The sequence below is a fragment of the Phocoena phocoena genome, chromosome 9 (genome assembly GCF_963924675.1).
Source record: "Phocoena phocoena chromosome 9, mPhoPho1.1, whole genome shotgun sequence".
NCBI classification, from domain to species: Eukaryota; Metazoa; Chordata; class Mammalia; order Artiodactyla; family Phocoenidae; genus Phocoena; species Phocoena phocoena.
Genome location: NC_089227.1, coordinates 93518917 through 93645162, shown reverse-complemented (window position 1 = coordinate 93645162; position 126246 = coordinate 93518917). Strand labels below are relative to the sequence as shown.

Sequence of the window (126246 nt, the reverse complement as noted above, 5' to 3'; positions counted from 1 at the left end):
GCGGGCTGAGCTCTGGAAACGTGGGGCTGGACTGTTGAGAAAGTCTGTCTGGTCCTTGTCGCTTGACATATCAAGAATAAGACAGCTGTCCATCCAGTGTGGCGTTGGATGTCCACCTGCCTGAAGCAGAAGCTAGACCAGGTGGCCTTTCAAGGTTACTTTAATCAGCTCTGGGAGTCTAGTCTTGGGATCGAATCCCTTTTCCTGTTTATTAGAGTAAATCTGTGTTTTCTCTGTTCACATAGGTAAGAGACTTCAAAGAGGGACAAAGGATATTTCTGTCACCAAGTGTGAGCTTCTCTAAGGACAGATGACAGGGAGAGGTTGCTTCTCAGTCACCTGAGAGCTAAAATTGTAGAATGAAGCCTTGAAGCCTTCCTCTGAGTAAGTTAATGGTGGCCACTCCACGCAATAGTCCTTTTTCTCTGAATCCCCTCCTCTCGGGGACGGGCTGGCAGATTCCTTCGGGCCGATGTTAACAAGGGAACCCTGAGAGTGAGCTCCTCTGCTTTGCTGCGGAGTGTTCTGACCTGGGACAGCTCCTGTCGGCCCTGCCTGTTCTCTTTGGCTGGGGCGTTCGGTGGATGCCAGCTTAGGTGAGACAGCCACAGTCTGTTAGCCAGAGAAGCTAGCTCCTGGAGTAGCGTTTAGGTCTTTGGGGTCTGTTTAGGATTTTGACTTGGGATCCTGGGTTGTTGATGACAAATAACTTCTTGCCCTTCACCATTCCTGCCTGGCTCTGTTATTGGAATAGCCATCCGTATATCCATGTCTGGGACCAAGTTCCAGCCAGGCAAATGTACACAGCAGAGAGAAATAACTTCCAAATAGATGGGTCACATGTCTTATCTCAAGACTAGCTTTATAGGGCTTATTGCTTTATTTAAAAACATTTTCACTGTAGCCCCTTGACATGGAATTGAAGACTAAAGAAATTCGCATGTGGAAATGCACAGACGTTGATTAATCAAGGTAGCATCTTTTATGTGAGTATATAAATCAGTTTGGGCATTGAATTGTAAACTGTACATTTTTCTCCCCTGTGGGTTTAGCCTTCATTTCAGTAATACATATGTTTACAAAAGAAAAAAAGAATCTGTGTTTAGAAGCTGAAGCTTCACTGCCTTTTTCCTGGAAGAGTGACTGTCCCCTCTCGCCCCTGGAGAAGAAGTGGCCTTTCTAACTTGGGTCAAGTTACGGTTACTTTTATATACTCTTAGTGGTATCCGAAGGCTCAGGGCTTTCTATGTTGGGGGTGGGTGGTCAGAAGTAGGGGCGGGCGTAAAAGGGAAGGTCGGATTCTCGTGGAGGACACAGGCAGACCCTCTTTCTGTGCAGCTGGGGAATTTGTCGGGAGAATATTTAAGCACTTCTGCTCCAGAGGCCTGCTGCGTGTGAACGCTTTTGTTTTTGTGCTATTGTAACTCCAAGCTCAGACGTGCTGATGTAAAGGTAGTAGGATGAAGATGAGATTCCTGTATTTCCCTTTGAATGGTGGGCCCAGGCTTCTGTGCTCCTTTTAGCTCCCTGCCGTCCTAGGCAGCTGTCCATCTGACATCTCTGTGTGTCCCGCCGATGCTCACGCAGAGGTCTGGGCTGGGGGTGGCCCTGGGAGGGGTGCACCCATGAGGCAGTGCCACTCTGAGGTCATACGCACCCTGGGCTCGGCCGGCCTTGAAGAGGAAACCCAAGAATTGGTTCTTCCCTGCATTGCCAGCTTCCTGCGTGTGGGGGGGGGGGGGGGGCGGCGGGAGTCTAGTGCCGTGCCCTCTGCTGGGCCGGCCGGCGCGCCGTTGCCCTCTGGTTACCCTCGTCACTGCCTGTCGCCCCCCAAGAATGCAGATGTGGAGCCTCTTGCTCCCGAGGTCAGAGGTCACCGTTTGAAGGCTCTCTCAGGTGGGCAGCACCCACAGCGTCACTTGCTGCCAGGTCCCTGAAAGGGGAGTTCGTAGGTGAGGTACCAGGCAAGGCTCCCTGCACAGGGACGGTAGAAGCTAGAAGCCACACAGACCTGCTTCTGTGTCACTGTGGAAATATTTTCTGAGAAACCCCCTGCTTTTGTTTGGAAGCTTTGGGGAATGTCCCTTTCCCTGTCCCCAGAAGGGATAGGACTTACTGCTGCTACTGTGGCCTTCTGGAGCAGGTCGGAGCCTCGGGTCCACTGATGGTGGCCTCCTGTCCCTCTAGACCCTTGGACCACCTCCCTCCCTCCCCACGGCCCACTGTGCCAGCTGGTGCGGTCCTGCTGGGGGACTTTAAGCCTGATCTAACACCAAGCTGCGAGCCACGTCCTAACTTAGAAATACTGCTGACCTGAGACACGGGGGCTGCCAGGTCACCCCTGAGTCAAGTTAGAAGAAACTCTCGGTGGCGAGAATCCTTGTGGGACCTAGAACCCAAGCTTGGGGTTTGTTGATGTCTGTAAGGTACGACAGAGTTCTGGTGAAGTGGACTTTTCACTTATGCAGGCTGGGCAGATGGTACCATTCAGCCTTTGGGACAATGTCCAGTTGTCCTCTGGATTAGGACTCTTGAGGAGTCAGAAATGGTAGGACTTAACTTTCACCAGACCAAAAAGTATGGGCCAAATAATAGTTTAGAATTAGCTTTGGCTTTTGCTAGGCAGGAAGCACTCCTTAGGCCTGGTGTCGATCCCTTCTAGTGTAAGTGCCTGTACAGCCCTCGGTGAGTTAGGATTGCCGTGGATCAGCAAGCATCTGTCCCCCGGAGCCATCCTTCATCCTGGCATCATGTCTTCCATTTGGCTGAAGAAGGGACGCTAGATTCATTGATAGAGCGATAGAAATAATTTAGCATAGGAATTTGCATTTATAACTTACCTTGTTTTGTCCCACGTGAAAATCAAGATGGGAAGTTTAACTATAGCACAGGTTGCAGACAATTCTCAGCACCACGTGTGAAGATTCATTTATCAGTGTAACCACCTATATTTTAGCTAGAAGATAAAGATAAGTGAAATCATAGCTGAGTCACTGTTTTTCATTCTGGTGGTTACGAGGATGAACTTGCTATTTGTCTTGATACACTGAAAGCCCTTCAAACGCAAGACAAAGGTGAGATTATTCACCTTTAAACCGAGGCCTTTGGGGAACCTTTTGTAAAGGGCAGTGAAGAGTTAACCTTTTAACGGCAGTACGGCAACCCTCCAGGAAGAGGCGGGGACCTCAGGGACTGTTTTGTTTTGTTTTGTTTTAAATGAAACTTTAGAGCCCAGGGAATGAGCTGAGGTGCTTCCTCCACTCCCAGGACGGATCATACTTGCAGAGGTAGAGGAGGGGGAGGGTGCTGCTGAATAAGACAGTGAACTTGCTTTGGCGTGATGACAGTTCTCAAACAGGCAAGGTTAGTATGGGGACTGGCGTGTCTCACACGGGCTTTCATCTCCCCGTTAGGTTCCTGGCTGGTGGGCTCAGACTCTGCGAAAGGGCCAGTCCTCGGGTCTTTTCCCTGCATTCCTGCTGTACTTAGTGCCCTGCAGTGAGGATCCTGCAGACCTGGGGCTCACTCCAGCAGGGCAGTCCGTCCCCTCTCATTTCAGGAAAGCCCTTTTGTGATTCAGGTAGGAGAAGAGGAGTTCAGGGCTCCTTTTACTCCCAAGTCATGGATTTTTAATATTCCATTTGTATTACCAGTATACCTCTGTTCCCCGGAGCTACTGGGGTGGAGTGCTGTGGAAAAAGGCTAACTGTGAATTTAGTTCATGTTTTTCTTATAAGAAATGGAAGTTTATTTTTATATCGATATTACTATGTGATGAATTGAGTATGCAGATGTTGGAAGGAAATTTCAAAACTATAATCCTAGAAGAAACGGGCAGTATTGCAATTTGGAAGCAGCTGAGACCCCATAAGCGTTTTGTTAGTTAAATGTTTGGGTGAGTGAATAAGGGCTGTCCTGTGAAATCTCACGCACAGCCTCTTGAGGAGATAAAGTTGACAGTCCGATGGAGGGTGACACACGTTCACCAACCTTAAGTAAGATTCTCGTATGAAAGGGGGTGAATGTGAGCCTGCTGACCTCTAGGCCTCTTAGCTGGAGGCAGATGAGAGGCAGGGGTAGTTTTATAACTGGCACTTTGACTCATTTGTGGAGCTGGAACACAGGGGCCATTTGGTGAAACTGCACATTTAGAAAGGAAGCAAGAATTTTCCAGAGCTAGATAGAGAAATGATGACGGAGAAGTAAAGCCCTGCTTTCATCTCTTTAGCATTTATTCTAGAAGCTCAGCGTAGTGGGCTTTTAGAGGTAATAGGCTCTAAATTCAGAAAATTTATTTAACTACCATGGAAGGATAGGTGTGAATTACCTCTGTTTGCTGTGGAATGCCTCTTTAGACTAATGTACATCTACTTTGCTTTCTAAGGACAGCTGGGGGATGCAGGGGTGGGGTGTAGGGTATTATGAACTAGCTGGAGATGACCCACAAAATGAAAAATCCACACACGGGTCACCGAGTTCACTGGTTGTTAACATATACCATTGACATTGGAGTGAAAACTCCTTCCTTTGGCCAAATCAAGCAAAGATAGAAGTCTCAAAACATTTTGAAGGCAGCATCAGGAAATGATTTTCGGTCTAGCCCTCCACGACCAGTGAGGAAAGCTGTAGATTCTGTGCTTTTGAACAGACTGGGTAGGAGACTTTAGGGGTACAGAGTAGAGGAAAAACAAAACTAACCTCCTTTGTTTATCCCAAGTTTGTTGGCTAAATTTTTTTATAGGTCTCAGAGAGAAACCTTTTTTGAAAAAGAAATAGTTGTAAGCCTTGGGAAAAGTTCTGTTTTTGCCAAGTTAGGATCAGCATAGTCTCCCTGTCGCCTTAAATGTCAAACCCCTACTTTGATTAATACCCCAGTGTACGAGTTACAGCAATAAGAGAAATGGAATCTGTTTTTGTTTCAAGTGTTTACCTCATAGTATGAAATTAGTAAGACAGTTCATAGATCTCACCCTGAATATTACTGCATCTGGGTGTGTTGTTCTCTCTCTTCAATGGTGATCATTTTAAAGGCCTAAAGGAAGCTGGGGTTCATCCCGAAGAGTAAATGTTTCTTGAATTGATTTTGTTCTGTGGTACAGATAACATCTGTGTATATCATATGTGTATATATCTGAACCAAGTTGTATGCAGAGAGGCTGATATAACTATATTTACAGAAGACAGTTTTTACAATTAAAATTCACATTTTAACATGAACATGTGTGCTGCAGTCCTTCACTTGGTCCAAGAAATGCGGCTTGTGGTAGGAAGCAGCAACAGCCCAGGGCACGAGCAGAATCCATGGCACTCAGCACTGACCTCGCTTACGGTGATGATGGAAGAAACCAGAGCTGGTGCCTGTCCTCCTTGAGGCCACGGTCTGGATACACGTTCTCCAGGTAATGGAAACTGAAGTTGGAAATAACCGTCCCCATTCCATCAGAAAAGCCAGGACTGTGCACCCTCCATCATATCAGACAACTTCTGGAGAAGGACCCCACGGAGACCAAAGCTTTTTTGTTTCACATCTTCCTCCTACTTAAGTTTACTTTAAAACAAACATTATATACTGACACACAAACACACATTTTATTTTTAACCTTCTGGGGCGTGAGTTATTTTAAGGCAGTAGAGACTCAATTCCTAACATTGTTAGCTCTGTGTTCCAAGCCAGGTTCCTACCTTCCAAGTGACATGACCACGTAGTACCTATTTCCTAGGGTTGTGAGAACACAGCTCATCAGTCGCACGTGTAAAGCACTGGCACATGGTAATTACAACCATGCACACACATTGGCCATGGGGGTAAGCAAAAGTCTTTATACTGAACTACATTTAATATAAAATATCTGCTCTGTTTTTAATAGAAATACTCTTGGTTTTTGAGTGAAATTAGTCTGACAAAAGGTTTGTACTAAACAAGAAGGGGGGACTCGGCTTCTCCTCGGACCCCTCAGCATTCCAGGTCTAGCTGACGAGGGTCTCTCATAGCTGCTGAAACATCCTTTACGTGGCCCTTATATGGAAGGACAACAGAGAGAAGGCAATAGATGATAAGGCAACCATGTTCTCAGAAAATAGTCTGAATCAAGAAAACAAAGTTTGAACTAGGACATATTTACATTTAAAAATGAATAAAAACTCATCTGAATTAAATATCCTTCCCCAATCATATGTTCCATTATTTCTATGGAAAAATTAGAATCACTAAAACACATACATGCTGGTAGCCAAGATCCTGTGCTGGTCCGTTGCGCTCTCTTATAGAACCAATATATGCCAGACTCTCTCGGCTCATGTAGACCGTATTTTCTTACACCACAGCACTCCCTCTCCCCTCCATGGGCAGTATGGAGTGGCTGCTCCTTAGACTGCATGTTTGGACCTGCCTGCTTTTTGTTTTTTTGCAAAAGCACAGCTTTTAACACCACTCTGAAGAACACAGAGGTAAACAGGTAAGCATTATTCTATGGGCTTTTCAGTCATGGTCTTTTCATAGCTGCTTTATAATCCTTTAAGCATTGGTCTTCACTCTCCAAGGGGTTCGTGGGTGCCGGCACTGTCCTAAAACTGATCTACCCGAGGGCGAGCCAGCCAGTTCTCCTTTCCCTCTTCCCCCTTGTGCAATTTTCCTTCCTCTTTACAAAAAGAAAACCTTACGTCTCATCTAGCTTACTGTGGTGCACTGCCCTCTGGAATATAAAAACCTCAGGGGCGCCAAGGTGATTATCATGCCTAGCTACCGAATCCTTAGCAAGGTAGGTAAGTTTCTAGTTCTCTGTCTTCAACAAACTAAAGGGGGATCTAATCAAGCTGTTGGTAGGTCACTGTGATTTTCGATATGCGGCTCAAGAGAACTGCATGACGTTGTGATAACAGAATTTTTTCTATCCCATCTGCTTACTTATGTATTTACATCTATAAGGTTAAGCCTTGTTTCACCTTAGCTGTAAATAACATGTGCTTTTGGGAGGAGACAGAATGGTGGAATAGAATGACGTGAGCTCACCTCGTCTTACGGAAACAGAATCACGACTAACTGCTGAACAACCGTCAACCAAAAAAAAAAACGCTGGAACCTACCAGAAAAGATACCCTATATCCAAAGACAAAGAAGCAGCCACAATGAGATTGTAGGAGGGGTGCAATCGTGATAAAATCAAACCCTGTACGTGCCAGGTGGGCAACCCACAAACTGGAAGATAATTATACCACAGAAGTTCTCCCACAGGAGTGAAAGTTCTGAGCCCCATGTCAGGCTCCCCAGCCTGGGGGTCTGGCAACAGGAGGAGGAGCGCCCAGAGAAGCTGGCTTTGGAGGCCAGCGAGGTTTGATTGCAGGAATTCCACAGGACTGGAGCAAACAGAAACTCCACTCTTGGAAGGGTGCACACAGGGTCTCGTGTGCACCACAATCCAGGGAAAAAGCAGAGACCTCGTAACTTACCTGCTAGTATTGGAGGGTCTCCTGCAGAGGCGGGAGGCGGCTGTGGCTCACTGTGGGGACAGGGACACTGGCGGCAGTAGTTCTGGAGAGTGTTCATTGGCATGAGCCCTTTTGGAGGCCACCATTTTCTCACCAAGACCTCGCCCCACCCAACAGCCAGTGCTAGGATGCCTCAGGCCAAACAACCAACAGGGTGGGAACGCAGCCCCACCCATCAACAGGTAGGTTACTTAAAGTCCTGCTGAGAACACAGCTGCCCGATAAACACAACCCCTGACACGGCCTTGCCCACCAGAGGGACAAGACCCAGGTCCACCCACGAGTGGGCAGGCACCAGCCCCCTCCCACCAGGAAGCCTGCACAAGCCTCTTAGACAGCCTCGGCCACCAGGGGGCAGACCACACAAGCAAGAAGAACTACAACTCTGCAGCCTGCAGAATGGAAACCGCAGTCACAAAGGCAAAATGAGATGGCAGAGAAGTATGTCCCAGATGAAGGAACAAGATAAAACCCCAGAAAAAAAACTGATAGGCAATCCACCTGAAGAATTCAGAGTAATGATAGTAAAGATGACCCAAGATCTCAAGAAAAGAATGGAGGCACAGATCAAGAAGGTACAAGAAATGTTTAACAAAGAGCTAAAAGATTAAAAGAACAAACAGAGATGAACAATACAATAACCGAAATGAAAAATACACTAGAAGGAATCAATAGCAGAATAAATGAGGCAGAAGAACGGATAAGTGACCTGGAAGACAGAATGGTGGAAATCACTGCCATGGAACAAAACAAAGAGAATAGAATGAAGAGAAAAGAATGAAAAGAAATGAGGAAAATCCAGGAGACCTCTAGGACAACATTACACACACCAACATTTGCATTATCAGGATCCCAGAAGGAGCAGAGAGAGAGAACCTGAGAAAATATTTGAAGAGAGAATAGCTGAAAACTTCCCTAGTATGGGAAAGGAAACAGTCATCCAAGTCCAGGAAGCACAGAGTCCCAGGCAGGATAAACCCAAGGAGGAATATGCTGACACACATAGCAATCAAATTGGCAAAAATTGAAGACAAAGAAAAAGTATTATTAAAAGCAACAAGGGAAAAGCAACATATAATGTACAAGGGAGTCCCCGTAAGGTTATCAGCTGGTTTTTCAGCAGAAACTCTGTAGGCCAGAAGGGAGTGGCACGATATATTTAAAGTGATGAAAGGGAAGAACCTACAACCAAGATTACTCTACCCCACAAGGCTCTCATTCAGATTTGATGGAGAAATCAAAAGCCTTACAGACGAGCAAAAGCTAAGAGAATTCAGCACCACCAAACCAGCTTTGCAACAAATGCTAAAGGAACTCCTCTAGGCAGAAAAGGCAAGGCCAAAACTAGAAACAAGACAATTATGAATGGAAAAGCTCACCAGTAAAGGCAAACATACAGAAAAGGGAGGAAATCATCTGCACACAAATATATCAAAACCAGCAACTCTAAGAAGACAGCACAAATGCAGGATATTGGAAATGCATTTGAAATTAAAAGACCAGCAACTTATAGCAGTCAGATATATAAACAAGATTGTTTTATCAAAACCTCATGGTAACGGCAAACCAAAAATCTACAATAGATACACACACAGAAAGGAAAAAGGAATCCAAACAACACTAAAAGTCATGAAATCACAAGAGAAGAGAACAAAAGAGGAAGGAAAGACATAAACAAAATGAAAAGACAACCCACAGAATGGGAGAAAATCTCTGCAAACGATGTGACTGATAAGGGATTAATCTCCCAACAGCTCATGAGACTCAATATCAAAAAAAAACAACCCAATCCAAAAATGGGCAGAAGACCTAAATAGACATTTCTCCAAAGAAGACATACAGACACATGAAAGGATGCTCAACATCACTAATCATTAGAGGAATGCAAATCAAAACTACAATGAGGTATCACCTCACACCAGTCAGAACGGCCAACATCAAAAAGTCTACAAACAATAAATGCTGGAGAGGGTGTGGAGAAAAGGGTGCCCTCTTGCACTGTTGGTGGGAATGTAAATTGGTACAGCCACTGTGGAGAACAGCATGGAGGTTCCTTAAGAAACTAAAAATAGAGCTACCACATGAGCCAGCAATCCCACTCCTGGGCATATATCTGGAGAAAAACATGGTTTGAAAGGATACACGCGCCCCAGTATTCACTGCAGTGCTGTTTACAATAGCCAAGACACGGAAGCAACCTAAATGTCCATCGACAGAGGAGTGGATAAAGAAGATGTGGTACATATGTACAATGGAATGAATGAAATAATGCCACTTGCAGAAACATGGGTGGACCTGGAGATTATCATACTGATATAAGTCAGAGAAAGACATATCACGATAGCGCTTATATGCAGAATCTAAAAAAAAAAATGATACAAATGAACTTATTTACAAAACAGAGACAGACTTAGAGAAGGAACTTATAGTTACTAGGGGGGGAAGACTGGGAGTTTGGGATTGACATGTACACACTGCTATATTTAAAATAGATAACCAACAAGGACCTGCTTGTATAGCACAGGGAGCTCTGCTCAGTACTCTGTAATAAACTAATGGGAAAAGAATCTGAAAAAGAATAGATACATGTATACGTATAACTGAATCACTTTGCTGTACACCTGAAACTAACCTCCAATACAAAAATTTTTTAAAAACTTGAATAAACAACACAGAAAAACTGCTTTTTGATAAATGAACTCTAGGATAAAGAGCATTCTAATAAAATGTTGATTTTTTAATTATCAAAAATTTATAATATTCATCAATTGTATTTCAATAATTTATAACATTTATTCTGTACTGAGTTAACACTTGAAGAACTAAAAAAAAGTTACTTTCACTTACATTTTTTGGTGGCAAGAAGATAGGTCCAATGGAAAGAAAATTTCAAGCATAAAAACATTACATTATGATAGCATTTGCTGAAAGTGGTTTGGAGATAACCATACAAGGATAATCGACATTTTCAATGACAAAAAACTTATTTTTGTAAATGGAGGATGACCGTTAAATTGTTATGTATTTCAATTACACTGAATATGTTGAAGACAGTGATGTAACAGTTTTATTTTAAAATATCAACATTTACATGACACCAGAAAGTACATACTTTGGCAACTAACTTCCATGAAAAATTTTAGCTGTCAACTTAAAACTGAGGGGATACGTGATTTTTCAAAATACTTTTAGGAAGTACCTAAGCAGAGTAGTGTGTGGACCGCTGCTTTACAAGACTGTGTCCTGTTCAGTTTGGGGGACACCTCTTGTAGTAGAACCACCTGGGGAAGGTGGACACCTTTTTAAAAATGCAGATTCCTGGGCTCCAGCCCCAGACTGAGTTACTAGATTTGGGTTGGGCCCCAAGTGAGTCAGTTTTCAACATGCACCCCAGGTGGTTCTCATGCAAACCAACATTTAAGAAGCATGACTTCGGGGGGAAAAAACGTATTTTACAGTATCTCAGCCATGGCTGAAGAGGGAAACACCTCAGGTATGTTTTTGATTAAGGAGAGAACTGAAAAACGCTAAGAATTGGAGCTCGCAAAGTAGCAGCACCCATGGAGGAGCCTGGGGAACGGGACGAGGCCGCAGAGGGCAGGCGCTTCCCCAGATTTCCCAGGGCGGCCACAGAGCCCACCAGGAGAGGACGAGCCACTCAGCCCAGGACCCTGCTTCCCACCGGGGAGCGAACAAGCTCTAGCCCTTCTCCATCCATTGAGGGTGGGGATTTCCTGGAACTAGCCTGAGGAAAAGCAGTATGTAGAAGGGACGGGCTGTCACAGCAGAGTCAAAGCATGCACTGCTGGGAAGCTGGCTGCAAAGCTGGGAAGCACTAGAGAGGAGGGTGGAGGGTACTTGCCACGAACAGGCCCTTGGGATCCTCTGACAGCGCTGCAGGGACGGGGAGGCCTTGGTTCCCTTTTGGTCCCAGGGTAGCCTAGAGTGCAGTCTCGGGCGCCCGCTTGCAGCCCACTCACTGGGCCGTGCTTTGCAGCAGCTGCTCCCTCTTCCGAGGGTCACAGAAGAACTGTAGTTTCCTGGGGAGCAGTTTCACCTGCACGGGCATCGCCTCGTATTCCTCGCTGTCGATGCTGAAGGAGCCCCCTGTTCCCTGTGAAGAAGAGAATATTCACAGCAGCTCACGCCCACGCTGGCTGGAATTCGTCATCACTAGAGCACCGGAGCAGGTTGCTAGGGAAAAGGTCCTCCTCTCTGAGGCTCTGGTCTAATGTTCTTTGAAAAGAGTATTTCGGTGCCTGTGTCAGACACGGGGCTGGTTCTGGAAATAGCCCTATTCTACCACCATGAAAAAGGTTCAGTGGCCTCTGTCTCCTCCCAGAGTATTCTGGGATTTGTAAAACAAGGTTATCATTTTCAAATGCTTACTGTAAGACAGGGTCCTGTCACGTCTTTAAGGAAGTCATAGGACATACGTGTATGTCCTCAGCCCTAATCTTTCTCAAATGAAAAGCGAGAAACAGCCAATCTCTGAGGAAAGCCATTGCAGCCACTTGATGACTCTCATGGTTCTTTAGGACTCGCTTAGCTTTATACCTCAGGTATAGCAACATTAATATTACAGACTCTATAAAACCCTTCTGTAACTCATGCATTTAATTCAACATTTGCTGTGTTGAAACTATGGTGCCAGCCACTGTGGGGACACCTGCCTTTTTGAACACCTTAGTTTAATAGCCACAAGTCTTCAGAAGCCGCCTGTAGTAAGTTTTTTTCCACTTACAGGTTATTCTACTAAGCTTGGCATTTCCCAGTACAGAAAAATTTACTGCCATCCTGAAAACTGCTTCCAGATCCTTTTTTAAAAATGTGAAGCTAGGACTTCCGTGGTGGCACAGTGGTTAAGAATCTGCCTGCCAATGCAGGGGACGGGTTCAAGCCCTGGTCTGGGAAGATCCCACATGCCGCGGAGCAACTAAGACCGTGTGCCACAGCTACTGAGCCTGCGCTCTAGAACCCACGAGCCACAACTACTGAGCCCACGTGCCACAACTACTGAAGCCCCTGCGCCTAGAGCCCATGCTCCACAACAAGAGAAGCCCGTGCACCACAACAAAGAGTAGCCCCCGCTCACAGCAACTAGAGAAAGCCCGCGCGCAGCAACGAAGACCCAATGCAGCCAAAAATAAATAAAAAAAAAAAAGTGAAGCCATAATCCACTATTAACATTTGCTAACTGGAGAACTTTGTGGGTATAGTAGCTATCTGCATAATTTACATTCAGAAAAATGAAAGCTCGGGAGACCTAAGGATCACTGTACAGAACCTTGGCTTGACAACACCGGAAGTCTTCAGGAGTCAACTCTAAACCCGTGACTCAGAAGGGGCTTCCGTCATCTTTTCAGGTCTCCCTTAATGTAGCCCAGAGCCTGGCACAGTGCTCAGCACGTATAAGGTACCTAAAAAAGGGTCTGTTTATAGGAAGGAGGGGGAAGAAAACAGGAAGGAAGACAGACCGGGAAAGAACCACAAGCTCTGGGACAGCTCACCCCCGCTCACCTCAGGAAGAAGCAAAGTGCAGCGGCTGGCCTGAAGACACTCGGTGCCGTCAGCACGCACCTTGGGGTCTCTCACCTTTTTACTTCTGTTGGTACAGGAAAAAGCAAGCTTGGAAACCAGTGCTGGCAGCTGCATTCAACTGCAAGAACATAGCAGGTTCTGCCTGTCTTCTGATGATACGAAATAGATGGACTCATAATCTCTTGAACCACGGGGTTCTGTGAATAATTTTTCCCCCAGCGATTCTTGCTGAGTGTTGAGATACGTTCTAGTTTGAGCAGGTTTATTTACTGCAGAGAACTGTGCTTGAAGTTAAGACTGATTTTTCTCTGAATTGTTTTTTATTTTTAAATAGTTCCATGTATACCTAATTCCTGGGCTATTTAAAAAACTCAAATTTAAAAATTGGAATGAAATGAAATTCTTTAGAAAAAAGTACTAAACTTTTGATATTTGGTACTTCTTGTGAGTCTATTACTTAAAGGAGAAAATTTTTTATTCTAATGTAAACTGGTTATTTATATGAACAACCAGACTGAGTAGTTCTTGAATGAGTCTCCATATTGATATAAACAGTCTACTTAGCATAGCGCATCTTTACTTTGACTACGTGGCTTTAGAGTAGAATTATCAGCCTGTCCACACGCGCACGCACACGCACACACACACACACACTCCTCCTTGTGTATATACCGCCAGTTAGGGTCAGTGGAAAAGGGGTAAAAGCTAATCTCAGTCCATTCTTTATCATTAATTAACAAGAGTAATTCTTTCATCTATGAAACTTCATCCATTTTCTAAAGCAGCTTTACAATGTTCTTATCAGATACCCAGAGGAAACGGACATTACTTGATTTCACTTCCTGTAGAGACCAAAAGGAAACCATGTTATTTCTGCTGAAGATGACGACAGCAACAACGCAGAACATAATGACTTCGTCTAATTTAAGCAGTATCACCGGTTTTTCTTCCTATTTTTGGATGTCAGTATTATGAAGGAGATTCAAATATAGCTGGTCCCACTGGCCAGACTTTCAATTAAGACACTGTGTGGCTTGTGGACCCTTCCTAGGAGAAGAAAGACTTTTCCCTTCTTCCTTATACTACAGTTAAGTAAATCAAAGGCTGCAGAAGCAGCTCTTCAGCAACTGAAGAATTGGTACCAAAGGCAAGAATAACACACACTGATGAAAGACATTGTACTGCCGGTGCTGGTGCAGAGAATGAAGTAGCCATGGAGACGCGGCTGCTGCAGCAGAAATGTCTAATCCTTAGATGGGCACCAGAGGGAGCTCTGAGACAGAGCTCATAAAAAGCTGAGACGATTCCCAGTTGGCATGGTAACACACAGCCTCCTCAGATGCTTTGAAGGCTGGCAGAGGGTTGAGAGCATCCTTAACCAATAAAATTCTGGCAGAGGTAGGACTTAATAAATCAGACAGGACCTGGAAGGGTATTTTGTAGTGGAAAAGGGAAAAAAGCCTGGAAAATGTCCAAGGTACTCAACACCTTTCCATCAATGCCCTGGGAAGAGGGCAAGGTGGGCTGACATGAATGGTAATGGATGCTGTGAAGTGCTTCACACTGAAAAAGAGTTTTCCCACACAGTCCCTTGTATGAGACTCAAAAACAATCCTGATAGAGGTGATTATACCACACCATTCTATACACAGGGAAAAGGATTCAGAGAAGGTAAAGGATTTGTCCAAGTCATAAGGCCAGTGAGTGGCAAAATCAAGATTTGTACCCAGTGGTTCTGACCCTGAAGCTAAAATTCTGGGCATGATACCACACTACACTGAATCCTGTCATTTCAGTCGAAAGACAAAGACGGCTCCCATACTCTGATCTTCCCGAAATGAATGGGGGAGGCCAAAGTAGGAGAGGTACACTACACATGCCAACTCAAATGAAGAAAGGATGCTATGGTTCCCAAGCCAGGCAAGTCCTCGGTTGGATCTCTGTCTTGGAGTGCATGGGCACTCAGACTGGTAAAGTCTGAGAACACAAAGTACTTAAAGCCTCACAGCCTACGGACCCCAGTCCACTTACCCTATAGTTATGAAGTCTCCTTTGCTGACCGTGTTGGGCTCCATGCAGATGTTCATAAAGTCTTCTTTGCTCTAAAAAGGTTAGGAAAACGAGAATTAATGCTCTGAAGTTTGGCTTATGCAGCCTGGTGCCCTCCTTTAGCCTTAGAGGGTCGCGGTTGGAGCTGTGTATTAGAGGGGACTTTACTTTCAATGACTTTATCCTGAATATATCCTCAGTCCTTTTTACATTAAGACCTTTATTGAAGTGGTATTTACATACCATAAAATTCATCTCTATTGTTTGCTTGTTTTTTTACTACATACATAAGCTAGGTAAACACTCAGGCTTGGAGGGTTGTCAAGTTCTGCCACTCACTAATAATCGTAGCTGTTGTAGTCTCTAGGATCCCCTCCCTGGCAGGCCAAGCTTTCAGCCCCTCTCTCCCAGCAAGTCTCCACCCTCACTGTACGTCATCACCATGCCACACTGGCTGGATCAGCTTCTGGATGTGGAGAGCCCCCAAGTATCTGTGTTTTTTTTTAAATGCTCTACATGCAAACTTGGTATGTGACCAGAGGTGAAGAGCAGCAATCCTTTTATGCCATGGCAATGTTTTTAAAACTCTACATTCCCAACCACAGAATGTTCTGGAAGAATTGAGCTACTAGGAAGTGGCTATAAAAACAGGCTTGGTTCCTGTGCCACTCCCCACAATTTACCACCAGTTGGTGGCTAGCAGTACAAACCTGGCCCTCTGTAAATCCCAACGCTTCTGTGTCTGCTTCAAATAGAGGTTTGTTTATTTTTGGACAGCTTCAAAATCTGTAGCCCCAGGATCACCCCCAGGCCTCTGAGAGCTGACAGCCTGTGCCTAAGATTAAAGGGCACTATCAAAGCACAACCTTACATCTCAACTAGGAATTACAAAACATAGAGGGATAACTCTGCTCCAGGGTCACCTTTTGCTAAATGACTTATTGTCACCTGTGTACCATGAACTCTTCTAAGTGCTAGGGTTGTGTCAATGAATGAAAAAAACAATTTCTGCCTACAAAGAACTTACATTCTACCAGAGAGTGGAAGGGATAAACAAAACACAACCATAATAAAATAATAAACTTCATGTATATTAGAAGTATGTTAGAGTATAACTGTATAAAAATAGTAAATTGTGGACTGTGTATGTATATTAGCATAAACGGCAAATTATAGAGTATATTAGAAGTATTACAGTATATTATAAAAATGAGACAAAAGGTGGTATTGGTGGCACTTTCAGTATATGTGCTACCGAAGCAAGCACGATTGGTGGCGTTTTTAAAGAGGGGTCCAGGTAGGCCTCACTGACAAGGTAACCTCTAAGCAGACACCTGAAGGAGGTGAGGGCATTGTGGAAATCCAGGGCAAACTCTAGCAAACGTCACCTGGAGGGCCTGTTAAAACACAGGTCAGAGCTTATGGTTCAGTAGATCTAGAGTGAGCCCCAAGAATCTTCATTTCTAACAAGGTCCCAAGCGACGCTACTGCTGCTGACCCAAGGCCCACACTTTGAGAACCACCGGTCTAGGGAAGCGCAGGCCCCACAAAGGGCACTGCCAGGGCAGGGGCCTTAGGTGGGAGCAGGCCTGACGTGGGAAAGAACAGCGAGGAGGCCAGTATGGCTGGAGCAGAGTGAGAAAAGGGGATGAGAGGAGATGGAATCAGAGGGTTCAGGCACTGCAGCAGTAGGGCCTTGTGCACCCCCGCGAGGAAGTTGGCCGTTAGGCTGAGTGAAGTGCGGAGCCACTGGAAGGTTCTAAACAGAGAAATATGATTTGGCTTTTTTAAAATTAGGGTCTCTCTGGCTACTGTGTTTAAAGGAGAAGAAAAGGGGAAAGGGCGGGGAGACCCCTTAGGAACATATTGTAATAATCGGGCTGAAAGACGATGGTGCCTTGGATCAGCTGGCAGCGGACACTGTGAGACGCGCTGGCAATACTTAGAAGGTGAAGCCGCCAGGACGTCCTCTGAGATTTGATGCCACGAGAAAGAGGAGCCAGATGTTTGGCCTGAACAATGAGAAGGGTGGAATTACAATCGGCTGCGCTGCAGGAAGACGCAGGAGAAGGCAGGTTCGGGGGTGGAAGGGAAGACCGGTAGCTCAGTTTTGGACATGCCAAGACTGAAATGTATCTAGACATGGAAGGGGATAAGTAGATACACACGCGAGTCAAGGATTTGACTTTTGTTAAGAGTGCAAGTGCGAAAATCAATGTGTTAGGCTACAATGACAGGTTCAGCGAGAAAAAGCCTTATCTCAGTAGTGGCTGGAAAGGTACTTGATAAAATTAAAGATCCACTCATGATAAAAACTCTGAGCAAACTAGGATAGGAGTGGAAGGGGACTTCCTTAATCTGATAAAGGGTATCTACCAAAAACCCCATCAGACTCAAGAATGAAGCAGTGAAGCCTTTCTCTCTCAATCAGGAATGAGACAGGGACGCCTGCCATCACTGCTTGTGTTCAACACTGTACTGAGGCCCTAGCCTATGCGATAAGACAAAAGATAAGAAGAAGGTTAAGTGTTTGAAAGGGAAAAATCATATCAACTGCACTATTGGTAGTTGATACGACTGAATCTATAGAAAACCTAAAGGAATCCATAAACTTAACATAATAATTGTTAGGTTGCTGATGCACGTCAATATAAAAAATCATTACATGTCCATCAATCAGTTAAAAAATAACAATTTAAGAGATACTGTTTACAACAGTATCAAAAATTAAGATAACTAGGAATCTACCCAGCAAGACAAAATCTTATAGAGAAAACTATAAAACTTCATTGAAAGACAGTAAAAACCTAAATAAATGAAGATACGCCATATGCATACGATAGAAGAGTCAATATTGTAGAAATGTCATTTCTCCGCAAATTGATCTACAGGTTCAATGTAATGCTGAGCAATGTTACAACAGATTTTTATGTGGAACTTAATAGACATTCTAAAGGATTTATAGAAGTCGGAGAGCCAAGAACAGCCAAGAGACTCTTTAAGAAGAAAAACATAGAAGGACTTACTATAAAACTATAATGATTAAGAGAAACACAGTATTAGTACAAATATAGAAAAATAGAGCAAAAGAATAGACTAGAAACATCTCCATGTATACAGATACTTGACGAATGACAGAGGTTTACTGCAGATCAGTGGGGTGGGGGGGAAGGACATTTCAATAAATGGTGCTTGGACAACTGGCTTTCTATATAGAAAGAATATAAAACTGGAGCCTTACCTCCATCATTCACAAAACTCAATTATAGGTGGGAGTACCTCTTTTTTAAGTAAATATGAAATCATTTGCTGCAAACCACGTCAACCTGGTTTTTCATTTAACAAGATACAATGAACATCTTCCCATGTCAATAGAGAACATTTTAAATACATGTACCAAAATGTATTTCTCATCAGTGGCCTGATTAGTTTGTTTCACATATTTTGCTATTATAAATACAGTGAACATAGCTCTACAAGAGATCCTAATTTTCAAGCATTCTACACCCCTCAGGCCTCTTTCAGACTCTGAATGGACTTTTTTTTAATGATAAATGAACATTTTGAGCTATTACACGGCAGCCTCACTGTCTTTGAATATTTTATTGCATTTGCTTTTATTTTTACAAAGAGGATAGAAAAACAAATGTGCTGCTGCTGCTGGTGATAAGCGGCACAGGATCATATATTTTTATAATTGTCACAAAGATAAAAAGCTCTCGGCACTCTGAATGAGGCTAATCTCGAGCCACAATCACATACATACTCACTGAACTCAATCCATTCATTGGTATTCAGTCATCAGCGCGAAGAACAAGGTTAAAGAACATGAACAAAACACTGGAAGTACATATCATCAGAGACTGAGTATAAAGGAAATGTATAATTAGAAATCTTATCTTTCTTTTTAAGATTCCTCTTTTTAACAGAGTATTTTTTTTAACCTTAATACATTCACTTTCACCAACATTTTCAGACTGTCTACATTATGTATCATCTGGTTATTTCTGAAGGATAAATTTCTAGAAATATGCTTAATAGGGCCAAGGGTATGCTTACATTTCAGTTGCTTCATATATACTGCCAAAATGCCTTGGAGAAAAAGTGTTCCGATTTCTCTTTCCCTCAGGAAGACCTGACAGCCCGTTTCCCTGTCCACACCAACAGTGAACACTAGCAGGCTTTTTAATCTATGGCAATTCAATATTTAATACTTTAATTTGTATTTCTTTGATACTGAGCACTTTTTCTGTTTCTTTACCTATGAAATTCAGAGAGAAGTTATATCTGCCTGATAGAGAAGCTACGAGGATGACATGCGCTGACACCATGTAAAATCCTTAGGTCAGTGCTTATCATGTAGTAAATAGAAGCGACTTTTTTCATGTTTATTTATTTCCTTTGTGAATTTCTAATTATGCCGCCTGCCTGTTGTTTATATTAGTCCTTTGCCCACTTCTTATTGATTATCCTAACAGTTAAGTATAAAGGAAAGCTATTAACTCCTGGTATATCACATCCTCATATTTTTCCCAATTTGTCATTAAAACAAATTTTTTTAAAGGTTGATAAATTTTAAAGGAAATCTAAAAATGAGTGTCATTAAAATTTTTGTTTATAGTTTCTTTTTTATTAGAAGTAAATGCATCAATATGATTTTTGGTTAGATGCCAGTCTTGGAAAGGCCTTGTCCTCCCAAGTTTATATTGATAATCACTTAAGATTTCACTCTAGTGTTTTTTGTTTTGTTTTTTAATGAGGTACGCGGGCCTCTCACTGTTGTGGCCTCTCCCGTTGCGGAGCACAGGCTCCAGACGCACAGGCTCAGTGGCCATGGCTCACGGCGCTCCGCGGCATGTGGGATCTTCCCGGACAGGGGCACGAACCTGTGTCCCCTGCATCGGCAGGCGGGCTCTCAACCACTGCGCCACCAGGGAAGCCCTCTAGTGTTTTTAATAGTTTTATTTTCTTACATTTAACCTTTTAATCCAACCAGAATCAATTCAGAAGGTGAAAAGAGCTATGTGATCCAAATGTTATACAATGGACATGCATTACCTTTATAATTAAAAAGCAATCCAATACTCTGAATATTAATATTGGAATCAAACTTCTCACTACACTTGTCCCCCTCATTCATCTTACTACATTCATATGTTCAACTCCATGTGCCAGTTTTCAGACTGACCAGGTTAGTTGTGAACATACTACTTTGATTCACATAAAAGCTGAACATAATATTAGTCCATGGTTAAGGATAGCTTTCCTACTGGCATTCTCATTAACATAAACTACTAAAGTTTTCTCTAGACCAGGGGTCAGTAAACCCTTACTGTGAATGGCCAGACAGTAAATGTTTTAAGCTTTGGGGCCGTTCAGTCTCTGTCACAACAACTCAGCTCTGCCACTGCCCCATAAGAGTGGTCACAGACAACATGGACATGGATGAATATGGCTGTGTTCCAATAAAACTTTACTTGTGGATGTTGAAACTTGAATTTCGTATACTTTTACCTATCACAAAATATAATCCTTCTTTTGACCTTTCTAACCATTTAAAAACGTAAAATCAATTCTCAGCTTGCAGTCTATAGTAAAACAGGTGGCAGACCAGTTTGCTAACCTCTGCTTTATTTCAAAAAATTTTTAGCACATTATCTGTATCAGTACTCTCCAGGAGAGCTTTTTGCACTATGGAAATGTTTTCTATTTGCGCCTTTCAATATGGCAGCTACTAGCCACGTATGGCTATTGAGCGCTCGTCATGTGGCACAAGTAATGAGTTTTAAATTTTATTTGTATTAATTTAAATTTAAGCAGCTACCTGTGACTAGTGGCTACCATACTGGTCAGCGCATGTCAACAGATTGGACTCAATATGTAAAACAGAGATGTTTGTGTGTATACATATATACATCTATATGAATGTAGATGTATATATGGTTTTCTCTCCTAGAGGCCTAAATCTACATATTTAATATAGTCACAAAAATAATGGATATTTACTCAAGTAAAAGTTCCACAAATTTTTATTCCTGTGACGAATGGGATTAGGCTAACTCCATCTCTAAAGGCCTTTTGCCCTCAGTTCTCTCAGGCAGAAGGCTTGGCGACAGATACTCGATCAGAGCCCCTTAAGCTTTTAGGCACTTCACTCGCTGTTTCTTCTCATTGCTTATTCCTCAAAGGCACCCCACATCCTCCTGTCCTGATCCTTCCCTCTCTATCCCCACAGGGTAAAAATAAAAACACCAAGTTAGTGGAAGAGCATGTAGCCTTTGTCACTTTTTCCCAAATGCTTTTCTACTTTAAAAAAAAAAAAAAAAAAAAAGGCACACTTACTGCCAGGTCAAGCTGACTGTTCCGGGTCGAGATGGACAGTTCAAGGGTGGACAGCTGCACTTCTTTCCAGACCTCTGGGCTCACCTCTTGGGGGGCTGTGTGAAGGTATTCGATACAGGTCAGTGTCTCCCATGAACATCTCAGCACCACCACCACGGCCAGCTACCAGTGGCTCAGATGGCCTCCCGAGCCCATCTGCTGACCGCCTCCCCCCCCACCCTGCTTAGTTTTCTTTATTTCATACTTTTGATACACAGGTTAAAGGGCCAGGCTCAAAATGGAATCTCTATGCCTGAGACATCCCTATAAAAGTAACATAAAGGTTGGTGACAGAAAGAGGGAGTCACTGGGAGTCACAGCTGACACAGGCTGTTCCCATTCATGGGACACTGCTGCTGCCGTTTGGGGCCTGCACTGTGCACACAGAGGGCTGAGTTCAGCGATGCTGGAAAGGCTTCCCCTGCTCTAGGAGAGTCAAACACTGAGGTGGGGTCTGCTTCAGGCAGGCCTGAGCTGACCAGCGCTTTCCAATCGTCAGTCCCCATGCTGCTCACCGTCCTGCGGCTGTACCCAGTAGGATGCGAGCCTTCGTAATATTCTCCTGTACAAAGAGGGCCGTGGAGGGGTCTCTTCTGCTCCACTGGGAGGTCGCTCTGCAGGTCCCGTGTATGAGAGAGAGGCTTGATGAGTCTGAGGCCACTCCTTTCAACGTAAAGAGACAAAAACCTTTATCGCGCAACACGATTCCAAACTCTTGGGGTTTCTCTCTACAAAGGATAGTATCCCACCCATATCCGCTTGGAAGCTAACCAGTAATCTCTCGTGGGATGGAATTATCTCTAATTTGGAGTGTGGAATCCTCAAGCTTTCTTTTCCTATTGAAGGCCTATAGGAATGCAGTGACTGCGGCCTCCACTGCTCTCCTAACACAGAGCAGAGAGGAGATCAAAGTGGACCAGTAACTAACCACTGCTTACGCTTGTCCAAGAAAACCTCAGTATGAACAAGCACAGAGTCATCCGATACTTTGCCTTAGAGAGGGTGACACAAACATGAAATCCAGTTGTATCACATACCTTCTTCGCTTCTGTCATCATATTCCACTCAGAGACCAGACTGGTTCAGTCCAGCCTCGAAATCCAGCCCAAGGCCTCTCATTCCTGCTTCAAAGGCCATCACTCTCAACTCTAGATTTGTCTTCTTCCTGGCACCGAGTCCAGTGCCATCCTGGGTCCCATCAGTGTCCCCAGGGATGATGAAAACAACACCCTAGCCTCTCAGCCCTTGACGTCACCTCTAACCCACCACAGCCACCGATTTCCATGGCCACGTCCCGGTCCTTAGCGGTACCTGGAGCCACTCCATCTTAGAAATCTAAAGCCCTGATATCCTACCATCTAATCACTTCCCATATTCTTTTGTGCCCAGTGGCTCTTAGGGTGAACTGCTCCCTTGTTCTCCAGTTTCCATGGGGTGAATTACAAAAGAGTAACAGTTCCAACTCCTCTCACTCCACCTCTTACTCCTTCCCAAGTCCAGAAAGACCCAACCCCTTCTCTTCTCACTCTGGAAGCGGCCGTCCTGCGGACTCAGGCATCCACTGCTTCCTCACGCAGTGAGCTTACTTAGCAGTCTCTGCCCCGAAGGAGATGTTTTAAGTGGATAAATTTAATCTGGAGTGTTAGGAAATCAGATTGTGACCGCATATCCAAGCTGTGTCCTTCACTCCTGCTGACATTTATAAAGCTGGCATGTTGATTTCCATACGCTTTGTTCCTGCATTTGGTTGGTCAGAGGAGGAAGAGAGGGGTGTGATTTGGGGGCCCGTGGAGACCCTAACCACACCAAGCTCTCAGTCGCACTGAGAATCCCAGCCCCTGACCATGCCATTTGTCCTCAGGCCAACCAGATGAACAGTGGGTTACTTTACAGCACTCTCTTTTCCCACTGCTTTTGGCCCCCGTGTCTTCTTTCTTCCATAATGTTTGCCCTGAAAAGCCCCTATTCTTAATCAATCTGTCACTAGGTGTCTGTACTTCTACATCGTGGCTCAATATTACTAGAAGGGGAAATAAAACACTCCTGCTGAGTACTGACACAGGGAAAACAATCACCCAAACGAGCATATCCATGTCAACAAATTCTTGGTCTAAGGTTGTCCATGCCACTTGATAAGCCTTCTAAACCTATTTTCATCTTGCTTCAAAACTCCCCGTACTACCATCACCATCACCACCATCACAACCACCATCATCACCACCACCATCACCACCACCACCACCATCATCACCATCACTACCACCACCTCACTTTCAAAAGATCACTTGCTTCCTGCACTTCAGTGAGAATATCGAGACATCAGTGAGAACCGCCTTACCTCTTTATAAATATGTTTTCATCTGTACCTCTTCTTTATTTCTCTCCTGTCTCAAGGAAAAAGGCATCCCTCCCCCATCCAAGGCTAGTCCAGGACTCTGGATCCCACTCCCTTCCATGTGCTCATGGAACTAGCTGAGTCAGTCATGCTTTTTGTGTCCTTTCTCTCTTCTCCTCCCATTCTTTTTCACTTCTGCTTCAGGAAATAAAGACACAGATATCTCTCCAATTTAAAAAAACAGAACACTCCAGTGGCCCCATATTTCTCACTAGCTTTTGTCTTTTTATGTCCTTCTTTTCAGAGTCGAGATCCTTGAGGGAGTGGCTCTACTGCCTCTACTTTTTGCTCCCATTTACCCCTGAACTTTCTTCAGTGCGGCTTCAGCTCTTCCACCCACAGGCTACCGAACCTTCAGAGGGCACTCACTTTCCTGCCTCTATTTAGACTCTGCCGTTGCTTCTTAAAATCTCACTCTATTCTTGAAATTCTCTCTTCCATCGGCTTCTATGTCGGTACTTCCTCCTGGAGTCTCTCTTGGCGGTTCCCAGGCACCGTCTCTGCCTCTTTAAATGAAGGCTATTCCTGGCCATCTATTCTCGACAGTAACTTTATCAAATCCATAGCTCAATGCCACTCATACACTTATGACATTTACATCTATTTCTTTAGCGCAGATCTCTCTGAATTCCAGACGGAAGTCACGACTGTATCACCACCTGTCTGCACCACCAGTATGTTAAACTCAGTATGTGCCAAACTGAAAATTTCATCTTTCTTCACAAACTTCATTTTACTCTAATATTATCGGCATTAAGGGAAAACTCTAGTTACCAAACTCCAGTCCCTCAAACCAGAAATCTGGGAATACTACACGCTCCTTCCAACTTTTGAGGGCTGTACCTCTTTAATCCATCCTGTGGTCAATATTCACTGTTACCACCTTATCACCTCTCAACTGGATTATGTTAAAAATCTTCTACCTGATGCCTTTGACTTTAACTACCCATGTCCAATCTCCTGTCCACACTGTTGCCAAACAATTTTTCTAGAGGGAAAATCTGCTCTTGCCACTCCCCTGCTTAAGACTCAATAACCCTCTAGTGGGCTTCCCTGGTGGCGCAGGGGTTGAGAGTCCGCCTGCCGATTCAAGGGACACGGGTTCGTGCCCCGATCCGAGAAGATCCCACATGCCGCGGAACGGCTGGGCGCGCGAGCCGTGGCCGCTGGGCCTGCGCGTCCGGAGCCTGTGCTCTGCAACGGGAGAGGCCACAACAGTGAGAGGCCCGCGTACCGCAAAAAAAAAAAAAGAAAAAGAAAAAAAATAACCCTCTAGTGCTTTAGTGATAAATGTCAGATCCCACATCAAAACCTGCCATCAGCGGTCCTGACCTGACCCTCAAAGTCCCCTTCCCGCCATGCTACTGCATTGGCCATAATTAAAGACCGTGTTACACCACTGTGACTTCACACATCCTCACCGCTCCACTTGGAATGCCATTTATCTAGTCGTGTATGTATTTCAAAATCTGGCAAAAGTGTCACCTTCCCTGGGCTGACTTTACCAATCTTCAGTCAAGGGTAAATGCCCCTCCTCTCTGCTTCCGTCTTATTCTCTCCATATTTCTCTCTTAGCACTTGCCAAACTGCTGATTTACCTGGACCTCACCCCCAGCACTTGAATACCTGGACCTCACCCCCAGCACTTGAATACTTCTTGAGGGCAGGAAGCCTGTCTTATTTGACTTTGCATTCCAAATATATAGCAGGGCTTGCCACACAACAGGTATGCAGTAATTGTTTGCTGAAGAAATGATGGAAACAGTTTACATGCTCCCAGATTCTACAACTTAAATAAGTAGTTACTCTATTTTTCCTGAATGCAATCCCTACTCCACCAATGTAATTATCCCCTCAAGCAACAACAGTAATGCATTTTACTCACACAATTTGCCTTAGGTATAGAAAGTCCCTGGCGCCCCCCAAGTTCATTTTAATAATCATGTAGATTGGTTACCCCGAGTACTTTAATGGTTTTGTTATCCATCTGGAATTTATTTAGAAGGTAAAGGGAGCTATGTTTTCCAAACATTTTGCAATGGACATATATTACTTTTGTAATTCAAAAAACACTCGATACTCTGAATGTTAAAATTAAAACCAAACTTTTCACTACATTCAAACTTCATCTGCCAATTTTCAGATTGGTCGAATTGTAAATATACTACCTTGATTTGCGTAAAAGCTGAACACAGTGTATAGTACACAGATTAAGTATGACTTTTCTATTAGCATTTTCATTAATATACATTGTTGAGCTTTTCTCTATGCCAGTATTTTTCATTGTATAGTCTACAGCAGCATGGCCTGATAGAACTTTCTCTGATGATGGCAACTGTCTCTATACCTGTGCTGTCCAATACAGCAACCAATACCCACATCTGGCTAGTTTGAAAAAGCACAGTTTGAAGCACAAAGCATAGTTTGAAACCTCCTATATTATACACAAGCCTGTATGATTAGATACACAACTTCAGTTCATTTCCAGATGCTAATATATAGACACACTTGCAAATAGTTAATGAGATACAGGTCATTGTGTTCAAGGTTTGTCTGGTAAGAGTGAGTGCATGAATAGACAAAGGGAAGTAAAATACTAAAATGAAATGAAATCTGGGCTTGGTAATGGAGAGGGTAAGTTGGTAGATGAGAGGAATCGCAACAGGAATGCTTTCTGCATTTGTATATAAGTAAATATGCCCCATTTCAGTGCTGGAGCACACTATATACATCTGTAGCAAGAAATTGTTAAGGGTTCCAAATACACACATCACAGAGGAACAACAAAATACCAGAAGTCAAGCTTCTACACTGTAAACTGTATTTACCTTAAGAGTGCTGAAAAAGTGGGCTACTTTGGTCTTTAGAGGCCCAAGATACCAGTACCTGAGAAAGACCAAGATAAAAATGTAATTAGAATATTAAAAGAACTGTCAATGTGCTAGATACCATTCATGACGGATAATGCATTAGAATTACACCTTTACCATGAGTGTCTGCTCTGGAGGCTTGGAGACTGTGGTTTAGTATTAAAAAAAAAGCATTGCAGTTAAGTTTTTAATCTGCATTTGAATACCATGTCAAACTGTACATAATTAGTTATACAGCAGCTAGATCCTTGCAATCTACAAGGGATATATAATCAGAGTCTCCTTGAATCTCTAAATTCACAGGTATCACCGTAATATATACTTTCCAGCATGGAATACACTTGAGTATACATTCCAAATGAGTGGAGAGGGATAAAGCCACAATGAGACGCAGTTGCTGGGTGCTGATGTATTACTCATGAGCTAAATGGCTGCATTCTGTACACCGTGTTCTCTCTCACACACAAACATACAATTAAAATCTGTAAATCAGCATAATTTCGCATTACTTATGTTACGCAGCTTGAAAATGGCAAATGTGAAATCTGGGAATGAAGAGGGTCCGCTTCATATTGCTAAATACCTAAAAGCTACTGAAGAGAAAAAGATGCCTAGTTGGAATTAGAAAAGTGGCACAAAGTAGATTTCTCTCTTAAAACTCATCTCTGTCACCTACCAGCCCATCTTAACAGCTCCCCATTTGTTTTGGATCAATATGTATTTATTTAGCACTTACTATGTATATGGAGGAAACGAAGCAATATAAAGAATATAAAATTCTTGCCTTTGAGGGCTCCTAATTTGAGAAAATAAGGCCCCCCAAAGTAATAGAAAACAACAAATAAATAAACATTTACATGACATGGTATAAACTGATCACGATTCATTGGTAAGGAGAGTCAAGAAGGCACAAGAAATCACTAAAGGCCTAAAATCACTGAAGCAGCCACACTTGCATAATGAATGACACAAGAACAAAGTAAGGGCATGAGACCTAGAAACATGGGTTGGATTTAGATACATAAAAGAGGGAAGGAGATCATTCTAGGCAGAAGGAGTAGTAAAAGTACGGGAAACACTGAGAGTAATAGCCAGGGCAAAAGCTTTATTTAAAGCAAAGATACACAACTCTGTAGTTAGGGGTGCTGACGGATTAAGTTGGGCCTTGAATGCCCAAATAAGGAGTTTAGCTATCCAACGAGCAATGCGGAACCACTCTATTACCCAGGTAAGTACCGTGATGCTATTCATGAGGGCTTGGACCAACTAATTTTTTTGTTTTTGTTCTTTTGTTTCAAAGGTTACTCAATGATTTGCTTCTTTTCCCAGTTAGCCGGACAGAAACACATCCCATCCAAGGCAGTTTATTTCTAAACTGCCTGCAGTTCCCTCCATCTGTATCGATAGCAAGTTCTGACACTGCGCTTGCAGTCTTCCCGAGGCCAGCTAGGAATTGGTTTCTCGCATCCCGATTGTTTCTCTCATGACACACAGAGCGACTCAGTGCACGGTCCTAGTCCAGGTATAACAACAACCAGAATTTTAAAATTCACTGCTCAGAAATCAAACAGAATGTGGGCCCGCGTGTGATATTCCTAAAGGGCTGACCTATGCTTGTGCTCAATACATTTAGAAAGCAATCTGCTCTCATCAGACTTTCTCAGGGGAAACCAAGCAATTCTTCTTGGTAAATTGCTGGCATTTGAGATTACAGATCAGACACAAAGATAACTTGTGGAATCAAGATAACCACGGCATACTTGCAAATAAAAGCTGTGAAATATTAAAGAACACAGTGTGTGATATAATGTAGTGATATCTCTCTTTTGACAGCCCACTGTCAGGAACTTCATTAGCAGGAATAACCAGTGAAACAAATGAGAGACATTTCTGTAGGCACCTCCCTGGCAGTCCAATGGTTAAAAGACTTCACCTTCCAATGCAGGGGGTGCAGGTTCGATCCCTGCTCGGGGAGCTAAGATCCCACAGGCCACATGGCCAAAAAAAACAAAACATAAAACAGGAGCAATATTATAACAAAAATTCAATAAAGTTAAAAATGGTCCACATCAAAAAAAAAAAAAACTTCGAAATTTCTGTAAAGAAAATGAGCAGGAATGCCTACAGTGTGAAAGAGAGGTTTCTTGATAAAAGCTGTGTGTGAGATCAATCCTCATTCATTTAAACCATACTAAAATTGTAAGCCCGTTTTCGAGAAGAGGTAAAGAAAAACTAAAACGCCCACCAGCGAGGAGGGAACCTCACGCCGCGTCTGCTCAGCCCCACCACAGGAAGCCCTGCCCAAGCAGCCTCTCCATGCAACAGAACAGGACACACCCTCTTTCCGAGCCAGGAGCCTATTCTACACGATGAATTCTCCAAAAATAAGCCCGTTCGCATGAAAAGCCAGCGGCGGCCCTCTAATCACCTCCTCCACAGGCCTGTTTCTTTCATCTCCCAACATAGCCAGGCATCTGCCTTTCTTCCTCCTCTGAAAGAGGTGGCCTGGGCTCTGTGGATCTGCTAGGCTTTCAGAAAAAACACCTCTCGTCGGGGGGTCTTCCAACCAGGGTTGTGAAAGCTCCACGAGGCTGTGGCCCCAGCGGTGCCTCTGACTTCGTACCCAGCTAAGGAGGCCGCGGGAGGAGAGGCCATCCAGTGCCCCTCCGGGCTAGCGTGGCCTCACCCACGCTCAAATACGACATCTAGAAAGAGAGATGCACGCGGCTCCTCTTGATCTTCCGCCAAGCTAGCATGGAGGAACCCGGAACTGTCCGCAGCCTCTCTGCACGTAAGAACTTAAACCTCTACCTGTTATTCACACACAGTTCCACCGCACTCACTCCTAGATCACTACATGTTGAAACCGCAAAGACAGGGACAGAATAAGAAGGTGTCTTAAAATCACCACACGTTAATACAGTGCCCCCCTTTACTTGCTAACTGAGACGCCAGCATCTCGGAAGGATCCCCATCGGAGGCCGGTCAGTGCAAACACAGGCTGTTCCTTTTCACCCTGGAAGTTAAACACATTTAATTTAAATTAATGACGACAATAACTTGGAACTCTCTACAGGTAAGTAACCAGCAAACGTTCATGGCCCACGTTTCATCAAACCAAAATTCTAAAAGGAATGTTCCAAATTTAAGAAATTCTGTGAGTGCTCAAAGTCCTTAAATAAACTGTCCTGGAAAATGAAGCTAACTTTTATGTATTAGGCCTCATGAATCCGCTGGCAAGAAAACATAGTATCATGCTTCAGACTGTAACCATTAGGCTGATTCTTGGACCAATTAGTCGGGTCAGCCAGAATTTCTTCTCTCTCTTATACTTGTCCAAGGCAAAGATAATTTAAGCCTGCGTTCTCTTTGGAGGGCCAAGAGCTATCAAGGAAGATCAGCGTCCTGGTATGTACTCCAGAATGTTTCACTTGGATATCTGAAAATACAGCCAGATATTTGTCATAACAAATCAGGATGAAAAGTGACTTGGATTTAGTCTAGTGCTTTATGGCCAAATATTGCATGTTATAATCAGCAAGCTTCTAATAAATCAGTGAGTTTATTTAGCAATATATAGAAAACACACAATTGAGCCACTGCCTTCAAGAGTTTACACTTCATGATGGGCTTTCCTATATGAAAATATACACACCAGGATTCTGAAAGGGCCTTTCCCGGTAGCTCAGAATTGCAGCTAAAGCCCAAGGGTACCCACATTCTAAAGAGAGCTGCCAAATGCCAGACACAACTCCACAGAATTTGCTAAACAGGCACAGAACCAGCTCGGTTTCCACCATGCCATCATTAGAACCAGTGTAAGCAGAAGATTAGGAACTGGAGGAGAATCCTTGGCACTGTGAGTTGTTGGCCTAGAGAAAGCGTCTAAGTCTTCTTAGGAGAGGTAGTCCCTCCCCGCTCAGTCCCACTTTCACTCCTGTTCCCGCTACCCTGAAACAAGTGAGGGTTTTCTAGGCAAATCACACATGAATAGGGCCAGCCTACCAGTAAAAGACACTGGCCTCTCATTCCTTGGTTGTGTATCTGTTGAAGCAGATTTCCTATTCTGCTCTCTCCACCTGCTTAAGCAAGAGAAGAAGGAGCTAGAGGGAAATGGCAGAGCAAAGAGGTGATGGTAAGGTAACCCACTACTGGCACAGCAAGGATGTATTAGTCTCCTGGGTGCCTAGTGTATACTGTGGAAGACAGCAGGGCTTGAGCCATCCTGACTATACTAAGCTAATCATTCATTCATTCTTTTTTTTTTAATGAATCATCATTAATGGATATATATTATATATTAGGAACTAGTGATAAAAAATGTCCTCAAAGAGCTCAAGGTATAATAGGGGGTAGAAAGACACAGACAATAACAACACAATGCAGTAGGTTCAAAGAACAGAGATGTGTATCAAGTATTATGAAAGTACAGAGCAGGTGCAACTGTACAGTGAGTGAGGGAGCCAAGGAGATGGATGGTCAGGGAAAACACAATGTAAGTTTTAAGACAAACCATACATTTTAAAGAATAAGGTAAAATCTGAACAGACTGATTACTAGTAAGGAGACTGAATCAGTAGAAACCTCTCAACAAACAAAAGTCCAGGACCAGACAGTTTTACTGGTAGATTTTACCAAACATTCAAAGGAGAATTAATACCAATCCTTTTCATACTCTTCCAAAAAACAGAAGAGGAAGGAATTCTTCCAAACTGATTTTTTGAGGCCAGCATTACCCTGATACCAAAACCAGACAAGGACAATACAAGAAAACAAAATTAAAGGCCAATATTCCTGATGAACATAGATGCAAAAACCCTCAACAAAATATTAGCAAACCAAACTCAACCATACATTAAAAGGATGAGACACCATAAATCAAGTAAGATTTATTCCACGGATGCAAGGATGGTTCAACATCTTCAAATCAGTCAGTGTGATATGCTACATCAACAAAATGAAGGATGAAAATCATATCATTTCACTAGATGCAGAAAAAGTATGTGATAAACTTCAACACTGATTTATGATAAAAACTCTCAACAAAGTGGGTACAGAGGGAACATACCTCAACATAATAAAAGGCCATATATGACAAGACCATAGCTTACTTCCTACTCAACAGTAAAAAGTCTTTCCTCTAAGATCTTGAACAAGAGAGATGCCTACCCTTACTACTTTTATTCAACATAGTATTGGAAGTGTTAGAGCAATTAGGTAAGAAAAAGAAAGGCATCCAGATTGGAAAAGAAGAAGTAAAACTATCATGATTTACAGATGACATGACAGAACTAATGAATTCAGTAAAGTTGCAGGATACAAAATCAATACACAATAATCTGTGGCATTTCTATACACTAATAACAAACTATCAGAAAGAGAAATAAAGAAAATAATCCCATTTACAATTGCATCAAAAAGAATAAAATATCTAGGAATAAATTTAACCAAGGAGGTGAAATTGAAAACTACAAGACATTAATGAAAGAAATTGAAAATGAGATGATATTCTATGATATTCTACTCCTGGATTGGAAAAATTAATCATGTTCAAATGTCCATACTACCAAAAGCAATCTACAGATTCACTACAATCCCTACCAAAATTCCAAAGACATTTTTCGAAGACATAGAACATATAATCCTAAAATTTGTATGGACCCAAAAAGAAACCCCAAACAGCCAAAGCAATCCTGAGAAATAAGAACAAAGCTGGAGGTGTCACACTCCCTGATTTCAAACTATATTACAAAGCTATAGTGATTAAAACTGCATGGTACTGTGATAAAAACAGACACATAAATCAACAGAACAAAGAGCCCAGAAATAAACCCACACATATATGGTAAATTAATTTATGACAAAGGAGCCAAGAATATACAATGGGGAAAGGACAGTCTCTTCAATAAATGATGCTAAGAAAACTGGACAGTCACATGCAAAAGAATGAAACTGGACCACTATCTTACACCACATAAAAAGATTAATTCAAAATGGATTAAAGACTTCAATATAAGATCTAAAACAATAAAGCTCCTAGAAGAAAACATAGGGGGTAAGCTTCCTGACATAATTCTTGGCAATGATTTTTAAATCTGACACCAAAAGCAAAAGCAACTAAAGCAAAATTAAATAAGTGGGGCCACATCATGCTAAAAACCTTCTGTTCAGCAAAGGAAACCATCAACAAAATAAAAAGGCAACCTACTGAATAGGAGAAAATGTTTGCAAATCATATATCTGATAAGGGGTTAATATCCAAAATATATAAAGAACTCATATAACTCAACAGAAAAAACACAAAAAAAGCAATCCACTTGAAAAATGGGCAAAGCATAGAAACAGACATACTGATGCCCAGCATCATTAATCATCAGAGAAAGGCAATGAAAACCACAATGAGATACCACCTCACACCTATTAGAATGGCTATCATCTAAAAGACAAGTAAAAACAAGCATTGTTGAGAATGTGGAGAAAAGGGAAACTTTGTGCATGCCGGTGGGAATGCAAATTGGTGCAGCCACTATGGAAAACAGGATGGAAGTTCCTCAAAGAATTAAAAATAGAGCTACCATGTGATACAGCAATTCCACTTCTAGGTATTTATCCAAAGAAAACACAAACGTTAACTCAAAATACATATGCAACAGACACCACAGAAATACAAAGCATCATAAGAGACTACTACAAGCAACTCTATGCCAATAAAATGGACAACCTGGAAGAAATGGACAAATTCTTAGAAAGGTACAACCTTCCAAGACTTAACCAGGAAGAAATAGAAAATATGAACAGACCAATCACAAGCACTGAAATTGAAACTGTGATTAAAAATCTTCCAACAAACAGAAGTCCAGGACCAGATGGCTTCACAGGTGAATTCTGTCAAACATTTAGAGAAGAGCTAACACCCATCCTTCTCAAACTCTTCTAAAAAATTGCAGAGGAAGGAACACTCCCAAACTCATTCTATGAGGCCACCATCACCCTGATACCAAAACTAGACAAACATACTACAAAAAAAGAAAATTACAGACCAATATCACTGATGAATATAGATACAAAAATCCTCAACAAACTACTAGAAAACAGAATCCAACAACACATTAAAAGGATCATACACCATGATCAAGTGGGATTTATCCCAGGGATGCAAGGATTCTTCAATATACGCAAATCAAGCAATGTGATACACCATATTAACAAACTGAAGAATAAAAACCATATGATCATCTCAATAGATGGAGAAAAAGCTTTTGACAAAATTCAACACCCATTTATGATAAAAACTCTCCAGAAAGTGGGTATAGAGGGAACCTACCTCAACATAATAAAGGCCATATATAACAAACCCACAGCCAACATCATTCTCAATGGTGAAAAGCTGAAAGCATTCACTCTAAGATCAGAAACAAGCCACTATTATTCATCATAGTTTTGGAAGTCCTAGCTACGGCAATCAGAGAAGAAAAAGAATAAAAGGAATACAAATAGGAAAAGAAGTAAAACTTTCACTGTTTGCAGATGACATGATAGTATACATACAGAATCCTAAAGATGCCACCAGAAAACTACTAGAGCTAATCAATGAATCTGGTAAAGTTGCAGGATACAAAATTAATGCACAGAAATCTCTTGCATTCCTATACACTAACAACGAAAAATCAGAAAGAGAAATTAAGGAAACAATCCCATTCACCATTGCAACCAAAAGAATAAAACACCTAGGAATAAACCTGCCTAAGGAGGTAAAAGACCTGTACTCAAAAAACTATAAGACACTGATGAAAGAAATCAAAGATGACACAAACAGATGGAGAGATATACCACATTCTTGGATTGGAAGAATCAATATTGTGAAAATGACTATACTACCCAAAGCAATCTACAGATTCAATGCAATCCCTATCAAATTACCAGTGGCATTTTTTACAGAACTAGAATAAAAAATCTTAAAATTTGTATGGAGACACAAAAGACCCCGAATAGCCAAAGCAGTCTTAAGGGAAAAAAATGGAACTGGAGGAATCAGACTCCCTAACTTCAGACTATACTACAAAGCTACAGTAATCAAGACAATACGGTACTGGCACAAAAACAGAAATATAGATCAATGGAACAGGATAGTAAGGCCAGAGATAAACCCACACACCTACGGTCAACTAATCTATGACAAAGGAGGCAAGGATATACAATGGAGAAAAGACAGTCTCTTCAATAAGTGGTGCTGGGAAAATTGGACAGCTACATGTAAAAGAATGAAATTAGAACACTCGCTAACACCATACACAAAAAAAAACTCAAAATGGATTAGAGATCTAAATGTAAGACCGGACACTATAAAACTCTTAGAGGAAAACATAGGAAGAACACTCTTTGACATAAATCACAGCAAGGTCTTTTTTGATCCACCTCCTAGAGTAATGGAAATAAAAATAAACAAATGGGACCTAATGAAACTTAAAAGCTTTTGCACAGCAAAGGAAACTACAAACAAGACAAAAAGACAACCCTCAGAATGGGAGAAAATATTTGCAAACGAATCAATGGACAAAGGATTAATCTACAAAATATATAAACAGCTCATGCAGCTCAATATTAAAAAAACAAACAACCCAATCCAAAGATGGGCAGAAGAGCTAAATAGACATTTCTCCAAAGAAGACATACAGATGGCCAAGAAGCACATGAAAAGCTGCTCAGCATCACTAATTATTAGAGAAATGCAAATCAAAACTACAATGAGGGGCTTCCCTGTTGGCACAGTGGTTGAGAGTCCGCCTGCCGATGCAGGGGACATGGGTTCGTGCCCCGGTCTGGGAGGATCTTACACGATGCAGAGCGGCTGGGCCCGTGAGCCATGGCCGCTCAGCCTGCGCGTCCAGAGCCTGTGCTCCACAACAGGAGAGGCCACAACAGTTGGAGGCCTGCGTACCACAAAAAAAAAAAAAAAAAAAAAAAAAAGAAACTACAATGAGGTATCACCTCACATCAGTTAGAATGGGCATCATCAGAAAATCTACAAACAACAGATGCTGGAGAGGCTGTGGAGAAGAGGGAACCCTCTTGCACTGTTGGTGGGAATGTAAATGGATACAGCCTCTATGGAGAACAGTATGGAGGTTCTTTAAAAAACTAAAAATAGAAGTACCATATGACCCAGCAATCCCACGACTGGGCATATAATCTGAGAATCCATAATTCCAAAAGACACATGCACCCCAATGTTCACTGCAGCACTATTTACAATATCCAAGTCATGGAAGCAACCTAAATGTCCATCGACAGACGAATGGATAAAGATGTGGTATGTATATACAATGGAATATTACTCAGCCACAAAAAGGAAGGAAATTGAGTCATTTGTAGAGACGTGGATGGACCTAGAGACTGCCATACAGAGTGAAGTAAGTCAGAAAGAGAAAAACAAATATCATATACTAACACATATATGTGGAACCTAGAAAAATGGTACAGGTGAACTGGTTTGCAGGGCAGAAATAGAGACTCAGATGTAGAGAACAACTTATAGACACCAAGGGAGGAAAGTGGTGGTGGGGGGGTGGTGGTGGGATGATTTGGGAGATTGGGATTGACATATATACACTAATATGTATAAAATGGATAACTAATAAGAACATGCTGTATAAAAAATTTTTTAAATAAAAAGATACATGCACTCCCATGTTCACTGCAGCACTAATTATAATAGCCAAGATATGGAAACAACCTAAGTGTCCATCGACAGATGAATGGATAAAGAAACTGTGGCATGCACACACACACACACACAGACTCAGAAATATTATTTAGCCATAAAACAGAATGAAAACTTGCCATTTGGGACAACATGGATGGACCTTGAGGGCACTGTGCTAAGTGAAGTAAGTCAGAGGAAGCCAAATACTGTATGATCTCTCTTACATGTGAAATCGAAAAAAACAAAAAATAACAACAACAAAGAAAACAAGCTTATAGATGATACAGAAAACAGATTGGTGGTTGACAGAGGCAGGGAACAGGGGGTGGGAGGAATTTTTTAATGCAATCTATGTTTTTTGATCCAGCATTTATATGTATGTGTATCTGTATCTATATCTATATCTGTATAATTCCTGGATTCATTCTTTTATCTATTCATTATAATCTTTTCAGATCTACCTAGGAGGTTCCCAAGAGTGAGCTAAGCACTATATAGTATTGAAAGAGAAGGAACAAGGCTGAATCATACAGTACTGGACTAGGGAAGATGCATGCTAATTAGAAAAAAAGAGAGAGAGAAATCAGGTCCCTCGAGGAAGGACACTATATTACAGTAATAAGTGCATACTACAGTGATTTCCCCAGTCCTTCCCCAAAAAGGAAAACTAAATAAAGCACCTAAATTGGGGAGGGTGGGAAGAAAGTAGAGAGAAAGAAAAGAAACGAGGAGAAAGGGCGCTCTAGCCTAAGGGAGAGAATTAACACTATGTGAATAGTTTGCTGTATCAATGGGAACATTTCCCAAATGTTTCTTAAGATGTTAAGTGCTACAGCTGATGATGATGATGATATGATGATGATGATAGAAGATTCCATGTTGAAATAAGTTGGGAAATATCAAACTTATTTGGTTTGAAAGAAGTTATATTTACTGCAATTCTTTTTAGAGTCTTTAATATGTTAATGTAAATTATAAATGTCCAAAAGAAGAAGCACAATATACGGCTTTCCTGAGTTGTTAACTGTTCAGCCCTTCTCTGGGAAGACATCTTGCATAAGTAATATTCCTTAGGGAAATGCTGTTCTAAAGCATGTAGTGGAAGCAAGAAGTGCTGAGCTAAGTACTCAAGATTTCCTGACTGGTGCTCTAAAACCATTTTCCCTTTCTTCATGTAGGGGGAAGAATTTTGGGACTCTTCTGTTAAGTTTAACCAAAAAGCCTTGCAACCTTAAGGTTCCACGGAATTGAGTTGCTATGTTCCAGCAAGGGGTAGGAAAGGAGTGTGAAGAATGTGAAAAGTCTAGAAAAGCAGATGGGCACAGAGCCCTCAGGATTCAGCAGAGGCCAGTAGTGGAGACACTGGTCCCAGTTGGAGGACACACAAGCACAGGAAAAATAAGCAAGGTCAGCTGAACAGAGTGGAAGCCAACAGACAAAGCACCACTGTATCTTAGGCCAGTGAAGTTCTGGGCAATAGTCAGATTATGAGATGGAGAGATGAGAAAACAAGAACAGATACTGTACAGAAAGACAGACATGCAGCCAGACCTTAGCAGCAAAGGAGATAAGCTGCTCCAAGTCAGAGGCTCCCCTGGACAGAGTAAATCCCTGCGGGGAAATGACCTCACGCTCTGCAGAGGAAAACAACTGGGAGAGCTGGCTGGAACAGAATTTAAGGAACAGTGACAAGAAAACGATCCTGGTCAACTAGACAACTGCCCGACCTATGGATTTTAGGGATTCTAGATGAAGAAAAAGAATCAAGGCAGAAGGAGCTCAGGAGCAGCTCTAAGCATCGTCGTATGAGAATGATCAGAGCTGGGGCTTTAACAGAAGGAAGCCAGGAATGAAAGACAGGGTAAAGGGGGAGAGTCTCACCACCTCCCCTATCTTCCTCATTTGGTTCTGGGTTGGCAGGGTCTGAGTCGAACTGAGAGACCAAAAAGAAAGAACTAGGAAGAATTCCATAAATCTTTACAGTAGTTACTTTAAAGTCAACTTCCAGGCATTGTAGATGTCCACATGAGAAAACTGCCCTTTAAAAATCATGTGACAGGCCAAGAGTGATCCCACCTAGACAAAGCAGTGAAGGAAAAAGCAATGGACTGTAAGACAGAAAATCCTTATTCTACTTCTGTCTACAGCACAACTAGTCATATGATCAGACAACCCTTTTTAAAAAATCTGTCCAATGAAGATACTAATACACATCTTGCCTCCCTCACTGAGTTAGAAGTCCTAGGAGATGTGAACTCACACTATACAATGAAAACATAAAGCACTATTATAGCTTCCAAGGACTATTTCTTTTATTTTTGGAGAATCTTCCATTATATGTTTAATTGTGTTTCAGTTTGTTTTTTAAAAGAAGAGGAATCTGGTATCAGGCTTCATCTGCAATGCTTTTCACCACATTCTGAAAGCAATTTCCAGAAATAAAGAAAAAAGAGAAGACAAATTCAGCCTAGCTGGGTGCCTCAGAAACTACAGTAGAGGCTACTGTACTATGTTTTCTAGGAACTGATTTTAAAAGTTTTCTGCTTCCTGGGGTGTGTTACCAATATACAGAGCCTGTGTTAAATTTGACACTGGTTTCATCAATTCACAGAATCAGTATATTTGAAAGAAAAAGATAAAGGAGACAAAAGACATTTAAATGCAAGCACAGTCAAGAATGTTCAGTTAAATCCTAATTACTCTAGAATGTATTACTTCTCACACATAAATAAGAAGCAGTAAATCACTCAGTTATTAAGAGATCTACCCTGATTCACTCCTTTGACAGCAACAATAAAATAATGGATGCTGATCTGTAGTCTCTTTTCCAGGTTAACATTCCTTTCAGCACATTTTGTGAAAACGATTAAGCTTTATTAGATGCTAAAGAATCAACTGCAACTTAAATCGCTTTTACCCTGACCAACAAGGTCCTGGTGGAGAGTCCAGATATCACTGCATAAAGCACAAAGGAAAATAAAAGGGAAATGGGTTGCAAGCTCACGGGTTCATCAACCGTAAACGTGCATATAGCAAATGCCATATAACTAGGAACGACATTTTAGGATTGAAGTTTGGAATCATGACACAGTATGGAGGCTTCTTCCACAGATACTAGGAAACTTGCATGCATATGAAATGTGCGTAGCCTTTGGAGGACAACCTGAATGTAGCTGGTACATTCTGAAGCTAAACCTGAGTAAAGTATGCAGGATTCGCTGTTTATAGGATTATTTGGCTTTATGGCTCAGCCTTCTTAGGAACCTGCCTTTTCCAGGGGGAAAAAGAAGAAATTTAGATGAAGAAGGGATAGATACTTAACTACCATCAAGCGACAATATCTTTCCCCTAGGAATTAAACCGTTTTTAGAGAGAAGATTCTGATCAGGAATGGCTATTGGGTCTTCTTCCCTCCAAAATTTTAATATTGGTAAGATGTCAAACCAAAAAACCTTGTATACGTGCAATGAACACCACATTTACCTCTCACCCAGCTTCACCAGGCCAACATTTCCCCACATTAGCTTTATCTCTGTGTGTATAGTTTGTAGTACTGTTAAATCATTTGCAAATAAATTGCAGGCTTCATGACCTTTCACTCCTAACTATTTCAGCATGTATCTCCCAAGAACAAGGACATACACGGACATAACCATAACACCATTGTCACTCTCAAGAAATCTCACACTGGCACGTAACATCTAATATATCATCCATATTAAAACATCTCTGATGTCTTTTACGGCTGACACTGTTTTTCATTTTTCCAGTCCAGGATCTCGTACTGGACTTCATTATGATATTTCTTTAGTTTCCCTTAATCTTGAACAGACTATCTTCTTTTAGATTTCATGACACTGACATTTTTGAAGAAGCCAAATCAATGGCTGTTTTTAGAATGTCCTACAATTTGGATTTGATTGTTTTCTCATTATTAGAGTCAGTTAGATTAAGACTAATGTTTTGGGCAGAAAACTACGTAGGTGATGTTGTACCCTTCTCAATATATCACATCCGGAGGCAGATAATGTCCATCTGTCCCATGACTGGTGATGCTGTTTGATCACCTGGTTAAGGTGGTGTATGCTAGATCTCTCTACTATAAAGGCACTTTTTCCCTTTGTAATTATTAAGTAACTTGCGATCATTTGAGACTGTGTGGATATTTGTTTCTCAACGACCTTTTATCCAATGTGTGTAGCATCCACTGATGATCCCTGTCTGAATTAGTGATTTCATTAGTGATTGCCCAATGGTAATTCTCTAACTCTGTCGTATCTTATACATTTACAATTTGGCAATTCTTCTGTAACATAACTACAGATTCATCATTTTTATTTAATGTATTATAATCCACTAGCATTATTCTTTTTGATGTTCAAACCAGCCCAAAATTGGCCACTAGGGTACCATCAGGCTGCCTCCTATTTTGCGTTGTCTTCATCAGTTTTTGAGTAGTTCTTTGCCCTTATTCTTGCCCTGCCTCTGAAAGACATCTTTTCACAGAATCCTGTTAAGTTTTATTAGGGAATGGTACTTAGAGACCAAAATCTGGAGGCCAGATATGCTCGTTGTTGTTGCGTGTCACTGCCTTTAGGCCCCTTCAGTGGGCAAAGCGAGCAAATGTCTTTCTAGAGTAATTCATGAGCTCATCTACAAATCAGTAAGAAAATGTTAGACAACCCAATAGAAAAATGGGAAGTTCTGCTCCTCTCTAGGATGTAGGAAGCAACAAGGAACACTGTTCCCACCCTAAAAATGAGAAAAAGCCTGATAATCTACAGAATCATCATTATTCTTAAGCCCATCAGAGAGCTGACAATGCAAGACAACCAAGTAACCTGAATTCCAAAGAGAAGGCCCTCCAAAAGACAGATGGGTCACGAGAAAGGTTTCGCCTTTGGCAGAGCATGAGATAGAGAGGTGGCCACCATACGAACAGGTGAGAGGAAATCGGGTGCTGTCCTAAGTGCGTTATATTTATTAGCTCTTTTAATACTCAAAACAACCATATAAAAGAGAAAAATTACTTGTGGGCCAAAGGTAATCAGAGGAACTAAAAATCATGATACAACTATACTGAGAGTTGATACAGAGGACTTCTGATAAGAGGCCAAGAGATAAGGTCTAAAACCGATAAACCAAAATGTAGTATTATATACTTAAACTGAATTATACACCTAAAAATGGTTCTGATCGTAAATTTCATGTTTTGTGGGTTTTTTTTTTAACCACAATTTTTAAAAGTAGCATCACGAGCATACTAATTAGTGAGAACTAGAACAAACAGGTAAAATTATCTTCTCTGGGGGGTTATACTTCACATAGGAAAGGGTAAGAAGAAGAACAGTTGTTTTCTTTACAATCTTATTTGAACTACTACATTTTTTTTAAAGTGTGTATTACTTTGTTAATTTTTTCAAACTCTGATGAAAAGATCTTACCTTGATCTGCAAGACATCAAGTGGAACTGTCTCTCCTTTCACAATGGCAAGTGTAGCATCTGTAATATGTCTAAAAGATAACAAGAAGGAAATGATCATGTTGTGAAAAATAAGCAACATCTCCCCCAACACACACACACACACACACACACACACACACATACACACACACACACAACCACACTCCTACCCAGAGTACTAATAGCTGGGTCAAGAAAAAGACAAATTCTTTCAAAATACTCCAAGAAAGCAGAACAAAGGTATATAAAAGAATTACTGATACAAATCTAGTGGAAGGCTCTGATACAGGCTCAAAGAGAAGGCTTTGGCAAAGAGAAGTTTATACAAGGCACCAATCATTTATTTACCTCACATTTATTGAGTCTCTACATGGTGTCTGACTTTTATCACTGGAAAATATGATAAATAAATAATAATACATCTTTCATTCACTGTAAGAGAATGAAAGTCAAGCACTTCAAAAACCATATTCCTTTTTACTCTAATAATCTGAAGGATAGCTAAAGGACAGGATTTGCTGGAGTTATCTTAGCAAAATATAATAAATCCCCAAAATATACACATTAACTTCAACGCTTGGATTACATTCTGGGTTCCCTAGGAAGCAAGTTGAAACTTAAGAAACAGCCTACTTTACTTTCTCATATTTCTCTATCAACATATCTTTATCCCATTTTCCCTCCAATACAGTTGCTATCTGGGAAGTAGGTAGCAGTTTAGAAAATGAGATTCAATTTAGGAGAAAGCAAAACACATGATCACCAGTTTAGATTAATTTGATATGAATACATTAATTTCAAAGGAAGTTATTAGAAAGAATCCTAAAGCTTTGTGCTCGCTCTGAGCAGTACCTAGCACGTTAAGAGGTTTAAGAAGTGCTTTTGAGAGGCTGACCTTTAAAAAATGTTCCAACTGAAAAATGCCTTTTTCCATTAATTTTTTTTCAAAATTCCTTGGCAGAAGATGGTTAAAATGCAACCTTAAATTTATCATTCTCCAGCAATAATTGAAAGTTCTAAATAAAGCAGCACTGTAGGACGAAACAGCTATTTTTTAGGATTATTTATCTGCAACATTCCAAATTCAAAATTCCTTTTTCTTCTGTAGTAATTATGGTACAACAAATCTCGACAGCAATGCAAAAAGCAAAGCCTTGTTCTTTTAAGTAGCCTCAGGCATCTGCCATGTTAAGAGGTCTATAAAATTATGAACCCAGGGCAGACTGACTTAATTATCTAAGAGCCCTGGGGCATGCTTATAAATTAAGTTTTATAAATCTTTAAATTATAAATAGAAGCAGCAACAACATTAGTTTAACCACAGGGAAAATCAGCTCCTAAAAAACTGAAGGCTATTTAAGACCTTGAGGGCAGCCACACTGCACAGACACTGGCTTTTGGATAGGTGAGGTGTTCTCTAAGGGACATGTCCTACCTCCGCATCACTGGCATATCTGGTAATGCTGGCAAGCAGTTCTAATAATCTATACTGACAGGGGGAAAGACTAGCTATCTAAAGTCACCAAGACCCGAACCAGATAGGATTTGTTTCAGATAAGAAAAAATGTTTAATTCATTGTTTGTCATATTTATAGCCCCTTAGAAATTCTAAACTGGGAAAAAAATATAGCAAACTGAAATGCCACATTAGGCTGCAGGATGATTGGTAAAGAGCTGAACTCTCCCCATCAGACTAAGGCTTGAAGCATGAGAGACGTTTTAATAAAGGCCTGATATATGTCTACGCTTATGCCTGGTGTTTGATATATGGAGCAAGGTTTTTATCTTAAAAAAAAAGGTTAAAAGATAAAAGATGACTCCTCAAACTACAACAGCAAAAACAAATCCACAAAACCAGCCTATTCAAAATCCCAAAGCAGACTTGGACAGCCACATGCAAAAGAATGAAACTAGACCATTAGCTTACACCATACACAAAGATTAGCTCAAAATGGATTAAAGAATTGAATGTAATAAGACCTGAAACCATAAAACTTCTAGAGGAAAACATAGAGGGTAAGCTACTTGACATAAGACTTGGCAATGATTTTTTTTTTTTTTGCGGTACGCGGGCCTCTCACTGCTGCGGCCTCCGGACGCACAGACCCAGCAGCCATGGCTCACGGGCCCAGCTGCTCCGCGGCATGTGGGATCCTCCCAGACCGGGGCACGAACCCGTGTCCCCCGCATCAGCAGAAGGACTCTCAACCACTGCGCCACCAGGGAAGCCCGGCAACGATTTTTGAATCTAACACCAAAAGCAAAAGCAATAAAGGTAGAAATAAGTAAGTGGGGCTACATAATACTAAAAACCTTCTGCACAGCAAACCATCAACAAAATGAAAAGGCGACCGATTGAACGGGAGAAAATACCTGCAAGTCATATATCTGGTAAGTGGTTAATATACAACATATATAAAGACCTCATACAACTCAACAGAAAAAAAAATCCACTGGAAAACTGGGTAGATAATTGGAATCGACATTTTTCCAGAGAAGACATACAGATGTCCAACAGGTACATGAAAAGATGCCCAGCATCATTAACAACCATGGAAATGCAAATCCAAACACAATGACACATCACCTCACACCTGTTAGAATGGCTGTTATCAAAAAGATAAGAAATAACAAGTACTGTAGAGGATGTGGAGAAAAGGGAACCCTCCTGAACTGTTGCTGGGAATGTAAATTGGTGCAGCCACTATGGAAAACAGTATGGAGGTTCCTCAAAGAATTAAAAATGGAACTACCATGTGATCCAGCAATTCCACTTCTGGGTATTTATCCGAAGAAAGCGAAAACACTAACTCAAAAGATATATGCACCCATGTTTGTTGTTCAGCATTATTTACAGTAGCTAAGATATGGAAACAAGCTAAGTGTCCGTTGACAGATGAATGAATAAAGATGTGATATACATGTGAGATACACACACACACACACACACACATATATACATTTGTGTGCACACACACACACACTGGAGTACTATTCAGCAATAAAAAAGAATGAAATTTTGCCATCTGCAACAACACTGATGGACTTGGAGGGTATTATACTAAGTGAAGTTAAGTCAGACAGAGAAAGACAAACACTGTATGATATCTTATACGTGGTGGCATCTTTAAAAAAACAAAACAAAACAAGGGACTTCCCTTGTGGCGCAGTGGTTGAGAATCCGCCTGCCAATGCAGGGGACACGGGTCTGAGCCCTGGTCCGAGAAGATCCCATATGCCACGGAGCGACTAAGCCCGTGCGCCACAACTGCTGAGCCTGCGCTCTAGAGCCTGCGAGCCACAACTACTGAAGCCAGTGCGCCACAACTACTGAAGCCTGCACTCTCGAGCTCGCGAGCCACAACTACTGAAACCCACATGCCACAAATACTGAAGCCTGTGTGCTAGAGCCCGCGCTCCACAACAAAAAGCCACTGTAACGAGAAGCCCGTGCACCGCGAGGAAGAGTAGCCCCCGTCGCAGCAACTAGAGAAAGCCTGCATGCAGCACCGAAGACCCAATGCAGCCAAAAAATAAATTAAATTAAATTAAAATTTTTAAAAATCAAGTTCATAGATGATACAGAGAACAGATTGATGGTTGTCAGAGGTGGGGTGTGGGAGGTTGGTAAAAAGGGCAAAGGGAGTCAAGTTATAAAATAAGTCAGTCATCGAAACACAGCTAAAAATAAATAAATAAATTTATTAAAAAAAATAAGTCAGTCATGGGGATGGAACGTATAGCATGGCAACTAACGTTAATAATACTGTATTACATGTCTGAAAGTTTTTAAGAGAGTATATCTTAAAAGTTCTCATCACAAGGAAAAACAATTCTGTAACTATTGAATGGTGACAGATGTTAACTGTAATTATTGTGGTGGCATATAAATATCAAATCATCGTGTTATACACCTGAAACTAATATGTTTTATGTCAACTATACCTCAATCTAAAATAAAAATCCCAAAGCAGAAAAAAAATCCAAAACAGAAAATCACCTGAGTATTATTATTGTTATTGATTCTAGAAGGTTATAACAAGAAATGTCTTGAGAAGACTTCAATTCATTCATTCAACAAATATTTTTTATTGACTTCCCCCAATGTATCACAGAGCTTACATTAAAGATCAGGCAACTGACAATGAGAACCTGCCTGAAAATGATTTGTCCAAGATCATATTTTTAATCATTGTCAAAGCCATGACTCAAATTCAAGATTCCCATCTTCCTGAAAGACTAAATCCTTGTTTACATAATGCTTTTGAAAGAAAAGAGCAATAATAGCAACTTGCCTGACACCTGAGGACACTGTTAGACTCACAACAATTTAATTTAATGTCAGGATTGCACTACTTCCTCTGTCTACTTTATCCACACTGCCTTCCACTTTTGGCATTCCCTAAAGGACGTAACTATAATTGGTTGTTTTAGCTACTTATATTATCAAGGTAATGGAGCCAAGGCTGCTGCTGGCCCAGTCTCCGCAGGGAACTTGCTATTTGTCATCATACATACTTAAAGCAAACAAATGATCACTGCGAATATGTCTTCACCAGAGAATCTTACAACACAAAAGCATACAAACAATATGCTTGGATCAGCGAAGCTACCTTCATAAGTGTCAGACCGACATCAGTATTCATCTCCATACCTGACCTGAGGACTTAACATTAGATCACCAGGGTCCCACAACCCAACAGAGAAACTTCCCAATCAACCCAACGCTTGAACTCTGATCTCTTCCTCTTAATGATCTGAAGTTTCAGGCTATCAAAACTCAAAAAGAAAATTATATCACACGTGTGAATTTTCCATTCCCAGGCTCGCTTACCCACAAATGCTACCATCCCACATTGACAACCTACTGGACTTTGTTTCCACTTTCGGCAAAGAGTGTCTGACTCAAACTACTGGTCTGGCCCAGTGGGATAAATCCAATGGGAATCTTACTGAAGGTAGCCTGGCGAGGAAGAAAACAAGAGCAAAGTTTTATTGTTATGGTCAGAAAATGAGGTTGAACAGAGAGGCACAGGTGTGTCCACTATGACAAAGTAACTGACCCTGGGCCTGCCTCCCAGCCTTCCTTCCCACACCCCTAGACCAGCAACCAGGTAATACTGAGGAAGCAGGTTCTAGAACAAGGCAGTTCATGAAAACAACATACCTTCACATTTGGAAGGAATATTTGGGTGCTAATGGCAACTGGTTGAAAGAAATTTGGTTAAGAAAATGAGGGTCTTAGATATTAGATAAATGCATGATTGTGACAGACTGTATTATGTTGCCACACTATTTGACAAAGTTGCAGATAGAATTCAACTAAAAATGTCTAACATTTGTACAGTGACTGAGGACACGTGTAAGGGCCTTATAAACTACCTCAAGTATAAACAAGGCTAAGAGAATAAGCAAGGTCAAGTAGCAGAAGAATGGCACAGTAGAGGACTTAATTAAAGGCCACAAAATAAACAGATACCGTAAGGTTCCTAAAGATTATTTTGAGCTCAGTCTACTATTATCAAAGGGACTGGGAAGGATCTTCTTTCTTGTTGTTACTTATAAAATATTTTATCACACTTTTCTATGATAATTAAAGTAATCTCACAAATACCCATGTACCCAAGACCCAGGTTTAACAAATATTACATTTTGCCATATTTGCTTCAGAGTTTTAAGAAATAAAGTGACGCAGATACAAGTCAAGTGCCTTCTCATCCTCTCCCCTTTCCATTCCCAGAGGAAGCCTTTATCGTGAGGTGGGTGTGATTCCTTTCCATTCACATTGTTATCCTTTTACTACATAGTTTAGGCATCTATTAAGAGTATCTTTGTTTTCTGAATTTTAAAACTTTGTAGAAATGCATAACATACTTTGGCAACCTGCCTTTTTTTATTGAATATTTTTTAGATTTACCACGTAGATATTTATAAACCTAGTTCATTCATTTTAACTGTTGTATGGCTTCTAATATATGAATATACCACAATTTATTAATGAAGGAATCCTTTGAAGAAAAGATTCTATAGGGAAATTTTATATTTTAAACAACTCTTGGTAAAAGCCATTGGATACCCTGGATCCCCAAAGCAGAAAGGTCCACCATGAGTTAATAAAAGTGTTCTATGACATAGGCAGAAGTACTTTATTTTCTAAAATCCGAGGAAGCACAACTTGTGCCCATCTTAAAATATAAAAAGGGGAGAAAGGGTAAAAGAAAGAAATAAAGAGAGATTAAAACAGGAAAGTAAAAGTCAAAATGCAATTATTCTTATTTTAAAGCTCACCTCATCTGCTCTTCGAAGAACTCCAGTTATAACCTAGAAATGTTTTAAAAAAATTGTTATAAACAACTTGTATTTCCTTTATCATAAAAGAATTGAATTCAATTTTCATGGACCACAAACTTGTTCCTGTTTTCTTCCTAGAAACTACGTCAAAAGATGTATTGGCTGTTAAAGCACAAACTATCCTCCAATAAGATCAGAGCTAGATTAGATTTTATTCTCCACCTAGGATCAATAATACTATAAAGGCTAAGATAAAATAATTATAAAACTTCCACATTATATTAGTAAAATTACGTTTTAAGTTCTATAAGATGGGTATAAATGTGATGTACACATCAATTATACTACAGATCCTAGTTTCCTACTATGAAGTACACGTATCGGGAAAAAACCAGCACTTTGCTACACTCAGAGAGGAGCCTGCTCTCAATAAATGTTTCTTACTGATGAATATGAAGACAAGGGAGACTGTATTCCCTCTATAAAAAGACATTTTTAATTTGAATTTTTACTTTATTTTTTATTTGTAAACTATAATACCCATGGTCTTGTAAAAACTGTGAAAAATACCTGAAGAAAAAATACTTTCTCATAAACCCACCAGGCATCATTAGTCAGTTGTTTATATTTTGCTATATTTCCCTCCAATTCTTTTTTTTTTAACCAGGGCATACTTTGATGACTAGATTATACCACATACACAATTTGGTTTCTTTCTTAAAAACATTTTGTGAAGTCAAGGCAAAAGCCAATCTTCTCCCGCATCTCCCGCCTCACTGAGTTTCGGGATTAAATGGGGCTGTCGTGAGTTCCACTTCATCACTTTGTTGGTATGCTATCCGTATTCTTCACACTTCATTAAAAATCCATAAACACAATTACAAGATCATTAGCACAGCCTTTTTAAAAGAAGCTTACTATGGCTTACATGATTGCTAACTCAAACACAGGACAGTGCCCTGTCCGCTGTTATAGCTCCTGGTCCCTGAACACCAATGAAACCACCAAAATAGAGGCAAAAGACAATGAGAAACGAGGTATGGATGTGACTTATGGTACACAGGATGGGGTGACTGAGTGGGAGGGGCACCTGTAATGGGCCCTTTAGGGGTTTCCAATACATAATGTAGGTTCTAGTCTATTGCCCTGGAAAAGAAGAGCATTTCCAGGGCAATATACTTACTGTCCTTATTGGACCAAAGCAAGCATTAAGGAAACGGAATTGCAGAACAAAAGCAACGCAAACATCGGAACATGTAGACCTCTGCCTCTAAATGTACCATTAGGAGATAACATTACATGGGATGGAAATGATGTGAGAATGGACAGATGCATTTTTTAAAAAGGCAATTGTTATTTAAGTTTATTTTATAAGAAACCTTCCCATAATTGAAACAGTGATTCCCTAACAAACAGGGCTACTTCATAAGAGTCTTCAAAATATAAAAAGCGTTTCACACCCAGCACCATTTTGTACCCTGTTTTATTCCATTTTATCCAACTTAAATCTGATAAAACAAAAACCCTTCTATGTGCTGGGTATAGAATTTATACGAAGCAATGAAATAAAAGTGCATGAGAAAAATGTAATGCTATACTTGTTTCAGAGAGAAGAAATCCTAAAAAGAATGGATTACAAAGAAATAATTTCCTTAAATTATAACCACTTTACGCCACTGCTCCAAGACCTAATTTCTATTTTCCTCCCTTTCAAAATGGTTTCAAAGAGAAGAGCAGCCACACCTCCTGCAAAGTCCCATCTCCTCCAGCAACAATGATCACATCTGTGTTTTCCAGCAGTTCCAGGAGCTTCTTGGCTTGGCCCTCATAATCTGTCTGCAATACAAAGGAAGCCTTTGGTAAATTCATCATCCTAGAGCCACAGGCCCAAAGGTCTAAAAATATGGGATATTTTCTTTAAAGTTTTACACTGAACCTTTTCTTAAGTTCTACATAATTGATATACATGAGAAACTAAACAGCTATCAAAGCAACTATGTATGGTTTTTATAGTTTTATATTTTTAGAGCTGGAAGGGACCTCAGAAACCATCTAGGCGGCTCCTTACTTTAAAAATAAAACTCAAACCTAGTGATTTGTCTCGGTTATACAGTCAGCTAGTCAGAGGAATCATTTCTAGTCCAGTGCAGGTTCTATTATTACATCATTTACCCAGTGACTTTCATCTGCAAGCAGAAAGTCAAGTGTATGTGCAAACAAGGAGAAACAGATGAAATAAAAAGAGCACAGATTTGAGAGCCCAGGAGACCCAGATTAAATCCCAACTCTGCTACTTTTTAGCTGAGTGGCCTTAAACTCTCAGGATCTTAATTTCCTTATCAATGAAATCATGTGTACTGGAGGAAGGGAAAAGCGCTTCTTCCTGATACTGTTGGAAAGCAGTATGAAAAACGACTAGCAAGGTAACTGTTCTTAACTGATACTGTACTACATAAACGGTTACTGTGGTTTTGCTATGATTGTACATAAAGAAATATAGGTATGGCTCAAAGCAGTCACAAAACGGTGACTAAATGGTATGTAAGCCTCACCATTTGTATTGAGGATACCTCATTTCAGATACATATGTAGACTTAAATGAATGATCTAAGCCACCACTTCTAAAACCAAACACTGAATTTTAACAAATGCAATGCAACTAATACTGAAATAAGGAAACACTCTCTCCTGTTGACACTTTACTAGACCCACTAATAGGCAAAAATTAAAGATTTGGATGTCAGATGGGCTAAAGCACCTGGGCCACTAAGTCACAGTCAACACACGAAAAACACAGTCCTACACTAACACCATCTAATCTTATGATGAATGGTTCTACTTTTATCCTGAAAAATGAAATGACTGGCTTTGCAGTTATACATTTGTAAATATTTTTTTTTTTTTGGTCTCACAGTTATCAGTTTATTAGAAAGGATTCAGATGAACAGACAAATGAAGAGGTACATGGGGCAAGGTGTGTGGGGAGCGGTGTGGAGTCTCCAGGCCCTCTCTGGGCGTACCACCTCTCCTCAGATCTCCACAGGTTTATCAGCCCAGAAGCTCTCCAAACCCTGTCCTTCTGAGTTTTTGTGTCGGTTTCATTACATACCCATGGTTGATTAAATCATTGCCCTCTGGTGACTGAGCTCAATCAATCCAAATATTTCACTTTTTTAAAAAGAATATAGGGACTTCCCTGGTGGCACAGTGGTTAGGAATCTGCCTGCCAATGCAGGGGACATGGGTTCGAGCCCTGGTCCAGGAAGATCCCACAGGCTGCGGAGCAACTAAGTCCGTGCGCCACAACTACTGAGCCCACATGCCACAACTACTGAAGGCTGCACGCCTAGAGTCCGTGCTCCACAGCAAGAGAAGCCCGTGCACCGCAACGAAGAGTAGCCCCTGCTCGCCTCAACTAGAGAAAGCCCGCACACAGCAATGAAGACCAAATGCAGCCAAAAATAAATAAATATTTTTTTAAAAAGAGAGAATATATGTTGATCCTGATTAAAAGGATGCTTTGTGAACACCCCGAAATAGGGGATCACATGGAATCTGCATGGGTTCACCGAGAACAAGGCATTTCAGAGTATCCTCATCTTTGACAGATTACTAGATCAGAATATCAGGAAATCCAGACAGACATTCTATTGGGTCTTCAGCAAGGCACCTGACAAGTTGTTTGATAATATCCTCGGGGACAAGGCGGAGATAGGTGGGAACAATACACTAGAATACAACTGGGTGAATTGATTACCAATTGAATGTCTACGTTCAAAGCAAGATGCTCAGTGGAGGGACATCAAATTTTAGGTAGATTCCTGGTGGCATTTCTTTAGGGCTCTCCATTCAGCCTTTTCCTACACAACACTTTATCAACAGAAGAGAGGAAAGGTAATTGACTGAATGCGTAAATGATACAAACCTGACAATCTTGCCCCTCCTGACTTCTTCAACCTCATCCTCTCTCCTGTCTCCCTTTGCTCATTCTCCTCCAACTACATTTGCCTCTCACTCTTCCTCAAGCCCCAAGTACACTCCTCCGAAGAGTCTCCGCACGTGCAGTACGTTCGGCCTGGAAGCTTTCCCCAACCTACCAGCATGACTCACTCATTTCCCCCACGTCTCTTCCAAAGGTCATCTTACCAGACTGGCCTTCCTTGGCCTCCTGAACTAAACTAACACCGCCATTACTCTTGGTCTCCTTACCCTGCTTGATTTTTCTTCTTGGCTCTCATCACCATCTGACAAATCATATGTTTATTTGTATATGTTTTTTATCTGCATCCCTCCTTTTCACACTTTGAATGGAAGCTCTTTGAGGACAGAGAGGGAAAACTTGTTTTGTTCAGACTGTATTCTCAACAGGTAGAACAGAGCTTACTTTGTAGTAGGTACTCAAATATTTGCAAGAAAAATTGATAAATATGAATAAGTACATGAATGAAAGAACCAAAATTCAAAAAGATATTGACAGATTTAACAGACCATAATTTAAAAGATTACATTAATAGGGATGACACATTTGAGGCTCTGATCTTAAGAGGAAAATTCCAAATGCAACAAAGAGAAAGGATAAAGAGTGGCCGATGCAGAAAACGTGAACCTTATACCTTTCACAAAAATTAACTCAAAATGGATCATAGACCTAAATGTCAAATAAAAAACTATAAAGCTTCTAGAAAATCACACAGTAGAGGATGTAGGTGATCCTGGGTTTGTTGATGAGTTTTTAGATAAATCACCAAAAGCAAGAGCCACAAAAGAAAAAAACTGATAAGTTGGACTTCCTTAAAATTAAAAACTTCTGCTCCGTGAGAATACGGTTAAGAGAATGAAAACACAGTTTTAAAAGACAAGAGAAAATATTTTTGAAACACATATCTGATAAAGAACTTGTGTTCAAAGAACTCTAAAACTCAACAATAAGAGAACAAACAAGAAACAACTCAATTAAAATAGCAAAGATTTGAACAGACACCTCACTGAAGAAGATATACAGATGGAAAATAAACCAATGAAAAAATGTTCAATGTTATATGTCATTAGGGAACTGCAAATTGAGACAATGAGAAAATACTATATTCCTATCAGAACAGCTATAACCGCAAACACTGAGATCACCAAATACTGATGAGGATGTGGAGCAACAGAAAATCTCCTTAATTGCTAGTGGGAATGCAAAACGGTACAGCCACTTGTGGAAAGCAGTCTGCCAGTTTCTTACAAAGCTAAGCGTACCATGTAATACAGCCACTGCACTCCTAGGTATTTACCCAAATGAGCTGAAAAATTATGTCCACACAAAAACATGCACACAAATGTTTATGGCAGCTTTATTCATAACTGCAAAACCGGAAGCAATCAAGATGGCCTTCAATAGGTAAATGGATAAACAAACTGTTGTACATCTACATGATGGAATATTATTCAGTGAGAAAAGGAAATAAATAAGCTATCAAGTCATGAAAAGACAAGCCACTGAGGAGCCCAGGTGAGACCAACACAAGAACAGCTCTGAACACGGATTGTTGACCAACAGAATTGTAAGCAGAAAAACTGTTGTCAAGGTGGTTTGGTACGTAGCAATAGATAACTGGTATAGAAATAAATCTAAATACATTAACAATTACAATAAATGTTAATCGATTATATGGTCCAGTCAAAAGGTACACACACAAAAAGCACTGGATCTTTAAAATATCCTGTTTTCATGCCTTTACCAATGATGCATTAAAATATAAGGATACAAAATGGCTTAAGTAAAGATAAGTAAAAATTATACCAGGTAAAAACTAATCAAAGCAAGCTAGTATGGTTACTAACAATACTAAAAAAAATAGACCACAGTAAAAGACAGCATTAGTGCTAAAGAGAGTATCTATGACAGTGTCAACATGCAAGAAAAATGAAATAATTTGAAATGTGAATGCATCTACTGACAGTCTCAAAATATAAAAAAGCAAAAGTGGATAAAACTATATAGAGAAATAGACAAATCTATCTAGTGCAATATTTCTAACACCTCTTTCTGAATAATCTATAGTTCAAACAGAAGAAAAAAATCAGTAAGGACGTGTAAGATTTGAGCCACACAACTAACAGACTTGACTGAATGGACATATATAGAACATGGTACCCAATAACTGATATATATTCTTTTTAGGCCTACATAAAACATTTATGAAAACAAACCACATGCTAGGCCATAAAACAAATCTCAATAAACTTAAAATACTGGAATTATATAGACTACATTCTTTGACCATAACACAATTAAATCAGAAACCATTAACAAAAAGATGTCAGAAAACTTTAGATTTGAAAATTTTAAAACATGCTAAATAACTCATAGGTCAAACAAAAATCATGATGAAAATTAGGAAACATTTAGAAATGAATAATGAAAATATTATATATCAAAACTCCTAGGACACAGCTGAAGCAGTAAAGTTTATAGCTTTCTAAGAAAACACCAGGAGAGAAGGGTGAAAATTAATGAAATATTCAAGTTAAAATGTCAAAAAGAACAGCAAAAAAAAGCCAAAGAAAGTAGAATGAAGGAAACAATAAAGACAGACCAGAAGTTAATGAAAGAAACATAAATGAAAGGATCAACAAGGCAAGAAATGGTTCTCGGCAAAAAGAATTAATTAAATTGACGCACCTCTCACATGACTGGCAGGCAAAAAAAAAAAAAAAAGCACAAATAAACAATAAAACAATACTGAGCAAGAAAATGATGTATTTCAGATGTCAAAGAAATTTAAAAGTTAAAAAGAAGATATTATGAACAACTTGATGCCTATTAATTTGAAAACTAAGATGAAATTCACAAATTCCTTTAAAAAATTTACCTTACTAAAATTAATTCAAGAAGAAACAGAACTTCCTGGTGTACTTCTACAGCCATTAAAGAAAGTTAATATACAAAAAAATTTCCCTTCAAAGAAAGCTCCAGGCCCAGATGATTCTCCTTGTGAGTTCAACCAAACACTCCAGGAACAAACAAATATCGGTCTTAAATAACCATTCTCAGATCTCTCATACGTACAGTCTGCAATATGCATTACAGGTCCTGAAATAAATGTCAGTTTTCTTCCCCACTCTCCCATCCCTGGAGGCAGACAACTAGAAGACCACACCTCGGACAAGTTGGAGAAGAGAGTTCAACGTCAACATTGCATGGTCAACTGGACTAAATGACCGTTCAATCTCTATGATTTAATGAAAGTGTGTAATATTAAAAATTGGTATACCATAGATTTACAAACATGGTAACAGTGATTTTCACCAAATACACACACCTATGTACATACCACACACATAGCACTTAAAGTCAAGAAAGTGGAGTCTTTAGGCATCTTCTAAAATAGCACAATTCCCTCTCATTTATTTTTGTCCCCATTTCTTCTTACCCAAATCTCAAAAATTCTAAAGCTTTACCACTTAAAATTCCTCACCTGAAATAATTCCTCACCAGAAAGAAAATGTTTACCTGTCTGCGGAACTACCAAGAAATTAAATTAATTACTCAAACTTGAAATTTCTTTTTAATAGTCAGAAAAAGAATTCTTACAGCTGTAACAACTTTCATCTTCCAAGAGACAATAGTTCCACGTCCTATCTGTCAGATGAAAGGAGCCAAGTTCACGGCTCCATTTAATCCTGTTCTGAAAGTGAAAAGCTGACTGTGGTTGGAAAAAACAATATTATCTTATTAATTATCAGAAGAAGAACACAACGTTGACTTCTCCGTTCTTATCTTCTAAGTGATAAGTGATTTCTGCTAAGAAGTCAAGAGGAGAGGATATGTTATAAGGAGGGGTAGCTTGGATAAAATCAACATTGTAGAGGAGTTCTCACCTTAACGATAGTCACATCCATGCCAGATAAGTGTAAAATCGGGGCAGCATTTTTTTCAAATAGAGTCCTGGCTTTGCTGTAGACAAAGGAAAAAAACACAAACATTTTAACACGAGTTCTCAAGAGGAAATACAAGCCCAACCACCTTCTCTAGAAGAGAACAAGAAATAGCGTAGAGAACATGTTTCCTCTATTTGTTCAAGCACAGGAAGGCTAGTGAAGAGTAATGAGTTTCTCTGGATGCAAATGTGGACTCTTTCACTCTGGGGCCTCCAAGATTTTGCCCCGTGTCTAATACAATAAGCTCTTACCCATGTGGGACGCTTAGAGTGCACAATCTAGTTCCTCTAGAGGAACTGTGTGCACTGGATATGGCTCCACTCAGGCAACAATGTCTGATTCACTCAACAAGCATTTACTGAGCCTCTACTGTGTGCTAGACACATCTAGGAACTGGGCAAACAACAGGACAAGGCAGACAAAAATACATGTAACTGAGGTATAATGTAATAAGCCCTCATGGAACTTATTTACATTCCAGTGGTTGACTGAGAATGTACTAGAAATCAAGGGATACAGAAGCTGCAAAAAAGTCCCCAATTGCAGAGTCTCAGAGTTGAATAAACGTTAAAACATACCTATCAGTTGACTTGTCTTTTACCCAAATACTTTCAACTATCACATCACAAAACAAAAACTAGTACTTTCAAAACAATCAACACCAAACATCTAACTTTTACATCCACATTTACTCAGTCCTCTTTCAAAAAGATTATTATTTTTTATCAGTGATGCATGCTTCAACTTTCTTAAGAATATTTTATACTAGAAACAGACACAAAGGTAGTGAATGAGGAACATGTAGAGTTATGCACAAACCAACTTCAACATTCTTTAAACTAAAAAGAAATAGCTATCAAATGGAACACAGAACATAAAAGATTTCTGATTATGAATTAAAATAGAAACTGAGAAGCTTGAGCAAATTTTTACAAGAACCAAAAAAATACCTTGAACCAAGGGCACACCTGAGCATGTAATAAGCAAATTAAACAAACATATCCTTCCTCTTCTACAGCTCTGAATGCTTGTAAGAATGAACATGAAAGGCTAAATGGAAATTTCTCCTTTCCAGATCACCATTTCTGGGGCTTAACCCAACAATAAAAGGCGAGCTAGTGATACTGTAAATATTTCTCCTTGCAGGGTTGCTTTCATTTCTAGGTTGATAAGAAAGGGTCAGGTGGAAGTGGATTAGATCTATCTCTGAGAAGCAAAACTCTGGAGAAGTCTCAATCAGCTGTATTAATCACTTACAACACATCTATAAGCTCCTCTGAGTTAGTTTAAGAAATAAGATTTGGGCTTCCCTGGTGGTGCAGTGGTTAAGAATCCGCCTGCCAATGTAGGAGACACAGGTTCGAGCCCTGGTCTGGGAAGATCCCACATGCCGCGGAGCAACTAAGCCCGTGCGCCACAACTACTGAGCCTGTGCTCTAGAGCCCGCAAGCCACAACTACTGAAGCCCGCACGCCTAAAGCCCATGCTCCACGACACAAGAAGCCACCGCAATGAGAAGCCCACGCACTGAAACGAAGAGTAGCCCCCGCTCGCCGCAACTAGAGAAATCCCACACACAGCAACAAAGACCCAACTCAGCCATAAATAATAAGTTAATTAATTAATTTTAAAAAAACAAATAAGATTTGTAGAAGTAAAATGAGGTATCACCTCACACCAGTCAGGATGGCCATCCTCAAAAAGTCTACAAAGAATAAATGCTAGAGAGGGTGTGGAGAAAAAGGAACCCTCCTACACTGTTGGTAGGAATGTAAATTGGTACAGCCACTATGGAGAACAGTATGGAGGTTCCTTAAAAAACAAAACCTAGGGCTTCCCTGGTGGCGCAGTGGTTGAGGGTCCGCCTGCCAATGCAGGGGACACGGGTTCGTGCCCCGATCCGGGAGGATCCCACATGCTGCGGAGCGGCTGGGCCCGTGAGCCATGGCCGCTGGGTCTGCGCGTCCGGAGCCTGTGCTCCGCAGCGGGAGAGGCCGCAACAGTGAGAGGCCCGTGTACGGCAAAAAAAAAAAAAAAAAAAAAAAAAAAACTAAAACTAGAAGTACCATATGATCCAGCAATCCCACTCCTGGGCACATATCCAGAAAATATGAAAACTCTAATTTGAAAAGATACATGCACCCCAGTGTTCATAGCAACACTATTTACAATAGCCAAGACATGGAAGCAACCTAAGTGTCCATCACCAGATGAATGGATAAAGTGCGTGTGTGTGTGTGTGTGTGTGTTTCTGTGTGTAGAATATATTATATACATTATATATAAAGGAATATTACTCAGCCATAAAAAGAATGAAATATTGTCATTTGCAGCAATATGGATGGACCTAGAGATTATCATACTAAGTGAAGTAAGACAGAAAGAGAAAGACAAATATTATATGATATTACTTACATGTGGAATCTAAAAAATAATACAAATGAATTTATTTAAAAACAGAAACAGACTCACAGACATAGAAAACAGTTATGGCTACCAAAGGGGGAAGGGATAAAGTAGGAGTATGGGATTAACAGATACACACTACTATATATAAAATAAACAATAAGAATTTACTGTATAGCATAGGGAACTATATTCAATAACTTATAATAACCTACAATGGAAAAGGATCTGAAAAAAATATATGTATGTATATATAACAATCATTTTGCTGTACACCTCAAACTAACACAAGACTGTAAATCAACTATACTTCAATTAAAAAAAAGAAAGAAAGAAAAAAGATTTGAACATTTGAACATCACATCTCTGTGATGCCACAGGTACAGAAAATCTCTAAAGTGGAAGTGAAGGCATTTTTTTCCCTTCCAATATTCCATATAAAAGATTGAAAAGCAAGTGTTACCAGTAATAAATGTATTATTTATTATATAATTAAGGGTGAGATAGCACCAGAGTTAAATAAAACTTTCTATACCTCTAGCAATTTGCAGGTTCACACGCACACACAAAATAATTACTCCTTAATGTGTCATTTATTAATGCAAAACAGTTATTTCCTAAAGCTCTAATGTAGTTTTAAACCAGTACTACATAATGAAATAGCTACATGATAAATTATAAATTATGTGTCAGGTCAGAGTCAAGATGACAAAAATAGTACAGTTAAACAGTGAAAGCTTTAAAAAAAGATGCTGGAGAGATTCAAAGTGGCTGCTTCCTAGAAGCTTGCAGGGATTCACCTTGTTAAAGGGGACCATGACTTTAGAAAAGAAACACTTTCCTTACCTTAGCCTGCAGGTAAAGGTATTACACTTTTCAACAAGAACCTACCTTTAAAAACGCAAATACACTTACGTGTAAAAGTGTAAACGGAACCTAAAACTTCTCTAAAAGAAAAGTTTATTCATTTTTTAAAAATGCAAATATCTCAGGTAGGAACTCAAAATGACTGATTATAGCTTAAACAAACTACCATATATTTCAAGATAATTAGCAAGTTACTAACTTACTAGATCTCTAGAGGAACAGGACCTGGAGCAGTTACAACAACGGAGGCAAAAGGAGAGATCCCAGGGTGGGAGAGCCAAGTAGAGAACCTTCTGACCCAGCCTACAGGTCAGTAATACCAAGAACAGCAGCTTATATTTCTTTTATCGGTGCTAACTATGAAATGGAAAGAATGCTGAATACCTTATAGGCATTACCTCATTTAATCCTAAAGAATTACATGGTAATTTTTATAAGGCATGTGCTATTAGTTTTCACACTTTACAGATGAGTAAATTGAGGATTTAAGAAGTTAAGCAACACCGACCGTATCACAGAGCAGAGAAGAGTATACAGAGGATACACCCAGTTCCCTGCTAGCTTCTCCCACAGGCCACCAGTGACTATTTAGTTATCTTGGGTATTTTGATTGTGTTGTGTTAGAACCTTTGTTGATATTTTTGTTCAGCGTTGGTTTTAAACAGGAATGAACAAGAGGCCTTATGACTGGTATGTTTATGGGGGCGGGAAGTGGCTCCAACAAAGGTGGGCAAATATGATTCAATTAGGTAGAGTAATGGAGCCAATTTAGACAATCTGTAGGTAAATATCTTAAACTGCTGAATTAAAAAGAAATAAGGCGTGACTAGCCCTCACATCTGTGAAGCCACACACACTACCTCCCAAGAAATGACTAGAGAAACTTATTTCAGAGCCCCTGCGTTTCTCTCCAATGTTAACCTCACCACTTAGAAGCTACTCCCAACTAAGCTTTTGGTTGTTGTTCTTATTATCTTAATGCCATTTGACTTCGAACTTCGAGAATCCAATCTAATACATACTTATTAATTTTTCCTCAGTCAGGACAAAAAGAATTGTTCTGGCCGTTAGATAGAATAAAAGGTATCACTTTTTTCTCCCCCTCAACCCTTTAATTCTTACTATTTTTAAAAAATAATTTTAAATTTTAAATGATTTCTTCTATAAGCCGCCGAAAGTCTTATTTACCTTTCCAACTGAATGAGAGTTGTACCTAAATAGCAATGTAAAAAAAAAAAGTTTTTATTTTGCTTGCAGTACTTTTAAAAATTAATAGACTATTTTTTAGAGCAGTTGTTAGGTTCACAGTAAAAATGAGTGGACAATACAGAGAGTTCTCACATACCCCCTGCTCCCCTACACACATGCACACACACACAAAAAACCTCCCTCACTTTCAATATCCTGCACCAGTGTGGTACATTTGTTACAATAAATGAACATGGACACGTGACTGTCAACCAAGGTCCCAACTATTCTTCACATCTTAATTCTCAGAGTTGCCTCACATGACCCCTCGAGGCCAACCAGACCAGTTTACAGACTTTCCTGTGACACAGCGAAGGACATTAGTCGGCACTCCTGTCTGTAGGCCCCCGCCCCATGGGCCATTTCGTCAGTCGGGAACACTGAGTGTTCTCCCTTGACTGACCTCCAAGACCTAACTCTACATTCACCACTTTGGGAAAGAATGTTTCTGACCTCACAAGGCCACGGTGCTTTCGGCAATCTCTGAACATCCTGTAACAGAGATGGACTCATAATTTACATCACAGCAGCAGAAGTTGTTCCCAAGGGGGCTACCACCAAGCAGATAAGACTGATTTGAGAGTGTTAATTCTGGAATAATTATTAAACTTCAATTAGACCAGTTAGCTAGGCATCAGTTAGCTTTATAGTTATATCTGATTAACCGTGATTTCTACATTACAATTGAATCTTATTGCTACAAGGGTACTGAACCTAGTAGCTCCAATTCCACACAATCCAACCAGCTGCCTAGTATTCTGTGACTCTTTTCCCCTTAGAAAAACCAAATCTATAACAAGTCACAAACTGAACTACCCTTTGCAAGCAGCAGGATTGAGAAAGACGGTTGCCTTCTTCACTTGTGCATTGGGAGGAATAAGTTGACTGCCAAACACCTAAAAAGGAACAAAGAAAAGTTTTCAGTAAATGTCCTTCTATTCAGTTAGTGAGCACAGATATTCTTTCATTCCAAAAGAATTTACTACTGGCAGATACGGTGTCTACCCTGGGGAAACAAATGTTCTTTCCGGATTTCATGTTGACAATCCCACCATAAACGACAGCAATAAAAGTGCACCTTTATTTAATGAAAATAAGCTGAATTTTATATTGTAATAAAACGCCCTGCTTCATTCACCTACTAAAGGTAAGTAATTTTTCTTTTCTCTGTAAGATATGACTAGGTTTATTACAACCAGTAAGTCCGTAGTCTGTCACAAGGGAAGTTTAATTTGTCTTCAGTTTTCAGAATATAACCTTTTTCTCTTTTAACTTATTACTAAAGCTTATTCATGAAGAATCTTCATGTTACCAGTTAATCTTCGTATCTTTATACACATAAAAAATAAATCTAATACTCTATTTGCCTCCTTTCTTTGCAACCTTGATACGTAGCATCAACTGGTACAGGAAAAGAAATGTAATTAATATTTACTAAGCACCTAGTACTTGTCACTTCCACACATATTAATTCTTAGTTCTTAGAAACCAAGGAGGTATTAAATATTCCCATGTTTATAGATGAGAAAGCCAAGATTCAGAAAGATTAAGTCAGTCAAAGTCAAAGTGCTAATAAATTACAAGCCTAGAATTTATATGAATCTAACTCCAAACTTCTACTCTATCAGCTCTAAAGAGCTAATAAATGATGAGGCAGAGTTAAGACACCCAGAGGACCAGATGCAAGGAGTGAAAATGGGAAGTAACGGGAGGAGAAGGTGGTCAATAAAAGGAATGAGAATAGGAAAACCCCAAAGAGGGCAAAATTGCGAGTCTTAGGTTGTGGGAAGTAGGTCTGGGCCAAGGAGGTAGAATTAAGTACAGAAGCACAAAGTAAATATAGGAGAAAAATGGAAGTTACACCAAGATTTTTATTAAGTAACTGACCCCAACTCTACCACCTCCCTGACAGCCCACTGGAGATCCTTTGTCACCATTGTCTATTTCTTGCTTTAAAAAAAATAAACTTCTATTTCTGAATACTTCAGAAAGACATACTATTTCTTTGTAAAAAGTTTCTGTGTACGTTATAATTACTACTCTGTTTCCACTCTTATTGAGTTAGATCTTAACATTTTGCTGCCAAATCTCTAAATATTGTAATTTGTTCTTTTTCTATCCATACTATTTCTGGAATTTGGCCAGAAATGATTTAATTAACCCGCCAGATTCCAGATCTACAGTTCTAGATTATTCCTCCTGGTCCTGGGTTTTTAGCCTCTAGAAGTCTTATCTACCTGCAACTCATGTCTCAGGTTTACATGAGACTACAATGAGGTGAGTTTATGTGAGATTAAAAAAAAAATCGGGCTTCCCTGGTGGCGCAGTGGTTGAGAGTCCATCTGCCGATGCAGGGGACACGGGTTCATGCCCCGGTCCGGGAAGATCCCACATGCCGCAGAGCGGCTGGGCTCGTGAGCCATGGCCGCTGAGCCTGTGCTCCGCGATGGGAGAGGCCACAACAGTGAGAGGTCCACGTACCATAAAAAAAAAAAAAAAAATCATATTCTTTCAAGAATTTAGACTGAAAAGGGAAGGACACAGACAGGAAAAGAAACTAGAGGGAGGGGGCTATAAGGATGAATTCGCTTCCTTTTTTCAGATGGAAGGAGCTAAATGGGTGTCGGGAAGTGGAGAATTAGAACAGTGGGGAAAGTAAGAGGAGATGGAGTTCAGAACAGAGGTGCAGGTATTTACTTTGCACAAGAAAGGGAGTACCCCATGACCACTCTTCCTTCAAGGGGGAAAGCCTTCCCCTCCCAAGAGGATTTTCCAGTTGCTAGTGGAAAATTAGCTTGGGGTAAAGATCACCTCAAATTTAATATTAAAGTTTATTTGAATTGATTTCCAAAACAACTTAGAGCCATAAGAGATAAAAACAACAAAGCAATCGAATTCTTGAAACACGAATTTAGAACAGTTAGGGAATCACTAAAAAGAGGAATTTATTAATAGTATCTATTGTCATTGTCATCCACGGAAACATTTCAAAAACAAACATGAGGTCTGCCACCCACCTCTCCTACTAAATGCCTCATGTCTGTCATTTTTTAGTTTCATGTTTCTTTTTTGGTATTTCTGACATCGTATGCCTGAATGACGTTAACAAAAAGGCAACTCAGTCGTGCAAATTAATCTGCAATGTATAACGCACACATTTGGAGGGGAGGGAAGAACAAAATTGTGGCCTTAAACCTGAAAGGATTAACAATTCAGCTACAACTAGATAGATGAATATTTAAGCGCAATATCATGGGAGAGGGTCTGAATCAGTTGTGCTAAAGAGACAGGCTTTAAAAATATGAATCGACAGTTTTAAGAAGATTTGACTTTGAGAGGTAACGCCTGTTCTGAACTGATATCCTTGGGGGTTATTCGGATTAGGGATGATTCAGGCTTTAGCCAGATCTTCAAGGACACCTGCAGACATGAACAAATTCCCAGAGTGCCAACCAGTCCAGTTCTGTGTTCTCTGGACTAATCCAGAAGTAAACAAGTCTAAAGGGGTGGGCATTGGAACTGCTCCTCACCAGATTGTTAACTTCCTGCAGTTCTATTCAGAGTTGGCTGGCAGCCTGATTCACCCCGATAGTGGGGAAAAAATAGCCAAGCTGCGCTGATGCAAGGCACTGTGCAAGTCCCCCTGGAACAGCCTGAGATTTCTGCACAGTGGAGATAAGGCGGGTTTTAATTGTTTCATATTAAATGGCATTACCTGAGCTTCTTGACAGGCTGCTCTCCTTAGTAGGTTATCACTATCAAAGTAAACAAAACAGAATGAACGTTAGCTTTAATAAGTAGGTTCAGATCCAAGCAAACCATCGTCATTTTTAGAAATATGTATAACTCTTCCCTGTAAAATACCCAAGTCAAAGTTTCTTAAGACCTGTAACAAATCATGGGCACATTTGAAAAATACTTTCTCTGAATGAAACCCGGTGTTAGGTTTCCGTACTATGGGAGGCATGGTAATCCCTCCTCCCTCTCAGATGTCCACACCTGAGAATTCCCTGGCAGTCCAGTGGTTAAGACTCAGCGCTTACACTGCCGTGGGCCTGAGTTCAATCCCTGGCTGGGGAACTAAGATCCTGCAAGCTGCGTGGCTCGGCCAAAGAAAAAACAAAACAGGATGTCCACATCCCAGAACCTGAAAATGTTATCTTATGTGGCAAAAGGGATTTTGCAGATGTGACTAAGTTAGGATCTGGAGATAGGGAGAGAATCCTGGATTACGCAGGTGGGCCCAATCAAACCACAAGGGTCCTTAAAAACAGAGAAACTTCAGCAGCAAATATGACCATGGAAGGATGGTCAGAAAGATGCAACCTCACTGGCTTTGAAGATGGAAGGCGGCCGTAAGTCAAGGAGCGTGGGTACCCTCCAGAAGCTGTGACGGCAAGGAAATGGGTTCACCCCAGAGCCTCCAGAGGAACGCTGTCCTTGCCAACACCGTCATTTTAGCCCAGTGAGACTTGTGTTGGACCTCTAATCCACAAAACCATAACATAATAAATTTGTGCTGTGTTAGATCACTAAGTTTGTGGTAATTTGTTAGGGCAGCAGTAGAAAATGAATGCACATACCCTGCATTTTTCTTATCCAGTAGCAATTATTCAGGTCATTTGCCAGAAATAAATTTAATATGTAGTTGCTTCTGCTAGTGCTTTATCTAAATCAGGGGTCCCCAACCCCCGGGCCACAGACCGGTACCAGTCTGTGGCCTGCTAGGAACCAGGCCACACAGCAGGAGGTGAGCAGTGCGTGACCGCAGAGCTTCATCTGTATTTACAGCCACTCCCCACCGCTTGCATTACCACCTGAGCTCCGCCTCCTGTCAGGTCAGCGGCAGCCTTGGATTCTCACAGGAGCGCGAACCCTACTGTGAACTGCGTACGCGCGAGGGATCTAGGCTGCTCACCCCCTATGAGAATCTAATGCCTGGTGATCTGAGGGGGAGCTGAGGCGGTGATGCTAGCGCTGGGGAGCGGCTGCAGATACAGATGATCATTAGCAGAGAGCTTTGACTGCACAGAGACCACAATAAATCAACCGCTTGCAGACTCATATCAAAACCCTGTCAGTGAGTGGCAAGTGACAAGCTGCATCTTACGGAGTAGACTGGACATAAGCAACACACTTCGGGTGTCACTGTCTCCCATCACCCCCAGATGGGACCATCTGGTTGCAGGAAAACAAGCTCAGGGCTCCCACTGATTCTGCATTATGGTGAGTTGTATAATTATTTCATTATATATTACAATGTAATAATAAATAAAGTACACAGTAAATGTAATGCGCTTGAATCGCCCCAAAACCATCCCCTACACACACCCGGTCCCTGGAAAAACTGTCTTCCACGAAACTGGTCCCTGGTGCCAAAAAGGTTGGGGACCGCTGATCTAAATCTCTTATTTTTTATATCACAGTCAGATACTCAATTATATCATAAACAGAAAATTTGGGCATGAGGCAAAATTTTGCCTTGCAAAAACGAAAACATTCTATCAGAACATGTTCATCTATTTAGCATAAAGCTTTCTAAAATGTTTGTGCCACTTATACCTTAAGAGCACTTTAAATGGCTGACTGCCTACTGGGTTCCAGAATCTTCTCCTTGTAAGAGTCAATTCTAATGCATGTTGCTGGCACTGCTAAGATAATACCTTCAACCTGGTTAACAACAGTTAAGAAAACTAATACCCAGAAAACATGACCAATAAACAATTTATAGGAAAGAATTAAAAGGAGAAAAGTGTTATTTCACTTAAATTTGCTGTCTAGACCTTTTTCATAACATCAAAGACCTTGAATTTTGCATTTTTATAGTAATTCAAATCTAATTTTGACATTTAAGTTTGAACTAAAAAAATTAAACAATCTTTTGCTTTCTGCCATGGTTGCAGTCAAAGGCTATGGAGTTTTCTTCCACAGCCAGGCTGGAGGAGGACCCCTAGATTTCACAGAGCAGTCAGCTTCTATGAGAAAGTGGAAGTATCTCTTCCCTAAGGGGAAGTACCTCTGCTGCCCACCTGAAACCTAAGGGCAATGACAACGTCCCATTACAATTATAATGGCACCAGTACCTCAAAAGCACATACGGTTTTACAACGAAGATTTGAGGGGGACGGATCCCTTGTGAGGTCTACCCCACAAGGCGCCTTTACAGCCAGGTTCAGTCCCCTGCTTGAGTGACACTGCTCCCTACTACCCTGTGATGGAGGGAGTCCTACAAGCTCCCCTCCCCTCCCCCACCCAAGAGTCACAAATATGCACGTTCCGCTCTTCTCGTCACATGCCCCTCCATCAACTGCTCCCGGTGAATTATTCTAACATCAGCAAAATATATACACACATGCAAGATGAGGTAAATTCAGGGTACAAACTAGTAAGATATTTTAAAATAATTAACATGTCAGTCACCCTTTATAGTTGACTTGATCCCTCACGCTCATGCCCTTCTGCACAAAGACGAGGTGAAATACTGAGCCCTCAGTAACGGCCAGATCATAAAATAAAACTGGGTTCCTTGTAGTCAGCCGAGCATTGTCACCAGATTCCCCCGGGCTCGGCTAACCCTCAGTCTAGCTTCCACACTGCCTGGGGTACCACTTCCAGCCTCACAGGACTGTCTTCCTGCAACCACCTGCCTCAAAGTGTTTTTCCTAGTAGACAGAATGACCTGTGCCTCCACTCTCTTTTCCTACAAAGACATCCTGTGGATTATTCTGTACAAGTATATGCTGCTATAAAAGCTGAGTGCCTATCTCTACACCCCTGTCCATTTCCCCCAGCCAGCCTCCTCCTCTTCCTACTAGGGACAGGCCTCCGAGGGCGCCAGGCTCCTCTGGGTCATTAGTAGATACCATCTTCCTTACTGAATCAGCCACACTGATGCTTGTGGACCCAGCTGAAAACACAAGACCCCCAAACATATACAAGAATATGGGTAGCACCCTGGATCATGTTTTTCCTCAATTCTTTTTTGCTAGGAGTAAAATTTTGATGGTTAAACTTGTGATGAAGTATATTATTAAAGATCTCAGCTCTCTCGAGCTTACTAATACTGCTTGATGTATCAGCCTGCTATTCAATATCAACAGATTTTTTGATCGTTAATTCCCTGGATTTTACCGTGTCTAATGGAACGTGCATGCTGCCAATGCCACCCGTGAGAAAGCCAGAATATGTACCAAATTAGACACTACAAAAGAAATCCTCATTATAATCATACTTAATTTTTTAAATATCAAAAATGGTATTAACTATGTTGATCACGCTCTCTGAACCAAACTGTATCTAAAAATCAAACGTATCCTCAAAGGAAAAAATATTTCTCCTATTGACATATTCTGATGGTCTACAGAAAGCTCTAAAAACTATTTCAAAAAAGAAATTTCAAGAACATTTTCTGTAACGGCTGCATTGGTGGAATAGAAAATAACTTAAAATTCACAGAACTACTGCGTGCCAGACACTACGGCAGTTCTTTTCATAAACGTTTAATCTCTGCAACAACCTTGCCAAGGCAGGCATTATATTCTCATCTTACTGATGAGGAAGTCCAGGCTCAGAGAAGCGGGAGAGTTGGGTTTCAAACCCATGCCAACCTAACCCTACAGTAAGTGCCTTAAGGCTCCTTCTTCTTAATTTCAGACAATACTGAATGGGCAGTACTCCTTTGGATGTATACATTATAGCACATTTATTAAATTTATCACATTACTTCCTAGTTTCATCTAATATAACTCTTAAGATTTACAACCATACAATTTTTTAAATGAGTTCAGGTGGAATAAAGCTCCCAAAAGTGATTGGTGAAACAAACTTATTTAACACAAGGTGCCAGGTACAGCACCATGAACAAGATTCGGTCCTGACCTGAAGAAGCTTAGGGCCCACGGGCAAAGAACAGCTCTTGGTAAATATCAGTGATATAGTAAAAGACATGTTTCTTGATAGATAACATGCCAGGCACTGTGCTAGATGTCTGGGATATACCAGTGAATAAGCCCAACATTCCCCATCCTCATGAAGCTTACACTTCAGAAGGGAAGAAAGACAATTCGATTGGCAGTCATCAAATGATGTGACTTTTATGTGCACCATGAAAGAGGCGTATAAGAGGGGTATCTAACCTAGCCTTGAAGGAATTAGAGAAGACTTTTTACAGGGACAGTGAAGTTGAGATCTGGGAGATAAATAAAAAGTAGCCAGGCAAAAATAGGGAGGAGAGTGCAGGCAGAGGAAAGAAAATGTGAAAAGCCTGCAAGCGCTAGATCGCGACCAAGGTAGGAAACTGAAAGCAGTTCGGGACAGCTGCAGGCAGGAAGCTACGGAGGAGCCAGGTACAGGCCAGACCACCAAGAGCCTTTCTTAACCTATTTAAGGAATGGGGATTTCATCCTAAGGGCCATAAGAAGCCATTAAAAGGTTTTAAGAAGAGAACTGATATGGTCAGGTTTACATTGTAGAAGGATCATTCTGGCTGCAGTGTCAAGAGGGCAAGGGTCAAAGGTAAGATTGAATCCAGGGAGCCAGGGAGGATTCTTCAGGAACGCAGGTCAGAGAGGAGGTCTAGAGCCAGGATGGAGGTAGTGGAGACGGAGAGAAGACAGACTCAGCAGACATTTGGAGGTAAACTTAAGGGCTGGCTCGTGGGAACCAATGAGAAGGGAGGGGTCAAAGATGGGGCCCACATTTCTTCCAGTGGAAGGCAGTGGAAGGTGGTACCAGTCACAGAGATGGAAGGCAGGAGGAGGGACAGGTAGAGGAGGGAGGAAGCTGAGTTTAGTTTTGGACTGGTCGATCTGAGGCAGTGATGAGAGAGCAGGTGGAAGGTTCCAAGGGACAACTGGAACATCTGGAATTCCAGACAGAGCTCTTGACTAAAGATACACATGGTAATAAGAGGGGTGAGAGGGGATAAGATCATCTCCATGAGGAGGTGCAAGCAGAAGCAGGAAGACATACCCTGCACGTTGGGACCCTCCACAGAGAACACCAAATGACTCTCAAGTAAATGGAGACTGCACCTCATCTCAAAGCCAAAGGAAAGATGTGGTGGACAAGCAAGGAAAAAGGCTAAGCATCCTTTCCCTTATCTCCCATCATGCTCTCGATGTTGCCTCTACTCTTGGCAAACTGTATGCCTTGCTGTTCCTAAAAGACAGAGTGGACTGCATTTTTCCCCTCCAAGGATGTGGTCATTTTACCCCCTCTCCCTTTAAAAAAATCGAAGGCCAAACAATACCACCCACACCCTTACCTCACCACACACAAAGCTGCTTGTTGTATCTTTCCTCCTTGATTATAACTGTCTTGAAGTCATGGATAATTCACCCTTTTCTCTTCCACAGCACAGAGCACAGACTCTTGTAGGTAATCTAAGATACTCAATAAATAATAAATTTATGTTTATGTTTAATAAATAAATTTATGTTTAATAAACAAGTGGCAAGTGTTTGAACACAAGAGACTGACTCACTGTGCCCAGACAGACAGACTCTGTTCTGGAGGATAAACTGAAGGTTATTCTTTGTAGGAGTATCTGGCATTCTTGAACCAAGAGATCAGCTGGGATGGTTCTTCAGTGTCATGACCACCAAAGGGCAAGAGGAGGGCTCATTGTGGGGCAGGACAGGAGAGGAGGGGAAACTTCAAACAGTCACAGGAACTTTACTAGATCAAAAAGACGCAGGGAGGTGTGTGTGTGTGAGCGCACATGCACGTGTGTATATTTGCCAGAGAGGGTAATGGAACTAGAACCCTCTAGAAAGGCTAAGTCAAGAACTCCTTTCGGTACACCAGGAAGCACCATAAGAACTGTCCCAGTGGCTGAGTTTGGTGTCAGAAATTCCAGATTGCTAATGAGTCAAGAATCTGATTGTGAAACGAAGACCCTGTGACCAGGAAAAAAAAAAAAGTACTGTATATAAATTCCAAGCCCATGCTGTTTCCACTACAGCATGCTGCCTCCTGAGAGAATTGAAGTTTAACACAATTTAAAAGAGGTGCTACAAAATGTAGTCATATCAAAAAGGGTCCCTGAAGGTCTGCTCAGTACTAAAATGCCGGTTCTTTGACAGAAAGAAATTACAAGCTTCTGGATTAGAAAATGAAAAAATCTGCTGATGTCACCCTGCCTGAGGCTTTAAAAGAATATGAACAATGCCTGCTACCACAGGAAGTGGGATGCTCTCAATTTATTCTGAGCCATAAATGTTTTATTTATTACTTTAGTACTGCAAAATAAGATAAGTTGTTATTTCAATAACAACTCTACATGGAGAGAAAAATCACATGGATCCATCCTATTTCCCAAAAAAGACTTCCCGCTATAGTCTAGAGGCAAACTGTACAGCAACTGCCACCACCAGCTTTTCCCTTCATGCATGCAAACACAGCTTTTGCTTTACACAAAACAGATTTCAAGTGTAGATGTTTATAACAACTACTTCTACTAATCGAAGTGTACTAGAATAATTAATCATTATATTGCAGTGGTGGTACCCACTGGTTGGCAGCAGGGATAGAGTGGAAACGGAAGCAAAGATGAAAATGAACCTTTGAGAAGCGATTGTCTTGTGTGCAAGACGGCAAAGCTTTCAAACTACAGATTCCTCCTCAAGCCCATGCCACCTCCAATTCCCCACCCAAGGGCTGCTGCATTGAGCCTCTGTCATTCACGGGAAAATGCTGACTGTCCCTGCCTAAGAGAAAGGCATGTGACAAAGCCGGAAGAAATGCAGCCCCTTAAACAAGAATGCTTGATCTTTGAGGCCTGAAGAATGTTCATCTGGATAGAAGAAAATGGATAGTATGCTGATTAGAAACTCCAAGAGAACAATGAAAACAGTAATGATTTTTTTAAGGTATTTTATTTTGAATGATTCTTTAAATTCTACAGTGCTTTACAATTTTCAAAAGTTTTACACACATGATTTCATATAATCCCATAACCCTTTTTTCCCCCATCCCTACATTGTCCCTCCCCCCTTCCCTCTCTCCACTGGTAACCACTAGTTCATTCTCTATATCTGTGAGTCTGCTTCTTTTTTGTTACTCACTAGTTTGTTGTATTTTTTAGATTCCACATATAAGTGATATCATACGGTATCTGTCTTTCTCTATCTGATTTATTTCACTTAGCATAATGCCCTCCAAGTCCATCCATGTGGCTACAAATGGCAAAATTTCATTCTTTGTTATGGCTGAGCAGTATTCCACTGTATGTATGTAAGTATATATACACACACACACATACCACATCTTCTTTATCCATTCCTCTGTTGATGGACACTTAGGTTGCTTCCATACCTTAGCAGTTGTAAATAATACTGCTATGAACACTGGGGTGCATTGTACCTTTTCAAATTAGTGTTTCTGTTTTTTTGGATGTATATCCAGGAGTGGAATATCCTTCCAGATAGATTTCTGTACTTAGGTATATTTAACAATGCAAAGATAAACATTTTTAATAATAATATAAAGCAAGTCAAGAACATTTCCCCAAGACTGTTATTTGCCAAAACAGGAAAGAAGGAAAGAAGGGAAGGAGGGAGGGAGGGAGGGAGGGAGGGAGTCAGTCAAATCCATGGTTAGCAAGAATGAATAAGTCAGCATTGAAATTAAAAATCTAGAGAAAGTAGCTTCTCTGAGGAATGAGCTGATACAGCAACCCCTTTCGTATCTTGTCTCAATAAAGTCAGTCCTCCCAGCAGGCTTTGCCAAAATATGTTTCACCCCATTTAATACGTAAGATGTGTGATTTACCCCAGAGATATCAATTTACCCACTATTTAACCATGGCTTCCTGAACATTTACACTAATTTTCAGGTCTACAATCCCTGTTTTGACTATCTTTATTTATTTCTTTGTCAAAGTGTTAAAGTTCTACAGCTTTAAAGGTATTTTATTTAAAGCTAAATAAAATGCCTTTATCAAAGGCATCCAAACCCAAGTTCCATTTCCTGACAATGAACATTTTTAAGGCTGGGCAAGTCCTCAGAAATTATCTAGTCCAGTGCTTTTCAACTGCCCCCAACACAGGCTGATCCCCACCAATCAAATGACACGACATTCCACTGGCAAGAGATGCACACATACCATACCACACCACACCACCCACCCACACACACCCCTCTTATGTGATGCCAATCCCTAAACCCCACGTGATTCTGGTACGTTCACTTAATGAGGGAATCCTTCAACAGTGCCATCTCCTTTGAGCTCCTAAAAAATACGCAATGGATCTAGCCTGAGAAACTTCCGGCCTGGGGATTTGCCCGTCGTTAGACAGAAGTTACTCAAAGACTGAGCAGTAGAACTTAAGCCTTCTCATTCTCAACTATCGCCTTTTTTCTCGCAATACTCTGCTTCTACTCTGTTCTCTACGGGCATCCCCGAATGGCACAAAAAGCAGTCAATAAATCCCCATCCACTCTTTAATCACACATGCAGGCATATGCCTCTGCTACGGTCACCTCAATTCACGACTGATAACTCTAATGATTACCTTATCTCCTGCAAGTAGGCTTCGGAAAAAGCCCAACTAAATCTGACCCCACTCTTTATGCATGAATTCAAAAACACTTATTAGCCAGACAAAGACCCAACCTCTGTCCTCAGCGGGAAGGCCCCGTCCGTAATAATGGCTAGCGGCTGCACAAAGCTCTAGTTGAACTAGTACTTATTCTTTCTCTCTGAAATATAGAAATCCAAACGCTATCTTCCTCCAGTCTCACCTGTTCCCAGCCATTTTAGTCTATACCTGTGTGCTTAAGTGGAACACGCCACTACTTCTAAATATTTCAAGTACCTTCTAATTCCTCGGGTTCTCTCCACAAAACTTCTCCTCTCCAGTTCAGGATAGGAAGTGACTTGATGAAAAATGGCATCCCCTGAGGGCTCCTCTCACGTAATAAACAAATCATTTGGGTCTGTTCTGTAGAACTTTCCATCAGCCAGAGAGATGGAAACGGGTTCTGCCGGTTATTCCCTCATTCCATTGACCAAGAGAAATGGACACGTAGGAAGCCTAAATTGTCTCTCTTTCTCCTCTTAGAACATGAATTTTTTCTATTTTCACCCTCTTATTCGAGCCTCAGCTTTCCCTAAAATACCAATTTCTGTTCCGACTCCACTGCCGTATTAATATCCGCAGGAGCTGAGGTCTGAGGACCGTCTCCAGCTAGCTGCTAGGTTACGCTCAAGTGCGGGCTTTGGCTGCCTTTAAAGGGCATCGTTCTTTGAGATGCTACCACTAGGCACTTTTTCAATGACTCCTACCCCTACCTAATTCTCACAAGTATTCTGACGTTGTCCTATGGTTCATTTACTTCTTCCACTTTCTGCTCTTTTTCCATCCATTCATTTTTAGCCTACATGCCAGCTCAAACATTCTATGTCACATACTTCTCTTCACATACTGTATTAACAACATTAACTTTACTAGGCAACCCAAATACTAGTTCTTTCTGTTCTGTCAACCTTTATACATTTGCATATACAATCACAAACAAAGTAACAATTAAGTAACAATTATATACAAGGTCCTTGCACCTATTTGCATAGAAAAAGAAAAGACAGGGCTTCCCTGGTGGCGCAGTGGTTGAGAGTCCGCCTGCCAATGCAGGGGACATGGGTTCGTGCCCTGGTCCGGGAGGATCCTACATGCCACGGAGAGGCTGGGCCCGAGAGCCCCACGTACCGCAAAAAAAAAAAAAAAAAAAAAAAAGAAAAGACAGAAAACAAACAACACAGAGATTACGACAGGTATTCAGGAAGAAAGCACAGGAAGAGAGAGTCCCTTCCGATCTTCCTCCCACCCGACAATGTGCTCTGTATAAATCACATGCAGAAAGAGGTTATTTACTTTGAGCTCCAAGATTCAGGACAGATCTGGATAACTTCTGACCTATAAACACATAAACTAGTAGCTACTATTGTCAGTATTTCTGCAGTTCCAGCACATGCAATATTTGAGATGTCAGTTACTACCTGGGGAAGGGTTAATTTTAGCATCAGCTATGATTATTCTCTCTGCAGTGCTTGGAGCAGCTAAAACCACGGATATAAATACCCCTAAAAATTATGTAAAATCTACAAAACAAAATATAACTTAAATATACCTCTGCCATTCCATCTCAGTCCAACCCCATCCTGCTCTACCTCCCACTAGTAAACATATGGAAGACACAGAAAGGAAGCAAAATAAACAACATAGTTTTTTTAAAAGAAGAAATCTCTTTTCTAAATAATATGACAAAGAGTTAAAAGGAAAGGGAAAATAAACTTCACTGCACTTAGAAAAAAAGGGAAAAAAAAAAGCTTCCCCTATTCCCTATCAAATCTGGGCTGACAGGCATGTTATTTAATTGCCCATAAATGAACTTCTTTAAATAGCACCTATTAATACTCCAAATTTCAGCATCAGCTTGTGCTCAGAAAAAGAGACAGAGAGAGAAGAAACCTGAAACCGCTAAAACGCAAAACAAACTGCTTTCTTCAAATTGCAACAAAATCTGGAATGAGGAAAAGCCATGAGGGGGAAGAGCCTTGCTACCTTCTGCAAAGTCAGAGGCTAATGTGAACGGATGTCCAAGTAAAAATAAAACATCTGCTTGGAGTCGTGGGGACAGCGGGCCGGTTGTTTCAACAAGTATCTTAAAGACAAAATGGAAAAACAAGGAGGTTTGTGCCTGAGATCATGTTGATGTGAAACCGGGGATGGCCACCTTGTGCCAGCAGCAGTGAATGAGATTCAAGGATTATACACATTCTCGTCAAACCTGATAATACCTGTCATTTTCATTTGAACTTTCTGGTTGCCGTGTGGATGAAAGGCTCTAGGTGCTCCAGCCCAGGAGGCAGGGCTCTGCCTCTGAGGTAGGAGAGCCAACTTCAGGACACTGATCAACAAGAGACCTCCCAGCTCCACATAATATTAAACGGTGGAAATCTCCCAGAGACCTCCATCTTAACACCAGCACCCAGCTTCACTCAACGACCAGCAAGCCACAGTGCTGGACAACCTATGCCAAACAACTAGCAAAACAGGAACACAACCCCACCCATTAGCAGAGAGGCTGCCGAAAATCATAACAAGGCCACAGACACCCCAAAACACACCACCAGACGTGAACCTGCCCACTAGAGAAACAAGATCCAGCCTCATCCAGCACAACACAGGCACTAGTCCCCTCCACCAGGAAGCCTACACAACCCGCTGAAACAACCTTAGCCACTGGAGACAGACATCAAAAACAACGGGAACTACGAACGTGCAGCCTGCAAAAAGGAGACCCCAATCACAGTAAGATAAGCAAAATGAGAAGACAGAAAAACACACAGCAGATGAAGGAGCAAGATAAAAACCCACCGGACCTAACAAATGAAGAGGAAATAGGCAATCTACCTGAAAAAGAATTCAGAATAATGATAGTAAGGATGATCCGAAATCTTGGAAGTAGAATGGACAAAATGCAAGAAACAGTTAACAAGGACCTACAAGAACTAAAGATGAAACAAGCAACGATGAACAACGCAATAAATGAAATTAAAAGTACTCTAGATAGGATCAATAGCAGAATAACTGAGGCAGAAGAACGGATAAGTGACCTGGAAGATAAAGTAGTGGAAATAACTACTGCAGAGCAGAATAAAGAAAAAAGAATGAAAAGAACTGAGGACAGTCTCAGAGAGCTCTGGGACAACATTAAACGCACCAACATTCGAATTATAGGGGTTCCAGAAGAAGAAGAAAGAAAGAAAGGGACTGAGAAAATATTTGAAGAGATTATAGTTGAAAACTTCCCTAATATGGGAAAGGAAATAGTTAATCAAGTCCAGGAAGCACAGAGAGTCCCATACAGGATAAATACAAGGAGAAATACGCCAAGACACATATTAATCAAACTATCAAAAATTAAATACAAAGAAAGCATATTAAAAGCAGCAAGGGAAAAATAACACACAAGGGAATCCCCATAAGGTTAACAGCTGATCTCTCAGCAGAAACCCTACAAGCCAGAAGGGAGTGGCAGGACATACTGAAAGTGATGAAGGAGAAAAACCTGCAACCAAGACTACTCTACCCAGCAAGGATCTCATTCAGATTTGATGGAGAAATTAAAACCTTTACAGACAAGCAAAAGCTGAGAGAGTTCAGCACCACCAAACCAGCTTTACAACAAATGCTAAAGGAACTTCTCTAGATAAGAAATGCAAAAGAAGGAAACGACCTATAATAACGAACCCAAAACAATATAGAAAATGGGAATAGGAACATACATATCGATAATTACCTTAAATGTAAATGGACTAAATGCTCCCACCAAAAGACACAGATTGGCTGAATGGATACAAAAACAAGACCCTTATATATGCTGTCTACAAGAGACCCACCTCAGACCTAGAGACACATACAGACTGAAAGTAAGGGGATGGAAAAAGATATTCCATGCAAATGGAAACCAAAAGAAAGCTGGAGTAGCAATTCTCATATCAGACAAAATAGACTTTAAAATAAGGACTATTAAAAGGGATAAAGAAGGACACTACATAATGATCAAGGGATCGATCCAAGAAGAGGATATAACAATTGTAAATATTTATGCACCCAACATAGGAGCACCTCAATACGTAAGGCAAATACTAACAGCCATAAAAGGGGAAATTGACAGTAACACATTCATAGTAGGGGACTTTAACACCCCACTTTCACCCATGGACAGATCATCCAAAATGAAAATAAATAAGGAAACACAAGCTTTAAATGATACATTAAACAAGATGGACTTAATTGATATTTATAGGACACTCCATCCAAAAACAACAGAATACACATTTTTCTCAAGTGCTCATGGAACATTTTCCAGGATAGATCATATCTTGGGTCACAAATCAAGCCTTGGTAAATTTAAGAAAATTGAAATTGTATCAAGTATCTTTTCTGACCACAATGCCATGAGACTAGATATCAATTACAGGAAAAGATCTGTAAAATATACAAACACATGGAGGCTAAACAATACACTACTTAATAATGAAGTGATCACTGAAGAAATCAAAGAGGAAATAAAAAAATACCTAGAAACAAATGACAATGGAGACACAACGACCCAAAACCTATGGGATGCAGCAAAAGCAGTTCTAAGGGGGAAGTTTATAGCAATGCAAGCCCACCTTAAGAAGCAGGAAACATCTCGAATAAACAACCTAACCTTGCACCTCAAGCAATTAGAGAAAGAAGAACAAAAAAGCCCCAAAGCTAGCAGAAGGAAAGCAATCATAAAAATCAGATCAGAAATAAATGAAAAAGAAATGAAGGAAACGATAGCAAAGATCAATAAAACTAAAAGCTGGTTCTTTGAGAAGATAAACAAAATAGATAAACCACTAGCCAGACTCATCAAGAAAAAAAGGGAGAAGACTCAAATCAATAGAATTAGAAATGAGAAAGGAGAAATAACAACTGACACTGCAGAAATAAAAAAAATCATGAGAGATTACTACAAGCAACTCTATGCCAATAAAATGGACAATCTGGAAGAAATGGACAAATTCTTAGAAATGCACAACCTGCCAAGACTGAATCAGGAAGAAATAGAAAATATGAACAGACCAATCACAAGCACTGAAATTGAAACTGTGATTAAAAATCTTCCAACAAACAAAAGCCCAGGACCAGATGGCTTCACAGGTGAATTCTATCAAACGTTTAGAGAAGAGCTAACACCTATCCTTCTCGAACTCTTCCAAAATATAGCAGAGGGAGGAACACTCCCAAATTCCTTCTACGAGGCCACCATCACCTTGATACCAAAACCAGACAAGGATGTCACAAAGAAAGAAAACTACAGGCCAATATCACTGATGAACATAGATGCAAAAATCCTCAACAAAATACTAGCAAACAGAATCCAACAGCACATTAAAAGGATCATACACCATGATCAAGTGGGGTTTATTCCAGGAATGCAAGGAATCTTCAATATATGCAAATCTATCAATGTGATAAACCATATTAACAAATTGAAGGAGAAAAACCATATGATCATCTCAATAGATGCAGAGAAAGCTTTCGACAAAATTCAACACCCATTTATGATAAAAACCCTCCAGAAAGTAGGCATAGAGGGAACTTTCCTCAACATAATAAAGGCCATATATGACAAGCCCACAGCAAACATCATCCTCAATGGTGAAAAACTGAAAGCATTTCCACTAAGATCAGGAACAAGACAAGGTTGCCCACTCTCACCACTCTTATTCAACATAGTTTTGGAAGTTTTAGCCACAGCAATCAGAGAAGAAAAGGAAATAAAAGGAATCCACATCGGAAAAGAAGAAGTAAAGCTGTCACTGTTTGCAGATGACATGATACTATACATAGAGAATCCTAAAGATGCTACCAGAAAACTACTAGAGCTAATCAATGAATTTGGTAAAGTAGCAGGATACAAAATTAATGCACAGAAATCTCTGGCATTCCTATATACTAATGATGAAAAACCTGAAAGTGAAATCAAGAAAACACTCCCATTTACCATTGCAACAAAAAGAATAAAATATCTAGGAATAAACCTACCTAAGGATACGAAAGACCTGTATGCAGAAAATTATAAGACACTGATGAAAGAAATTAAAGATGATACAAATAGATGGAGAGATATACCATGTTCTTGGATGGGAAGAATCAACATTGTGAAAATGACTATACTACCCAAAGCAATCTACAGATTCAATGCAATCCCTATCAAACTACCACTGGCATTTTTCACAGAACTAGAACAAAAAATTTCGCAATTTGTATGGAAACACAAAAGACCCCGAATAGCCAAAGCAATCTTGAGAACGAAAAAAGGAGCTGGAGGAATCAGGCTCCCTGACTTCAGACTATACTACAAAGCAACAGTAATCAAGACAGTATGGTACTGGCACAAAAACAGAAAGATAGATCAGTGGAACAGGATAGAAAGCCCAGAGATAAACCCACGCACATATGGACACCTTATCTTTGATAAAGGAGGCAGGAATGTACAGTGGAGAAAGGACAGCCTCTTCAATAAATGGTGCTGGGAAAACTGGACAGGTACATGTAAAAGTATGAAATTAGATCACTCCCTAACACCATACACAAAAATAAGCTCAAAATGGATTAAAGACCTAAATGTAAGGCCAGAAACTATCAAACTCTTAGAGGAAAACATAGGAAGAACACTCTATGACATAAATCACAGCAAGATCCTTTCTGACCCACCTCCTAGAGTAATGGAAATAAAAACAAAAATAAACAAATGGGACCTAATGAAACTTCAAAGCTTTTGCACAGCAAAGGAAACCATAATCAAGACCAAAAGACAACCCTCAGAATGGGAGAAAACATTTGCAAATGAAGCAACTGACAAAGGATTAATCTCCAAAATTTACAAGCAGCTCATGCAGCTCAATAACAAAAAAACAAACAACCCCATCCAAAAATGGGCAGAAGCCCTAAACAGACATTTCTCCAAAGAAGATATACAGAATGCCAACAAACACATGAAAGAATGCTCAACATCATTAATCATTAGAGAAATGCAAATCAAAACTACAATGAGATATCATCTCACACCAGTCAGAATGGCCATCATCAAAAAATCTAGAAACAATAAACGCTGGAGAGGGTGTGGAGAAAAGGGGACACTCTTGCACTGCTGGTGGGAATGTGAATTGGTTCAGCCACTATGGAGAACAGTATGGAGGTTCCTTAAAAAACTACAAATAGAATTACCATACGACCCAGCAATCCCACTACTGGGCATATACCCTGAGAAAACCAAAATTCAAAAAGAGTCATGTACCAAAATGTTCATTGCAGCTCTATTTACAATAGCCCGGAGATGGAAAGAACCTAAGCGCCCATCATCGGACGAATGGATAAAGAAGATGTGGCACATATACACAATGGAATATTACTCAGCCTTAAAAAGAAATGAAATTGAGTTATTTGTAATGAGATGGATAGACCTAGAGTCTGTCATACAGAGTGAAGTAAGTCAGAAAGAAAAAGACAAATACCGTATGCTAACACATATATATGGAATTTAAGGGGAAAAAATGTCATGAAGAACCTAGGGATAAGACAGGAATAGAGGCGCAGACCTACTGGAGAACGGACTTGAGGATATGGGGAGGGGGAAGGGTGAGTTTTGACAGGGCGAGAGAGAGTCATGGACATATACACACTAACAAACGTAGTAAGGTAGATAGCTGGGGGGAAGCAGCCGCAAGGCACAGGGATATTAGCTCGGGGCTTTGGGACAGCCTGGAGGGGTGGGAGGGGGAGAGTGGGAGGGAGGGAGACGCAAGAGGGAAGACACATGGGAGCACATGTATATGTATAGCCGATTCACTTTGTTATAAATCAGAAACTAACACACTATTGTAAAGCAATTATACCCCAATAAAGATGTTAAAAAAAAAAAAAAAAAAAATCTGCTTGGTCAGAAACCACAGAGATCCTGAGAAATAAAACACAAGGCATTATTGGAACCATAATCTGTACCAAAAGAAACAGCACAGGTCTAGTCAAGTGTGGCTCCTGCATAATTTCCCCCTGAAATCTGACACACTTACCCCTGGACATCCTGTCAGGGTCTCAAACTCAACACATCTAAAAGGGAATGTAATACCGCCTCCTTAAACCAATTCTCCCTGGCAACCTTCCTCTTTCTGTATCACCCATTATCCTAGACTTGAAGCTAAAAAATGATTTCTCCTACCCTCCTCTCCTTCAGCCAGACACCCAATCATCTAGTAATAATTACGGCCAGCATTCATCTAGTGGCAGCTCTAAGCCGGGCACGTGACATGCACCATCTCATTGAATCCTTACAGGTAACCTGCTAAACAAGACGTCACTGTCCCCATTCACCAATAAGGAAAATGAGGCTCTGAGGTTAAGGGAATTAAGTAACTTGACGTGGCCAGTAAGCAGCGAAACCCAGACCAAACAGAAGTCTGTCTGCCCACAGCGCCCACGCTCAGGCATTGCTCACACTGCCACAGCTTCATAACCGCCCTTTTATTTTCCCCCCCTAATGCCACCACTCTGGCTCTGGCCTTTCCTACCTTCTACATGAACCACTGAAACGCCCTCCCAGTCTTCGAACTTTTCTCCCTCCCGTGTCTCTTGCGCAGGGAGACGGATTCAATGTCCTAAACTCCACTTCACAACATTCTCCTCTCCTTGGGCATCTTCACTGAGTCTTCACTGCTCACCAAATACTACAAACTTCCTAGAGTCAAAGCCTTCCCCAATCTGGCTTTCCCCACACTCTACTGAAAAAAACAACTCCAGTGAAGTCAAATTCTTCGCCAATCTCCAAAAATACACTGTGCACTTCTGAATGTCACCTAGAAGTGACATTCAAATCATGAATGTCACCTAGAACACTGTCCCACCCAGTCTGCAAGGCCCCACTCAAGACATTTTTGTTAAGATGCTTTCTCTAATGAGGAAGGAAAAGTGGAAAGGCAGCACCGTCTCTGATGGAGAGCTTGCTTTGTGCCAGGTCCGGTTCTAAGAAAATCTGCATGACAGCCCAATGAGATGCATCCACCATGATGCCCATTTTACAGACAGAGAACTGAAGCACCTTGTCCAGGGTCGCAGACTGCTAAGTGTAAGTCGACATTCAAATCCATCTAGCTGCCCTCCTCTTCACCATGTTGCCCCAGGGAGCTCTCGGAATCGACTTCTCAACTTTCTAACAGGTGGGTCAGGCTGATCACATCTGAACCCACTGATCAAGCCTAACATCCTCAAAAGCAAGACAACCAGACACCACGTACTTCCTGATGTGATACAGTAAGAAATCTTGCCAAACAAACTAACCCTGATTGGAATCACACCTCCAGAGCAGCACTCCTCAAACTTTACTGTACACGCAGACCCCCTGGGGATCCAGTTAAAATGCAGGTTCTGACTCAGCAGGTCTGGGTTGGGGTCTAGGATTCGGCATTTGTAATAAGCTCCCAGGAGTGAGCTGTGCTGCTGGACCACGGCTCACGCTTTGAATAGCAAAGCTTCAGAAGCCAGACATAATCACCGGTGGACGAGACAAAGGCGAGACAGAGAAACAAGTTAACTCATGGCCCGGACTAGAACGAAGGGAGTGAGGAACCACTTGCCTCACGTTCAAAATTTAAGGGAGCACCGGAAGACACAGGAATGGAGAGAAACATTTTAATACAGTATTTTAAAACATCAAAATGAACGTAAAAGACCCATGATGAACACAATATCAGAGTTTTAAATAAAGGCAGACTCAGTATTACTGATTTTTCTTTTTGCCCAGATTCCGATACGGCTCTGCCCAGCACTGAACTGTGTAAGTTAACCGCCAAATCTGGAGGATGAAAAATTCTAAAGGGCAAATGCAGACATGCCTGGTTGCTAAAACAAGTAAATACTATGAAAGGAGGAGGGGGTTAGAGTTTACGAGGCTAAAGAATAGACACCAAACGCAATGTGTGAAACTCGTGTTGATATTGACTTGAACAAAACCATAAAAGAGAATTTTGGGTCGACAGGCAAAATATAAACACAGACTGAATATTAGATGATGTAAAGGATTTTTAATTTTGTTAGGTCATGTTAATGGTATTGTGATTTTTTAAAATCCGTTAATTATTGAAGATAAGATACTAAAGTATTTATGGGTAAAATGACATGAGATATATCTGGGATTTGCTTTAAAATATTCCAGAAAAAAAAAAAGTAGAGAGAGATGGGATGAGATTAGCAAAATGCTGGTATCTGTTGAAGCTGGGGGACAATACAGGGGGATTCGTTGCACTACTCGAATTTTTATGTTTTAAATTTCCATGATAAAACAATGTTTAAGTAGCCCTCTTTGCCTTAGGCGCCCTAACACTGACTTTGTGCCACTCAAACAGGACACAGCACGGAGTGCCTTATTCATCCATAATAAAAGGAGCTGCTCTTTCTAATGTGTGCCAGGAACTGTGGTGATCTCATTTAAACGCCACAACAACGTTGTGAGATACTGTGTGGATGAAGAAGAGTGAAGTTTAGCAAGCTTGAAGAACCCGCCCAAAGTCACACATCAGCAAGTGACAAAGGCAAGGCTTGAACCCAGACCCAACTGACTCAGAAGGAAGCCCGATTAGAAGCACGACGTTCTATCATCCGTCTTACGCCCTGTGGGGCTGGAGGCCTACGACAACCTCAGTTTATAGTTCATCTCTCATGCTACCTAAGACACAGGAGCCATTCTGAGAGGTGACGAGGAGGCCCTGATTTTGAATCGGGGCCCTGACACTGACCAGCCGTGTGACCCTGGGCAAATTACTCAACCTTGCTCTCCCTCAATTTCTTCATCTTTGTAGGGCTATTAATCTCACACTAGTATGAGATTAACAACCATCTCACAAAGTTGTTAGGAAGATAAAATGAGCTAATAAATGTAGAGTGCTTAGAACTGTCTGACACATGGCAAGCACTGATTAAGTGTTAGCGATTATCATCATTATTGCCACTAAGTTCTCAATAAAATTGAATGACACTGAACACACCCCTCAGGCCAACTCATAACCATTTAGTTTTCCTTCTAAGCAACTGTCTGACCACAGAACTTGAAAGGTGGGCTCCCACCAATGCTTACAGTATAGTAATCAAGATTAATGTTCCTCTGTTCAGAGGGAAAAAAAAAAACTCCAGTATTAATAAAAACCTAGAGACCCATGGCCCAGGACCATTGCTAAACAGTAAGTCCCGTACATACGAATGAGTTCCGTTCCAAGAGCACGTTCCTAAGTCCAATTTGTTCGTGAGTCCAACAAAGTTAGCCTAGTACCCAACTAATACAGTCCGCTCTATACCACTGCTTTTACACTTCCCTCCGGACATCCTGGGCTTGAAATAAAGATCCTATACTACTGTACTCTATACAGTACCGTACAGTACACAAAAACACAGCCACTTGTAAAGGATGCACGCACGTGACGATGTACACCAGACTCGCGAACTCACTTACATGATGGAACATGCGAATGCTTGTTTGCATCTTTGAAAGTTCTCAACTTGAAGGATCATATGTAGGGGACTTACTATAGTATCACAATTGCTTTGCATGTTTCACGTTAAGGGAGGTATAGTGTATGTGGGATTTAAAATTCTCCGAGAAGGAACCAGGGGTTCTGGCTGAGAGGCTAGACGCTCCACAGAAATAAACAGGAGGGAGTCCTGGGGCACAGGCCAAGGTGGGTGGCAGAAGTGGTGCCAGAAGCACTGAGCCAAAGGCTGAAGCTGAGAAACAGGAGCCAGAACTAAGCAGGAGCAGAGCTACGGCCAACTGCTGAGCCACGAGGATGAGCTGAGAAGCTGCGGAAGGGCTCACCGGCCAAAATCACAAGGAGAGAGGCCAGAGCCAGGACGCACAAGGACAAGGCCCCCAGTGATGAAAGGAACACTCTGAGCGCAAACGAGACAGACAAGGGTTCCGACACGGCTCGCGGCTTTTAACTACTCAGGCCCCGCCTCTTCTGTGGTTACGTTCTGTCACGCTTGAAATTACACTTTTCCAAGCTGTCTTGTTACCCATGGAAGGTGAAATAAATAAAAGGCTGAGATCTCATTACACCATCTGGCAGATCCTCGTCTTCCTTCCCCATTGGCTGTCTCTCGAATCACTCATTGCCCAGTTACCAGCAGTAATTCGTTTTAACTCCCGAAGTAACTGAGTATACATTATATCAAATTAATTCACAATTACTAGCATGTATTGAACCCTGGTATCAATCAAGCACTATGCTAAGAGCTTCCCAGTTATCTTAATCCTTCAATGGTCCAGTGAGGAACTGTTATTATCCCCACTTTACAGATGAATCTGAGGCTTAGAGAGCCCAAGGTCATACTGTTAGAAGTGCCTCCTTTCTTATGTTACTCTCTATTAGCAGGCTCCTTGCTACTGAAAGGGCTCCAAATGAGAGAAAGACCATTGCAGGTAACTGCTGACATGATGAACTGAACAACCTGAAACTCGATCTCCCCCAGGGAACCCCGAAAGCTTGGGAAGAGCAGTTGAAGAGGAATGAGCAATACTTAAATTCTCTTTACTTTCAGCAAAGAGGGTCATTTCCTCCTCTTCAGTTGCTCTTACCGGAGTCCTGAGACCAGCCTCTGCCGTGAACCCCGAAAGCTTGGGAAGAGCAGTTGAAGAGGAATGAGCAATACTTAAATTCTCTTTACTTTCAGCAAAGAGGGTCATTTCCTCCTCTTCAGTTGCTCTTACCGGAGTCCTGAGACCAGCCTCTGCCGTTCTTGTCAACTGCTGCGACCTGCTGTGGGGGAGATGATGCAGAGAAAAATCTCACAGGTTCTCTTCCTTGAAACTGAGGGGAAGGGAGAAAAAAAGGAGAGGAATTCCCACAGGAGAAGAAAACTTATAAATACAGCAACATGAAATGATGCCTGCAGATAAAGAATACCTGTGCCAAAAGACAAGTTAAAGACAGCAGCCAAAAATGGGGCAGATACAATAACATATGCAATTTCTTCCAAAGCTGTTGCAGAAAAAGCCTTGTTTCCTTAAAAGCAAACTAAAATTTATCAAACCATGGTCGTTATTAAAATCAACATTGAAATACAGCCAATTATTATTACTGGCATGTGAATCCTGTATCAGGAGACACTATTTTCCTTTCAAAGGAAAGAAAAAGTCAAATACATATAATACAATAATTTGCTTGCTTTTTAAAATCAGAAATATAAAATATTATGTTCACTATTATGTTCTTGTTAGAAATCAAGAACAAGGAACTTAAAATTCTATAAGTGTAAAATTATAATTATTTTATGCTTATTTTCTAGAATACTACCCAGCAAAAAAAAAAAAAAAGGAATGAACTACAGATAAATAAAACAATATGGATGAATCTCAAAGCCATTATGCTAAGAGAAAGAAGGCTTACAAAAAACAATACAGGTTACATGATATGATTCCATTTATATAAAGTTCTAGAAGTGAAAAAAAAAGAATCTATGGTGGGGAAAAAAACAGAACAATGGTTGCCTCAGGGTGTGGGGGACAGGGATTGACTATGAAGGGACATGAGGAAAACGTCTGGAGGGGTGGCAGCGCTCTCTATCTTACTAGGAGTCTGGGTTACACAGATGTATGCATCTGACAAAACACAGTGAAAGCAGGCTTAAGATTTGTATATTTCATTGCATGTAAATTTCACAGTAAGGGAAAAAACACTATAAGCAAATACTGAGCTCTAATTACTGATATGCATGGTCAAGTATTCAGGTGGAAGTACACTGATGTCCACAAATTATTAATACTTGGAAATGCATCAAAAAGTAAGACTGAGAGGAGGATGGACGGATGATAAGTGATGAAGTAAAATCGAGAATCCAAGTAGTAGGTAGGCAGGTGTTTACTGTAAAATTCTTTCGAGTTTGCTGTATGTTTGAAGACTTTTGTAGAATAGATGAAAAATAAAAGTACTTATCTATAAATTACAAACAGGTAAGGAAGCTAAGAAAAGGGGGGGGGGTAGAAAAGTGAAAGGCAGAGTGAAAGGGAAAGAACAGTGAGTAAAAGGGAGAAAAGGAGAAGGGGAGTCAGACCAGTATATGAAAGGCCCACAGAGAACAGCTGAGAGCACGAAAGAACAACCAAGAGCACCCGGGAGGTTCTGAAATGAGGGCTCTGGTCCCTGGGCAGACGTGTCCAGTTTTCACCTTGTCTCTACTAAATGCTAATAAATGTGTTCTATTTAATAAAGGAGCTTTAGTCTATCCAGTGAAAAATGAAATGAGAACATAATAGAACAGTTCTAATAAAGTTATATGAAAGGCATTTAAAAGTTAATGTCATTTAATAATTACAGCAGGATTTATATATTAAAGTGAGCTTTATCTTTCAAAGTTGTCAGCAGCAAAGAAAGTACATGGGATTTAGAACATGATTAACCTGGGTCCAAATCCCAGTTTCACCAGTAAGCAGAAATATGACTTTAGACAAGTTCCTAATTTTTCTGAGCCTCAGTTTCCTCATTTATATATGGGAATAACATTACCTCTCTCACAGGGCTATTTTAAGGATTAAATGAGACCATGTATGCACACGGAAACAACTAGCCCAGCACCAGGTACAGCGTAATTATTTAACACAGGTTGTTTTCCTTTCCTCTTATTCTAATAATGCCACCATTAACATAGCTTTGTGACATTTTTGAGCTGTTGGCCAGGTGAAGAAGAGCAAGTGTTCCAGGTTGGGGGAAGAACACAAGCAAAGGGAGAGAGAGGGACAACAGGAAACAGGTCTTTTTCTAAAGAATTCTGGAACACAGAGGTTGAGTGTAAGGGTGATGGAGGGAGGATGAAAAGGAATCAGAAAAAAGCTGAGAGGAAGACAAGGCAGGATCATGAAGGGCCTTTTATGCCATGCTAAGCAGTTGGGTCTTTTTCTTCCAGGCAATGGAGAGTCATTTACAGGTTGTCAGTAGAACAGTGACATGATCAGAGTTCTCTTTTAGAAAGAATATTCTGCTGGCTGGCTGCATGGTACAACTCCAGGGACACGACTCACATAGGATGTCAAGAGAAGCAAGACATGGACTAAAAAGCATTATGACTCTGAAATCTTAAGTACCACACCTGAAAACCCTAGTGTAGTTATGATCACCTAAGAAGTCTACAGAATGAGGATAGGACCTGGGACACCAAACTTTAAGGGACAAGCAGAACAAAAAGACACCCTAAAGGTAACTGAAGAGGAGATGGTCAAAGAGAATCAAATGTGGCAGATATGGACTGAAAGTATCCACTTCATTTAACAACTAAGAGGCTATTAATGACCTCGTCAAGAACAGGGTCAATCAAATGATGGGAACAAAACCAGGTTTTACTAAGCTTACTCTAAAGTGGAGGTAGAGGCTGCAGGTGTGAGGCAAAATCTCAAGAATGGTATAAATGGAAGAGAGAGAGCAGTAAATAAATGGGGACCCACAGCTGAGATGACACGTTAAGCTAGGAAGAGTTTGACAAATAGGGGGAAAGAAGTAGGAAGGATGAGATTCAAGATACAAGCGAGGAAAAGGATAACCAATGAAGGAGGAAGAATGGGATGCAGATCAGGGTTGGAGGGGTTGGCCTTGGGCAGGAGGATAGCAACCTCATCCAATGAGACAAAAAGAACAGGAATGTGTGTGCAGGGGTAACTGCCCAGTGTTCTTTATTTTGTCTTTGAAGTAGGAGTTAAGGTTGTCCAAGAATGAATACGGAGAAGGTGAAGCAGGAAACTGAGGAAATCCATGATTATTTCAAAATAAGTTTGTGAAAATGGAAGAGTCACCTGACTATGGGTTTAGCGTATCATTTGCTTCAGGAGGATTCAACAGCCTGGGTTTGTGAATTCACAAGTGGCCGGTCAACAGGGTTGAGATTTTGCCCTCTGAGACTTTCATTCTCTTGTTTGTTCCTTCCTCCATAAATACAATATGTCTCAAGTACCTTCTATGTGCTGGGTCTTGGGGACAACACTAAGAAAGACAAACAGGGCCCCTGCCTTTAGAGTCTTATAATATAAGAAAAAAAACACACAGAACAAAAAACTATAATAGTAATAAGTATTATGTAGAAGTTCACAATACCATGGAGAAAATGTAGGAAGTCTGCCTAACCAAGACTGGAGGGGACAGGGAAGACGTAACATTTGAGACCTGGAGAAATGGTAGTTGGCTGGGGAAGAAGAGAAGGGAAGAGAGTTTCAGGAGGGAACATGTATGAAGGCCCTCTAAGGAACCCTGAAACAGAAAGGACATGCCACTTTGGAAGGCCTGAGAGTTCTATATGCCAAAGTGTAGAGTGTGGCAGGGCTAGCTAGAGCTGTCTACAGATGGGGCCAAGTCATGTAGAGTTGGTAAGAATTTGGGATTTGAGTCTAAAAGCAATAGCAATTTGCATTTTTAAAAGACTGCTCTGGCAGTGCTGTGCAAAACAGATTAGAAACAGGCAAGAGTAGATACAAGGAGAACAGTCGGAAAGCATTTAGTAAGAATCCAGGCCAGAGATGATGGTAGTGAGCACAAAGGCAGCAACAGTGAGGAAGGACAACAGAAATCGAACAAAGTACGTGATACAAAAGAAGTAAAATCACTTAGAACGTATAACCTGAATATGGGAAATAAGGATGAAGGACGAATGGAGGATCACGTTCAAATTTTTAGTTTGGGAAACTGGATGGTGAGTGGTACTAATCACTGAGAAGGAACCGGTTTGACAGGAAAGCTTTTGATTTTATTTTTAGTCTGTTGAGTTTGAGGCACCTAGGAAGCAACCATGGAGACAAGTTAAGTAAGCAGCCGAATGCACATATAGGTCTGGAGCTCAGAAGAGGTCTCTATGGAAACACAAACCTGTGGTCTGTCTACCTACGGCTGACAATAAAGCCACTGTGAGCAGATGAGATCATACAGGGAGAGGGTATAAAGTGAGCAGAGGGCCTAGGGCAGAGTCTTAGAGAACTAACTCTGTAACCCCTGAGTAGAAGGGAGAAGTAAAAGGTGAGAAGGAATGGCCAGAGGAGTAGGAGGGAAAACAGATACCTGGCAGTCAGAAGCCAAGAAAAAAAAAGTGTCTCAAGGAGAGTCAACTGTGTCTAAAGCTGAGCAGTCAAAAAGGATGAGTAATAAAACTGGTGCGACTAACTCAAAAGAAGACCACACAGGATGTAGAATGGGTAGGAGGTAGGGAAGCAGAGAGAACCTATTCAAAAAGTTTAACTTAAAATAGGAGGAGGAAATGAGAGAGTGAAAAGGCCAGGGAGGACATATGAAAAACTGTGATGAATTGTGTGATGTGTTGAATCAAGGAATCTAGGACAGGAAGAAAGTGAAGAAGGCAGGGGTGAGTGATAGATTGGGAAGAAAATGGAGGGCCCAAGGGACAAGAAGTCTTGATAACACTGAAAAAGAGGAGTAAAGGAAGAAAACTGGAATAATAGAAGGCCGAAATGAGAGATTCAGATGCTTAAGTTCCATTTTCAAAAGTGGAACAAGGACAAGTGATGACAAGGTTTAGCATTCAACCAGTGAGAATGGGGAGAGTTGAAAGAGGGCAAAGTATTAAAGTCCCAGGAATAGATTAAGTCAGAGAAAGGAAAGACAAGGTGTTGTTAGGTGGGATGTTCACATAAACACTCAGGGCATTCAGAAAGATAACAAGATAACAATGCCCTTTTCTCTTAAAGAGAAAAGGACATTGATAAGCCAGGCACCAAAGCCTAAGTCTAATGTAGATAAGATCCCAGAAAGCTGGGTTTTATGGTTTTATAATATAGCCAGATATTATGAGCCTGAAAGGAGAAAAGATTTTTATAAGAAGATGAAAGAGTAATGGTTTGGAATAGGTACCGAGGAGCTAGGAGAATGGCAACCCCACCTCACAACCCATTTGAAGAGGAGGGCAGCTTCTATTCAAGACAGCTGCAGGGTAAGATTTTTGCAGGGAAAAAACTAAAATAGTATTATAAAAAATAATGTGAGGACTGTTATGTAAAAAGTTTGGGATTTTTTTTTTGTAAAGACAATAGAAGGAAACTACCTCAACATAACAAAGGACATATATGAAAAGCCCACAGCTGACATCATATTCAACAGAGAAGACTGAAAGCTTTTCCTTAAAGATCAGGAACAGGGCTTCTCTGGTGGCGCAGTGGTTGAGAGTCTGCCTGCCAATGCAGGGCACACGGGTTCGTGCCCCGGTCTGGGAAGATCCCACATGCCATGGAGCGGCTAGGCCCGTGAGCCATGGCCGCTGAGCCTGCGCATCCGGAGCCTGTGCTCCACGACGGGAGAGGCCACAACAGTGAGAGGTCCGCGTACCGCAAAAAAAAAAAAAAAGATCAGGAACAAGGGGAAGGATGCCCACTCTTGCCACTTCCATTAAACATAGTACTGGGAATCTTAGCCAGAGCAATTAGGCAAGAAAAAGAAATAAAAAGCATCCAAATTGGAAAGGAAGAAGTAAAATTGTTTGCAGATGATGTGATCTTACATGTAGAAAACACTAAAGAGTCCACACAAATAAGCTATTAGAATAAAGAAATTCAGCAAAGTTGCAAAAGTTTACAAAACCAAACACAAAATTCAGTTGTGTTTTTATACACTAACAGTGAACAATTCAAAAAGGAAGTTAAAAAAAAGTCCCATTTACGGAACAGGATAAAAAGCCCAGAGATAAACCCACGCACCTATGGTCAACTAATCTATGACAAAGGAGGCAAGGATATACAATGGAGAAAAGACAGTCTCTTCAATAAATGGTGCTGGGACAACTGGACAGCTACATGTAGAAGAATGAAATTAGAACACTCCCTAACACCATACACAAAAATAAACTCAAAGTGGATTAAAGACCGAAACATAAGACTGGACACTATAACACTCTTAGATGAAAACATAGGAAGAACACTCTTTGACATAAATCACAGCAAGATCTTTTTTGATCCACCTCCTAGAGTAATGGAAATAAAAACAAAAATAAACAAATGGGACCTAATGAAACTTAAAAGTTTTGGACAGCAAAGGAAACTATAAACAAGACGAAAAGACAACCCTCAGAATGGGAGGAAATATTTGGAAACAAATCAACGGACAAAGGATTAATCTCCAATATATACAAACAGTTCATGCAGCTCTATGTCAAGAAAAAACAACCCAATCAAAAAATGGGCAGAAGATCTAAATAGACATTTCTCCAAAGAAGACAGACAGATGGCCAAGAAGCACATGAAAAGCTGCTCAACATCACTAATTATTAGAGAAATGCAAATCAAAAGTACAATGAGGTAACACCTCACACCGGTTAGAATGTGCATCATCAGAAAATCTACAAACAACAAATGCTGGAGAGGGTGTGGAGAAAAGGGAACCCTCTTGCACTGTTGGTGGGAATGTAAATTGATACAGCCTCTATGGAGAACAGAATGGAGGTTCCTTAAAAAACTAAAAATAGAATTACCATATGACCCAGCAATCCCACTACTGGGCATATACCCAGAGACAAACATAATTCAAAAAGACACATGCACCCCAATGTTCACTGCAGCACTATTTACAATAGCCAGGTCCTGGAAGCAACCTAAATGCCCATCGACAGGCGAATGGATGAAGAAGATGTGGTACATATATAAAATGGAATATTACTCAGCCATAAAAAGGAACAAAATTGGGTTATTTGTAGAGATGTGGATGGACCTAGAGACTGTCATACAGAGTGAAGTAAGTCAGAATGAGAAAAACAAGTATCGTATATTAATGCATATATGTAGAATCTAGAAAAACAGTACAGATGAACTGGTTTGCAAGGCAGAAATAGAGACACAGATGTACAGAACAAACGTATGGACACCAAGGGGGGAAAGCAGGGGCAGGGATACTGGTGGTGGGATGAATTGAGAGATTGGGATTGACATGTATACACTGATGTGTATGAAATAAATAATAAGAACCTGCTGTATAAAAAATAAAATAATTCAAGAAAAAGGGGAAAAAATTTTTTTAAATCCCATTTACAATAGCACTGAAAAGAATAAAATATTTAGGAATAAATATTTTAACCAAGGAGGTGAAAGACTTGTATACTAAAAATGATAAAACACTGCTGAAAGAAATTAAAGAAGACACAAATGAATGGAAAGACATCCCATGCTCATGGATTGGAAGGCTTAATATTGTTAAAATGTCCATACTGGGCTTCCCCTGGTGGCGCAGTGGTTGGGAGTCCACCTGCCGATGCGGGGGACACAGGTTCATGCCCCAGTTCGGGAGGATCCCACATGCCACGGAGCGGCTGGGCCTGTGAGCCATGGCCGCTGAGCCTGCGCGTCCGGAGCCTGTGCTCCGCGGTGGGAAAGGCCACAACAGTGAGAGACCCGCGTACCGCAAAAAAAAAAAAAAAATGTCCATACTACGCAAAATGAGCTACATATTCAATGTAATCCCTATCAAAATTCTAGTGGCATTTTTGAAAAAATAGGAAAAACCATCCTAAAATGCATATGGAATCTCAAAGGGCCCTGAATAGCCAAAAGAATACTGAAAAAGAACAAAGTTAGAGGCCTATCACTAATTTCAAAACATATTACAAAGCTACAGTAATTAAAACAGTATGATACTGGCATAAAGACAAACATATAGATCAGTGGAACAGAACAGAGAGCCCAGAAATAAATTCTCACATATATGATCAAATGATGTTTGACAAGGGCACCTAGGAGACACACTGGGGAAAGAACTCGAAATGGATTAAAGACCTAAACCTAAGACCTAAAACTATAAAACTCCTAGGAAAAAAACATAGCGGGGAAGCTTTTTGACACTGGATTTGGCAATGATTTCTTAGATGTGACACCAAAAGCAAAAACAGACAAATGGAATTACATCAAGCTTAAAAACTTCTGTGTAGGGGCTTCCCTGGTGGCACAGTGGTTGAGAGTCTGCCTGCCGATGCAGGGGACACGGGTTCGTGCCCCAGTCTGGGAAGATCCCACATGCCGCGGAGCGGCTGGGCCCGTGAGCCATGGCTGCTGAGCCTGCGCTCCGCAATGGGAGAGGCCACAACAGTGAGAGGCCCGCATACCACACACACACAAAAAAAACTTCTGTGCATCAAAGGACAATCAACTGAGAGAAAAAGGTCAACCTATGGAATAGAAGAAAATATTTGCGAATCATGTATCTCATAAAAGGTTAAAGAACTCCTACAACTCAACAAATAACCTGATTTTTTTTAATGGGCAAAAAACTTGAACAGACATTTCTCCAAATAAGATAAACAAATGGCCAGCAAACATATGAAAAAATGCTCAGTATCACTAATCATTAAGAGAAACGCAAACAAAAACCACAGAATGCCATATCGCACCCATTAGGATGGCCAATATCAAAAAAAAAAAAAAAAAAACCAGAAAATAACAAGTGTTGATAAGGATGTGGAGAAATTGGGATTGCAAAATGGTGCAGCCACTATGGAAAACAGTATGGAGTTTCCTCAAAAATTTTAAGATAGAAATACCATCTGATCTAGCAATCCCACTTCTGGGTATATACCCAAAAGAATTAAAAACAGGATGTTACAGCCATATCTGCACACCCAAGTTCAACGTAGCATTATTCTCAATATCCAAGAGGTGGAGGCAACCCAAACGTCCATCAACATATAAACAGATAAAGAAATGTGGTATATACATACAATGGAATATTATTCAGCCTTAAAAATAGAAGGAAATCCTGCCATGTGCTACAACATCAATGAACCATAAGGACATTATGCTAAGTGAAATAAGCCAGTTACAAAAGACAAGTACTACACGATTCCACTCATACGAAGTATCTAAAGCAGTCAAACTTACGGAAACAGAAAATAGAATGGTGGTTGCCAGGAGCTGGAAGGAGGAGGAAATGGGGAGTTGTATTCAGTGGGGGTAAAGTTTCCATTCTGCAAGATGAAAAAGTTCTAGAGATCTGCTGTACAGCAATATGAATATATTTAACACTACTGAGTGTACACTTAAAAATGGTCAAGGTGGTAAATTTTCTTTTAGTGTTTTTTTACCACAATTTTTTAAAAGGGGGAGGGAGGGGTGCTAAATAGCATGCGGAGAGAAGTCTGAGAAAAGGAAGCTATGCAGGACGATGGGGGGTTGCATTCTGAGCAGTAACCTTGAATGTCAAGGGTAGAGACAGAGCAAATGATGCCTCCAGCCTCCTGCTACACTTCTAGTTCAAGCCGTTTCAGATCCAACTGAGAATGAGGCCTCCGACGTGCCACAGACTTAATGGGCCTTTTTTAAAGTCTCAAGACTACGCTGGCGAGAAATTATTATGGTACCTTAAAGACATCCTGAACAGGGGACACGGTTATTTCCTCACATCTTCACCCAGCAGTAGCAATGGCAATAATCCGCAGCAGGTGGGAGGTCCTCCCGCCTTAAGCCAGCTGTGGCCTGGACTGGGTGCTCCTAAATAGGAAATCCTAGTTCCTACCCTGGCAGGATAGGAACTAGGAGCCTTTCCTCGAGGGCTTAAACGTTACGGCTCAAATTTGCCGTAAAATGTTACGGAAAGGCCCGAACGAACTTATTGGCCAGCCCAATAGTTTGACAAGGGAGGAAAAGCCAAACGTTATATGCTCCATGCACAAGTTGTTAAAACATTTCCTCTGCCCTTCTCTTTTGTATATATTAAAATTTTAAGATTCTTAGGTCTGTTCTTCATGCGCTAGCTAATGGAACTCAAGTGCTTAGCCTTGAGAAGACTTAGAAAGAGAAGGGGGGAATGTTCCATCTTTTCCACACCTGCACAAAGTAGACACCATGAGCCTCATAAATTATCTCTGTAGTGGTGCATTGAGAACGTTCACAGAAGTACCAGTACCTTTCCAACGTGGAGACTTCCATTATAAAGCCTGTTCCGTTTTCTGTTTAACAAAGCAGTTATTCAGGACACTTGGATGTCAGAGAATGTTGCTATATATTTAAGACGTAGCCCTGAATCCCCAAAAGACTGCAATTTGATCGGCTCTCTTAGTAATCTGTATAACTTTTATATAAAAGCTGTTCATTTAAATCTTATCACCATGTGAATCCAGAAGAGGAGCTCTGGCACCTTCTTCTCCCCACAGACCTGAAAGGCTAATAAAACCCATGAGTGCCTGGAATTCCTTACTCAAACAAAAGGTCTGAACGTCTAAGTTTCATTTAAATGAACTAATGGGTTCATTAGTTTTCTTGTTGCTAATGGGTTAGATGAGGAAAATCACAGGGGTTGCAGGTGGCAGACTCAGGGTCTAGCAATGGGCACTATTAGAGATCAAGAGACCATAGCGGGAAACAGAAGGACCACCCAAGGACACGTGTGAGTTCCAACCCTCTACTATTACTAGGGAAGTCCCTTGTCTCTCTCTAGGCGACCTTCAATTTCTCCCCGTTCTGATCTCGCTGCAGTAATCTGTGTCCACTGAAGTACGAGTGTTAATAGCTCTATACAGTTTCCATCTTTCAGAACTGGGTACAACAAGAAGCCTTTGTCTTTGAGGTTTTAACATTTGCTTTCCTTTTACAACACACTGTTTTACAGAGACAAGCACAGCTAAACAGGATTTTAACCGTAGGCCCTTTTGAACTGTTTTGTTGTTGCATGTGAAGGTGGGGGGTATGGGGGCTGTCAGATATTTACCAGTGTTTTCCATAGAGCCAGTGGCCTCCCCATGTCATCAGGCAGATCCCCGCTGTAGTTTTTTTCCAATGATTTCGAAGTGTTTTAAAGAACACAGTCATCTTCTCTTAGGGATTTGCTAGATTAGTAGAGGCAGAAAAGAAAAAAATATAATTGTCCAAGGGAATCGTGCAGAGTCCCTATGACTGTCTTCAGTTCTTTCATCCTCTCCATGTTTTCCTTCCTCCCTCCTTTTCCTTCCTAGTTACATCATCTTCATCTCCTCACCCACCCACCTACCCTTTCTTTCTTTCTTTCTTTCCTTCCTTCCTTCCTTCTTTCTTTCTTTCTTCACTTCTTTCCACCTAAACTATACTTTTTTCTTCTCTCATCACTTTTTCTTAGAAGGAAGGGGGAGAGAAGCAGGAAGAGAAGAAGGGAATTCTAGGTGTCCTGTCTTTGCTTTCATTATACCACTGGGAATAATTATCTGGGAATTCCCTGGCCATCCAGTGGTTAGGACTCGGCACTCTCACTGCCAGGGCCTGGGTTCGATCCCCGGTCGGGGAACTAAGATCCCGCAAGCCGTGCGGCACGGCCAGAAAAAAAAAGGAAAAATTAAAAAAAAGAGTGTCTGCTTATCCATTATATATAAAGTGTATATCATCAAATTAGTAATCAAACTAGTAATGTAAAGGGATTATTCAAAATAGGAGAAAACACTAGGCCCTCAATAGAACATTCACAGAAAACTCAATGAAGAGGAAGTGCACACAGCTCTGTAAAAATGCTCAACTTCCTGAGTAATCAAAGACATGCAAATTACAAAGAACTATCACTATTCACCTATAAAATTACCAAAATTTTTAAATGATTATACTCACTGATGACAAAATGAGATAGACACACACTCCCATACGGAAGGCAAACTAGCATAACTTTACTCAAAAACAAAGTGACCATATAAACCTATTCTGTTTCTTTTCGTCACAGCACTTATCCTGTGATGATCCTTACGTGCTAGTTTGTTTATTAACTTACCCCCCTGGAATGTAAACTCCGTGAGAGTAAAGATTTTGACTGTTCTGGTCACTGCAGTATCCCTGTGTCTAAAATAAAACCTGGCACATAACAGCCATTCGGTAAATAACTGTTGAATGTGATGGGGTTCAAGACATGCTACCCCAAAATACGGCACCTTGCAGAGTGGATATTTTAAGCGGAAGGAGTTCGGGAAAATGGCAGAAGCAGGAAGGTCACCCTGCCCACCTGCCCACCTTGCCCTTCTTCCCTGAAACAGATCATAAAACCCTCCAGTGAGAGGTGCCTGCCCTATACCCAGCAGGAAGGATCCATTTGTCTCCAAGGAAAAAGGGATGCCAAGAAGAATCCTAACACACAGGCCTTGCTGTTTCCCATTTGCTATAATTACCTCATACCCTTCACCCTATCACGCTCCTCCACGACTGTCTAAAATAAAATACTCGGGCCTGTTTCCTTGGGTCTTCATTTCTTTATGAAGGCTCTCGTATCACGTAGAACATATTGAGTAAACGTGTATGCTTTCCTCCTGTTGATCAGTCTTTGTCAGTCTAATTTCCAGACCTAGCTAGGGACCCTATGAAGGTTAAGGAACACTTTTCCCCCCACTACATTAAATTTTTTTTCACTAAGAATTTTTGCTGATGTGGAAAAAACTAAAAATATAATGTTAAGTAAAATTAGCAGGATTAAAAAGCCTTATGGAATTGGTATTTACCAATTATGTCCAAACATGAATATAAATGAAAAAAAATACCAGTAGAAATAAACACACAGAAACTTTAAGTAATTCCCTCTTGATTGTGAGAAAATGGGTGACATTTATTTTACATCTTAAATTGCAATGTATTTTCTAAAAATAAATTATTTTCTAAACAGATACAGAAAATTTTTATGACTTTGTGTGCATGAGGTAAACAGACCAAGAAAAAAAAAAATCTTCAGCTTTTGGTGAAGATTCTAGTTCTTTTATTACTCCCTTTAACCACGAAGACTCTCTTCTTGACCTAACTTTAATCAGGCTCCTCTGAGCTCTGCGGGACAAGGCCCTAGCTTGGGCTTCCCTCTCCACCCTTGTAGAATCCAGTTTGAGCAAGAATCCCACTTAGTTTAGTGAAAATCCCCCACCTCCACCGTTGGTATCTGACCACCCTGGATATCTTATCACCCTGGTCTGCCTTCAGCAAGAACTCTACTGAGTCAGCCTAACAAGAATTCCCTTTAACCCTGATGTTCCCTCTTAGTAATTTTCCATCCACTGATGCCCACTCTGCCCCTTGGCTATAAACCCCCATTTGTCCTCGTTGGAGTCAGAGTTGAGTCCAACCTCCTTCCCCGACTCTAAGACCACCACTGCAGTGGTCTCTACATCCACCCAGATGCCTCTCCCTACCCTTGAGTAAAGTCTGCCTGACCGTTCTTTAACAAGTGTCACTACATAGTTTTTTCTTTAACACTACCATTGCTTAAAATTCCTCTCAAGGCCAGACACATCCTTATCACCAGCAACAATGAAGCCAGTGCCAGGAAGCCCACCTGCCTGTGAATCAGAGCCACAGTCCAGGATGGTACACAAAGGAACCCAAAGGCACACGTGATAATTAGATGCCTCTCCATCGCACCTTAAAGCACTCGTTCATTCAGCATGCTAGACTCTGTGCTGGGTGCTAGGCAGAGAAGCACAAGCCTCTATTCTCAAGTGCTGGCAACTGTTAAACCCACAAATGCAAAACAATTACACAATTTATTATTGTAATACAGTGGGAAGGATGTTGAGGGGTAAGTCATGGCTCTGTCAGAAGCCACAAGAATGACCCAATGTAGACTGGAGGTGACACGGTGGTCCACGGTTGGGGGAAGTCTTCCCAGAGGCGTGACATTTACCCTGGGTCTTGGAGAATGAGGAGTACCAAATGAGAAGCTAAAGAGATTGATGTGCATAAGGGCATAAATGATAGCAAGTTATGTTCAGGGAAACACAGGTGGTTAGTCAGGTATAAAGAGCAGGGTAAATATGGAAGGTGAGAACAAGGCCTCTCAAACTCTAGTGTAAAACTTGTTAAAATGCAGATTCTTGGGCATTACCCCCTGAGATTCTGACTTGTTCTGGTTGGGCTGTTAGTGAAACCGAGCAGGACCCTGTGGGGCTCCTGGGCACGAAAGCCTTTCTGTGTCTCCCATTTCTAGACTTTCAGAGTTCCAAAGGGCAGGTTCAAACAGTTGCTAATCAGGGAAGGGAAGGGATACAGAGACAAGGGGAGGAACAGTCAAAAAACATTAGTGCAGCCTTGGGGCAGGGTCCTGGTTCCACCTCAAGGGATACACATAACAATATCTTTGAGCTCTTCCACAGAACTAAAACCCCCAACAAATGGAAGATGGTAACTACTTGATGAAGCAACCTTCATTTCAGAGAGGTCACAGCTTAATAACCTCGAGAATCACGGAAGCTCATCAGAAGACCACCTGAGGCCAGATTAAAGGAACGCAGGCCCTGCGCACACCCTGAGCCTTATAAGCAACCCCGCCCTTGAACCACTGTTATAAAACTCCTCTCCAAATCCCCCTGGGTTGGGACACACAGTTTTTGAGGGCATGAGCCTGCTGTGTCCCCCTCTGCCTGGCAAAGCAATAAAGCTATTCTTTTCTACTTCACCCAAAACTCTGTCTCCAAGATTCAATTCGGCACCAGTGCACAGAGGCCGAGTTTTTGGCATCATCTTCTTCATTATTAATGAGTACTCCCATGCTTCTAGTGGAGGTCAGCACCACACTTTGAGAAATAGTAGTCTGGAGATAAAGGATGGGAAGGTCGGGAAGGTTCAGAAAAGATCAGGAAGGACCTTGACTCCACGCTAAAGACTTTGGATGTTACATTGAAAATGATGAAAAACCTTGAAGGGATTTAAGCAAGTGAGTGATAGGATCACATTTGGACTGTAGAAAGATCACTTTGTAGCAGAATGGAAAATGGGCTGGAAGAAGCTGAGCTAAAAGCTACAGAGAGCCGGTAGCAAGTTCTACCACAATCTCTAGGCACATAACGAAGGAAGAAGCAAAGGAGACAGAGAGAGGATAGATGTGGCAGATCTTTAGAAAATAGAATCTAGCAGCCATTGGTGATCAACTGATTGTAGGAGGTGAGAGAAGAGGAACCAAGCCAGTTTTGTACTTGGGCAACTTACTGAATAGTGATTTCAATCATGAGAGTTGCATTGTAGGTTCATGAAGAAAAGTGTTGGAGATATTGAGTTTGAGATGCCTGTGGGGCATCCAATGGAAATGATCAATGGATGTCTGGACTTAGCAGTCTGAAGCCAGGAGAAATTGTCTGGATGGAAGATATAGATTTGGGACTCATCAGTGCGAAGGAGATAAAGTTGGAGTACAGGTAAAATATACAAGGCAAGGACAGAAGTTAGAGAACAATCTAACAGTCGTTAAGAGTCTGTTTTAAGGCCACCCATGACCCACTGGAACTCCCTTTGTGTCAATGGGTCTGCGCATTACAAAACTACTGTGGAAACATGCAGGCAACCTAGTATAGTGGAAAGAGCACTCATCCAAGGGTCTTGAGGCCTAGATTCTAGTCCTACTTTTGTTACCTACTGGCAGTGAGAGCCTGGGTAAATCATTTAACCTGTCTCTATGTTCTCATTAGTAAAATGAGGATACACCTGCTCTGATTAACTCATTTGGCTGTAAAGTTCACATCTGTGAGGGGTATGGTTGCACCTTGTAAATTTTTCCGGATTTAAGTCATCATCAAATATGTAATATATTAGCTAGCAGTGTATATGCCTTCTAAGTACCCAACAGAACTCTTATTCCCCAATCTCAGTAAAAAGTTAAATTTTTACTGAAAAAATAAAATTTGGCACATAATAGCCATTCGATAAATAACTGTTGCATGTCTCGTCCGAAATGCATGCGTGTCGTTTTTTTTACCCAAGAACTCCCCAATTCTGATTGTATTCGACCCTCCTCACCATGAGGCGGGGCTTTTCTCACGAGACTTGGGACCCCACAATGGGCAGGTTCTGTCTGTGCATCTCTAGCAAACAGAACCTAGTAAACCACCTGGAATGGACGAACCAATCAACCAATCCATCAAGCGATCAGAAACCATTCGCCCCATTTTGCAAATGAGTTAGCTGAATCGCTCCCCCCGGCCCCAAGAGAAGTGGGTAAGGGTCACGCAAGTTCAAGGCAGCTCTGGGGCTAGACCCCAGGCCACCAGCCTCCCGCAGCGGCAACAGGAACCCCGCCGTCCGCAGGGAGCCCTCCCCGCGCGGTTCCGTCCGGCCCTCGCTCCCACCCTCCGCCCGCACCCGGGTCGCGACGCCCACCCCACGCCCCGGGGCCCTCCCCGCCCGCCCGGGCGGGGTCCCCGAGCCCCGCTCCCGGCTCCCCGCCCCGGCACTGCAGCACTCACCAAGACGGGTCCAGCGCGCAAGCTGCCTTTCCTGTGTGCTCACTCAAGATTCCCCGGCTCTTTGAAGGGAAACCGCTGCCGCCGCCCTTGGGTTCCGCAGCGGGTTCCTGGCACGCAAGGAAGGTGCGGTTTGCAGCGGCCGCCCGAGGCGCGCAGGTGTGTATGTTTGTGGGGGGGGGCGGTGCCTTCAGTTTTCGATCGCTCATTTATTCATCCATTCAGCCTTATCATCCATCCCTCTGTCGCTCAACAATATTTTATGGAAAGCCTACCGAGACAAACACTGTTTTAGGACCTGGCACTAAATCGGAGAATAACTAAATGAACAGGGCAATTTCAGGTAGTGCTATGTACCACGAAGAAAACGAAAACAGGTGATAGAAAAGGAGTGGGGTGGGGGGAGAACTATTTTAAGTTAGGCCGTCTAAGTTAGGCCTCTCCGAGTAAGGGGCAATTAACCTGAGACCTGAAGGCGAGAAGCCGCAGGTCAAGCAAAGATCCAGAGGAAAACAGAACCTGAAGGAGGGCACGGCCAGTGCAAAATCTGTAAAGCCTGAGGCAGCTTACCAAGTCGGGGGCCAGTGCGAGTGAAGCAGAGACAACTAAGCAATAAGAGGTAGCGATGAAGCCGGAGGGGTGGGCAAGACGGGCCATGGTGGTGAGGAGTTCCGACATTATATGGAATGGGCTGGGAAGACCCTGAGAGTATTCAGTCAGGGGAATGACCTGATCTGGTTTGCATTTTAAACACCTCTGGCCACAGTGTAGTGAATAGATTCTAGAGAGCCAGAGAGCTGCAGAGAAGCCAGGGCCCGTGCTGACCACCAGAGGGCAGTTCTAATTCTCTGTCCACCTCCCACCAGTTCCCCCACCCGCACGTGTGCTGTGGGCACCATACCAGTCAAGGTTTCTTTTCTTCTCCCATTCATCATTGGATCAACCAACATTTGCTGAGTGCTGCGCATGCGCTAGGCACAGGGGATGCACTCCTGTGCAGCACCCACCCCCGCCCATTGTCCCTGCCCTCATAGAGCTTGCAGTCTAGTTTCCCCATTTACTGCATAAAGACACGCATCCTTACTATCGCCCCCCAGATGAATGTTTTAAGAGAAATGAGAACCACCGACGAGATTATGGTGCAGTAAAGCATACTCGGCCGGGTTCTAATCCTCAGGACCCCACACTACCAGTAGGGTGAACTTCCTAGCCCTTCCACCTGTCAATTAGGAGACTGGATCACCGTAAAAAATCTCTTCTAGCTATACGATGTTGTGATAACGATGTTGTGATATTCTAGGTATGGGAGACAGTTATTTTCAACTCTCCTTTTCCAACCATCTAAAACATTTGCATTTGATAATGAGTTGCTGAACTCCTTGCCTGCAGGCTAGAAAAATCTGGAACTTGATGCTGAATGGTCCAATGGGCAGACTAAGCTTTAGGGTTTCAGCAAAAAAGTGAGAAAAGTTTGGCTTAAATGAATTTTCCATAATTTTCCAATCAGAAAATGAAGAAATATAGAAAGAAGCTTTTTCTTAAAATATATATCTATACTTTATATATAGATGTATATTTTGTGTATGTATACTTTTTATATATGTATACCTTTTCTTGTTGTTTTAGGGCTGATTTTATTTTTGTTTTGGATTACACAGTGACGGGGAGCTCTGCACTCATTTCTGTCTTTAGGGTCAACGAAGAACAGAATCCAGTCTCGCTGGGACACCTGCGTCACGTGTGGATGTGATCTGACCACGCTGAATGTGCTCACGTGCATGCTGGCCTGTGAGCGCCCCTGTGAGGACAGCCGTGCAAGCATGGCCGTGTATCTGTGCACACGGTGCGGAGGGTTTTATGGCAGTGAAGAGAGGCCTCCCTCTGTGGTCTGTGACTTATTGGCACAACTGGATGAGAGCACAGCACTGCCCAGGCTGCAGATGGGCATTTAGTGTGGTCTTTACACCGCACTTAGCCAGTGCGGGAAGGCAGCACTGTCCAGTAGGTAAATGTATTTGCACCTTTGGAACCAGGTGCCTGGACTGGAATTCCAGCTCTGCCACATACTAGCTGAGGGAGTTGAACAATACCTTTAATTTCTTTGTACCTAAGTTTCTATAATGATGATGATAATAACTGTATCTACTTCAATGGATTGTCATGAGGAGTAAATGAGTCCATACACGTAAATCCTTTAGAAAAGTACATAGAACAGAGTTAACACTCAATAAATACTTGTGGTGTTTTTGTTTTTGTTTTTTTCCTGTAGCCACTGCCTAAACCTCAAGCAACTACCAGCTAACCAGAAAATCCCTGGGATCCACCAGGTACCCTGGAAGGAAGAATATGTATTTGGCAAAACTGGGATGAGCTGAGTTTCAAGCCCACCGGGGGCAGGCCATCTGTGCACATGGATGGAGTGCTAGTCGGCCAGGGCGAGAATTCTGAGTACCGACCCCTCCCCAATCCACCCCACCAGGGTCACTAAAGACGGGAGACAGGAACGTTAACTCACAGAGGGCTGATGCCAAAGAACCAGGGCTGGGATGAGATTTCAGATCCCCTGTTCAAAACGGAGGTCACAGCTTTGACTCTCCCAAAGCTCCGGGGAGAGGGCGTGAGGGTCTCACCGGAAGGTAACATCTGGATGGGGTTGAGCTGTGGGAAAAGAAAACTCTGGTTTTATTTGAGTTAGAGCCACGCACTGTTGAAAAGCTCAGGCATCACAAGGCAGATGCCCAGAATGCCTGTCAAGAAGGGTGACAGGCCTCTGCCACCAGGGAGAAAAGAGCACCCCACGGGGGAGGCAGTCCCTCCAGGGAAGGGGAGAACAAGGGCATGTGGAGGGTCGTGTGTCTCACAGCCCACCTCACTCAGGACTAGTCGAGTCGTGTTCATGAGACCATTAGGGAATATTTGTTCGTTTTCTTTATTTCTTTAATATGAAGGCTTTAATTCATTGTGGCCAGTGTGGCAGTAATTGGGAATGTTGGTGTCAGGCTGTTGAGTTCCCAGCAGAGAAGTCTCCCAGGTTTTTATCTGGATTCTCAGATTAGAGAAAATAAGACATCTCCGCAAAATAAAGCCTCAGAATTACATCTGCAAAAGAGAGGAGTGTAGCCATGGTGTGGGGCATGTCTCTGAGAGAGACCTTTGTGTTCCCTCCTTAAATTGCACGTTTGTATAAACAGGAACAACAGGTCATATGGCTCAGATGGGTCACCTGCAAATGGGAAAATACCTGCATCAAAATGGGAGTAAGCCATAAATTCATCTCTGAGGAATTAACTGTGCCCATCACACGACACATGTATTTCCTGACACTGTAAAGCATTATTGAAGCAGCCCATTTATTTTTGAAATGATATAATTTATACTATTAATATTTTTGCTGTAGAAACTGCCCTGTTTTGGCCACATTGGTTAAGCCAATGATTGCCCCTTCGTATCCTTTCTAGAGGCACACAGTTGTAAATAAATAAGTGAAGGATTATCCCTGTTTCAGATGTAGAAAACGGATGGACGGATGCCGGAGGGGGTGGGGGAAGGGGGAGGTGGGATGAATTGGGAGATTGGGATTGACATATATACACTACTATGCATAAAAAAGATAACTGATGAGAACCTACTGTAGAGCACAGGGAACTCTACTCAATGCTCTGTGGTGACCTAAATGGGAAGGAAATCCAAAAAAAGAGGGGATATATGTATACGTATAGCTGATTCACTTTGCTATACAGCAGAAACTAACACAACATTGTAAAGCAACTATACTCCCCCCACCCTTCAAAAAAAAGTGAAGAAAAAAAAAAGATCAGAAATTGAAAAAAAAAACAAAACATTATCCGTGTTTACAGAAGTTAACCCCACCCACATCCTGTGGGGACATAGAGTGGAAGCCACATCCTACACATGTAGTCTGTAAGGCCACAAATGACACTAAAACGTGGAAACCTCTCAGAGGCTCTTTTCAGGCATCATGACCAGGGCTGAGCAGTGGACATGGAGATGCGCCACCTGGATCCCCCTTCAAGGAAAGACCTGCCATCCCAGCTGCCAGGACCACTGTGATAGACAGCCCCTGCAGGGGCAGCCTCCATGCAGCGAGCCATCTTAACCGGTGTCACGCCCTTCTGGAAGTGACCCACATCTAATGACCTGACCCAGGAGAAAGTACAACAGCTTTGTCACTTTAGACCCAAATAAGACACCTCTGACCAGTTATCCTAGCCCCAGAGCTCCTCATGGGGTCAGCTGCGGCTGTCAGGCTGCATCATAGCTCGGCTTCTCCCTCTACTCCATCCTGCTTCCTTCTCTCCCTTTTTGCAGGTGTTGATTCTGAACGCTAAACACTGTATGCAAGACAGCGTAATCCCCCCAAATGTCCGTGTCCATCCCCAGAACCTATGAATACTCTGTAGATGTGTTTAAGTTAAGGATCTTGAGATAGGAAGAGTGTCCTGCATTATCCAGGTGGACCCAGTATAATCCCAAGGATCTTTATAAGAAGGAGACCAGAGATCAGAGAGAGAGAAGATGTCGCTCTGCTGGCTTTGAAGGTGGAAGAAGGGGTCACAAGCCAAGGAACATAGGCAGTCTCCAGAACCTGGAAAAAGTAAGAAAATAAGTTCTCCTTTAGAGCCAGGGAGCACACAGCCCTACAGACCCATTTTAGGTTTCTGACCTTCAGAACTGTAGGATAAGAAATGTGTGTTGTTTTAAGCTACTAAGTTTGTGGTAATTTGTTACAGCAGCCAATAGGAAATTAATATACACTGTCATAGAATATGCTTCCTGGAGAATCCAATCTAGACAGGTTGATATTTCAATACTTTCAGGGAATCAAAATTAAAACTAAATTATTTTTCTGTCTGCCATTTTGTTTGTTTAGGGCCATCTGTGCAATCCCTCACCCATCCCCAGAGCAAACCTGTAGTGCCCCCTTTCCTTCCCTCTGCTCATCCAAATCACATCCTTCCAGCAGCCTTTCCTGAGAGCTACCCTTGTTGATCTACCCCTTTCTCGAACAAGGGTCATGGTTTTAGTCTGCATCATTCACTTCAGCCATTAATCATGTATTTTTGTAGGACAAATGGGGGACATCAGAGACAATGAGGGAATCCCTGTATGCATTCCTCTAGGTAGATGTAGAGGTTGGAGTTTTTGGAGACCTACACCAACTCTACTCTCTTCCAAACTCTATTTTACTAGGATGTACACAGATCCCAAAATAATCAGGCTCCATTGCTAGCCAGGCTTGAATGGTTTCCTGCAGCCCAGCAGAAATGTGACACTCTGGCTTAGGCAGCCCCAAGACCTTCTGTTAGTCAAGGAGTGGAGCCTGGTGCTCTCTCATAGTTAGGGAGAGTCCTGGAAATGTTCCTCTGCTGGTCCATGATGAGCATCTCCAGTTCCAGAGAAGAAGACTCAGGTCTGACACCACAGGACTTAGATGCCTGCAGCAGCTCCTTGGGCAGCATCCCTGAGGTTCACTGGCACATTCATGTCTTAGATGAGGCCAAAGATCTATCCAGGTGTGCACAGCCAGAGACAAGGGCATGGCTCATGCTCTCCCTTTCCCACGTTCTTTGTTCAGTATTGCTGACAGTTAAGTGAGGTTCCTAAACAGCAGAAAATTAATTCCCAGTAGTCATTTGGAATTTTCCTTGGTCTCCAACTCTTGCCTGGGATCTTTGGAGAACATTCTGCACCGTCAAAGATAGGGATTTGTGTCTCTTTCACACAACACATTGCCACACATGGTACTGGCTACATGTTGAAATAAGCTACATATTGAAACTGTGAACTCAGTTGCCTATAAAATGAAGTCATGTTTCCCTGAGGGCATTAGAAGAATGTGCTGACAGATAGCCAATATCCCCTAGTACTGGAAGAGTCTTACTTACGTCTCAGTATCTGTAATATTTAAGAAGCTAAAAATAGAGCTACCACATGATCCAGCAATCTCACTCCTGGGCATATATCCAGAGAAAAACATGGTTCGAAAGGATACATGCGCCCTAATGTTCACTGCAGCACTGTTTACAACAGCCAAGACATGGAAGCAACCTAAATGTCCATCGACGGATGAATGGATAAAGAAGATACGGTACATACAATATATACAATGGAATATTACTCAGCCATAAAAAAGAATGAAATAATGCCATCTGCAGCAACATGGATGGACCTGGAGATCATGCTAAGTGAAGTAAGTCAGACAGAGAAAGACAAATATCATATGATATTGCTTATATGTGGAATCCAAAAAAAAATGATACAAATGAACTTATTTACAAAACAGAAACAGACTCACAGACTTAGAGAATGAACTTATGGTTACGGGGGGGGTAGGGTGCAGGGGGAGGGACAGTTAGGGAGTTTGGGATTGGCATGCACCCACTGCTATATTTAAAGCAGATAACCAACAAGGACCTACTGTATAGCAGAGGAAACTCTGCTCAGTACTCTGTAATAACCTAAATGGGAAAAGAATTTGAAAAAAAAGAATAGGTACAAGTATATGTATAACTGAGTCACTTTGCTGTACACCTGAAACTAACAACATTGTTAATCAACTATACCCCAATATAAAATTTTTTAAATCTGTAGTATTTTCCTAACACGATGACAGACCATCCGGAAACCCAGTAGCTTCCCGTTAGTCCAGAACCAATCCTGAGGTGACTTTCTCTTGGCTCAAAATCTGTTATTAAGAATGTTGAAGGGGGGCTTCCCTGGTGGTACAGTGGTTAAGAATCCGCCTGCCAATGCAGGGGACACGGGTTCAAGCCCTGATCTGGGAAGATCACACGTGCCGCGGAGCAGCAAAGCCCGTGCGCCACAACTACTGAGCCCGCGCTCTAGAGCCCGTGAGCCACAACTACTGAAGCCTGCACACCTAGAGCCCGTGCTCCATAACAAGAGAAGCCACTGCAATGAGAAGCCCGTACACCGCAAGAAGAGTAGCCCCTGCTTGCTGCAACTAGAGAAAGCCTGCGCGCAGCAACGAAGACCCAACACAGCCAAAAATTAATTAATTAATTTTAAAAAACAAAAAGAATTTTGAACAGAAACAACCTCTGTTTAGAAGTAGGGTAAGAGGAAACAGGAAGATAGGAGCGCCATGATCACTCACAGATCACTGGGGATTTAAGAAGTACTTAAGTCACCAGTCAGATTGCTCCCTAATGTGGAAGAGTGAGAGAATGTGAGACTAAACCAAGGTAGAGAGACTCAAGGTTTAAGGTAGCCCCACATTTTAATTTTATGCTCACTGACAAGATATACATATATACATGCATATTCTAATACTCTCATACCTGCAACCTCCTTCCCAGTTATATACATCAACCTAGAACAGCAAAGGTGGCTGTTGATTACCTTAGAGAGGGTGCTGTGTGGCTCTCACTTCTCACTTACTTCTCCCTGCTTTTGCCACTTCCCTGAAGCTCCAGAACTTGGTCAGCTTAGCTAAGCCTGATGGTAGGATCTACTGCAGGGGTGGTATATGGAGTGACTTGAGGCAGTGACCATGGTAAACCTACAGCAAAAGAACCTTCATAGTGTCCTAGAGTCGGAAACTTACAGATGCAGAACAAAAAGCCAGAAAGAAAGGAAGACCAGTAGAATAAATAAACCCAAGATAAGTGTAGCCTCTTTCACCACTGATTCTTGGCTCCACTTGTAATTATGTTGTACTAAGTGTAGTACACACTTTCTTTCTTTATCCATCATCCATTTCCCCCATTCTTCTTTCCTAAAAGGAACCAAATTTTGCTCAGGTATACACTTCTCACCTTCACAGTCCCTGCCTGCCTGTGACAACTTTGCAGGTGACTAGATAACCCCATCCCTGTTGTTAGGAGTTAGTTCACATCAGTTTAAGGTCCTCATAGTAATTCCTCTTCCACTGCCAGTGCTTGGGTTAGGAAGTGATCATGTAACTCACTTTAGACCAGTGAGTCTTAGGGGGAGTCTGCTGAGAGATCTCAGGAAAGATTTCATTCTCCTTAAAAGGGGACATTCAAGAAAGATATGGTGATGACCCTTAAACATATTATGCTAGATGAAATAACCAGTCACAAAAGACCACATATTGTATGATTCCACTTATATGAAACATTCAGAATTGCCAAATACATAGAGATGGAAAGTGGATTAGAGTTTGCCTGAGGCTGGGGTTGGGGATGGTTGGGGGAAAAATAGTAAATGACTGCTAATGGGTATGAGATTTCTTTTTGGGGGGATGAAACGTTCTAAAGTTGGTTGTGGTGAGAGTTGCACAATTCTATGAATATACTAAAAACTACTGAATTATAAACTTTAGATGAAAGAGTTGTAAGTTATGTGAATTACACCTCAATAATGCTGTTGAAAAAAATGAAAGGGATGGTCCCACTTCTTCCCATAGATAGGGTCATATGTGTACATAATACCTGAAACTGCTACAACTATTGTTCAACCATGAAGGGAGCCAGCCCTTGGGCAAAGCCAGCTCACAGGCGATGAGCAGGAAGAGATGGAAGGAACTTGGTCCTTGGTGACATCGTTGAGGCAAATGGTTGGACTATGCCTGGAGTTTGCTCAAACTTGGACATCCGGGCTTCCCTGAGAGTCCGCCTGCCGATGCAGGGGACACGGATTCGTGCCCCGGTCCAGGAGGATCCCACATGCCGCGGAGCGGCTGGGCCCGTGAGCCACGGCCGCTGAGCCTGCGCGTCCGGAGGCTGTGCTCCGCAACGGGAGAGGCCACAACAGTAAGAGGCCCGTGTACCGCAAAAAAAAAAAAAAAAAATGGACATCCCGTAATGTGAAATAATAAATTCCATTATTGTCTAAGCCAGTTAGAGCCAGGGTTTTCTGCTTCTTGAAGCCAAGAGCACTGACTTGATAAAGCACAAACCATAGGCTCTTGGTGGGTAGGAGACACAGTGAGGACAATGTTTTTAAAAAGATGATGTTGAAATTTTAAGGGAAAACCAGATGAAAACAGAAGGCAGAAAGGAGCTAGTTGACATCAGTTGGTATGTCTAACCTTAAATTGTTCCTAAAATCATTCTCCAACCGTTCCCCTGGACCCTGGACCCGGGCCATGCTCTTGCTATAGATTCATTAACATTAAAATAGAGTTAAGTGTTCAGAAAAATCGGTATAACATTCATATCACAGCAAAGAGCCTTACGTGAGGCATCTCAGATGGAATCTGCTTCTTATGGGAATAGATGCTCCTCCACCAGAACTTTCACCCTCGAAAATTATGTACAAATTCCTTTAACATTCATTTTGGCTTGTTTACATATTTTATGCACACAGGTTCTTCTTTAGACTACTTTGTTTCCACTAAGAAAAGTATGAAGTGGAGATCTTGTGGTATTTAGGCCTAAAATCTCTTCTTTGTTTTGACCTTTAATATCCACAGTTAGTAGTAACTAACAGATTGGAAACATGTAAATGAGGCCTTTCAAGAAACCAGCAGGTTGCCAGGAGAGAGAATATCTTCCACATTTAACACTGGGATTTTATAAGAACCCTCTGCAAAGCCCATTCTCACCCATGATCGATAGGGGCCCTGCCCTTTCCCGAAAGTGACTTCTTTTGTTAATGTGTCTCCTTGCCTTTTGCCACCTCCTCCTCCTGACGACATCTGGGCCCTAGCTAGCACTTTCCAGGTGGCTGTTTAACACAGGCATGAAAAGGGACAAAGATAGGGTTCACATTGATTGTATCAAGCAAGTTCTCCAATATTGTTTTGCAAAACCCAGTCTCCCAGAGTAACCCAGTTTCTAAGTATTCTGAAACAAGAAGGAGGAAATTCTATCCATAATGAATTTTAAGGAGGTGTTCTTTTAAAGATTCTATTTTTTAGAGCAGTTTTAGGTTTATCACAAAATTGAGAGGAAGGTACAGAGATTTCCCATATATCCCCCTGCCCCTACACTTGCCTAGCCTACCCCCAGTATCCCATCACTCACCAGAATGGTGCCTTTTTTTTTTTATCTAAAGATGAGCCTACATGGACACATCATAATCACCCAAAGTCCATAGTTTACCTTAGGGTTTACTCTTGGTCTTAAATGTTCTATGGGTTTAGACAAAAGTAAATGACATATATCCATCATTATCATATTATACAGAGTAATTTCAATGCCCTAAAAAAACCACCGTGCTCACTGTGCTTTCTATCTCTCTGTCTCACAATCCCCACCCCAGCAAGCACTGATCTTTTCACTGTCTCCATAGTTTTGCTTTTAGAGATTGCCACATAATTAGAATCATATAGTATGCAGCCTTTTCAGATTGGCTTCTTTCACTTTGTAATACGCATTTAAGTTTCCTCCATGTCTTGTCATTGCTTGATAGCGCATTTCTTTTTAGCCCTGAATAATATTCCATTGTCTGGATGGACCACAGTTTATCTACCTATTCACCGACTAAAGGTCATTTGGTTGCTTCCAAGCTGTGGCAGTTATGAATAAAGCTGCTATACACATCCATGTGTACATTTCTTTTTTTTTTTTTTTTTTTTGCGGTACGCGGGCCTCTCACTGTTGTGGCCTGCCCCGTTGCAGAGCACAGGCTCCGGACACACAGGCTCAGCGACCACGGTTCACAGGCCCAGCCACTCCCCGGCATGTGGGATCTTCCCGGACCGGGGCACGAACCCGTGTCCCCTGCATCGGCAGGGGGACTCTCAACCACTGCACCACCAGGAAAGCCCCATGTGTACGTTTCTGTGTGGACATAAGTTTTCAACTCCTTTGGGTAAATACCAAGAAGTGTGATTGCTGGATCATATGATAAGAGTATGTTTCGTTTTGTTAGAAACCACCAAACTGTCGTCCAAAGTGGACGTACCATTCTGCCTTCCCATCAGCAATGAATGAGAGTTCCTGCTGTTCCACGTCCTCATTAGCATTTCATGTTGTCAGTGTTCCAGATTTTGGCCATTCTAACAGGCTTGTAGTGGTGTCACCTTGTTGTTTGAATTTGCATTTCCCTGATAATATTATGTGGAGTAGATTTTCATATGCTTTTTTATTTGCCAACTGTATATCACTTTTGGTGAAGTGTCTGTTAAAGTTTTTGGTCCATTTTAAAATCAGGTTTTTTGTTTCCTTATTGTTGAGTTTTAAGAGCTCTTTATATATTTTGGAGAGCAGTCCCTTACCAGATGTGTCTTTTGCAAGTATTTTCTCCCAGTTTATGTCTTGTCTTCTAACTCTCTTGATATTATCTTTTGCAAAGCAGAAGTTTTTCATTTTAATGAAGCCCAGTTTATCACTTTTTTCTTTCATGGGTCATCTCTGGTGTGGTGTCTAAGAAGGCATCACCATACCCAAGGTCATCTAGGTTTCCTCCTTATGCTATCTTCCAGAAATTTTATAGAGTTTTATTTTACATTTAGGTCTATGATCCATTTTGAGTTAATTTTTGTGATGAGTGTAAGGTGTCTAAATTAATCTTTTTTTATAAGTGGATTTCCAGTTTTTCTAGCACTATTTGTTGAAGAGCCTATCTTTGTTTCATTGTACTGTCTTTGTTCCTTTGTCCGAGATCAGTTCACTCTAATTATGAGGGTCTATTTCTGGGCCCTCTATCTTGTTCCATTGATCTACTTGTCTGTTCTTTTGCCAATACCATACTGTCTTGAGAAGTGATGCTCATGGCCCTCTACCTAACTTGGGTTCCTTGGTGTAAAGCAATGCTGTGCAAGATACCGCAATCATTCATAAGGCCCCTGGTGAGTCCTCAGTTGGTGGCTCTGGCAAGGCATGACAGGCAGGGAAAATAAAACTAAATCTGTGAATCCACAGGGTCTTGCTATACGTCCATTCCACATCCTGATCTGCCCCCAGACACCAGGAACGTGGTTAGATCTGTTAGATCTTAAGGGCTGAAGGACAAAATCAACTGTAGCCCTCAGCAGAGGAAACTTCTGCTCCAAGCCCACTCAGACCTGACAGCTTTTTGCCCACCTGTGAAATGGGTCACTGTAGCACACGTGCATCTCACAGTTGTTACCTCAAAAATGGGTGCCTTCTTTTGGTGGAGGATGCAGTGCATGGTGCGCTTCCTTCACTGTGGTAGCGTTAAGGTAGTGGACCAGCCAATATGATATTTTTTAGGGTAGTGTGGCAGTAAAAGTCTCTTGCCTTCAGTGGCCACATGGTTGCAGGTGACCACAGATCATAATATATATATTTTTAAATTTATTTACTCATTTGTTTATTTTCGGCTGCGTTGGGTCTTTGTTGCTGCACGCAGGCTTTCTCTAGTTGCGGCGAGCGGGGGCTACTCTTTGTTGTGGTGTGCGGGCTTCTTATTAATGTGGCTTCTCTCGTTGCAGAGCACGGGCACTAGGCATGCGGGCTTCAGTAGTTGTGGCACACAGGCTCAGTAGTTGTGGCACCTGGGCTTAGCTGCTCCGTGGCATGTGGGATCTTCCCAGACCAGGGCTCGAACCCATATCCCCTGTATCGGCAGGCGGATTCTTAACCACTGAACCACCAGGGATGCCCACATAATATTTTTTTAATTCTTTTAAATTAATACATAATATTTCAACATTTGGATACATCATTCTTTATCCCTTCATTGTTGAAAGATTGGGCTTTAAGATTTTAACTAAAAAAAAAAAAAAACTGAAGATCTTTGAAGTCGTTTAGGATTATATCCTTAGGGTTAATTTTAAAAACTGGAATCAGGGGAAAAAAATATCTAAGGTTTCAGATGCATATTCCCAAACTGTTTTATTAAAAGCTTATAAGCAATTTAATATTCTCACCATCTGTATAGGACAGCCTGCTCACCAGCAGTAAGTAACTTTTTTTCCCTCCCATTTCTACTTATTTAATTGCTGGGAAGATGGTATTTCATTTTTCAACTTCCATTTGATTATGAGTAAAAATGCTTTTTCATCTATTTAGCCATTTTAATTTTCTCTTCCATAAAATACTTGCTTGTTTTTTACTTGTATTTTTATCATATTTTCTCAACTTGCTTTTTATGTTTATTTTTGCCTCTAAAATTCTATAACCTTATCTAAATGATGAAAGTATTAAATCATTTTAGAAGGATGATATTATAGTAACTGGATTCTGTGAATATTTTAGTGGTTTTCTCATCAGTTTGGTACATGCTTTTTGTAGATTAAGAGTCGTAATCCTTTGATTTATTTGTTCCAAATACCTTCATGGTTTATTTGCCTTTGTACTTGGTTTATGATATGTTTTACATTTAAAAAAACAAACAAACAACAAAAAACCTATTCTATGGTATGCAGTTGAATTTTAGTCATACTACTGGAGAGCCTTCTATCAAATCATCAGAAATTCACCTGTATTTATTTCCTAGGAATTTTCTGTGGTTTCATTTTTTATATTAATGTTTTAAAATTCACCCATAATTATTTTTCCATATCAAAAGATACCAAAATCTTTCCAATGTCAAGGTCTTCACCAAGCCTGATCCATTCACTCATCACCTAACCCACTCCCATTCATCTTCCTCCTCTCAGCTCAATGGTCACTTCACCCCAGAGACCTTCCCTGGGTCATTCATCTAAATTAGGTTCCTCCTGTTACACTCACCCAGAGCTCCCTTAGCCTTTGTGGAATTCATTAATAATCTGAATGTTTCGCAATTGTATCTGTAATATAATACAAGTTTGTAATTGTATTAGTGCCTGACCCCTCCCCCAACTATGATGTTCTAAATTCCATAAGGACAGTGATAATGTTATTCTTTTTCCTATAGAATACTCTCATCCTTATATAGATAGTGCCTGTCATAAAATAAACACTAGTTTAGGGTTGAATGAACCCTGAACTTCCTCAATTTTCTGCCCTCCCACGCACAAAATTACTCACATAACATGACTCAAAGGTGAAAATGCACCCTCCTCGACTGCAGGCTGTGGGACACAGTGTCCCCTCCTCCCCTTCAAGGCTCATGCATCCACCGGCACTTTGCCAGGCACCCCCTTCTCCCTCTCTTTGAGAAAACTGCCTTAACAGTCAAACCCTCCCTCCAGTGTTTTCTCCCTCCATCTCCACTGTCTTTCCCTCTTTAGCATATAAACCTACTCAAGATGTGTCCACCTCAACACAGAGATATACCCAAACCTACTCCTTCCTGATCTTGCATTCCCCACTACAATTTTTAAAATCAATTTTATTGACATATAATTTACATACAATAAAATGCACCCAGATTGGTGACTTTTGATAAATATATACATTCCTGTCATGGGCACAATGAAGACATACATAGATCAATTTGAGGAGACAACTTTTTTACAATATTGAGTCTTCCAATCCATGAACGTGGCATTTCTAGCCATTTATTTAGGTGTTCTTTATCTCAGTAATGTTTCTTAAGTTTTAATTGTACATGTCTTGGACACGTTTTGTTAAATATATCCCTATGTTTTTCAGGTTTTTAGTACTCTTGTAAATGGTACTATTTAAATTTCAATATAGAACTATTTGTTTCTAGAATATAGAATATACAGAAATATATCTTTTAAATATTCAGCTTGGATCCATCAACTCTTTTCTCCAAATCTCTCCAAGGCTAATTGAAATTTTTCACTTACAGAATTATTTATTCCAATTACCAATGCTTCTGAAGCACTAAGAACTGATTATATAACGAATATTAATTTGATCAGATTGTTTTGCTAACGTCAAACTGATAGGCACTGAGGAAACCAAAGTAGGTGTGAGTGGTAACTTTGAAACCTGCTGTAAGCTGAGACGGAGAGGTTAAAAGGGGCCGCTAGACTATGAGTCATTTATGTCTCAGTGAAGCTGGAAACTAAATAAGTAAATGAAAGGTTAAAAAACAAAAAAGAGAGAGAGAGAGATGAAAAAGATGGGGAGCTAGAGTGAGTAGCAATCCAAGAAAAAGATGAAAGATGTCGAAGAAAGGAAGGGAGAAGATGCCATACCATAGGTACATTTTACATTTTCATGGAGACCCCCGGAGACAATCACTGTACCATTGAAATCCTGCTCCCCCATATTAATTCTTTCTTGAACAAGGAAGGTTACAAGTAAGAATTTTGAAGCAAACTTATGCTCTGAGCTGTTTTTCCATTTTTGTTTTATGCCCAAGGACTATTTGCAAAGATTGAATCCTCATTCAATTCAAAATCATCTCTCAAGTCCAGGTCTCTTCAATCAGACTGTCCAGCATATTATCTTCCAGACCAGCATTTCTCATGGTGTGTTTTATAGCATGTTATGTCAGAGGAAAGTTAACAGTTATACACACATACCAAACAACAACAACAAAACAATGATTCCATGAGCTTGGGAATCACTAGGCTAAACATGTGTATTTATATTAGATTCAGTAGAACCTTTGATATACAAATGAGCATACAAATTTCCAAAAGGGTGATATAGTACATAGTGTTTTATGTATTATTAAGTTGGGAATAAAAAAGACTTCTTGACTTCAAGTATGGTGCAGTCGGGTCATGTGGCAGAAATACTCCTAGACGTTGAGATAGGAAACCCAGCTCCTTTGTTTACTTATGTCATTGGGGGTGGTTACTTTAAATCTATGAATGACATGCTCTTAAAGAAAATGCAGATTTAAAAAATCCACTGTGATCTGCATTAATTAGGTTAAAAATATTACATACAGAGATGGACCTAAATTTTATAATAGACAAAGGAGAGAGGAGTTGACATTATAGTTAAGATATTTAATGTATATAACAAATGCAATAACCTGCCATCTGCATTATAAAAATTCTCAGGTTGAGGATATGGGGAGGGGGAAGGGTGAGCTGTGACAGGGCGAGAGAGAGTCATGGACATATACACACTAACAAACGTAAGGTAGATAGCTAGTTGGAAGCAGCCGCATGGCACAGGGATATCGGCTCGGTGCTTTGTGGCAGCCTGGAGGGGTGGGATAGGGAGGGTGGAAGGGAGGAAAACGCAAGAGGGAAGACATATGGGAACATATGTATATGTATAACTGATTCACTTTGTTATGGGGCAGAAACTAACACACCATTGTAAAGCAATTATACCCCAATAAAGATGTTAAAAAAAAAAAAATTCTCAGGAGCTGTAGTTCTTGCATTAGGGACAGCGTGATCCAAGCCTTTAGGAGCACAGTTTGTTGCAGTAGGATAGAACAAAGCTGACTTGCCCATTGGTAGGAGAATATCAATGCAATTGTGGCAAAACTAGGTGAATATCCAAAGAAAGGGGGCACTAAGAAGCAGCACAGCAAAAGGAAAAGATCATTCCACCCAATCCGGGTCCTTGCTTCCTTCGTTGGCCACTTGGCCTTGGGCATTTAATGGAGCCTTACCTGCTCTAATTGAGAAATGGAAGGAACACTTGCTCTGCCTGGGGGAAGGGGCTGGGTCGGGTTCTCTCTTCTACTTCTCAGTTCTGCACTTCTTTGCACAGCTTTAACTTTTGATCTTGGCCTCACTGACCAGAACTGCTCAATATCCCAAGCTGCACAGAGAGAAGCACAAATACAAAACCCCGCCCCTAACTGTATGCATGTAATTGCTGAGATTAAGTTCTGTGACTTAAAATTCTCTGACGTTAATTCTAAAGCTCTCCATTTATTCATTATTTCCACATAGTCTCTTATCCTGAACCTTAAGAGGAAGGCTTTAATCCTTCCAGCTTTAAGCCAGGGCCTGAAGCCCTCCCTGGTCCGTTGCTTTGGTAGCACAGCCAGCCTGAAGGGCACACCACTAGGTGGCGCTGAAGATCTGGCTGGAGAAGGAGAATTGGGGCTAAACAGGTCCACAAGCGACCAATTTTCCTCCGGGTCTACTGGCTGGCCCCAGGTTGCTTTTTTCTTTACTGTCAGAGACCTTGGGGATGTCCTGGCTTGAATCTGATACAAACAGTCCCTCTGCAGTGCTTAGCAGTCTGTAAAGGGGATCTTGGTCTCGGCAGTAGTATCTCCCGGGCCTTATCACAAGATCATTAATGACTGGATCTTCCTGCCTCCTCCTGGCATCTTCCCTGAGTCCCCAGGTCTGCGGGCCTATCCTGTGTTTCCTCACCCATTCATTCAAGCATTTATTGCATGCTCTTACGTGTCAGGTTTGAGATACAAGACTTGAGCATTTTTTTTCTTAGTCGGCCATCAGTACCAGGCCCAGGTACTGTGCATCAGGCCCTGTGCTTAGGGGACCAAGTTGCTGGCAGTTGAGCTGTGTTTCCAGGAGGGAGAAGAAGAGCAATAACCAGGTTCTTATATTTACAACCAGCCCATAATCCCTGCCCCCTCTGAGACACACCGCCTGCATCAATGCTACCAGAGGGGAAATGCAACCTCTCTGCCCACACAGCTCCACGTCAAGCTGCCCTGTGCACCTTCCTTTTCTCTTTCATGGAACTCTTGATATTTAATTAACTCTAATACAATGCAGTCTTTGGTCTTTCTTTTTAAATAAAATGTCTGCTGGGAATACGTTGGTAATGGAATACTTTTCAACAATGAAAACGAGCTCTCAAGGAAAAGACCTGGAGCAACTTGAAAGACATATTACTAAGTGACAGAAGCCCACGTGAAAGGCCACACACTGTATGAGTGCAACTCTATGACATCTGGAAAGGCAAAGCTATGGAGACAGTGAAAAGATTGCCGGTTGCCAGGGTTCTGGGGAGACAGGAGATGAAGAGGGGGAGCACAGGGGATTTGTAGGGCAGTGAAACCATTCTGTACAACACTGGATATATGTCATTAAACATCTGTCAAAGCCCATGGAATGTGCAACACAAAGAATGAACCCTCATATAAACTATGGATTTAGTTCATAATAATGTACCAGTATCGGCTCATCGATTGTAACAAATGGATGCAAGAATTTTATATTAGTGGAAACTGTAGGCGGAGTGGGAGGCCTATGCGAACTCTGTACTTTCTGCTCAATTTTTCTGTACACCTAAAACTGCTCAAAAAATAAAATCTATTATTTTCTTAAAACATCTGCTGGGAAAGACCTTATATTTATATAGTGCTTTACAGTTTCCGAATCAATCCATTTGATTCTCAGAAGAGCACCATAAGATGAAAAGGACTGGCATTGTCCTGAGTTTACAGATTTGGGCGTCAAGGTCAAAGAAACTGAGTGACTTTTCAAATTCATGTAGCTAAAATACTGCAGAACAAGGACTGGACCTCAGGTCTTCTGATCCCACATCCGGAGCTCGTTTCTCTATTCTAGACTCTTGCAAACAGGGAAATCAGTAATAGTCCTCTATGCTCTCTAGTGATTATTCTTTTTTCTCCCAAGGTTCTGGGTGAGCCCAATTTGATAGAGATATACACCATAAATTATAACTCAAGACTTCACTCTATGGCTATTTGACACAATTTAATGCAAAAGTTTCATAAATAAAAGAGCATCTTTAACGTACTTTTTTCACCCAACTCTACCACCAATTCTTTCCTCCAGAGTCTTGGAAACTTTGTTTCCTCTCCACTTTTAGGATAATTCATTAGAGCAAGAATGAAAGCAGAGAGACCAGCTAGAAGAGGCTGGGGACCCTTTTATAGAATACAGCACTGAGGACGTGGGATTGTTCTCCATAAGAACTCACAGCAGATGGTGATGGGGTCTGAGCCTTCTAGGAGGATTGGTCCAGAGCAAACCAGCATCTGTGGTCAGATGGCTCAGAACAAGTCCTCAACAGCGACACCTTGTGGTCACGAGGCTCAACTGCAGTCGAAATCAGATGAAATAACTTTTGTCTCCTCTTGGGTATGGAGACCATACTGTCTCTTCTTGACACTGTATAAACCTCCAGAATCCCTGGGAGGGGAGTGAAAATTCCTAAGAGAGTCACCTGCTTTCAGCTAAGTCGTCCTTTAGACACTTGAGCAATGAATTAGAGAAAAGAGGTGTGACCATCTTGCACCCCGAGGTCGTGGAGCGGTTCACAATTGCACTGAGGAATGTAATCTGGAAAGAGACCTTTTCAAAAGGACGAAAGTGCATTGGGAATGTCCGTAAAATGACCAGGGAAAAGAGGGTAAAATTGAGGCATCATGTTTGTGATTCTTACATGGTGACCGTCCCTGGTACACTAAGTACTCTCCTGCCTCAGGAATGCCAGTGGAACCTGAATAAATATAGATGCAGTCAGAAAGGAGAAGACCAACTTGGAAAGTTATGAGATCGTTGGTGAAATGTCTCTGGAAATTTTTAACTTTCCTATAAGAAATGAAGACTGTGGTTTAGGAAGTCACGATAAAAATAACATTTTTGACCCACAGCTAGGGGACCTTAGTGAGCATGAGAGGGGCAGCCTCTGTCTTTATGGGTCTCACATTCTGAAGGGAAAGACAGACATGTTAACAGGAGCACAGACCCAGTGGAAAAGACAGGTATCCTGCTGCTAATTTTTTCACGCTTGTCCAGCCCTCCTGACCTCTGATGTTGCTGTTCCTCAGCACTTGTCCCAGGGCCCTTATCATGGGTTCAGTTGTGTCCCCAAAAGGTGTGTTCAAGTCCTAACCTCCAGCACCTCAGAATGTAAGCTTGGTTGGAAGCAGGGGTTTTGTAGATACACCTAGTTAGGATGAGGTCATACTGGAATAGCAATGGCCCTTAATCTAGTATGGCTGGTGTCCTTCAAAGAAGAGGAGAGAAAGATACACAGGAAATGGAGGGCCCCATGGAGACACAGACATGTGAGTAGAGGGTGCCTTGTTTTTTTTGTTTATTTTTTTTAAATTTATTTTTGGCTGCGTTGGGTCTTTGTTGCTGTGCACGGGCTTTCTCTAGTTGCGGTGAGCGGGGGCTACTCTTTGTTGCGGTGCACGTGCTTCTCATTGTGGTGGCTTCTCTTGTTACAGAGCATGGGCTCTAGGGCCGCGGGCTTCGGTAGTTGTGGCGCACGGGCTCAGTAGTTGTGGCTCGCAGGCTCTAGAGCGCAGGCTTGGTATTTGTGGTGCACGGGCTTAGTTGCTCCATGGCATGTGGGATCTTCCCAGACCAGGGCTCCAACCTGTGTCCCCTGCATTGGCAGGCAGATTCTTAACCACTGTGCCACCAGGGAAGTCCCTGGAGGTTGCCTTGTGATGACAGAGGCAGATATCAGAGGGATGTATCTCCAAGCCAAGGAATGCCGAGGACTGCCAGCCAACACCAGAAGCTAGAAGAGGCGAAGAAGGATTCTGCCCTGCAGGTTTCAGAGGGGGCACAGCCCTGATAACACCCTGATCTCCGACTTCTAGTCTCCAGAACTATGGAAGAATAAATTTCTCTTGTTTTTTTTGTTCTTTTTTGTGGTACGCGGGCCTCTCACTGCTGTGGCCTCTCCCGTTGCGGAGCACAGGCTCTGGACGCGCAGGCTCAGTGGTCATGGCTCACGGGCCCAGCCGCTCCGCGGCATGGGGGATCTTCCCGAACCGGGGTTACGAACCCGTGTCCCCTGCATCGGCGGGCGGACTCTCAACCACTGCGCCACCAGGGAAGCCCTTGGTTGCCTTTTAATTATTGGATTGCTGTTCTTTATCTGCAGTCTCTGACTAGCAACCTTATTATAACAATTGCCCAAGACTCAGAACTGCACAGGGCACAATAAAAATCTGGAATAATGAAAATGCTTAAATTAAATAAAAATCTCCTAACAAGTAGCAGAGCACGTTGGAATGGATTATATGAGTCACCGACTGTATGAATGATTTATTTTGGAAGTTACATCAGCTGAGGAAGATCATATTTTGATCTCAACATTCAATACTGAGGCTTGTCCTAATACCCTCATCACAGAGCCTCTGAATGAAAGAGCCTCACGCAGAGATTATTAATCTATAAATAAAACCCTGATGGTCTACTGGGATTTACAACTACTGTTTTTAAAAATATTTGCTAGTGGCTTTAATGGTTGCTGCATTATTTCTTTTCAGTGTCCGTAATCTGTTTGTAACTGTGTGTGAGTGTGTGTGTTGTGTTGTAAACTTGCTAAACTAGCCATATTGTGATATACAGGCTAGAATCTGCTTCTCGTTCTTATTTTTTTTAATACACTATTAGATTCCATTGATCTTTTGTTTTAGTAAGTTTATTTATTTTATTTATTTTTATTTTTGGCTGCGTTGGGTCTTTGTTGCTGTGCACGGGCTTTCTGTAGTTGCAGTGAGTGGGGGTTATTCTTTGTTGCTGTGCGCGGGTTTTTCATTGCGGTGGCTTCTCTTGTTGCAGAGCAGGGGTTCTAGGCACACAGGCTTCAGTAGTTGTGGCACTCGGGCTCCGTAGTTGTGGCTCGTGGGTTCTAGAGTGCAGGCTCAGTAGTTGTGGCGCACAGGCTTAGCTGCTCTGCGGCACGTGGGATCTTCCCGGACCAGGGCTCAAACCCACGTCCCCTGCGTTGGCAGGCGGATTCTTAACCACTGTGCCACCAGGGAAGCCCATCTTTCTTATTTTTAAAGAAGAATAAGAAAAGAAGAAAGCCTTATAAAACATTAAAGAAAATCCCAATTTTGTGACTTGAGAATGCAGAATGATTTTATGAATGGAAAACTAGAGAGCTATGTTCTAAATTCTATTCCTCCTTTACTAGAGCAGCACAAAGGAATCGCATGGCAAGAGATCTCATCAGACACTTCCCAAAAGAGGAGATCCGAATGGCCAGTAATGACACGAAAGGGTACTCGACCTCCTCAGTAATCAGAGAAATGCGAATGGAGATGAAAATGAGCTGCCTTAACAGAATGGCTAGAGTTAAAAGGACTGGCTGACGAAGCATTGACAAAGACGCGGAACAGTGGGAACACTCATACATTCCTGGTGGGAGTAAAGTTGGCATAACCATATTGGAAAACTGACAGTGTCTAGAAAAGATGAACATGGACATACACAATGATTCTACTTACAAGAACATCATTGTATTAGTTTTCTATTGCTGCTGTAACAAATTACCTCAAACTTGGTGGAATAAAACAACATGTCCTTTTATCTTATGGTTCTGTAGTTCAGAAGTTCAAAATGGGTCTCCTGGGTTAAAATCAAGGTGTCAGCAAGGCTATGTTCTTTCTGGAGATTCTAGGGAAGAATCCTTTTCCTTGATCATTTCAGCCTCTAGAGGCCACCCATAGTCCTCGGCCGATGGTCCCAGAGCCAGCAACAGTGGGTGGGTCTCAGAATGCATCACTCTGACCTCCTTTTCTGCCCCCTCTCCGACTTGCACATTTAAGAACACTTGTGATTACACTGGGCCCAGCCAGATCATCCAGGATAATCTTCCTATCATAAAGTCGGCTGATTATCAAATGTACTTCCATTTGCTACCCTAATTCCACTTTGCCATGAAATGTAACATATTCATAGGTTCTGGGGATTAGGATGTAGATATCTCTGTGGACCTGCCTACCACAACGGCTAACAGAAATGCATGCACGTGTGTATCAAAAGACATGTACAAGGAGGTTTACAGCCTAGCGTAGGTAGTGTCTTTATTGGTCCCAAAGTGGAAATAACCCAAATGTATATCAGTGGTAGAATAGATTGTTATATAATGTATATTGTAGTATATTCATATAACAGAATTCTTTATGGTAATGAAATACATTGAGTTACAGCTTCAGACTACAGCTTAAACGGACCTCACACATATGTTAAGCAAGAAGCCAGATGCAGGACACGTACCGCAGGATTGTATTTATATATAAGTTTAAGAACAGGCAAATGTGTCAATTATACCTCCGTAAAGCTGAAAAAAAAAACAAAACCCAGGCAGATGTGGTGCCAGAGTCTAGGGAGCGGCTACATTTACGGAGGAAGAAGAAAGGTGATGCCTGGGAGAACTAGGGCTTCTGGATGATTCTGGATGATTCTAGGTCATGTTCTATTTCTTGACCTGAGTGGTTACGTGGGTGTGTTCATTTTACGAAAATTCACTGAGCTGTACGCTTTAGATCTGTACACTTTTCATATCCGTGTTACGCTTTGATAAAAAAAAGGTTTTTAAAATGACCCACCTACGTTACTTTTTCTTATTAAATGTCTTTAACTATTGGTCTCACGTCACTGGGCAGCCCCGTGGAGAGGCCCACACGATTGAGTTTGGAAGCACATCTTCCGAGGCCTGTGAACAGCCACACAGGTGAGCTTCGAAGTGGCCCTTGGAGTCTTGGGATGAGGCTGCAGCCCAGACCGACACTTGACTGCAGCCTGTGAGACCTTGAGCCAGACACCAGCTCAACTACTCCCAGAGGCCTAACCCACAGGAATTGTGAGACAACGGACGTTTGCTGTTTCAAACCGCTAAGTATTGGGGGTAATTTGTTACTCAGCAATAGATCGCTAATATGGGAACCACCTAGGGCTGCTTCGCATTTGCAGAGATTTCGGGGAGAGGCCCGGCCTGTGCGGTCCACATATCCACGTGAAAGCGTCAGTGCAGCTCTGATCAGAAAGTCAGCCCCATAAGTCAGTGCCCCGTCAGGGAGCACAAGGAAGAGGTGTAGTGCACAGCCCACATTAGTTGGGCAAAGGGCAACACCTGCATTACAGAAGACAGAAAACAGCGACGGTGTGTCCCAACGCTTGGGCCTAGACATCCCGGAACAAACACCAGGTAGAGAGATAGAGGTCCCATTGGCTGATACTCCGACACACTCCAGATATGGCGTCCAGGGTTTTAAAATTTCCTATAACTGATCTGCTCTTCACCGTCAGCCCCCATCCCACTGGGTAACTCTGAAGGGAAACAAAATTAAAATTTGAGCAGTGTATAGTTTCATAGTTTATTTTGCCTAAAATGGCCTGGGTTGTTTGTTTCTTTGTTTTAATCACGCATCCTCTTTGTGCTGTGAAGCTCAGTTCAGATTTCCTCCACACCTAGTTCCTTTCAAGGATGCTGTGTGGAAAGGTAGAGAGTATTCAGGGCCTTATGGTAGCAGAG

General features: G+C 41.5%; 1 protein-coding gene across 1 annotated transcript; it reads right to left on the bottom strand.

Moving 5' to 3' along the window:
• Positions 1-10201: 10201 nt before the first annotated feature.
• On the bottom strand, positions 10202-97003 carry AGK (acylglycerol kinase). Its single transcript, XM_065883654.1, has 15 exons — positions 96886-97003; positions 64342-64381; positions 61443-61522; positions 56046-56121; positions 49923-50015; positions 48177-48209; positions 46757-46851; positions 41869-41938; positions 29658-29737; positions 26680-26737; positions 21972-22119; positions 21418-21512; positions 15058-15128; positions 13006-13090; positions 10202-11599 (listed from the first exon to the last, which is right to left on the bottom strand). The coding sequence occupies exons 1-15, from the start codon at positions 96984-96986 to the stop codon at positions 11462-11464; spliced, it is 1263 nt and encodes a 420-aa protein (XP_065739726.1). The 5' UTR covers positions 96987-97003; the 3' UTR covers positions 10202-11461.
• Positions 97004-126246: the final 29243 nt, after the last annotated feature.

What these genes read in the sequence shown, in the direction of transcription:
- AGK (XM_065883654.1), bottom strand. Translation starts at nt 96,986, where the DNA reads ATGACTGTGTTCTTTAAAACACTTCGAAATCATTGGAAAAAAACTACA. An exon ending in GCTGGCGTCTCAGTTAGCAA is followed by an intron (nt 26,738 to 29,657) that starts GTAAAGGGGGGC and finishes GGTCTTTCTCAG; the next exon opens with GTACTGGTATCTTGGGCCTC. An exon ending in GCACTTTGCTTCTTCCTGAG is followed by an intron (nt 11,600 to 13,005) that starts GTGAGCGGGGGT and finishes TCTTCTTCACAG; the next exon opens with GGAACAGGGGGCTCCTTCAG.